Here is a 144,179-nt window from a genome sequence, read left to right on the forward strand (position 1 = left end):
AAATAACCAGAAAAATTAAATAATTAAGAAATCTAAACTAAACCCACCCAAAACAGATTCGTAACAGAGACGCAAAGTGCTAGTGTCGAAAATACATCAACAAACCTGTATCCAACAAAGGCTATGGTGTACCAAGTAAAGGCTTCCATGTAAACAACTTTCGCATATTAATGAAGCATAACTTAAGACTCTTTGTCCGTGCCGAGGGTACTTGTAAACTCCATTACTGTTAGTTAGGCGAGCTCTGTGCCAACACTTCGAAAGTCCATGACAGCCTCGCTACGGAGCTGTTGCATTGGTTCCATTAAGAAAATTGCTTCAAATTAATTAGCATAATTTATGAAAGTTTTCGAAAATAATTTGATGTAACTTTCTGAAGTAAAGTCAACAAGATTGTTCAAAAAGTAAGGAAACTATAAAGATACCTATGTCACTATCAACTTATTTATTCAAGTCTTTTGAACCTAGCCATAGCGGGTTTTCCAAACATCATGAATTCCCACAAGATATTTGCAATTATTTTATTTACTTACATAATTTCGCGGGTTCACCTTCCAGTTCCCAGAAATACAGGGATAAAATATATTATATTTGCTGATAATGTAGCTTGCCATTAGTTGAAAAGTTGTTGAATTGATTTATTTAGTTTAATTCTTTTAGTGGTTTAGGTATGAAAGCGTAATTTGTTCACAAAACAACCTCACTTTTGAATTTACAAAATAAGTATAAATATCCATGTTTACATTATTAGCGAGTAACACAGGCTATTTCTTATCCACGTACTCCTAAGGAAATACATCTACGCGAGTGAAAGCGCGGGGTATCCCCTATATAAAATTGTATAGACATAGAAATCGTCTTGAAAATATTTCCCCGGTGCTGTATTCGGGGTTGCCTTAATATTTTATGCAAAGACAGCCCCGTCTGCTGTCGGGACAGAGTTTTGTTGTTTGCACAGCAGAGATCAAAAAGGAAATTGCCTCCAAATTTCCCGAGCCGTGTTCTGAATAACAAATCAAATTATCTTTCGCTCCCCGTCGAAATTAAGTCGCGAAACTAATTATATTCTTCATGAGGCACCATATTATTAAACTCGGAGTCAAAAGTTTTACTAATCATTTTGTAAATCTCATTTTATTTTGCTCGTTTATAACACATTAAATAAGTTCTTGTAATTAATTTAATGGAACAAGTAATTATATGTAAATTGTTTTATACATTTATAAACTTTCACTCGTTGAAATATTGTGTGTATGCAAGAAATCTCTTGCATTCATTCGTAAAAACAATGAGTGAAAAGGTCTCAGATAATAAAAAATACCTATTTTACCTTACCTACCAGATTTTGGAGTTAGTAATGGGGATGCCGGTAAAAACTTAATCTTGTTAACTGGATGAAAATTACATAGATGTACATGTACATTTAGTAAGCAATCTGTGTGGCTAATTTATTTATGATTGTTTTCGATTTTATTGATTGTGCTGGTTTGGACCGTGCCAAATTTTGAGCTCGCTCTGAACCCTAGGCGTATCCTTATAGAAGCAGTTACAGAAAATACATAGTCAATAAACCAATTACAATATATTATATAGTATGATTCAACTCTTTAGACCGACGTAAAACGATTCAATAAAACAGGGCGTCAATAATTTGACCGCGTCATAATCATTTCTATTGACATAATTCCAAAAAGGCGGTTCATTATTCAGTGATGAGTCTCCTCTCAGAATGTAAGCCATAGTCCACCACGCTGACTTAATGCGGTTTGGCAGACTTCACACACCTAGAGAATTAAGAAAATTCTCAGATATAAAAGTTTCCTCACGATGTTTCTTCTTCACCGTTTGAGACAAGTAATATTTAATTTCCTAAAATCCACATAACTGTAAAGTTAGAGGTGCATGTTCCGGATCGGATTCGTACCTACGCCACAGTATAATTGTACTGTGCCTACGCTCTCCGAATCGAAGTTACACGATGTTTATTGTTAAATGAACTATATGCCTGTCCACTGCCACTTCAGACAGTGCAATACACACTAGGCAATTACTTATATAAAATATATAGTCTAAGAACCAATCACAATATTAGTATGATTAAACCCTTTAGTATAACAACGTTTGAAGCAATCCGAAGTGTCACGTAAACCCCAACGTAAAACGAATAGCGCCAATAAAACAGGGCGTCAGTAATTGGACCGCGTCATAATCATTTCCATGGACATAATTCAAAGGACGCAGTTACCCGATGTTTATTGTTGATTTTATTATTCAGTCCGCCATTAACATGGAATCGAACGATAAAATTGTACTATGAAACAGTATTGTATCGGTTTTGGATGTTGTAGCAACGTTGTTAATCCTGGGAAGATTTTATTGTCATGTTCACATAGCGGATTAGTCTGCGGTAGTTTATATGCCATATGCGAATCATCGTAAAGTCGAAGTGGAGATTTTCGTGACAGAGTTCGTCCGGATTATACCGCCGTGATTTTTATGCCGCCATGTAGCGTTGCTAGGTTCTGGTTTGAGAGGCATGGTTGTCGATGTAATTAAAAAAAATATGTATGGTATTATTTTTTTAAATAACCATATAATTACAAAAGTACTCTATGGTCAAGTTTAGTAACTGATTCTTGGTTCGCACCCTCGTCGAGGCTATCTTCAATCTGTATGAAGTATCTCTTCACTTCAGTTCTATTTCATTTAACATACATGCTTTGGCTTGTAAAGTTTAAATTATAACATAACATACTATCTATGGAAATATTTTGGCGTCATTAATGTAATGAAACAAAACTTTTTTTCTCGTATTTTCTAACTACTAAGAGCTCCTTTTTTCCGCGAAAATCTCTTATCAAGAGTTTTCAAATCTCTTTGTTAGCAGTGTATGTTAGTAATACGAGTCGGTACTATTTCCTTTTAATTTTGTATTACAATCAAATGAGTGCAAAGAGAATATCTAATATACTCTTTGTGTCGCCGATGAAAAACGTAGGAGGTTTGTGTATGTTTTCTATTTGAATATGTTTTTTTAAAAAAGCAACGTTTAGAAAATCACATTACCCTATATTTTGTGAACAATTCTCTAATTTAGGCAGAAAAAAAGAAAGTTTAATAAATCATTATTATGACGGATTGCATTTATATTTTTTTAAGTAATTCTTTCGTTTATTCAGGAAAAAAAAATAGCAAAGTTTAAAAAATGGTATTACCAAACTAGGGCTTAAAGCGTATACGTAATCTACTGGTCATGTAAATGGCTGTGGCCCGGCGGGGCTGTAACGAAACTACTGATATGATAATGACGCTCGTCAGCTCCCCATTGTGCTGTTTGAGCCAGTTTTAGAATCACTTTTATACGAAATACGACAAGCGAGTGCTGTATTCGTATTCATGGTTCCATAATAGAAGGTTTGTAGAATGAAGGAGGTAGGTACTTTTATGTGGCTTAGGTAGACTGAACTGGTAGAAAAATAGAAGGTTTCTAGAATTAAGGAGAAGGCCACATAAAAGTACCTACACTTTTATGAGGCCTTAGGTAGACTGAACTGGTAGAAACCATCACTACAAAGTACTAGGGTAGCAGAGAATAATAGGAGGTTACCGTACACGGAGTATCTATCTTTACCACATAATTAAAAAGTACTAGGGTGGCAGAGATTATTAGGAGGATGACGTACACGGAGTATCAATCTATATCACAGAGTCAAAAGAACTAGGGTAACAGATACTATTAGGAGGTTAACGATCACACAATATCTAACGATAACTATATAGTTAACGCTTTAGGTATAGATAGATCGTTTTCTATGGTATGTGGTTTATACGAAGGTAATTTATTTACTACTATACTAATTGATCAAAGTTTGAAATCGAAGTCAGAATTTCCGGAACATTGAATTCACATCTGCACAAGAGAGACAGTCGTCATCAAAAATACATTTGTAGATATTTTTACCCGTACACTCCAAGTTCTCGCTTCTGCTACTTTCAACGGGAACATAAAATCGGTTTATCGAAGTTCACAATAAAACTTGTTTCATACCCAAGTAGTCTTACAAAAATTATTAAATGACCGTTGTACCGTGCAGACGTTACAGTAGTAAGTATGATATGCGGTATACTATTCATAAATTTTTTAATCTAAAAAAAGTTAGCCGTCATCATCATTGTCACCTTTTCCTGGGAGAAATCTTCACGGATACCACCGCACCATTGGACGGAGCTATGTCGGACTCTTACCGACTAAGCCCCCACGAAGTTCAATCTTATCGTATGACGGCAGACATGACTGTGAATTTCGCCAGTGGATCACCGACGAAATAAATCTCGTCCCACTAACCCGTTAGAGGCGAGGTAAGCTGGGACATCCTTGATACATTTACCTCTGAAGACAGGTCCTCTGAATGTAGGCAGGTAAATAGAATATGCCCTAGATTCACAGGCTACATTTTATACCGGAATATCCATGATATGTATAAACGCGTCTGATAAAATAGAATTTCACGGTGACATAGTCGTGGGCGTCCGCTAGAACTGCTAGTTGTATAGATTTTTCAGCCACCAAAAATTATTATGTTATCACCGCGTTGCAACGACTTGCGGTACTGACGGCTTCAGTATGCTCGTGGCGTTCGAGCCATCCACAACTCTTGTTGTGTAATTCTTTATGGGTTACTTTGGATAGGCGGGGAGAGTGACTTGAATGGAAAAGGGGAGTGTTAGATATCTGTCAAATGCGCCTTTAACCCTAAACAAAATGTTCACAAGTGCGTGACTTCACTCAAGGTCATTTCCTGCTATTGTAATGTCTTATTTTGGTTACAGTTTGATTTAATTAAGTTGTCCTGACAAATGTTGTGAACCTAACCTTTGTTCGACATTACTTTTCTTATTTTTGTAATAAATTCTGAGTCTGCTAAAAATTACGTAAGACATATCTAGCTGACATTTTTCCCCAACCGAATATTCAAATTGCGACCCGCTTAATTACTTCCCGTTACATAATATCGTTTTTGTCGCGGTACCCTAAACGGCGTAAAAATCGTCAGCTTCAATAGTTCATTACGCTTGCTCTGGTGCCCTAGATTATTAATACCTTCGTAAAAAAAACCAGTATTAAAAAGAAGCCTTTCGAGTTTTCCACGTCGCGTCGCTTCCATTGAAATGGTTACGGGGAAATTTTTAACCTCTAAAAGGCGGTTTCAGTAATGTGCTTTAAGTTTTTTATCGTTTGCTGCTTTAATACTTTCATATGTGTTTTCACCAATGATATTGTATATTATAGATAGGACGCTAGCGTATCAAAACTGAGGCAGACTTGACTTGCATTGACAAGTCAACTTAACTCTTAACTGTAGAGATATTGAGTTTAGAATTCATCAACCTTCAAAATATTTCTACGCAAAATACAAACTAGCATATCCCCTGTCGTTTCACCCGCGTAATTACCTTTTATGTACGTATATAGGTAACGAAATAAAATATAGTCTATGTTGTTGCTGTAGCCATTGGTAAAAGAATTATTAAAATGAGTTTAGTGTTTAAGGTATAAAAGCGTAACGAACAAACAAAATCACATTTGCGTTTATAATATTAGAAGATGTATGTTATGTTCAAATATGATTTGTTCATATTTGAACATAACATACATACAGCTTTAGTAAATAAATATCACTAATTAAATGTAAGCAAAAAATATTTTTTTTATTTATTTTTTCATTATTTTTTTTTATTCTTTACAAGTTAGCCCTTGACTACAATCTCACCTGATGGTAAGTGATGATGCAGTCTAAGATGGAAGCGGGCTAACTTGTTAGGAGGAGGATGAAAATCCACACTCCTTTCGGTTTCTACACGGCATCGCACCGGAACGCTAAATCGCTTGGCGGTACGTCTTTACCGGTAGGGCGGTAACTAGCCACGGCCGAAGCCCCCCACCAGCCAGACCTAGACCAATTAAGAAAACCTCAATCGGCCCAGCCGGGCATCGAACCCAGGACCTCCGTCTTGTAAATCCATCGCGCATACCATTGCGCCACGGAGGCCGTCGAAATAAATATTCTATTAAATGTAAAAAATATTCTAATAAATGTACTCTTGTAACACATCTAAGTATTTACAATGCATTGTAGTACGTGCTAGGTTTTGCTACATAAACTACGGTACACAGTTTTAGAAACTTAATAAATTTTGTTAAGTTCGAAGCAATAAAAACTCTCAAAATACATACAATGTTAAAAAACAAAGCAGTTCTCAACTCGGTAACAGCTAAAGTGCATCTTAAACTTTCTACTTTAAAAAGTGTCCAAGCGTAACTAAAGCTCCGCCACATGGTTCCGTATTACGGGTACTAACTTTCTACCGTCCACAAAAATAATTTTATTTTTAAATCTAATAGTCCACCACGCTGCCCCAATGCAGTTTAGTAGACTTCACACATGTAGATAATTAAGAAAATTGACAGGTATGCAGGTTTCCTTACGATGTTTTTCCTTCGCCGTTTGAGAAAATTGATATTGAATTTCTGAATTTCTGAAAATGCACATAACTGAAAAGTTGGAGGTCATGCCACAGACCGGAATCAAACCTACGCCCTCCGAACTGAAGGCAGTGGTGATATTCACTGGGCTATCACGTCTTAAGCCTTTAAGCCTTAAGTTTAAGCTTTAGTACATGGCTTTAGCAACCTTCCCTTTAGATTGAAACACAGCAATACTGTCTGGTAGAAAATAAACTTGATGGTAGTTACTTCCTCTGACGTGTTCCAGTACATTTACAATTACAATTCGAGCCCAATCATGGACTGTACAACTCAAAGACACTCAGGAGCTCGTTGGGCCTCGAAGCCAAGAAACGTTCAAAGTCACAAAACATCACATTCCACTAGAGCGACCATCAATTTTAGACATCAATGGAATCAAATGGCGCGAACATTTGCAATACAAAAATAACTACATCGTAATCAAGAGAAAACTTAATGTTCAATAAAAAAATAAACGGAACCCTAATAAAACACAGATAGACGGTATTAAAAATACGAAGTTCTTAAAAGGGATTCCTTGAGAACACTTAATCCGGGACACTTAGCAACGTCTTAATGAATACAATGAAAATAGAGGCTGGCTGTTATTTATAAAATAAGAAATACTGCTTAGATTTTCTTGACTGACATAATATTATTTATTTTGAAGAGTTCTTTGTGGCCATAAATTACGTAAATATATTATAATATAGTATATAGTATATTATAGTATAGTATATATAAATATATTATAATATAGTATATATAGGCATTCCTAAAAAGTCCCAGTTAAGTATAATATATATAAATATGGCCTACTTTTAATCCCTGAAAAATCCATGGTAGCCGTGGTATGGTGAAAAACTGAATTTCATGTGGACGAAGTCGCGGGCGTCGATAGTGTGAAATATAAACTCCACATTTCCTGAATTAAATGCCCTAACAGAACAACGCTGTTCAGTCGATTAAAAGTTAAAAACCTGCTATTTATACCCTACCCGACACTAAGTTTGTAGCGTATTAGATTTTTTGACGGCCTCCGTGGCGCAGTGGTATGCGCGGTGGATTTACAAAACGGAGGTCCTGGGTTCGATCCCCGGCTGGGACGATTAAGATTTTCTTAATTGGTCCAGGTCTGGCTGGTGGGAGGCTTCGGCCGTCGCTAGTTACCCTACCGACAAAGACGTACCGCCAAGCGATTTAGCGTTCCGGTACGATGTCGTGCAGAAACCGAAAAGGGGTGTAGATTTTCATCCTCCTCCTAAAAAGTTAGCCTGCTTCCATCTTAGTCTGCATCATCACTTACCATCAGGTGAGATTGTAGTCAAGGGCTAACTAGTAAAGAAAAAAAGAAAAAGATAGCTTTTCGTTTCTGTTTTTCCTTGAAAACAATTACAATTACGCATATAAAACAAATGATTTAATAAATTTAGTGTGATGAACTGTTCATAAGTGTACTATTTAAGTACTCTACTTGTACTCAAAAAGATTGCGGTGAGCAGCTTTCAGCGTTGTCGCAACTAGCTCAACCATGAAGACGTAAGAAGCTCAGCTTTATTTCAAGAAGAAACAGCGAACGTGTCGAGACGATGTTTAACCACACTGCTCAGTGTAAATCCTTCAAGATTTTAAATTAAATTCCTCTTTCCCGTAAACAAACATTGGTCTGTATTTAATAGATAAAGTGTCTTTTTATTCTTTACAGCGGTTTTACCCGCGTGGTTCACTTGCCCATAGAATAATGGGGATAAAATTATAGCCTTTATCACTCCAGGATAGTGTAGCTTCACGACAATGAAAGAAATTTCCAAATCGGTTCAGTAGTTTCAGAGCTTATTCAATACAAACAAACAATCAAATCTTATGGATAAATTAGCGATTCATTGTCATCTGATGTTAAGTAATAATGCCAACAAATTATATGTCTAGAAACCAATTAGTGTTTCAATAAAATAAATAATGATAACTTGAACCATAGTGTATATTCTGCTGAAAATCCTCAGAAGCCTCCTCTTGCTAAGAAGCGTCAACAGCTCAACGGTAAAGGATTCACCACCTATTTTTACGCTCATCAACAAACGACACGTTGGTCTGTTGTCGTACCCACTCCTAACACAGACTTTCCGGATAGTTGGAGGCCTGAAGGGGAAAGGGAATATTAGTCATATTTACACTATGTAAATGTTAGAAGAATATTGAGATAACGTCATTACGGAAGGGTGACAAGTGGCGGTAGATCCAACAAGTCTCTAAATGCGCTGCGCACTTCATCCGAGACAATTTTTGTGTGACATGGAAAATATAATGCTCATAGATAGTATCTTGAGTTTCTTGCAGTCATCAGAACATTTTTTTTATGTTGTATAGGCTTGCGCTTGACTACAATAAGACCTGATGGAAAGCAATGATGTGGTCTAAGATGAAGTGCGTTTGCTTAGTTACCTTGAAGGTGCTCAAGTTGTACGTGAAACACGTACCTACTCTGGAAGGGCTTTCCGTATCAATAGTCAAACTTTACATTTGGAAAGTACTTGTAAACTAAGTTTATTTGAAGGAAATGAATTGTTAATTTTAATTATTAGTTTGAATGTTTTTTTTTGGACTATGCCGCTCCGTAAGGCTTAATAGTTTTTCTATAAAGCTGTACCAGGGCCCTGGCCTCCTCTGACTGAGGATGTGCCAGTGCACCATTACAGCCGCCCACCTCTCTCAGTGCAGGAAACCTTTGCAGTACTTCCCGTCGCACTGCCTCGTTTCTGACACACTCCAACAACACGTGGTAGATGTCTTCTGGCTTGTCACAGTCTGGACAATTTGGTGACGGAACTTTTCCCATCAGGAAACCAAACGTCAGAGTTGGAATGTGTATGTTAATAGCTTTGAATATAACATTAAGTACTTCAGAAATTTAGGTTGAGGGTCAGTACAACCACATAAATACGGATTCACTAGATCAATACTAAGAACAGCACTTAAATAACATTGAAAGCTGTCACAATAGCAAGGCCCATTACACTTTGGCAGTTTGCAACTTTTCCTATTACGTGCTAGCGTTCGCCTCTGCCTTTATTGAGAACGGTTCTATCGGCCTGTTAAGGCGATATTTTCTTATAGTATTTTGTTATATTGTGGGACCATCTGTCGGCTAAATATACCAAAAAATGGTAAAAACATCATCATCATATTCGGCTCACTAATGTATGTCGAGTCTCCTCTCAGAATGCGAGGGATTAGGCCAAAAGTCCACCACGCTGGCCCAATGCGGATTGGCAGACTTCACACACGCAGAGAATTAAGAAAATTGTCAGGTGTGGAGGTTTCCTTCAACGTTTGAGACACGTGATATTTAATTGATTAAAATGCACACAACTGAAAAGTTGGAGGTGCATGCCCCGGACCGGATTCGAACCCACACCCTCGATAAATTCGACTGAGGTTTTCTTAATTGGCTGTGGCTAGTTACCACACTATCGGCAAAGAAGATCTTGATTGCATCATTTACCATCAGGTGAGATTGTAGTCTAGATCTAAGTTGTAGAAAATAAAAAAAAGAAGAAAAATTTTCGAACAAGCGTCGAAGTTCTGTTAGATTCAACCACAAAGCTTCCTTTTCTTCCTTTGATTCTCTGACCTGGGTCATATAGGAACTTTTGGGCATATTGAAAACAACTCAATCTCTATCAAGCTTTAATTCGATATTGTTCCAAATTACTGTGGAGGTAAACATATTGCGATGTAGTCTGTTAGTTTTCTTTACATGTCGCAAACAGTGAAAGTAGGATATCTGACGGCAGCTGTCATAGGTATTTATAAGATCTTTCATAGCTTAAATGAATTGAAGACCTAAATATTGAGCATTAAAATTCAGCTTACCGCTATTCCTATTCGCTATTCCTGAAAATATGGTCTTATCAAACAAACAGACGGATTAAAATGATCAAAGGGTTTTCGTTTAAATTACGGAACGATAAAAAGCAAAAAACTCATTGCTCACTAAAATCTTTCTTCCATCAGTCGTCAAGAAATCCTAAAATAACCACGGTGAATGTAAACTCAACTTTAATATTTAACTAAAACGTTATGCACTAAAAGAGAAAATGTTTACTTTTACAGTCAGCACAAGAGCTGTTACATATAAGTATGTGCTCCATAATATGTGCTCGAGGGGTTTCCCAGTGTTTTATATTTTTTTAAACCGACATTATAATATGAGGATGCTCAGAATAATTACTGTACGGCTTGGTTTCCTATGAGCACCATTATCAACTCATATTCGGCTCACTGCTGAGCTTGAGTCTCCTCTAAGAATAAGAGAGGTTAGGCCAATACTCCACCACGCTGGCCCAATGCGGATTGGCAGACTTCATACAAAAATTTTAAAACGATATTATATAGAAATTTAAAAACGATAGCTTTGCATAATATGCTGATTTAAACCTTGCGTCTTCTTTACCTAGAGTTAGGTAGGATTGACGGCCTCCGTGGCGCAGTGGTATGCGCAGTGGACTTACAAGACGGAGGTTCTGGGATCGATCCCCGACTGGGCCGATTGAGATTTTCTTCATTGGTTCAGGTCTGGCTGGTGGGAGGCTTCAGCCGTGGCTAGATATCACCCTACCGACAAAGACGTACCGCCAAGCGATTTAGCTTTCCGGTACGATGTTGTGTAGAAACCGAAAGGGGTGTGGATTTTCAGCCTCCTCCTAACACGTTAGCTTGCTTTCATCTTAGATTGCATCATCACTTACGACGAGGTGAGATTGTAATCAAGGGCTAACTTGTAAAGAATAAAAAAAACTGTGTTCTATATTGGTTGTCGTGGACTATCCCAAAGTAAATTCTTATATACATTTAATTTTAATATTATTATCGTACTGGAGTTTTGTATACGCCGTGATAATTACATAAGAGTTAATGGAGAGAAACTTTGTAAAAGCTGAACAGAGAAATTAAAACTTTAATTTCTTACTAAATAGTTTTCACAAGTTTATTTCACAGTAGGGTAAATGAAATTGAAACTTTTGTGTAACGGCTCCAACATCTAGAACTTTTACTAGTAGAAGAAACAAAGACACGTCAGTTTATTTTTTAACTAAGTTATAATTATAATTTAACTGTAGTTCAATATAACATTGTTTGCGCAATAATTCAAGGTGATTTTTTTATTATTATTTGTATGATCAAATAATCTAGCGTATTGGTAGACGATTACCTTTCATATTGCGCCTCTGGAATTCTCGTAATATTAAGTAAAATAAATTAATTTTGACTTTGACTTTGACATAACAACAAAGAACTGAAAACTTAATGACAAAAATTAAAAAACTTTTCCAAAAAAATTTTGACATAATAATCTTTTTATCAGGTCTATTGGCAGACGATCCGTTACCTTTCATATGGCACCTTTGGAACCCTCGTAATATTAAGTTATCGACTTTAATTATCACCATTGTCTAATAACATTACCTGACGTTGTAAACTATTGTAAACTAAGCCTAAATAAAATAAATTAATTTTGACTTTGACTTTGACATAATATAGAACAAAGAACTGTAAACTTAATGACAAAAATTAAAAAACTTTTTCCAAAAAAATTTCGACATAATAATCAAGACACGTGTTATGCAAACAGTCTACACTTAGGACACAAGTGCACTGTCATAAGTGAAGTGTAGCTTTAGATAAGTTAGGATTTAAGTCAATGATCTCTCGTTATTACAAACTCTTCATCATTTTCAGGAAACTCATTTTCTCAATGGATATTCGGGCCATGATTTCGAGATAACGTGGGTGAATTTCTAGCGATTTTAACCGCATAGCAATCTAATTCAACCACTGCTCTATAATAACAACTCTATCTGAAGAAATATTTCTTTAGTTTGCCTGTAATGGCAGTAACTGAAAACATAACAGTAAAATGAATAATCAAAAAAAACAAAAAAGTTACATAACTATCAGTGGCGAAGGATAGAATATTGACAAAGGTAAGCCATCCCAAAGAAAAGGAAATTTATACCGCTTGATACAAACTCCGGTTTCTCATAAATCCATACATATTCATTACAAAAAATTACTACATTTTAATACAATAATGAATATGTATGCATCGATTTTTAAAAGGTAACCCGGCCGGAATCGGCTTGTATGGACTCTTCGCCCCTGATAACTATTGTGGTGGGTCCCACGGACCCGCATACTCACATTTGTAGTAGCAAGCGACGCACATCAACATCCTCAACATGCTTCTGTGTATTCTAGGAAGGTACCTAGAAGCCGTAAGTGCTGAGGCACATGCTGTGTTTTTTTCATGGACGACGACTAATAGTTAAGGGTTAAAGAGTCGTTCCACCCATCTCTTTAGCTTCTGCCTTCAAACCCCACTAGGCGATGCTTTTGCGCTCGCCCAAAACCCCCGGCAAGCAGCCTACGTCATACAACCAGAAAAAAAACGCGCTTAATAACCACCCAACATAAACAAACTACCCAGAATAGATTTACGAATACTTTAATATAAAAGCGTTACAATACATTTGTTATTTTTCATGTAAAGTTTCGAAACGGTACAAACATAACCTTTGCCATTATTAAAAACTTTTCACCGTGAACAACAGCCACTTTTTAATAGAAACAGTAACAATACTTGTAGTTAACGTTGCAGGTTATATTGTTTCCCTGTTATTAAATGCGACCAGGATTTTATATAAGCCGCAACATGAATACAAAAATGGTTTACAATTCTAAAACACATAAAATACAAGAATGTTTAAATGGAAATTGAAATTTTCTGTTCCATACACTTTTCATATAGGAAAATGAGAAGATTGAAATAAGCTCAGGATAAATGTATGATATTATAAAAATCCTGCATGTAATATTGTTTAAAGAGTACATAATGGTGTGTGACATAATAAATAATGGGTCATATCCAAGTGAAACCTATTTATCTATACCAAAGCTAATTTGATTGAAAAAAATCGTAAGGTAGTCAAGTTTAATCTTTATTTCGGATTTTAAAGTTTTTTTATGTTCATTCAATTTTATCAATGCTGCAGCTGCTATTATTTAAAAAAAAATATCAGATTTTAGATAAGTCATCATTATTATCCTATATTCGGCTCAGAGGTGAGTCTCCTCTCTGAATGAAAGATATTAGGCCAAATAGTCAACCACGTTGGCCCAATACGGATTGGCAGACTTTACACACGCAGATAATTAAGAAAATTAAAGATATGCAGGTTTCCTCACTATGTTTTTCTTTTACCGTTTGAGACAGGTAATATTCAATTTCTTAAAATGCACACAACTGAAAAGTTGAAGGTGCATGCCCCGGACCGGATTCGAACCAACACTCTCTGGAATTTTATCCACTAGGTTATCACGACTCTGGCTTTTGTTAAGTATTACAGAATAATACAATACAGATAAATTAACGATTTAAAATGAACTTTTAGTTGACATTGTTTCAAATACACCAAAAGTTTTACAAACGAAAAGTCAAAGTAAAACCTTTCAAAAGCACAACACAAATAAGCAATAACAAAAACAATGTTCAAATACGTTTCATAGAAATATATGATTCTTTTTTTTCTGTTTTCTAAGAACAACACATCAGACTTAAAGAAACTAGTACCTTTTGTTTTTGGTCAAGATTTTTTATCTTACTCAAATATTGAGTGCCAGTGAAGTCTAAAGACAAAGGCAACCCTTACGCAAGAATGAATCTTTTTTTTTTTATTCTTTACAAGTTAGCCCTTCTCTACAATCACACCTGATGGTAAGTGATGATGCAGTATAAGATGGAAGCGAGCTAACTTGTTATGATGAACATCCACACCCCTTTCGGTTTCTACACGACATCGTACCGAACGCTAAATCGCTTGACGGTACGTCTTTGTCGGTAGGATGGTAACTAGCCATGGCCGAAGCCTCCCACCAGCAAATCTTGTAGCTATTACTTAAAAAAACATTAGTTTATTCTTGAGTTAAAAGTATTGAACGATGAATTCTCTCGACTATTTTCTGTCGAATCTTTCGTAACAGTTTCAAAGAGCTGTTAGTTAACCGTTTATCTCACAAGAACAAGCTTACTTTGCTTTAACTTGGAAACAGATGGAATAACAAAACGGAAAATACAACTATTAAGCCTCAATAGCTCAAGAACGGTTTGACTCATCTTCGAGGGGTGGTGGTTCGATCCCCGCCCTGTTGTTCTATTGTCGTACCACAACAGGGCACACATCAGTTTTCGCAAATCTCGGGAAACCATGGATTTTTCGGGATAAAAAGTCTATGCCTATTTGTTAATGCAGAGTAAAATCTATTTCCATTCCAAATTTCAGTCAAATCGCGTCAGTAGTAGCTGTGTTAAAGAGTAACAAACATCCAAATATCCATACAAACATATTTACAGTTTATCATATTAAAGTAGGACTAGCGGATGGACTTCGTCCGCGTGAAACTCAATGTAAACTTTCTACTACCCCAACTTTTCCCTTACCCCTACCCTATTCCTTTTTTTAATTTTATCTGTCATAAGAACCTTCTCCTGATAATAACAAACACATCAAAAAATTAAATTAATGAAATCACTCCAGCCGTTGACACGTGATGGCATGACCAAGGGATATATGAATTCATTTTTATTTATATATATAGATTGCGAAAAACATTTCATTAGGATTTTGCAAAAAAAACGAGGTTTTTCAGATTCTTTAATTTTAAGTTTTCGAATAATTATTATCACCATTATCTTAAGTTTAACATTATTACCTGACGTTTCGAAAGAGCTTGTAAACTATTTGAATTTAAATGATTTTTTCCATTAAGCAGTCTACGTCACACAACTAGAAAAAAAACACGCTTAATAACCACCCAACATAAACAAACTACCCAGAATAGATTTACGAATACTTTAATATAAAAGCATTACAATACATTTGTTATTTTACATGTAAAGTTTCGAAACGGTACAAACATAACCTTTGCCATTATTAAAAACTTTTCACCGTGAACAACAGCCACTTTTTAATAGAAACAGTAACAATACTCGTAGTTAACGTTGCAGGTTATTTTGTTTCCCTGTTATTAAATGCGACCAGGATTTTATATAAGCCGCAACATGAATACAAAAATGGTTTACAATTCTAAAACACATAAAATACAAGAATGTTTAAATGGAAATTGAAATTTTCTGTTCCATACACTTTTCATATAGGAAAATGAGAAGATTGAAATAAGCTCAGGATAAATGTATGATATTAGAAAAATCCTGCATGCAATATTATTTAAAGAGACATAATATAATGGTGTGTGACATAATAAATAGTGGGTTATACGCAAGTGAAACCTATTTATCTATTCCAAAGCTAATTTGATTGAAAAAATCGTAGGGTAGTCAAGTTTATTCTTTATTTTGGATTTTAAACTTTTTCTATGTTAATTTAATTTTATCAATGCTGCAGCTGCTATTATTTAAAAAAAAAATATATAAGATTTTAGATAAGTCATCATTATTAACCTATATTCGCTCAGAGGTGAGTCTCCTCTCAGAATGAAAGATATTAGGCCAAATAGTCCACCACGTTGGCCAAATACGGATTGGCAGATTTCACACACGCAGATAATTAAGAAAATTCTAAGATATGCAGGTTTCCTCACTATGTTTTTCCTTCACCGTTTGAGACAGGTAATATTCAATTTCTTAAAATGCACACAACTGAAAAGTTGGAGGTGCATGCCCCGGACTGGATTTGAACCAACACTCTCCGGAATTATATCCACTAGGTTATCACGACTCTGGCTTTTTTATTATTCTGTAATACTTAAGTATTACAGAATAATACAATACAGATAAATTAACGATTTAAAATGAAATTTTAGTTGACATTGTTTCAAATACACCAAAAGTTTTACAAACGAAAAGTCAAAGTAAAACCTTTTAAAAGCACAACATAAATAAGCAATAACAAAAACAAGGTTCAAATACGTTTCATAGAAATATATGATTCTTTTTTTTCTGTTTTCTAAGAACAACACATCAGACTTAAAGAAACTAGTACCTTTTGTTTTTGGTCAAAATGTTGGTTTTTATCTTACTCAATATAATTGAGTGCTAGTGAAGTCTAAAGACAAAGGCAACCCTTACGCAAGAATGAATCTTTTTTTTTATTCTTTACAAGTTAGCCCTTCTCTACAATCACACCTGATAGTAAGTGATGATGCAGTCTAAGATGGAAGCGGGCTAACTTGTTAGGAGGTTGATGAACATCCACACCCCTTTCGGTTTCTACACGACATCGTACCGAACGCTAAATCGCTTGACGGTACGTCTTTGTCGGTAGGGTGGTAACTAACCATGGCCGAAGCCTCCCACCAGCAAATCTTGTACCTATTACTTAAAAAAACATTAGTTTATTCTTGAGATAAAAGTATTTAAAGACGAAATCCCTCGACTATTTTCTGTCGAATCTTTCGTAACAGTTTCCAAGAGCTGTTAGTTAACCGTTTATCTCACAAGAACAAGCTTACTTTGCTTTAACTTGGAAACAGATGGAATAACAAAACGGGAAATACAACTATTAAGCCTCAATAGCTCAACGGTAAGAACGGTTTGACTCATCTTCGAGGGGTGGTGGTTCGATCCCCGCCCTGTTGGTCTATTGTCGTACCACAACAATAGACCAACAGGGCACACATCAGTTTTCGCAAATCTCGGGAAAGCATGGATTTTTCGGGATAAAAAGTCTATGTATATTTGTTAAACCAGAGTAAAATCTATTTCCATTTCAAATTTCAGTCAAATCGCTTCAGTAGTAGCTGTGTTAAAGAGTAAAAAACATCCAAATATCCATACAAACATATTTACAGTTTATCATATTAAAGTAGGACTAGCGGACGCCCGCGACTTCGTCCGCGTGAAACTCGATCTTAACTTTCAACTACCTCTACCTTACCCCTACCCTACCCCTTTTTCTAATTTTCCTCGCAATTTTTTAATTTTTTCTGTCATAAGAACCTTCTCCTGATAATAACAAACACATCAAAAAATAAAATTAATGAAATCAGTCCAGCCGTTGACACGTGATGGCATGACCAAGGGATATATGAATTCATTTTTATTTATATATATAGATTGCGAAAAACATTTAATTAGGATTTTGCAAAAAAAACGAGGTTTTTCAGATTCTTTAATTTTAAGTTTTCGAATAATTATTATCACCATTATCTTAAGTTTAACATTAATACCTGACGTTTCGAAAGAGCTTGTAAACTATTTGAATTTAAATGAATTTTGACTTTGACTTTGATTTTGACAGAGGTCAGTGCCCAACAATAAGAAGAAAAGTAATAATGAATGTTTGCGATGTCTCGACCATTGATTTCTAGTTAATTAATTACCTTCAATCATAGACTAAGGGGATATACCCTTCGTCTTTGGTTGAAGGTAATAATGCGTTTTACAGGAGATTTTCTTTAAGATTTGTCTAAGAGCCTTAGATTACACGGATCGAGTGAGACAACGGTAGAACGTGACAGTGTTGCGAGGTGATAGGATCGATTGCCACTACGTGGGGATTACCTGATCTGCAAATTTTGCGGAGGTATTTTGGAACTATACTGTAGAGAACAAATTCTAGCACCATCACAGTGTATTAGTATGTTTATCATGGAGCTTGCAATGGCCATTCCCTGGCTCGAGGCCGTTGTTTTTGGAAGTCCATGCCTATGTCTAGCATTGGACGGCCATCGGCTGATGATGATAATGATGAATGACCTACCTAATGGGCACATAGTTCGAAGAGCTGATGGTCATTGGGGTCCTAAAGTACTGGAATGGCGACCCCGCACTAGAAAGCGTAGTGTTGTAGGTCGAGACCCCACCAGATGGACTGTCGACATCAAGAGAGTCTCAGGGATTCGCTGGTGATTCGAAGAGAACCATATAGGCAATCAGTTAACTATTAAAAGGCTGATATGAGTAAAATGGAAGTGCTCTAAAATACCTAATAATAATAACCTTTGGCAATAACAGTTTCACTCGTACGAGTAATAATTGCTTAGAAACGTCTATTTTCATTAAGAAGTTTCTTTGCCAAAGCTAATTTAAGATTCAGTTTTATTTACAGTCTGAAAAGGAGGAGGTTCTCGACGTATGTTTCTTTTCTTTAATGTTTGTTACCTCATAACTTCTACATTTATTTGCCAAGTTTGGAAATTGTTTGTTTGTTTGAATGAGTTTATTTCCAGATTGGTCCCATTTAATTTTTAATTATTCTGGAACTAGTAGGTTGTATTTTTTCTGTATCTAATTTGTTTTATTCTTGGGTATAATTTTTCTTCAGCTACCTTGAGTTATATCAATTAATTTTTTCTTCTTTTTATGTTTATTTGTTTCTTAATATTAAGTAAATAAAGAAATTTCTAATTTTAAGTTAACCATTTTCATTTGGTTGTAAATGGGTTAATATTGATAAGAAAGTATAATTATTTCACCTTTCCATTTCCTCTATAGATCCTCTAATGATTTAGCAATAAGGTATTTGCTTGACTAAAATAAATCATGATTATATAATGATTTATTTATTTTGCTATCATCCGCGAAAATTCGGCGAACCCATGCGACAACGTCACCCAGGTCCGACAAAATACTCTCTACGTACGTTTCACCCCGAAACCGGAGCATCCTCAGGAGATGTTGACTCTACAACGTGCAATTGCAAAGTAAATAAATCATTATATAATCATGATGAACTTCCGCAAAGTAACGCCTGCTTCTATCCAATATTTAAAATAAATCAGTAACTCAGGCGCCACAGGCGGTCTGATCGCTATAAAGTTATAACCTCAACTCAATACATAGTAACATAATAATAATAGAACACAATAATAAACATGTATAAGTAATCAAAAGTAAGTAAGGACGCAGTCAAGAAAATAATAAAAAGAATAGTAAAAATTCTCAAATAAAATAATGTAATAAATATGCAAATAAATATGTAAAATTGTGAATATAACTTTGCAATTTTATAAAATATCTACAGCTGCGTACGAAATCTAATTTTAAATAAACCCGTAAAATTTTAACACCCATGATTCTAGACTAGATTGGAAAACTATAAATCCCCAGTTTCCCAGTCGATTGCGCAGAACAAACCTAAAGTTTTGATCAGATTTACATAGAAAATGGTTTTACGGTTCTGTCGGCTTCTGTTTGTGATTTTCCAGCTTTCGACAGTCAATTGTGAATTGACCAATCAAATTATTTATGCTGCTTTTTACTGATAGTAAAAAAATATGTTATTATGTAACCGAATTACAGTTTTAAGCTATTTTATTTTATTTATCTATACTTTTCTATATTAATATTATAAAGCTGAAGAGTTTGTTTGTTTGTTTTGTTGATTGTATGCGTTAATTTCAGGAACTGCTGGTCCGATTTGAAAAAATATTTCAGTGTTAGATAGCCCATTTATCGAGGAAGGCTATAGGCTATATATTATCCCCGTATTCCTACGGAAACAAGAATAACGCGGGTGAAACCGCGCGGCGTCAGCTAGTTTTTCATATAAAAGCCTTACATAATATTTCTAAATAGTAACGAAGGAAAGACAAAAATTACGAAATAAGAATTTGAACTTGAATTGTATATGTTAGTTCCTTTATCCGAGATCTCACCAGCTGGGTTAATCAGTGGTTTTTTGAGGGTAAAAATCAACCCGATTTTTCACTGCAACTTCAGTAATGAAAACATAATAATCTATAATATCTATACTAATATTATAAAGAAACTAAGTTTATAAGGTTGTAGGAGCTAATTTATGGATTAACTGAACTGATTTATGAAATTCTTTTATCAATGGAAAGCTAAGTTATTTGTGAGTGTCATAGGCTATATTATATTTCTGTATTATGTGTTTTCTAACAAACCTTGTATGTATGTCCTGTATCTCTTATGGAGTACATTGTAACTTTTGTGGGATCACCGTCACGTTTTGTTTATGTACCCTGCTATTAAACTGATCAAAATAAAAACTTTTTAATTTTAATCTAATTGGATTGAACAACTGGCCTACAAACACATCCCAAGCACTTTGCTTAGCTAAGAGGAAGGGGAGATATTGGATTTGTTTAAAAAAAGACATGGCTCATATTTTTTCTTTTTTAAAAGATTTTACCGTACTCGGTACTTGTAAATTCCCACCGCTTCCCTATGTATAGATTTTGTCAAAGCTGTGCACATTCTATTTGTATTGCTCGCAGCAGTCAGGCCATGAAACGTGCGCGTCACGTAACATTGAAATGTGTCTAACCATTTATTCAATGTATCCTGTCCTGACACCCATACAAATTCACATCGGCTCCAGGACCTTGCAAATAGACAGGTTTTGCGTAAAAATGACACTTTTGTGCAGTTGCAGTGTTTTATGACTTATTTTGATGCATTGTTTGCTAGTAGCTTTAAACAAGATCAGAAACAGAAATAAATAAATTAATAATCACGTGATTATTATCATATCTTGAACAACTACCAGAAACCATCTGGTTTGAGCCGTGATAGCCCAGCCCAGGATATGACATCTGCTTCCGATTCCGGAGGGTGTGGGTTCGAATCCAGTGTGGCTCATGCACCTTTAACTTTTCAGTTGTGTGCATTTTAAGAAATTAAATATCATGTGTCTCAAACAGTGAAGGAAAACATCGTGAGGAAACCTGCATACCAGAGAATTTTATTAATTCTCTGCGTGTGTGAAGTCTGCCAATACGCATTGGGCCAGCATGATGGACTATTGGTCTAACCCCTCTCATTCTGAGAGGAGACTCGAGCTCAGCAGTGAGCCGAATATGGGTTTATAATGATGATGAATGATCTGGTTTAACCCGTGTACTTCCCGTACCGAAAATACCGGGATAAAATGCTTAAGATTGAAAAAGAACTATCAGAATCGGTTCAGTAGAACCAGAAATTACCCCTACAACCTCACAAACTTTACCTGTTCCTTTTTCTTTGCACGCAAAGGCAGCCTTATTGATGAGAGCAATCTTTTACAGATACGAATAGTCATAAAAGGCCGACCCCAATTTCGATCATGCATGGAGTACTGCAGTCATCGTTTGACGGCTTAGCAAAATACCAGCTGGATGCTTTGGATGCTGTGGATCGCCGAGCCAGAAGACTCATTCGCACAGACCTACCACTTCTGGCGAAACGTCAAAGCCTTGAACGGTGGCGGAAATTTGTCAATTTGTCTGTGTAGAGGATATATTTTGGAGACTGTGCTCAGTCAGGAGCTTCGATGTCATACCTTTCCCTTTCTACCGTGGCTCTGCAAAACATAGGTAGGGTTTTCATCCTGTTGATTGTTGAAGACTCATACAAAACGCTTTTACTTTTCTTTCCTCATACGAACTGCTAGGCTTTGGAAAATCCTTTCCAAGTCTGTGCTTCCTGATTCTTATAACTTGGGTATCCATAAATCATCATTCATCAGCCTATTTTAACGGCTCACTACAGGGCTGGGCCTCCTTATGGAGCCCAGAAAACATCAAGTGAGTCGCAGGAACAAGAGGCATCTTCTAGGCAAGCGTGTCTCATCTCAGACCTGTAGGTATCCTCTGTATCTACACTTACCATCAGGTGACCAATGCATAAAACATTAATAGTGTAAACCTTTTCTAGAACACTATTATTATGAGAAAGACTACTTTTTATGCATCAATTTAGTCTACAACCAAATTAGCACTGATTCTGTTTTTCTCTATCTCTAACAAGGTAGTATCGCCTCACGTCGCAGTTTTATCTGGAAACAAAAGTGTACAAAGCGAAATGCTCTAAAGTTTATTCAAATGAGGTATTCCGAATAAATGCATATTGGATTTGTTTACGTTTGCTAAAGCGGGATAGGCCACACTTCTCTATTTAAATTTGGACCTACGATCTCCATATTATTGTCCCCAAGCGCTGTTTTGTTCGAGCGAACTGATCAGGGATTTTGATAACATGGCTTTTTTGGAATGTTGTCTAGTCCTTCTCTACGTATGTCTTATTAGGTTCATCATCATTATTAGAAAACAACAGCCCACTACAGACTGGATTATAGTAGAAAATTTATATTAAAAACGACCTTGACCCATCCGTTTAATGGATGAAAAGTGATTTATCTATATTAAATTTAGTACGCTAAAAGTATATTGTAAGTATTTTGCCTAAAAAATTCCTGGACCAAACTATTATTAACCATTATTACCTATCATTAATGATAGTTTGGCCAGGAGTTTTTGAGGCAACCTACTCGCAATATATTTTTTTGCGAACTAATTTTGATACAAAAAACACTTTTCATCCATTAAACAGATGGGTGAAGGTCGTTTCTAATACGGATCTTAGGCTTTAGGAGAGGGGACATGGAGCTTAGAGCCACCATGCTGCTCTTAGTGTAATGTTGACTTTGTAACGATGTTAATGCAAAGCAGTATAAACTAATCCAATAACAAAAAATGAAGGTTTAAGCAAGGTTTAAGTTGTAGGTAAATTGTAAAGGAAAAAAACATAAAAGAAAATTTATAGCTACACAATCAGAAAAAAATATTGCAGTCTTGAGCATCACATGAAAAATATTCCCATGTGTCTTGAGTTAAACAACTTACTAGTAAATGTCTTTAATCCGATGGGATAGAAAGTGTTTTGCAATTTGGGTTTTAGAATTAGTGCTGTAGCAATTATGTAGATGTTAGCAAGCAATTCACAGTCACAATCAGACTCGAAGTTGGTAGCAGTATTACGTGTCAAACCAAAACAAGTAATTTTCATGATAGCAATTATTTATCTGGCCCTGTTGTGAATGAAGAACCTCTAATTATAACAATTATTTATATAAACAATTTTATATAATTGTACAGTTCTGTTAAAAGTTGAATAAAATTACAGATATAATTTAACCCTAAAGTCATGGTACTTTTCTGATGGGGGGTATCTTCAACAATTAAAATTGCGAATACGAAACTTTGTACAAAGACAGTAATCAATTAATGATCCCTGCTGGTGAATATTTTCTCTTCATATTAATTATATTATTGTGAGGCCGATAGGCCTTTTCTTTTGATATTTATGAAACTTATGTATTTTAATGTTTTCTTTTACACCCAAGTTTTACATTTTTATGAAAAAAGTCAGCAGGATCTGTTCCAAGTATGACAAAATTTTGTAACTTTAATAAATAAATAATAACTTTTATTTACTTAAATTATAGTGCATCGCGATTATAAGTTACTATCAATACACGTAATATAGCCAAATGCATCTAAGACAAGCGAACTTGTGATTAAAGATGGTACAATTATTTCTTGTTTAGCGTAAAGCTATTGCTTTTGCGACTCTTGAGTGTAATTACTTGTAACTACGGTTTAGTTAAATTTGCGCAGTTTAAATTTATGGTAACACTTTTAATACAAGCATTTGCGAATGGCTTTTATTAGTAACTACACTAAAAATAATCAATCATAAGATCAAAGACAGACAGAAATTCAGTATTTTACAAATCCCACCGACTATATACCGACTCGATTTTTTTCATTTATGTATATTTTTTAAATAGCTTGAAACTTCTTCTATCTTCTAGTGAAAGTCCTAGTAAAATCTGTTCAGCTTCTCCAGAGATTAGTCCAGACAAACAAAAAATAATTTTAAAAAGCTCATTTGTGTTTTACTATCGTGTAAAATTAACTATAATCACTTAAGAAAACAGTTTATTTGAAATCACGTACAGACACTAGGATTTTATTTATTTGTAGGTACCTACCTATGTAATTTACATAATTTTATTTATATGTTTGTTTATCACAGGCCCTTTAACATGAAATTTTAATTTGTATTAAAAATATTGAAATACAGTTTTCATCCTTATACGAGTAACTTTAATAATATTATAAAGAGGTATCTACTGAACCGATTTTATAAACATTTTACCAATAGAAAGCTACGTTATTTGTAAGTGTCATAGGCTATATTTTATCCCCGCGATTTTATTCACGAGAACTATGCGGGTGAACGGGCGGCTAGTTTTATATCATCAAGTTTAATATCTTCAGTAGTGAATTTAAAATGAATATATCGGATCTTTGGTTTGAGATTTCCTAGAATACGTCCTCAAGAATGCATCTTGAATTCTTTATATTCAATAGAACTGTCTTCAAAGAGTTCCATGAATAGGATTGTATCTTTATATTGAGAGAATATGTTACATACTAATATAATACTTCGTTGAGCTGTCCTTAAATCTTAAAGAGTTGGCCTCCGTGGCGCAGTGGTAAGCGCGGTGGATTTACAAGACGAAGGTCCTGGCTTCGATACCCGGCTGGGCCGATTGAGGTTTTCTTAATTGGTCCAGGTCTGGCTGGTGGGAGGCTTCGACCGTGGCTAGTTACCACCCTACCGTCAAAGACGTACCGCCAAGCAATTTAGCGTTCCGGTACGATGACGTTTAGAAACCGAAAGGGGTGTAGATTTTCATCCTGCTCCTAACAAGTTAGCCCGCTTCCATCTTATTGCATCATCACTTAACATCAGGTGAGATTGCAGTCAAGGGCTAACTTGTAAAGAATAAAAAAAAAAGATTAGGATGAACCTCTTTATTATAAAATTTATTGACTTCAAAACTTTTATTTTAAAGACAACTGACTTCAAAATTATAAAAAGTTTTTACTAAACTAAAAAGCAAAAAATAGCATCGTATGTACTACCTTCTCAGTTTGCTCAGTGCGATCAGTTTGAAGGCGGTACCAAGTTAGTGATGTATTGATTCAAGCCGTTTAAATCATAAATATTTAGGATTTTCAGACAGTTCTTTCAGAAACGGTTATAATCATAAAGTTATGATCCAAATAATAGCTTAATCAGTGGACCAGAGGAAACAAGATATAGATTGGATGTATACAACTGTTTCGTGAGCATATTACAACATATTAGGTTTCTCAAAGGCACGATGCAATCTCGCATTATATACCGCTATGGAACGTTATTAGAGAAATGTATCATCTTGCTATAACTACATAGACATGCAACGTAGTCGACGGCCTCCGTGGCGTAGTGGTATGCGAGGTGGATTTACAAGACGGATATCCTGGGTTCGATCCCCGACTGAGCTGACTGAGGTTTTCTTTTGGTCCTGGTCTGGTGGTCTTCAGCCGTGGCTAGTTAGCGCTCCGGTACGATGTCATGTAGAAACCGAATAGGGTGTGGATTTTCCTCCTCCTAATAATTAGCGAGCTTTCATCTTAGATTGCATCATCACTTACCATCAGGTCAGATTGTTATCAAGGGCTAACTTGTAAAAGAATAAAAAAAAGTCTGCTTTAGAGTAGTAGAGCAGTTTATATTTGTTTAAAAGTTCTTTCGAGAAGGTAGATAGGTGAAGAAGGAGTTTCGACAGCCTTTATGGCAATGGTAATGCCCTTACAAAGCTTGCTCTTATAAAAATGATTAAATGCTCTTTAAATGAAAAAAGGGGTTTGGAAGTCCGTCTATTTCTATCGTCAAGTATTACAAAAAAAATCTACGAAACAACTACTAGTAGTTATAGCGTGGCTTAATTTCTCCGCAATCTCTCCAAACCAATTCCCCTTTTTTTAATCTGCACATTTCTCCAAATCGACATTAGTACTGTACCAATTTGTGGTGTGCTGTTAGCGAGTAATTTACTGTCACGATCAGATACTCGGCGGGAGTCTTACGTTCTACACTCGCTATTGCGTGTCTTAGCCACTGATGATAACTATCATTGTGATTGCAATTTGTGGTGTGTTGTTAGTAAATAATTTACTGTCACGATCAGATACTCGGCGGGAGTCTTACGTTCTACACTCGCTACTGCGTGTCTTAGCCACTGATGTTAACTATCATTGTGATTGCAACTTGTGGTGTGCTGTTAGCGCGTAATTTACTGTCACAGTCAGATACTTGGCGAGTTTTACGTTCTATACTCGCTATTGCGTGTCAGAGGCACTTATAATAATTATCGTTGTGATTGCAACTGGTGGTGCGCTGTTAGCGAGTAATTTACTGTCATGACCAAATACTCGGCGGGAGTCAAACGTTCTACACTTCCTATTGCTTGTCCGAGGCATTGATGGTAACTGTCATTGTGATTGCAATTTGTGTTGGTGTGCTGTTTGTGAGTAATTTACTTGAAAGAATAAATACTTGGCGGGATTCTTACGTTCTACGCTCGCAATTGCGTCTGTAATCTTTTATATTCAACAGTCTTCCGCTGGAAATTTCAATGCCGATACGTAATTGAACCACTTAATTGTGCGAAAGAAGATAGGTAGGTACTTTGTGATTGAAGATTACTGGTACAGCTCACTTCTGTTTTTTAATCTCGTTACTTGATAAATCGTCACCATAATTGTATTATTGCAAGACAAGCAAGACGTTAAAATATATTTATATTACTTTCAAGAAAGTACTTGTATTGAATAGGGCTTTTAAAATTGAATTAAGCTTTACTTGGGATTCAAAGGCAACAAACGGTAAATATTCAATTCATATCAACTACTTTGAAGCTGAGAATGAATGGATGAAGAATGATAAATATTTTTAATAGACTAAAAATATTTTTATTAAAACAAAATCAGTTTAGGTATTTTATATAGGTAATATCTCAGATAGTAAATTTTGATTATTGTGTAGTGGGAAATATAAAGTATAAAGACGTTTTTAAATTACGTTAAAATAACGTTTTTTACGTGCGTGCGTTCGGATCCCTTGAATAAATATTTGTTTACTTATTTTGTCATACTATCAGCATATACCAAAATTCAAAATTCAAAATTCATTTATTTCAAGTAGGCTCAGTTTACAAGCACTTTTGACACGTCAGTTGACTATTTGTAAAGATTCTACCACCGGTTCGGAAGGCAGGTTCTGCTGAGAAGATACCGGCAAGAAACTCAATACCTACCTCATCATATCAGCCGATGGACGTCCACTGCAGGACATAGGCCTTTTGTAGGGACTTCCAAACATTACGATACTGAACCGCCTGCATCCAGCGAATCCCTGCGACTCGCTTGATGTCGTCAACACCTGATGGGGGGTCTACCAACACTGCACTTGTAGTGCCGGGTCGCCATTCCAGCACCTTGGGACCCCAACGTCCATCGGCTCTTCGAACTATGTGGCCCGCCAATTGCCACTTCAACTTCGCGAGTCGTTGAGCTATGTCGGTGACTTTGGTTCTTTTGCGGATCTCCTCATTTCTGATTCGATCACGCAAAGATACTCCGTGCATAGCTTGTTCCATCGCCCGCTGTGTGACTCTGAGCCTTCTTATGGCCCATACATACATAGTCAGCGACCAAGTCTCGGAACCTTAGGTCATCACTGGCAACAAATACTGTTGTCTTCAAGCACTGAGGAATTTCGGACGAAAAGATATCGCGGAGATTCCCGAATGATATATACCTACCTACAAACCTATAATATAGAAAAAAACGAGTACCTACGTAATAATACAAAAATAAAGTACTGAAATTAGAACCCTACAAAGTAAATAATTACTTATTACGCTTTTACCATTCCGGGGAAATCACGAAATATTCGTACCAGAGTACCAGGCAAACATGCAAATCGAGGATATTAAATTCCTACGTAGCAGATCTGTACACAAGACGCCTCAACCTGTGGCGCGCTCCCCGCCCGCGCACCTCCTTCCCTTTGCTACACAGATGTTTATACAACAACTCGCATGAATAATTTCGACAAAAGTACGGATTATGGTAATATTGAAAATCAGCCTGGAGTTAATACTGTAAGAGTTGGTTGTATAAATAAATAAAGAAAAAAGAACTGTTGTTCTAATCGATTAAAATTAATTGTGTATCTTTTTTTTATAAAAAGTATCCCAGTTCATAATATTTAATACTTTAATCGAACTCAACGTACCTTTGTAAAAAAGGAACACAACTCAAAATAAAATATTTTTGTCTGTCTGTCTGTTTACACTTTAATCCTGAAACAAAGGAATGTTCATGTAATTTATTATTTGATAAAGCATACTTTGTTTTAACATTATAGCTTGGGTTTTCACTAAAATTGGTGTTCAAAAAAAGTTCCTCAAAAAGACTGGATACTTCACTAAGAAAGACCCAAACTACTACTACTAGTTTAAAAATAATAAACATATTTTCCACATTTCACAATAACTAAAATATATAACTTTAACTATTTTAACTATTTTAAAGGTCCACTGCAAAGTCGCCATGAGCCTAATGATGGTAAAAAATAATTTTGACTGGTTAAGCGTTTTGACTACAACATCGGGACTATATATAATAGTTGTATAGCCAAGCTTTTTCACAACTGCAATAATTCAACAGCAATTTAAATAAAATACCACTGGAGAGCGTGTTAAGTTTGTACGCAAAAATTTATTTTTTGTTTTATGAAAAATTTTCAGTGATATAAATAAATTTGAATAAATTACCCACTGGCTCTTTGTCTACTTGTCCCCTGCACAATTTATAACGCAAAACATTGTTATTGTGTTAGCAACTTTAGCGGTGCGCGTATAGTAATATAGCAATCTAAAGGCAAAAGTTTTGTAGGTGTAACAATGAAACACATGAAAATTTGTAACGTTGAATTTTGCTTGTGATTTTATTTTTATTTGTATACATGGGTTTAAATTATGTTTTATTGTTTTTATTTATTTATTACTTCTTTTTTTTTAATTTACAACAATGTCAATATAAATATAAAATACAAAACACTATTAAAAATTTATAAATAAAAATCAACCCTACCGCTGCGTGACATTTGAGTGCCCAAGCAACCGGTGGTCAGGGCTCCAGAGTGAGGAACCTCCACACAATACGCGTCGTCTCAAGAATCTCTGCCCTTTGTATCCGACTCTTGATCCAACCGTTAAGCGAAAGCTTCTTGAGGTGTTGGTCGAAGTATTATTATTACGTTTTTATCTGCAGAAAAATAGTACAGAATGAATCTGAATTGTAAGTAATACTATCTAGGATACTACAAACTTTGATTTTAAAATCATAAATTGGTTTCTTTACATTTTTAAATATATATTTTAAATATTTATAATATATACATATTAAATAAAAATAACACGAGCATGACTAATACAAAGGAATGCCTATAAACCAGGCGCTGTGAGGATGTGAGTATGCAAAAAATTGAGGACCGCATTCTGTTTACAGTTTTGGACTCAGAAAAGTTACAATGTTGCACCCCCTTCTATATTTGTTACTTTCGAAACATGAAGTATCTTATGTCATTATTTGTAGTATGAACTTGAATGGGGATGATGACTAGGTTTGAATATATTGATTTTTATGATACAATCGGGTAAATAAGGTCAATGTTAACTAATTCATACATAAAAAGCGAAGTTTGTCTGGATATTTGCAAAATAAATAAGATTATAAGATTTCAAAATCTTTTATCGTAATTAGATGAAAATTTATACAGTTTTAGCTTCGTTACATTAAATGTGACATTTTATAATATTTGAACTATAAACATAAACGGACAAATAACAAAGATATTAGTAATATATCATTACGTATCTACGACGTCATTAAATCGTACCATTTTGTATGGGGCGTTTTTCAGGGATCCGCGGCAGCGTCGCAGATCTGACCCTTTAAATCCCTGTAGCTCCGAAAGTAATAATCGCTGATACCCTGTTACTTTTACAAAATTGCTTTACTATTAGCATATTATTAATTTATACACAATTTAAAAAAACTGTCATCCTAATTGTATCAAGTTTAAGTTGAATTCATCCAGTAGTTTCAGAGTTATATACTTTTTATAAATGCTTGTTTTACACTTTCTTAATAGAGATTAGCTATTAGATTGATAATTTCATGATAAAAATTTGGTTATTCTTAATAAAACAAGCAATAAAACTGATACAAATAATTTGTTTAGTCCATATTCTCGACACCAAAGGTAGGGTATGACAAAAGAATCAACAAAAAAAAGAATCAAAAAAGGACCAACAAAGCTTCTGGCAACATGCAAAATCGTAATCTGCATGTTATTAACCGAAACATATATATAGGTATAGTCCAAAACTGTTAACAAAATGCGGTTCTCGATTTTTGCATACTCAGATCCTCACAGCACCTGGTCTACTACATATAAAAAAACAAATATCCTGTTGATTGCGCTCGTGACATATGGATTGATTTGAATAAATTGAAGATTATTTTCACGACTTGTTTAAGCGAAAATCTTCAAAGAAAAACAAAGAGTAAAGGCACTGCCAGACACAGAGCTTAGGTACGGAAAAGTACTAACGTTCATGTTTGACAAACTCGACATTTTCATTAAGCAATGTTTGACAAACGCTTTAAACACGCAGATGATCAAATAGTTTGTCAGAAGAAAGAAGATGGTCCATTTCAGGTCCACTTTTGTACCCCGTATCATTAAAATTTAAAAACACAAGGATTTTATTAAAATCTAAATAAGTGAATAAATCTAACTAAATAAAAGAAAGAAAATAAAATTAAAACCCAAGTTTAGAGTAATAACAAGATGGCGTTCTTAAAGCAACTATAACATGACAATTGACAATAAAGTACAATGACTGATCCTTGGCTCCTTTGTATATTTCTTATAATTTTTTTTTTGTTAACATAACGATGATTAAAAAAACCTCGAGTCAAAAAGTTATCGCCGCGTTGGCCGCTTTTAAATTTACGTGTTTTTAATAAATAGTGTAGGAAATAGTAGTCTGAGACGGATATGATGTCGCTCGAACTCGTGTTGGCTTTAGTGTGAGTACGAGCCGTCCACATCTCTTATTGTGTAATTCTTTATGGGTTACTTGGGATAGGCGGGGAGAGTGACTTGAGTGGAAAAGGGTAGTGTTTGATATCAGTCAAAGGATCATTTAAACCTACAGACATCGTTCACAAGTGCGTGACTCCACTGAAGGTCATTCTCTGCCATTCTAGGGTCTTATTTTGGTATGTGTGTGTTGTGAATCATATCGACATTAGTTTTCTTATATTTGTAATCACTTTAGAGTCCTATAATAAAAAGGACTACAACTTTTGCTGTAAGTACTTGTAACCCGCAAAACCACGTAACAAAAACTCTGACATCACAGACGTCAGTATATTATGTCGTAAATAGCACTGACCAAAGTTCGGTCGACCAGCTGATATTATAATATTTCGATATGACAGTCGTGTATAACACTGATGCAGCTGTGGTCTTGCTTGCGGTCGGATGACATTATTGCCTGTCAGCCCACATTGAATTATGTCTACCTTTGGACCAACATTTGCATATCACTACCATAGATGCAATTTAATATAATCATCATTAGCAACCCATATTCGGCTCACTGTTGAGCACGAGCCTTCTCTCAGAATGAGAGGGGTCAGGCCAGACTTCACACACCTACAGAAATAAGTAAATTCTCTGGTGTGCAGGTTTTCTCACTATGTTTTCCTTTACCGTTTGAGACACTTTATATTTCATTTCTTAAAATGCACATAACTGAAAAGTTGGAGGTGCATGCCCCGGACCAGATTCGAACCTAATCCCTCCGAATCTAAGGCAGAGGTATCCGGCAGATGCAGAGACTCTACTGGACTATCACGGCTCTTGCAATATAATATAATCAAATATAAATAAAATCTTAATTATGCACCATTATATAAGTGCAGATGCTATAATTATACAGATTCTTTTTTTATTTTTGTCAGGAGATTACTGCCATGTCGAATCAGAGTCGAAAGTCAACCCTTAGTGTTACAATAAATAGATAGTCGTTTCAATCAAGGAACTTAAACAGCTTAGAAGCCATTAGAATACAGAAGACAGTAATCGTCGAGACGGCAAGTATTGTGAGGAGTTTCATCACTCTGGCAAGCGGTAGATCAGATTTTTTTATGTATTTTATCTTTTTAGATATCATTAAAACAACATATAAATGAGAGGAAGATAGGTAAGTTAATGCAGTTAATACAAATATTCCATTCAATTTCATACAAATCTCATCGGTGGAGGTGTCGTAAAAGTATAATAAAGATAACTAGAAGGCGATTCTAGCGAACCGGTGATGAAATTCGTCCCGTAAAATGAATAGACTGGAGACTTTATAGTCTCATAAATTCTAGGGACGAAGGACCGTCACGCCGCAGGGAACAACTTAATCTCTAAAAACATAGAGATGCCCCGTATTTGCATAAGAAATGCTTAAACCCAGAGGTATTGGCCTGGAGTCCGTAGCTTCATATAAAACCTTTTTACAAAAGCCACCTAGGACAAAGATTTTTCTGAGCTAAAGCCTAGCTTATTGTAATGTGCTCATGTATTGTAAATAATGATTAGGTACTTCGTTACTTTCGATGTTTGTTAAGTCCTTGATAAATTATTTAATATCTTGTTTCTTTCTTTCTCGTATTTGTAACAGCAATCTTTAATAATAATTTGGCTGCTATTTACGTTTTCGACTGTTTTCGATTTATGTTACCCGGACGCGCATTCTAACCATGATTAGAGGAACGTCGGGATTAATCACTTAGCCAACAAATTCCACTCATCTTTGACAACCGTTATATAAGAGTAGGAAATTCTCTTAGAAGAGGTTTCGACCCAATATGGTTAGCAGAGATTTTGTGCAAAAACCCAGCGTAATGATGCAGCGACCACCTTAAAGATCTACATGGTTTTAAGAGGTAATTCATTCATTCGTTCATTTATTTGTTGAGAATACACACCGTATAATTATGTATTCGACCATTTCTGGCGGACAACAGTTAGAAAGACACGAGTAATTAAAATAAAAAAGACAATAGCAATTAAGTTAAATCAAAATAATAAAAAAAAACAAGACAATGTTAGCGTGCTGTATTGGAAGGGTACTATGCCTGTAAAGTCACAACTATGCTCTTGAGATCGGAACTTAGCAGAAAAAAGATGAAAGAAGAAAGAAAAAGAAAAAACAAGAAAAAAGAAAGAAGAAATGAGAAAGACGAAAGAAAAAAGAAGAAATGAGAAAGAAGAAAGATAAAAGAAGAGAGACGAAAAAATAAAGAAGAAAGAAAATACACTTTATTGTACACCACAAAAAAAATAGCAATGATATTGGACAGAAATTAACATACCAGTAACTGTAGTACTTTCTCGTTCAACTGAATCAAACGAACACTACTGCTACTGTGGTCTAATATAGACTTTGGTTCATCAACTAAGGTCATTGGTAATACGTGTTAAGTTTTGTTAAATAAGCATTATGGAGAAATATACCTTTTTCATTACAGAGACAGTGTCCACTGTACATAGCACATTTTGTGTGACCACATTTTCAACTCTCGGAGTATTTTAATTGGGTAGTAAGTACAAAAGATTCAAATAGGTCAAAGTGCATCAGCTGTATATCTATACTCTACACTTTTATTATAAAGATTTACCTTTTAGATTGCCGTGACCGCCCAGTGGATATGACCTCTGCCTCTGATTTCGGAGGATGTGGGTTTGAATCCGGTCAGGGGCATGCACCTCCAACTTTTCAGTTGTGTGCATTAAAAAGCAAGTGTCTCAAACGGTGAAGTAAACATCGTGAGGAAACAGAGAATTTTCTTAATTTTCTGCGTGTGTGAAGTATGCCAATGGGCCAGCGTGGTGGACTATTGGCCTAACCTCTCTTATTCTGAGTGGGTGACTCGAGTTCAGCAGTGATTCGAATATGGGTTGATAATGATGATGACCTCTTAGATTGTGATATTGTAGGGGGTAATGTTTGGATTTACTGAGGCAATTTTGAAAATCCTTACACCAATAGAAAGCCACGTTTTTTGTGAGTGTCATAGCTATATTTTATCCCCGTATTTCTACGGGAACGAGAACTATGCGGAGGAAACCGCGACTGCAACTGCTGGTAAATAATGAATTGTTTCATAAAGGTTACATGCAAATGCATGTGAGATTATTTGCGATTGTAGGGCTTATCAATGTAGAAAAAGATATTCTTTTTACAAAATAAAAGGCAGAGGGCAAATCCTCTAAAGTTATTCAAATAAAACAAGCCTGGATGTTCGGAATAAATACATACTGAATTTGGTTGAGTTTGCTAAAGCCAGGACGGATAGGCCATACACTCTATTTGAATTTGAATCTCCGATCTCCATGTTATTGCTTCCTGCGCTTTCTCGGAAGGAAATGTTGGTTTTGTCCAAACTCAGTGTAATAGCAATATGCTAAATATTTTGTTTCGTATCAAAAATTAAGGAATATGGTGCCAAAGGGATTTCTTTCTTTTCATTTGGCTTCGATGTTCCCCGTCCATTGCCACTTCAGCGTTGCGACTCGTTGGGCCATGTCGATAATTATATCATATTATTAAAAATAGTAACTTATTATAGTGCTAATGCTTATATCTATATTAATATAATAAAGCTGAAGAGTTTGTTTGTTTGATTAAACGCGCTAATCTCAGGAACTACTGATCCGATTTAAAAATTCTTTTTATGTTAGATAGCCCATTTATCGAGGAAGGCTGTAGGCTATATTTTATCCCCGTATTGATACGGAAACGGGAACCACGCGGGTGAAACCGCGCGGCGTCAGCTAATAATAATATACTCGTAAAAACATTACTTGAAGATATTTTGCAAAATCTTTTAAATATGACCAATCGTTCTTGTTTACCTTCGATTGGTCGGAAAGACAGTGACAGTGAGTGTAGGTAAAACAATAGTCCACTAACGGGCTGGGTTTGAAACCTGTGACCTCTCAGAGTTGAGTCCAGACTCTTGACTCTTAGACCGTCGAGTTATTGAGGCTTTACGGAGGGAGAAAAAAGGTATTCAGAGTTTAGTAAACATTAACGACGTACAAACCAACAAGTGTTATTGTTCCTCGTATCGTTTTTGGAACGGGGCCTAAAGCAGTTAACGTTTAAGCTTTTTTAGTGGCTTTTTTATGTTTTCTTTTTTAGTATTAGTAGGTACTGCAGTTCAAGAAATAATATGTAAGATGATAATGATGATGATGATGAAGATGATGATAATGGAGATGGATTATATGTTGTACTAGCGGATGCCTTTGTCGTCATTATCAATCCATATTTGGCTCACTGCTGAGCTCGAGCCTCCTCTCAGAATGAGAGGGGTTAGGCCAATAGTCCACCACGCTGACTACCAGAGAATTAATAACTCTCAGGTTTCCTCACGATGTTTTTCCTTCACCATATTTTGAGACACGTAATATTTAATTTCTAAAAAATCACACAATTGAAAAGTTGAAAGCGCATGCCCCGGTCCGTATTCGTACCCACACCCTCTGGAATCGGTGGCAGAGGTCATATCCACTGGGCTAAAAGAATTGAAAGAATAAATAAATAATTAAATAAATAAATATACTTAAACAATACACATCACTATCTAGCCCCAAAGAAAGAAAGAAAGAAAATATATTTATTACTACATTATGCCACACATCACAATTATTTAAGAATAATACCCTGCGATATGTGGCATAACCTAGAAAAAGGTCCTAGCTCAGCATATTGCTATATGCTCCCCATAAACAAAGAACATACAGCGCTGATTTTCAGCTAGGACCCAGTTCCACGTGCCACTACGAAAACAAGCAACATAAACCTATATTCAAAGCAAAACCAAATTAAAACTTATAACTAGTTTAAAAATTATAAAAAAGAATTTTAAATTTTAAAATTGTATAAATATATAATGGAATGAAACACAAAATTATGTATGTCTGCGCTCAGTGGAGTAGCTAAATTCGGCTCACTTTTTGCGTGGTTTTGTAGGCGCATAACATGTCTATATTACAAAATGTCGTTGCCCTCAGGTCGTCAAATAAAAAAAAATATCGTTAGTAATATCGCCGTATCTATCGATTGCACCTCAAACAAGGTTGTATGTTCGAGACAAATTCCTTGTGCTAACATTTACCTCCCTAATCACGTACAATGGATAGCGTTCGCTATAAATAAAGGAAAGTACGTACCTAGTCGGGTACAGCCTTAGTAAATTACCGACTATTGTTTTTATCTTAGCTCTCGTAGAAAAATAGATAAGTTTTATAGCCTCCTGAAAGAAACTAGTTATAGTTTTTCTATTCCAAGAAGACGCTTTTGAATTTTTGAATATAGTAATAAGTTGAATCGACATCTTTTCGTGAAAAATTCCTCAGTGCCTGAAGACGAAAGTCTTCGAACAGTCTTGTTGCCAGTGATGGCATACGGATCCGAGACTTGGTCACTCAGCGGGCGATGAAACTATGCTTGGAGTTTCTCTGCGTGACTGATGATGATTGATGAATCAGAAATGATCAGATTCGCAGAGGAACCAAAGTTACTGACATAGCTTAGAGAGTCGCGAAGCTGAAGTGGCAATGGGCAGGCCACATAGTTCGAAGAGCCGATGGACGTTGGGGCCCAAGGTGCTGGAATGGCGACCCCGGACCGGAAAGCGCAGCGTTGATTGATCCTCTGGATGCTGGCGGCTCGAGACTGTTGTGCTTGAAAGTCCATGGAAGAGGCCCATGTCCATCAGTGGACGCCTAATGATGATGATGATTAAGTTGAAAGCTTAATAGTCGGTCGGCTGATATTGATGATGATGATTAAGTTGCAAGCTCTAACAATTTTTTGTGAAATTATTTAGTAATATACAAAAGAAGACGTATGATATCGAAAACCGTTTATCAACATACCGTTGCTTAGGAGCGCTGTAAGCCGTTGATCATTATCATTAAAATCTTATTTATTGCAACCTCTCGTCTACTCGCGTAAGAACAGCGTGGTGGGTCTAAACTTCAAATCCTATATGAAGGGATGCGTAATCCTGTGGTGAATTCAATTCAAATAGTTTAATTCATGAACTTAATTTTGTCACAAAAGTGTAGGCACGTATCGTATAGCCTTATTTCCGTACTTTTGGCAAAATTATTCATAATGCGAGTGCGCTTGCATAAACATCTGCGCCAGAACACACGGAATGAGGTATGAGGCACTGCGCCACAGGTTGAGGCGTCTAAGGCTAGCCCTCCAGTACCACGTCTTAGTTCTCCGAGATATAGTTTTATACTAGCTCGTCTTTTTCAGTCCTGAAAAGAAAGAAAATAAATTTATTCAAATCTACAAATTACATACAGTCAGTACCCTTATGAGAGCATGTCTGTCTGTAACCCTTATAAGGAAAGGGTGTACAGCTCAGCATATGCCGTGCACTACATACAAGCAGAATACACGGCGCTGATTTTCAGCTGAGACCCGTGTGACGTAATATAAAATATGAATAAATTCAAACGAACTCAATTAAAATAATAAGCTGCAAATATTTGTTACAATATAAACTTTAATATTAATAACTAATTGAACTATATATATTGAGTGATTATTATATCCTGCCTATAAGCTATTTAAGCAATTGCATATGACAACTCGTCTAGGGGGCAATAAAGATGACCTAGAATAAAAAGCGTGTTTTTAATTAGTTTTTTGTAGTTCACCTAAGGATATATTGTGGGAAAATTGCTTAAGGCATCAAGTTTCCCTAATCCGAAAGTGGTGTTTTTACGTGTAACATACTTCGTTTGAATTATGCTTAAGATATTTTTGTCGTCCATTTTTCATTCCACACAATGAATGAAAGGGCGATATGTAGACAATTTGTTTAGTTAACAAAAACAGTTTCATTTCTCATTCATTCATTTCTCAGAAGTTCAGTGGACAACCGACCTTTTGTAGAAATCTGGCGTGTAGGAATTTAATATCCTCTTCTTGAGGGCAAGACAAATTCGTGGAGTATTTCGTCTGAACAAGTGCAAAGTTTACGAAATAAATGGATGTGTTATATGAAGAAAGTTTGTACGGGTCTTATTTACTCATACAAATGTGGTATTATTTCGGGAACTGTTACGCAATCGATGTATGTATTACAAGTAGAGGTCCCACAATTTCACCCGCATAGTTCCCGTTCCCGTGGGAGTGTGGGGATAAAATGTAATTTTAGTAGTGTGTGAAGATCCTCAGTGCCTGAAGACAAAAGTCTTAGAACAGTGCGTGTTGCCCGTCGCTAGAGACTTGGTCGCTAACTATGGGCCTTATAAGAAGGCTCAAAGTCACTCAGCGGGCGATGGAGCGAGCTATGCTTGAGGTTTCTCTGCGTGATCAAATCAGAAATGAGGAGATCCGCAGACGAACTAAAGTCACTCATATAACTCAGCGAGTCACGAAGCTGAAGTGGCAATGGGCAGGCCACATAGCTGGCACCGGAAAGCGCAGTGTTGGTCGACGCATTTGAACAGACTGGTGAGTTGAAGCTCAAAACCTTCAAAAAGCTCAAAAAGACAGGAGGTTCGAAATTTTGAATCTTCCAGTGGGCCTTGCAACGACAAATTTTTGAAAATTTTTATTACATTTTTATCTCTCCCATAAAATATTTTTTGGTATAAAAAGGATGCCTATCACACAATAAAAAAAATGTGTTATATTATATTACCTAACAAAAATATTCATTCTTGATTCGTTATGATTATAAGAGTAGTTGAAATTTTCCTTTTTCCACTAAAAAACTAAAGAATGTAACGAATACAAAGGTCTTCAGTTATAATAGCACTGAGTACTGATTGTACAAATGAAAATTTTCGGAGCCATAGCTCTCCCAACTGCTTTTAGTTTCTACAATTCATTCCTTTGTAACGAACACAAAGATTTGCATTTTAATAAATACGGGGTACGTACGTAGTTCGAAAACCTGTCAGAGCCAGACTTATTTTATACATTTGTCATATTTTAGGAAAGGTGAAAGATTTTCAGCCAATGATAGTTAAATTGGAGACATGATTTTCATATTTTACAGAGGAAAATTAAAAAAAAAACGCATTGTATCTACTTGAGCAGTTGAAGGTCTGGACCCTTGCTACCGGCTACCTTCCTAAGCCACCAAAATTCTTTTATTTCAATAATTTGGCTTAGTTTACAAGCACTTTTGAAACGTCAAGTAGTCATGATTTAATGGTGGTATGTAAAGTCGAAAACTTAAAATTAAAGTTACGAGGGTTCCAAACGCCTTGGTCCGAGAAGAGCCCAAAACAAACGCAGCCAAGGTATTTTTTTTGTTTACCACCATTTTTATTGAGCACTAAGTGATTAACTTCACCACAGACGAGACTCCATAATTCTTACTTGCCATTATTATGAGCATTGACTTTCTTTTTATTATTCTTTACAAGTTAGCCCTTGACTATAGTCTCACCTAATGGTAAGTGATGATGCAATCTAAGATGGAAACAGGTTAACTTGCTAGGAGGAGAGTGAAAATCCACACCCCTTTCGGTTTCTACACGACCGGATTGCTAAATTGCTTGGCGGCACGTCTAGATTGGTAAATAGCCATCACGGAAGCCTCCCACCAGCCACACCTGGACCAATTAAGTAAACCACATTTGGCCGAGTTAGGGATCGAACCCAGGACCTCCGTCTTGAAATTACACCGGGCATGGAGGCCTTCGACTGTCGTCGTATGTCTGGCTGTCGCAGGCTCTCGGTTCACTACGTCACTTTTGTATTCCTCTTATAGAAAGGTCGATATTAAAATTTCGTGGACCGCTACAGAAAGTAGAATACAATTTTGTATTGGACATTCCATTATTTCATTTATATTTTTGATAAAAGATTGACTGAATCTTTTGGCAAATACATTTTTTTCTTTAAAACAAAAAGGCAAGATGGAAAAAGATAATTACAGAATTATATCAACCTTCACTATTTTTAAGGCAGAAAAAATAATTGTTTTTTCGTAAAGTGGGTACTATTGATGATTTATAGGAGTTACTAGCGTTACTAGCTGACGCCCGCGACTTCGCGTGGAATTCAGTTTTTCACAAATCCCGCAGGAACCATGGATTTTTCCGGAATGAAAAGTTTTAATAGCCTATGTGTTAATTCAGAGTAATTTATATTTCCATTCCTAATTTCAGCAAATCGCTTCTGTAGTAGCGGCGTTAAAGTCTAATAAACATACATTTATACAAATTTTCTTGTTTATAATATTAGTAACATCATCGGATTTCTTATCATCGCACTAGCTGTAATAATATAAGTACATATATTACCTAGTATATAATAGCTGCTTAATGTATAAAATATTTTAGTTGTTTCACCTAAAGCTTAACGTATTCTACAATACTTTTCTCAATGTTGTACCTACTTAGTAAGATATTCCGACTATTTTTTATAAACCCACATAAGATTCAAATCAAACTCATGATCATTCAAATCAACTCAATCACTGGACTAACTAATGCAGTGCACATATAATGAATAATGAACCTACATTAAAAGAGCGGAAAATATAGCGGGCTTTGTTTTGGTCATGGAACCACGGCAAATCAAAACAGAGGGTAAACCCAACAAGCATTGTGTACTTTTTTTACTTAATTATTATTACACAAAAAAATGTGTCACCCCAATCAGTCCACCCCGCCTCACTGGAAAAGTATGAAAATCCAAACGAGGGTTTATTTTTTGCAAGCCTTTAAAAATTGGGGTGAACAAGGGTTTTTTGATAACGTCGGAACATTTTCGATGTGGCGACGCCGTTTTGCCGCGTTTTTATACAACTTATAATTAAAAGGCTCATCCAGTGAGATTCTGCGCTGATGGAATTTTTAAACAAACACTTGGTTTTTCACTGGGTCGGCTATTTCATTATGATATTTTGGAACAATTATAGCAATTTTGATAGTGCTCATCATCTTCTTATTTTAACGGCCTATTACAGGGCAGGCCTCCCTCTTTACAACAGAGAGAATATAGAGGTTAGATTAATGGCCACCACGCTTTTTCAATGCGGGTAGTGGTGATAATATTAAATTCATTGACGACCACTATCAGATATTAATGATACGAGTAGTGACCGGAACCAACTGCTTTAATGAGGCACGGGGGCGCAACACCACTAACTTAAGGGGTAAGAATTTTAACTGAAAATGTCTTATAAGGAAGAAAAACTCAGTATCTCTCACAGCGCGACCCCTTTTGAACTCAACATCTCGTGATCCGCAACCACATTGGTATTAGTATTAGATAGTATATGTAATATATTTTACAAAAATGGAAAAATAACAAAAAAACAACCGACTTCATTACCGAAAAACGTACCCACCAAACTAAAAAGCGAAATATAACATCATAATATTAATATGTTCTACCTTTGAAGGTGGTACTAAGCCGGTGAAACATCTAAACATCCTTTTTGAAATCGGTTAAAAATTATATCACATAACTTGTTTAGGGAAAGAGTTACCTATTACAAACGTATTATTTCAGCATCAATCCTATGTGTGTTCCGTCGTAAAGAATATGGTTTCCAATAAAATTACAAGCCCAATACTAAGCAGTGGTGTACTTACTTTCAAATCATACAAAATTCATTCCTTCTCCAAACAGGTTTCAATGAATCCTAAGGGACTTTTGTATCTATGAAGTGTAACATAACCGTCTTCACTATAAGGGCACACGGGGTCATTGCCCAAGGCCCCCATTCTCAGGGGGCCCCGAAAGACTGAGAATTTATCTCACACATTTATTCTCAAAACAATTTTGTCAGGCGCATTACACTTTTTTCACTAATCAGTAATTATATCAGAAAGTATATAGGGCATATACTACGCCATTATATCGATGACTTCACCTGTAATCGTGAACAAAAACCAGCATCATTCTAATATCAATAATGACATACTGTATTACATACTGTATTTGATTTTGATTACCTATAATAAATGATAATGTTTAGTCAAAAAATGAAAATACTCGTAATTAGCATTTTTCACTTTCCAAAAGGGACCCTAATTTTTATGTGCCCAAGGGCCCCAGCCCAGTTTAAGACATCAGTGGTGTCACGCCACTCATGTTAAGACATTTCTGCCTCATCAAACTCCGAGCAATAACTGAGAATGTCTTGGTATATAGACAATTCCAATAATTTAGTATCCCTACCTATTCAAACCTATGACTCCGTGAGGTTAATCACTGGACTGACGAGATAGTTTGAGGCCAATTTGTGTCTCCAAACAACACAATTTTCGGTGAAAATGTAGCCAAAAAATAGACGTAACCTATACCTTTATAAATTGGTTGGCATCGAAACCAATAAAGTGCGGGGATTTCCTCGAGCTCTCTTTGTCCTTTGCTGATATCATTATCTTTTTGCGGACGTGATTGCGTTTATTGCTCTTTGTCTCGACAAGAACGGATATTATTAAAGCCCCGGGATATTGTACTGGCCTTCTACGTATTACCAACTTGTGACACGAGTATGTACCAGTAAATATAAGTACCAAGTCTTTGGTACCTATATTGTGTTTGATGACATAGACAATACCTTGAGAGGCATTGTAAAATTTTTAAAAAATTTTGCGGAAAATATATAAAACAGTGTCAAAATCGGAATCATTTATTTGCAAGAAACATTACATTTTATCAGTCAAACATTGTTGTTAAGTAATAAGTAACAATGTCTTACTATTCAGGTATGCAAATATTTAATAAAAAATATAATAAAATTAGTAACTTAAAATTAAAAAAATATATATACTACAATTAATTTCAATTAAATGACACGAATAATCTCATAATAATAATAAATAATTTACCTATAGTACTTAGTACCACGAAACCCTATGTATAAGAATTGCTTGTAAATATTTAATTAAATTAGCAATTCTGTCTAGTACTTATTATACACATTTTTGTGCTCAAAACACGCTTATTCTTGTTTTTTTCTTCGAAAAAGAAATATCAAAAGAGACCTACGAAATGATATTAAAGGTAAAATTCGTGGAAGGCTGGCAATAAGATTGTGATGTTTTTGCACTTGTAGTGTTTCATATTCTTCTAACTTATTTCTCCAATGAATAGTTTGTCTTACCTACTTTTAATCCAGGTATGTCCCGCGATAAAGTGATCTTCTTCTTCTTAAGGTGCCTCTCCGACTAGCGAAGTTTGCAGTCAGTTTCTTGTACTCGTCTCTATCCTTCGCGAGGCAAAATAATTGTGCGGCGCTCGCGATCCCGGTCCACTCTCTGATGTTTCTCAGCCAAGACTTCCTGCGACCAACGCCTCTTCTACCAGCAACCTTTCCCATCAAGATGAGCTGTAGAAGCTCGTATCTCTCGTGTCGCAGCACGTGCCCTAGATAGCGTGATAGCCTCCGGAATCGGAGGCAGAGGTCATATCCCTCTGCCTCCGATTCCAGAGGGCGTAGGTTCGAATCCGGTCCGGGGCGTGCACCTCCAACTTTACAGTTGTGTGCATTTTAAGAAATTAAATATCACATATCTCAAATGGCGAAGGAAAACATTGTGAGGAAACCTGCACACTAGAGAATTTTCTTAATTCTCTGCGTGTGTGAAGTCAGCCAATCCGCATTGGACCAGCGTTGTGGACTATTGGCCTAACCGCTCTAATTCTGAGAGGAGACTCGAGCTCAGCAGTGAGCTGAATATGGGTTGATAATGATGATGCCCCGCGGTTTTGCTTGTGTAGGTTCCGTTTCAAATTACTTTCACTGAGCTTGAAAAGTTAAAACGTACGTACGTTTAACCATATCGCTTACTGCATTATGATTGCAGCCAAGCACTATCTATAAAGTAAAAAAAACCGTTTAGAACCGTTCTGGATTTGAAATAGCTTAATAGCTATTTTGCACCGACGGAAAGTAAATGAAAAATGTGTTATCTTGTGATTAACCAATAAATTTACTCATAAAGATATTCTGAATCGAATGATATCTCCATCTTATTTTTTGTTGTCTATTCAAAATAGCCAAAAATCTACATGTTAACCACAGTGTTAATAGTTCCACTAACCAGACTTTATTCTGTGGTTTTCTTTTATACGGACAGCCGAATACGCCAGCAATTTTAGTGTTTTTGGAGAAAGTACAATCTCTGGTATTCCATAGTTGTATTTATGGTACAACATGTTACTAACAGCTACAGGACAGTTTATCATCAGTACTGTATTTACTTACGGTGCAATACAAGGTGTCAAAGGGCGATAAAAGCTTTCCCGTGTGTATTGCACTGTGTAGATGTCTTATATGAGTACCTGATACCGGCACTTGGTCGGTACACGCACAAACAACTTCTAAACCAATGATATTTACAAATTGCATAGAGCGGAGAAAAAAATAATTCATAATTAAAATTTACATGTTCTGATTTAAAACGATCGGACTTCAACAATTATTGTCACTACCAACTTAATATATGCAAATAAATGAGTAAAATATGCAAATAAATTAATTGAATTGAAAACACCGCAATATCATCATTTTCATTTCATTTCAACCCTTATTCGGCTCACTGTTGATCTCGAGTCTCCTCTCAGAATGAGAGGGGTTAAAATGCACATAACTGAAAAGTTGGAGGAGGATTCCGCGGACCAGATTCGAACCTACACCCTCCGGAGACGGAGGCAGAGGTCATATACAATGGGCTATCACTGTTTTTTAAACTACTAAATGGACCCAAAAAAATAAACAGCGCAAACTAAATGAAATCACAACAAACAAACACAAATACTTCTTCAGTATTACTCATTGTCCTATCTGTCACTAATGTAGATTTCAATAGTCTTTGTTAATAACAATACATTGGTTAAATCACATACCTGTCGTGATGCCTCTAATTCCGAAGGGAAATAAGGACTTTTGTTGGCGTTTGTTATTTTACTGTATTTGGTAAAAATACTTCAAATAATATATTTAATTCAATAACAAGTCAACAGCAAAGCAACAAACTTAGCTTCAACCATGTTCTTTTTTTAATTATTTACAAGTTAGCCCTTATCTACAATCTCACCTGATGGTAAGTGATGATGCAGTCTAAGATGGAAGCGGGCTAACTTGTTAGGAGGAGGATGAAAATCCACACACCGGTTTCTACACGACATCGTACCGGAACGCTAAATCGCTTGGCGGTACGTTTTTGCCGTTAGTGTGGTAACTAGCCACAGCCGAAGCCTCCCAGCCAGACCTGGACCAATTAAGAAAATCTCAATTGGCCCAGCCGGGAATCGAACCCAGGACCTCCGTTTTGTAAATCTACCGCGCATACCACTGCGCCACGGAGGCCGTCAAATTTATTAGTTTAGAGAACTGTAAAGAGTAACAAAACTATAGGACAACATGATGCCTCTAATCATTATCACGTCTATAATACCAAGGATTACATCGAAACAAATTAGAGCAGGCGAGGCATAAGGACCTAATTTCGGTAGGGTCCACAAAAACGGCACCTTTGTTTTTATACTTGATTGATTGTCCTCTTGGTGAAATTAAGATGAAACGGGAATTGGGTGATCCATCTTGAGTGTGGCATAGATAAAATTGATTGGATATCCCCTTTTATGTATTTCTACACGTCTCTGTGTATCGATATTATTTTTATTTCCATTTTTAAATACTTTATAGATCGATATTTTGGTAGGTAAAGAATATTTATGTAACATTTAATCATTTCACCGCGGCTATTATTTGCCTCGACTGGTAGAAGGGATGGCTCATTTTCTGCGCAAAGGATCAACCTGGCTGTCTAGCGCGGAAATGCAGCCAGTATTCTTGTCACCATTCCACGTGGGCATGATTTGTATAGTTACGAGTATTAGGATAAGTTAGCTTAAGCTCCTTATTATGTTCTTTAGAGTTAATCTAAAGTATAAGTGATAAATTCCCTGAATTCATTAAAAAAGAAATAAATAAATTCGAAAAAAAAATGTATTGCCATATTCAGACAATTTAAAGATGGAAAATTGACAATTTAGGCTTAAACTAGCCTCAGGACTGATCTTGTTTGGTATCATCATCATTAACAACCCATATACAGCTTACTGCTGAGCTCAAGTCTTCTCTCAGAATGAGAGGGGTTAGGCCACAATAGAATTAAGAAAATTCTCAGGTATGCAGGTTTCCTCACAATGTTTATCCGTTTGAGACACGTGGTATACAATTTCTTATAATGCACATAACTGGAAAGTTGCAGGTGCATGCCCCGGATTCGAACCTACGCCCTCCGAATCGAAGGCAGAAGTCATATCCATAGGGCTATCACAATGTACTTGTATGTACATGGGTGGTATACTAACTTTTATAAAAAAAATTAATAAAAAAAATTCAACGGACTTCAAAAACATAAATAAATAAAACATACTGACTAAACTAAAAAGCGAAAAATAATATCATTCTAAGTTCTGTATATCATATTATGTACTAACTGATGATCAGTTTGAAGGCGGTGCTAGCCCGATGATGTATTTATTCAAGCCATGTAAGAATATCATAAAGATTTAGGTTTTTCAGCCAGTGTTCTTTCCACCTAGATTTTTTATTGACGAAGTTCTGAGGTAACAAACATTAAAAAAAAATACGCGTCAAATTGAGAACCTCCTCCTTTTTTTGAGGTCGGTTAATAAAATACTACTTAAATAAATTTAAAATGTTTTTTTCTATTGAGAAAGAAAATAGTAAGGGTTAACTTATCCTAATAACAATATAAATCATGCCCACGTGGAATGGTGGCAAGAACTGGCTGCATTTCCTTATATTAATTTTATTTTTTTTTTGTTAGAATTCGCGTATTTGTTTCCTACAACAATTTTTAAAATCAGAAACGAATAATATTTCGTATTGTGAATTGGCAGTCAGTTTAAAATGTTCCACTAGCTAACGTTAACATGGACTCGGTCGAACTTTCATGGTATTTTCAAAACTGAATTCATGCTGTACAAACTATTCGCCCTTTGTTCAGGCTTCCGGTCAAGCTCTCAATGCTTACGCGGTCGATATTTTTGAAAAATACGAGTTTTTTGATTTATATTTATTTGGGGTTTTGTGACGGGCAGTTTTGGACAAGTGTTGCAATGGATATAATTTTTATTTTATGTTATCAAATTAGAAATGAAGAGAACCACAGGAGAATCTAAGTTACCGTGTAGCTCAACATATTTTAAAAAAAATACTTCCTTTTGACTTTTGTAGACACTATAAGATAGGCTGTTTCCCGAAACCATTACCTCTTTTAACAGGGTCAATCCTTTTCCCTTTCAGGAGGGTTATGAAACATATACCCACCAAGCTGTTCCAATGCGGGTTGGCGGGTTAAGTGTGATTTCATTATGTATTGATAACCATCAGACGTTAATTATAATAATTACCGGGACCATGCTCGTGTATTATTTTTTTTATTTTGTGTATTTGTATATTATATGTTATTTCATATATTATTTATTTATATTGCATTTTCCCGCTCTTTCTCCGCAATCCTGTCATTAGGGGATGCCTGTAACAGTTGGTTTTAAAATAAGGCCGACTTTGCATGCTAATTTTTAGTATTAATTATTGTTTTTTTTTTATTTTCAATTTGTTTTATATTGTGTGCAATAAAATATTTCTTCTTCTTCCAAGCTGAGAAAAAACTAGCACTCTTTATTTCACAACCAGAACCGAACAAGAGACCCAAATCAACATAACCACTAGACCAACAAGACAAGTTGCTTTCAGAAAAACCTCCGCCAAATTTCACCAAGTCGGTAAACAAACAAAAAGAAACAGTGTAAGTTTAGCCGCATAATAGAACTAGTGTTGTCAAAAGGTGTAATTTACAGCGACGGGGCCGTGTTAAAAGCTCGCCTGTTTTCTATGCATTGTCGCGACTGAATAACATATCGCCGCCCGAGGATAGTGGCGGCATTATTTTACGTTAATGGGATTTTGTGTGACGGCAATGGGCGGCGTAAGAATGGAAAACGGTTGTGGGATATGCTTGAGAGGTTTTTTGTTCTCTTTATTTTTGTATGACGTTTTAATTGGATTTGGATTGTTGACTTTCTAGTCTTTCTTAGCTTAAAGCCTTAACTTAAGGCTTTACTTAAGGCTTTAATCTAAGCATTTTCTTTGTGATTTATTTTCAGGATTTCGTCTTTCAGGAAAGAAGGAAGAAGAAAACGGATTTGTATAGGATGGAACCGTAGAAATTCAAACGTGGAACGATGGAATTTTTCGGGATAAAAAGTAGCCTGTGTGTTAATCCAGAGTAAAATCTATTTCCATTCCAAATTTTAGCGAAATCGCTTCAGTAGTAGCGGCGTGAAAGAGTAACAAACATCCAAACATCCATACAAACTTTCGCGTTTATAATATTAGTAGGATGTAGGATGACGTTTTAATTGAATTATGACTGGACTTTCTGGGCTTTGAGCTAAGCATTTTCTTTGTTTTATTTTCACGATTCCGTCTTTCAGGAAAGAAGGAAGAAAAAAACGGATTCTTATAGTATTATTGATTGATATCTGATTGCCGGAATGTGTGAAGGTAGGATGTCTAAAATACTCACATCTGCAATTCTCGTGACTAAAGTTGCAAGAATGGAAAACGCGAGGCATGTGGAATAGACTTGAGAGGTTTTTTGCTATCTTTATTTTTAAGTGGATATTGTGTATTGCATGAAGTTATAATTGGATTTGGACTGTTGACTTTCTAGTGTTTTACCGTTGTAGGCATTAAGCTAAGCCATTTCTTCATTTGATCCAGTCATGTCCTAAGGTCGAGCTAAAAATGTTCAGTATTCTTTCATTTAAGAAATTCTCAGTAGTCATCCGAATTTGGGAAGTCATTATTGTTACATCCTCGTGTTTCGGAAAATATGTCAAGCCTCCGCACCAGATCACTATCATCTGAATGACAGTTACAAAATCAACGATTATCTCCATAAACCCGCCAACCCTCATCAAAGCAGCGTGATGGGCATAACCTCTTTATACCCTCTCCGATAAGTAGGGAGGCCTCGCTCTGCAGTGTGGCTAATTATTTGATGAAAACATTTGTATGTAAATGTAAAGACGACGAAGAAACAAGCAAAATTTATGCAACTCATTTATTCAAAAGTTTAAAGCTAATAACTCAATTTAAAATGGCTCCTTGTGTAAAGCTCGCTCTAAGATACTATTTTAATTGGCGCATCGTCTCACTTAATTGGAGCCATTTGGCGTGGACTGCAACTAGCTGTTAGAATACTGAGGAAAGTAGTTTGTGGCCGTGTGCATAAGCATCTGAATCAATCTTTCATAAAATATACAGGGTGTCCCGTAAATATTACGACATACTTTACAGGGTGATAGTTGACATCAAGGCCTACTAAAATAACGCAATCTATTCAACATCATCATTAGCAACCCATATTCGGCTCACTGCTGAACTCGAGTCTCCTCTCAGAATGAGAGGGGTTAGGCCAATAGTCCACCACGCTGGCCCAATGCGGATTGGCAGACATCACACACGCAGAGAATTAAGACAATTCTCTGGTATGCAGGTTTCCTCATGTTTTTCCTTCACCATTTGAGACACGTGATATTTATTTTCTTAAAATGCACACAACTGAAAAGTTGGAGGTGCATGCCCCGGACCGGAGAACCCACACCGGAATACGGTGCAGAGGTAATTTCCACTGGGCTATCACGGCTCTATTTACATGATGTTAGCCGAAATTTTACGGTTTTTAAGTTATATTGGTTTTTGTACATAATACAAAAATTCCCTACCTTCAATGCAGTTTAATAATACCATGATAAAATTACTTAAGCGTTTATGCTTGGCAATTATTTTTGCCTTTGAACCCCTCTCATTCTGAGAGGAGACGCGTGCTCACTAGTGAGTCGAATATGGGTTGATGATGATGATGAATTATTTTTGAATAGTTGTTGTATTGTTTTTGATGAAATTTTAGTTTTTTCTTCTACAAAGTGAGCCTTTTTCCAAAAAACGGGCCTAATTATTTTTTTTATGTTTAATGGTTTTTATTGCATATTGATTATGCAAACGTTAGGTAAAACTTTTACTTTGGTAACTTAGTAAGCTACCAGAATAAAGAATTTTCGTAAATAAAAAAGTTGATCGTCTCATCGAGATGAAGCTACTCACGAAAAATTAACTTGATACGATACGTTCCGGCTGCAGAATGTTTTTTTTTTTTTTCAAGAAAGCTTATCCATTGCCTATGGGTAAAATATAATAGCTCAAAAATAAATAACAGATAAGAAATAAAAACAAAATACAATATGTTTCTCGTAGATATTCACACCAAAAGGCGAACAGTTCAAGTAACGTTGTTCGAATGCACAAAACTCCTTTTGAGATGCAAATTCCGATGTTGATAATCTAAACCAGGTGCTTCGTGCATTTGCATTTATATAGTATAGTTGTAGGATAGTATTTATAAAGTATACCGGCTGATACAGCTTATTCTTACTTGTGATAGTGCGATTCGTGCTTCGTGATAGCATGATAGCAAACTTGTGATAACACGGAAAGTAGTGTCAATCTAAAACAGTAATTGAATTATCATATCGGATGATGGATTATCTATACAAAACCTTTTGTAATCAGCCTGAAGACCAAAGTCTTGGAACAGTGCTTGTTGCCAGTGATTATCTACGGATCCGAGACTTGGTCGCTAACTATGAGTCTTATTACACGTAGAAAGCTCAAAGTCACTCAGCAGGCTATGGAGCGAGTGATGCGTTTAGTTTCTCTACGTGATCGAATCAGAAATGAGGAGATCCGCAGATGGACCAAAGTCACTTACATAGCTCAGCGAGTCGCGAAGCTGAAGTGGCAATAGGCAGGCCACATAGTTTTAAGAGCCGATGGACATTGGAGCTCCTAAGTGCTGGAATGGCGACCCCGCAACGAAAACCGCAGTGTTGGTCGACCCCCCATGAGGTGGACCGGGACATCAAGCCGGTTGCAGGGAGCCGCTGGATACTGGCGGCTTGAGACCGGAAGTCCATGCAAGAGGCCTTTGTCCAGCAGTGGATGTCCATCAGCTGCTAATGATGATGATAATGAATCAATCAGCCTATTTTAATAATTCAATTAAGAAAGACCTGACCCTACATCGACAGGGGGTTATCCTGCCGCATTAAAGCAACTTTGAATTACTTTATTACCAATATAAAGTAATTCAAAGTCTCTAATAATAGTGGTAGTAATAGTATTAGTTAATTTAGTAAAATATTATTCTTTTAATTAGTGTAAATAATTGTACACATTTCAATTAAAAAAGATTTTGAGTATACTAGTAATATCATTTCTAATAGGTATATAGGTACAAACAAGGTAGTGAAATGAAGCCTTGCATAGCTAATATAGACAGTCTGCTAATGATAGTACCACTTAATATAGTAACGCGATATCAGAAATTCTGCACATTCAATAGCAGTCTAAGGCAAACAAAAGTTTAGCAAGCGAATGCCAATATAGCCTTCCCTTCAAGCGGAAATGAAGGCAGTCGATTTACCCTTGAACTGAGTCTGCACGAATAAGATTGAAGTTAAATTATTATTTCTTTTTATAACTTTTTTCTACCTTGTAACTATTAGTGAAAGAAGAGTCAGTGAGGGCTTATATCTTGGATCCCTGTCATCATCATTATCATCACTGTCAACCGATATTCGGCTCACTGCTGATCATGAGTCTCCTCTCAGAATAAGAGGTGTTAGGTCAATAGTCGACCACGCTAGCCAAATACGGATTGGCAGACTTCACACACCAATTAAGAAAATTCTCAGATATGCAGGTTTCCTCACAATTATTTTCCTTCACCGTTTGAGACATGTGATATATCATTTTTTAAAATGCACACAGCTGAAAAGTTGAAGGTGCATCCCTCCTAATCGAAGGTCATATCCACTGGGCGTATTATTACGTCTCGTACAGATTAATGTTTGTACAAAATAATCATACACAGAGCAAAGATAATTCCCATACGAACCGTTCCATAATCACAAACGTCCGTATAATCTAAGGACTGATAGCGTAGCTCTCATCACGATGCTACGAGCTACGAGCTACGAGTCTACGTCGTAGCCGTACTTCAGTCCTCTCTCAGACGTCGACGCGAGCGTACGTTCTGTCAGTGAAGCTAACACAGCTATTTACTGAAATGAAAACTTGAATCGGTTGCAAACTGAGGTGTTTAGTAATTGTGCTTTTTGTGTGACTTTTTGTGAACGTTTGAACATCGGATTTCCTATTTTGCTCTGTGAGTATTTTTTATTCGTTTGATTTGTACGATTTTATATTGACGCGCTGTTTTGTGTGATTACAAGCGATTAGAGGGTAGCGGCAAAGTTTGGTAGACGTAATTAGTATTAGCTATCAAAAAAAATAATTAATAAATCAAAGTCTTATTATTATTAATTGATTATTATTTGTATATTGTATAATCATTTTAACATCAGATTTATAATATAAATATTAACACAAATTTTTAAAAGAAAAGATCATGAAAAATAATGTTAATAGATAATTACTTTTACTAAAGATAATAAAATTTAAAACTGGACGGATCCAGATGGGTGAATAAATGACGCAGTTTTTATTTGTCTGAAATAACGAGAGTTTCAATTTCAAAAAAGAGTTCTTGCACATAACAATTTCCTAATTTTTTGTTTACAAAACCTACTACTGGTTTATCATTATCAGCCTATGTTAAAGTTCTGCTGCAGAGCCAGGTCTCCGATGTTCTCGGTAAAAGGATATGGAATTTACACCCACCACGTTGATCCATTGCAGGATGGCAAGCACATACCTTTTATTCCTCTGTTAATAGCTTATTCTATTATCACACACTCACAAAACACAACATGACATTACGAAATTTAATCTTTCATCAGTTAAAAAGAGCAATTTTATTAAAAAGCCATCATCATTATCAATGTTTGCCATGTCTTTTTTTAATGTGATCAAAATTCCCATTTCTTTCCAACTAGTCGGGAAAGACTGTATGCGGAGTGGGTACGACAGTAGACCAACGGGGCGAGAATCGAACCACCACCCCTCGGTGATGAGTCCGACCGCTCTTACCGTTGAGCTATTGGGGCTATCATTGTCTCCCAAATACTAGGGTCTCGGGCCGTATTCATCCAGCGGCTTTCTGATTGAAACTCAATTGATGTCATCAGCTCATTATAGTTGTCAACCAACAATGAGAGTTTCGGACAAGGTATAAATACCAATCTTAGATATTTATTTTGTGCATCCTTTGTTAACAAGTTATCTTTTATTTTTTTATGTGAACTATCAATCCGCACGTATTATGAACCGCTAATACTTCTAAGAATACCATTAGCATCACCATCACCATTAGCATCATATGATTCATTGATTGATAGACTAAGAGCCTGTAAACCCCAGACCGTCTTCATTTTATGAAAGCTAAAAATTTGTCAGCTCATGTTCCTACTATAAATAGATGACTACCGTAACCAACTATGGAGGATGGAGTTTGGGCTTTTATAAAATGACGAAGGTCTCGGGTTCGCAGGCTCTCCATCTATGATTGATTGAAGAAGTCTTGGCTTCAAAATATCCGATTGTGGTCCGGTATCACGAGTGTCTCACAAATATGCCTTGCGAAAATATGTGTAAGTAAACCAACCTTCGCTAGCCAAAGAGGATCTCAAAGAAGACGATCAGCTATACTCTACTACTTTTTTTTCCGTCATAATTTTGTATCAACCTGTTGCAGTTGTAACTCAATCATCCAAAACGGTTAAACAAATGATGATGAAATTTGGAACACATCATAGTAGATATTAAAGGTCTCATCATGAAATTTCAAAATCTACTTGACGCACAAAGATGAAATTTGGCAGGGAGGTAGTTAACAATTAGTAGACGTCCGCTAAGAACGGATTTTCACGAGGGCTGGATTTAGGAAGTCTAAGGGCGGACAAAGTATGTAGGTACATACTAGCAGAATCTCGCGGTACACAGGTATAAAATATATAGCCTATTTTACTCCCTGATAATGTAGCTTTCTATAAGTGGAAGAATTTTTTAAATTGGTCTTGTAGTTTTTAAGTCTATTTGTTACCTAAAAAACATTATTATTAAATTTTAATGTAGATTAACGTTGTGTGTACAATGTACATTTTATGTACGTCTCAATAAACAACTAAGTACATGAATATTCTTACAACTTCACAGGTAAATCAATACCTTGATTGTACTTAGTATTCTCGAAAGAATAAAAAAAGCCCGATATTTGTATGACTCAGAATAATTCTATAGTCCTTTTTTTCTCATTTTTATTCATTCTTAGACTGAACACTCAAGTATCATATATAGAGGCACTCCTGGTAATTTCTTGAAAATAAAATCTTAAATATTCCACACCCTCATAAAGGACTAAAAATCCAGGACTTCATGATCTATAACCACACAGCCTAACCACTGTACGTAAGAGGCAGCTTTAACAACTCATCATCATTATTAACAACCTATATTTGGCTCACTGATGAGCACGAATCTCCTCTCAGAATGGGAGGGGATAGGCTTTAGTCCACCACGCTGGCCCAATGCGAATTGGCCCATAGCAACTATATAAATAATAAATTTTAATATTTTAAGGGACAAATAACACGGTCCATCCTTATCATAAAAAGTGGAATGATAAACCCCTCTTTCATCTTAATTTAGATCCCTCCTTTAATGCCAACAACATTGGCTAAAGAAAATAAATTAAAGACTTGATGCCTCTAATTTTATTTACCCTGTAATTTTCGCAGGGCAATCAAGGGACGTTTACGGGGCCCTTTAAAGGTAATTTTTTTTCTTTTAAATATTACGTTCACTTTTCTTTGTACTTCCTTTGTTGTCAAATTTTATTTTATAACCAAACTAGCTCCGAATTTGCGAGAGCAGAAAAACATAATTAAAATTGTTTTCCAATGTGTTCTTTCCGCTATTATTTATGTAACATAAACGTAAGCATAAATATACATCTACATAATTTATGGATACACACTAATACACTCTTAACACAAATGTAATTAGTGGTGGGAATCGAACCCCCACCCATGATGCAAAAGTCAGGGTCGTCATTTGTTAAGCAATGATTGATTTACTGGGTTCAGATAGACATAGAAATACAGCGGGATTTTTTGTAAATATTGCTATCTTTAAAACCTTCATCATCAAAGCTGGTATTATGCTACGTGAGCTTGTAATATTTATTTATTTATTTGGTCCACCAGTGACTGTTGCAGCATTTAGACAACTACAATCTAAAAAAAAAAACAAACACAAGAAAAAAAAATACATATTACAGTAACAAGAAAAAGAAACATTTTAGAACTACTATTTGAATATACTATATAATACAAAAAGTTAATTTAAATTGGTAAAAACAAAAAGAACAATTACTTTAGCAAATCTAGTAAAACTAACTTGCGATATGTCCTTGGTGAGTCTATGTGGATATCTATAGACCGATTAAGTGCGTTATATAATTTACATAGCCATATCTCCAGCAATAATACAAAACGATGAATTTTAAATGAAAATTAAGGAAAATTAATCTGAAACACAGTTATAGAAAAAAAATATTAACTACAAAAATAAAGTGTTTCTGACCGCACTCCTCCCGAAATGACTACACATATTTTAATGTTTTTTTTTCATATATTTGGGAGGCATCAGAATATTTTATAAAGTATTTCGCCTTCCTACCACCGTTATTTTTAAATATCAATTTTAGTAGTTTTGTGTAAAAAAAAAATATTTGGCAGCACAAACATTCAAAGGCCAGCCAGTAATTAAAATTTTCTTTATTATTTGTCTCCAAGAAATGTGTAAGCATCTAAATTGTCACCATAAACGATATAAATCTTTATCTAGCCTTACACTGTCGACCACAAATTGTACATAATCCGGGAGCGTCCCTAGGGATACGAAACTTGACTTCAAGCTACATCGAACTCAATGGGAAGAAAAATGTCTCCACGAATTCCACATTTCAGACGATGCCCCGGCCGCCGTATATTGTAGTTTATGGCTACAGATTTTTATACTTCACGTAATATAGAATTGGATTTTCAAAATTTATTATGTCCTTTATATTATTTAAAGTTTTTGAAAGTCCAAATGTTTTATCGTGCACTCTGACATAAGTTTTCGTTTATTTCCGATTTTCAGTTCAGTTCAGTTCCAGTTGGTTCAGAGAAGAAATCAAATTAAAGTAGACCTAAATATTTGAAAAATATTGAAATTGATATACTTTAATGAATATGTCGGAACATGCTACCAACTAGTTTACGAAAATTAGTCCAACAATTTCTGTGTTCAAATGGCGCGTCAGTTAGGTGTATGAATTAGTCTAATATAGTTTCGAAGGGTACCTATAGATTCTTCTTTCTTCTGGGCCGTATCCGCACTTGGCCATGTGATTGGCCGTTGTACATGAGGTAAATAGATGTTAGTTTCTTTAGGTACTTTGTCACCTTTATCAACTTTTTATTCCTGGTTGTAGCCTTGAAGCGTGATACAGGCAATGCTTTTACTGGCCAAAATCATCATCATCATCGTTATCAACGGCTTATTCGGCTCACTGCTGAGCTCGAGTCTGCTCTTAGAATGAGAGGGGTTAGCCAATAGTCCACTGCGCTGGCCCAATGCGAATTTACACTCGCAGATAATTAAGAAAATTTTCTTGTATGCAGGTTTCCTCACGATGTTTTTCCTTCACACGTGATATTTAACTTTTTAAAATGCACACAACTGAAAAATTGGAGCTACCAGGATTGCTTCGGATTCGGAGTCAGAGGTCATATCTGGGCTATTACGCTATAATATTACTGTGTGCTGAAAGGATGTCGCGTGGATCCATCGGGATTTCACGGATAACAGCTACAAAATCAATTATTCACTACATATAGACATTAGCAAGTTGACCTAAATTACTAATGTATTTAAGATCAACCCTAAAACCTAAAACCTCCGACATCAACTTTATCGTGACTTGTGCTGTCAACCACAAATTGAACATAAGCCGGGTCGCTCCCGTGAGATTCGACAGTCGACTTGGCGCGACAAGTTTAATCTTAAGAAAAATTACTGCAAGAAATCCATTTCCTCCCATTTCTCTTGGTACTACTTATTTTATATACTTACTAAATTTAGTAGCACTCTGAGAGATGGAAGGAAATGCAACTATGGATTTTCCAATTTGAAAAATCCATCAATGAGTTCGTGTGATGAATTTTTGCTTCGTTATTCTTTTATTTATGACTCCAGGAACTTGTGGTTAGATAAAATTGTTAATAACAAATTATTTGGTAATGTTCGGGTGTACAGGCGGTCTTGAAGAAATACAACAACAGCGTTACAAAGTATAGATGCTTTATTATTGTATAAAAAATTTTAATAAAAAAAATTCAACCGACTTCCAACTCAAAAATTAACCTAAACTAAAAAGCAAAAAATAACATCTTACCTATGTGATACCTTCTGATCAGTTTGAAGGTGGTGCCAAGCCAGTGATGTTTTAATTCAAGCCGTTTAAATTACACAATTTCTGTGGTTCTTTCAGAAACGGCTTTAATTAAAACATGACACTGGATTGGCACCGCCTTCAAATTGATCAGAAGGTAGCACATAGGTAAGATGTTATTTTTTGCTTTTTAGTTTAGGTTAATTTTTGAGTTGGAAGTCGGTTGAATTTTTTTTATTAAAATTTTTATTTTTTAATTTTTAGTGTTAGCGCACCTACTGAGTGTGAACTGACTGTCCTCCGTCTTCATCACCAGACCCCCTATACAGTCACAATCCATATGGGTGGAAAGTTCTCATCAATATAAAATTTATCAAGTCCAAACACAAGGTAGCTACTGTGAACCGTCGAGGAGTTCCCTTAACTCTCCTTCATCTTCATCACCAGACCTCTAATACAGTCATAACCTATCCAGGTGGAAAGTTCTCATCAATACAAAATTATCAAGTCAAAACACAAGGTAGCTACTGTGAATCGTCGAGGTGTTCCCTTAACTATCCTTCGTTTTCTTCACCAGACCCCTAATACAGTCACAACCCATCTAGGTGGAAAGTTCTCATCAATACAAATTTATCAAGTCCAAACACAAGGTAGCTACTGTGAACCGTCGAGGAGTTCTCTTCACTGTCCTTCGTCTTCATCATCAGACCCTTAATACAGTCACAACTCATCTAGGTGGAAAATTCTCATCAATACAAATAAATTAAGCCCAAACAAAAGGTACCTGCTGTAAATCGTTGACGAGTTCCATCGTCTGTGTATCGGCTCCATCATCAGACCAACTCCAGACCTTCATAAAATTGTAGTGGTTTAAAATACCTTATGGAAACACTAACAAATGCACTAGCCGTCTCTACGATTTTCAAAAGTTCCCCTCGATTTCTCCAGGATGCCATCATCAGATCCTGACATGAAAAAAATGGGACCACCCTGGAATCAAACCCTTCACAACAAAAAAAGAATTTTCAAAATCGGTCCACAAATGACGGAATTATCGCTGGACATACATAAAAAAAAAAAAAAAAAAAAAAAAACATACATACAGCCGAACGTAGAACCTCCTCCTTTTTGGAAGTCGGTTAAAAAGTACTAGTACTAGTTACTAGGTACTAGTTATTGTATATAAGTACTAGTACTAGTTACTAGTTACTACACTCAAAAAGTACTAGAAAATAACTAATTACAATATTAGGTGGAGGAGCTTATAAGTTAACAACATCATTTAGTTAATGTAAATAAACATCCCCACTTTCTACTCTAGCTTCTTGATTACTGCGCGACGCTTCGGCGCCGCCGCTTACGTCACGGTAACTTGCACGTGAGCGTCTACATATCGTCTACATAAGTCTTAAACAAAATCAATTGTCTGCAATCAGCTACAAAAGTTTGACAGTACATGTCAACCATCTGTATCAGAAACAGAAAAATATTAATTTACTTTATTAGTAATACCGGCTGTTTTTGGTGCATTTGCCTAAAAAAAAACGCACGCACTTCGCTATCTGTGCAAAAATAACAAGCGTATCAAAATGTCAACATATGGAAAACACGCAAAGATCATTCATTTTCAGAAAGTGTGTTCAAAGCGTGTTTCCTCGCAAATCTATACTAATATTATAAAGCTGAAGACTTTGTTTGATTGAAAGCGCTAATCTCAGGAACTGCTGGTCCGATTTAAAAAATTCTCTCAGTGTTAGAGTGCCTATTTATCGAGGAATTATCGAGCTATAGGCTATATTTTATCCCTATATTCCTACGGGAACGGGAACCACGCGGGTGAAACCGCGCGGCATCTACTAGTGTGTTATAAAACGTTGTATGACATACGTGCGCTTTGATGATTACAGCCTCTGCTTCCTTACTATAATGTATTCGCCTTTGGCTCGAGCTGCAATTCGAGCCTTCACTATAATTTTTAACTTACTGCAGCAGCTGCACTTATATCATAATGTACTAGAACATTATAATATAAGTGCACAACTCGTCATTTAATAAAAAAAAATTGCTATTTGTTCGAAACACAGTATAACTTACGAACCATTATTTGACTATTCAAATGTATATAATATTCAAACGGTAGATTCAAAAAGTTTTCAAATATAACTTTGACATTTCTATCAAAGGGCCCAATGTTGATGTTAAAATTTCCATTTTTTAATCAAAATTGGTTTGTGATGGTATTGTCTGTAATTCGTTCGGTCACCCATTTATTTAATTTTCATTGGCGGGATGAATCACTTTAATTTGCATAGCGCATAATTTTCAGTTCTCAGAACCTACAGCTGAGGCTTATGAAATTTAAACCACCTTGTCTATTTATAGTCCTGATATTGTAAACGCGAAAATTTGTATGGATGTTTGTCACACTTTAACGCCGCAACTACTGAAACTGAATGGAAATAGATTTTACTCTGGGTTAGCACATAGGCTACTTTTTATCCCGGAAAAATCCATGGTTCCCGAGGGATTTGTGAAAAACTAAATTTCTTCGCGGGCGTTTGCTAGTTTTCTATACTTTTTCATACTTTATCAACTGCGATGAAGATTGAGGTCCAAAAATGGTTAACAGGGCTAGGAGGGCAAAAACGAGTAGATATTTAACGGCACAATTAAACATATTATGATTGCAGCATCTTGGGACACCAACGTTCAACGACTCTTCGAACTATCTGCCCCACTCATTGCTTGCTTGTTTAGTGTTTATCTATACTAATATTATAAAGCTGAAGATTTTGTTTGTTTGAACGCGCTAATCTCAGGTACTACTGGTCCGATTTTAAAAGTTCTTTCTGTGTTAGATAGCTTATGTATTGAGGAAGGCTATAGGCTATATTATCCCTGTATTCCTACGGGAACGGGAACCACGCGGGTAAAACCGTGCGGCGTCAGCTAGTTTTACAAATAAATACGAAAATTATTTTATAATTTTTTAAACACCGCCAATTTCCCAACCCCAGGCTGCTACTATTATGATTTTTCTTGTAAGAAAAATCCCATTAACGTATTTTTGTTTTGTTGGCCAGACCCGGGATTCAAATCTTGGAATCCTGGATTGTAGCTTACCCAGCTAACCACGGACCAATGAGGCATGATGACTAATATTACTAGTAAATTATATCACTATATAGTAGGTACATGGATCAATATAGCTTCTGTATTCACATTATACTCTCGTACTTTCACAAGGATAGGCATACACATTACACAGTGAACGCTGCAGTATTTCATTAGTTAATGGGGCCACAGCGCCTAGCGACAGACGACGTTAGCGATACGTTTTCAAGTATCTAAATATAGACAGTGATTTGAAACGAAACGTAATACAGCGTAATGTTTTAGCATAAATTATAATACGATTCGATTCTGAAACTAATGCTTTATGCATGAGAGTGTATGGCTGACATATTGACTGTGTTTTAAATACTTGATGTTTAAATATGAGGTTCTTTTAATTTTTTTTAATTGGTCTTGTTTTTCATAGACATTTTATTTTATATTTCTTTAAGCTAGTAGGTTCTTAAAGATATAGACCAAAAGTGATTATGATTATTAGGAAGGATTTAGGGTGATCTTCTCTCGGACCCAGGCACGTTTGGAACCCTCGTAACTTTAATTTTAAGTTTTGGACTTTACTTACCACCATTAAATAATGACATAACTCAACGTTTCCAAAGTGCTTGTAAAATAAATAATTTAGAACTTTGATAATTTTTCATAATTTCATAATCAACTCAATTTTTTAATAACTGTCACATGTTAATGATTCAGAATTGCTTCAGCTGCTCCTCAAGAAGCACCATCTCCAGGGTGTATTTTAGAAAAAAAAAACAAAAATCACAAAAAAAAAACGGTATCCACAACGCGCATTGGAGAACCGTAGTGTGCCTCAAAAAACCTCCAAATTACTGTTACAAAAGGAGGCCTTAGTTATAAAATGAGTGAGACTTGTTAATACAAGTATCACGCCTTTTGTAACTCGTAATAAAAAAATGTAAATATCAAACTTTTTGATTTCAAACCAGTGTAAACTTAAAAACTAAATACTTTAGGAACGTAAATTACTTGGTTAAAGTAATGGATGAACTGTCACCAACAGCCTACGCAGTTTCGAAACTTATGTCAAGAGATTAATATTAAATTCAAAGTACAAAGCAAAACAATTTGCGTTCATGTAAATTAGTATGGATTGTGATATATTAAATTAAGTCGTATATTCAAACGTGAACTTAACATGTTACATAGGATATTGTGCTGTGTTATATATCACCGTTTGAGACACCGTTTGATGTTTAATTTCTTAAAATGCACACAATTGAAAAGTCGGATGTGTGCATGCCCCGGACCGGATTCGAACCCACACCCTCCGAATCGGAGACAGAGGTCATAACCACTGGGCTATCACGGCACGATAACGAATATACATTTTATCTAATATACAAATTATCTAAAACTAATTTGAATAGCTTTCTAAAAATCCTTAGAGTGACCAAGTTATATTATTTTTTCGGATTTTTCAAATTTTTCTATCTTGAATCAGTTTTTTTTTAAGCTGTAGCTGCTGTAATCATGATTTTAAAGAATTGATTTTTGTTAAATATTACGAAATAAATTATCAACGTACGGTAATACAATTTTAATAAAAGGAAAAAACTCTGGGGTCTTTTGGGAAAACTATTCAAACTAGTTTTAGATGATTAGGTGGTGCATCTACCGTTTGCGTTTTATCCATTGACTAGCTGACGCCGCGCGGTTTCACCCGCGTGGTTCCCGCTCCCGTAGCAATAATACGGAGATAATATATAGCCTAAAGCCTTCCTCGATAAATGGGCTATCTAACACTGAAAGAATTTTTCAAATTGGATCAGTAATTCCTGAGATTACCGCGTTCAATCAATCAAACAAACAAACAAACTCTTCAGCTTTATAATATTAGTATAGATTATGGAACACCCTGTATACTCGTCTATATTTAGAAAAGTAAACAACGAACTCTGGAACTTCATCAGTCAAATATGTCAGCATGAACTATGTGAACTATAATCGATTGTTACACGTTGTAGCCATTAGCAAATGAGTGCATCGCAGATGCATCTTGCATTATCTCTGAGTGACCTGGAAACTGGAGCCGATGTACATCTGTGTACAACGGATGCACGCTTCTAGTAAAACCTTTTATGACTTCCTTTGATAGAGAAGCCTTTTTAATAATCTCCATAATAGGGTATTACCGTTATATTAATAAAATCCTACTAATATTATTAACGGGAATGTTAGTAGTAGATATGACCTCTGGCTCCGATTCCGGAGGGCGGGGATTTGAATCCGATACGGGGCATGCATCTCCAACACTTAATTGGTGTGCATTTTGAAAAAATATATATCACGTATCTCAAACGGTGATGGAAAAACATCGTGAGAAAACCTGCATACCAGAGAATTTTCTCGGCGTGTGTGAAGTCTGCCAATCCGCATTGGGCCAGCGTGGTGGATTATTGACCTAACACCTTTGATTCTGACAGGAGACTCGAGCTCAGCAGTGAGCCGAATATGGGTTGATAATAATGAAACTATTTGTAATAAGAGTTTGAAATTTTAATAAAAAATAGAACCTTAAGTTTAAAATAACGTATTGAGGTACATTTTCCAGTGACCCTGTATTTTAAAACAAGTAGGTACATTAATTAATCCACTTCAGACAGGCCAACATATTGTACTGAATGTATTTTTAAACCTTAATATTTACTTCTGTTAACTATTATAAATTATGTATTTATTTAGTTATTACAATCCTAAAGTTGAATATTTTGAATAATAATGTGTTTTTGACTCAATTTGTAGTAATGCATCAATTATTTTTTGGCTGTTGGGAGGCTTCGGCCGTGGCTAGTTACCACCCTACCGACAAAGACGTACTGCCAAGCGATTCAGCGTTCCGGTAATATGTCGTGTAGAAACCGAAACGGGTGTGGATTTTCATCCTCCTCCTAACATTTAGCCCGCTTCCATCTTAGATTTCATCATCACTTACCATCAAGTGAGATTGTAGTAAAGCGCAAACTTGTAAACAATAAAAAAAATAATAATAATAAAATACGGGATACCTGAAAACTATATTTACATTGAATAGAAGAATGAGTACCATTACATTCAATAAGCCGTTTGAAATTGAGCTCTTTGATATAAAATGTTATCTTTGTTTCCTTTGTTTATATTATGAGTAAAGGCTTTTGTTTAATCTTTGAATATAAAATAGGATGATGGAGATATTTTAAATTTAAAAGTAATAATTCATTGAAAATGAGACTGATTGTTTGCTCCACTTGAGAAATACTGAATTATTATTTCTGAATCTTCATAATTTGTTATAACTTCGCATACTGTTTAGCGTTTGAGGTTTTTTCAATCTGCAAAGTAATTCTCGCCTCTTTTCCTTCTTTTTTGCTGAAAAACTAACACACAAAATCGAACTTTAACTCTTTATAACATAAGTATATGTAATCTTTATATATATTATGTGAAACAAAATTTAAAAGAAAATAATTTGGTTATCAATCTTCTTTCTTCATAAAAATGTTAACATAAGACACAATATTATGTTTTGACTCGTAATAAACTAAAACGCAGTAACTGAATAGTAGTATCGAAAACTACTATCCCTTAACTATGAACAAATCTGAACTGTTATTAAATGATAACTTTTCATAAATAACTACAGACAAATTTTCTCCTATATAAAATATACACTCACTCTCGCATAATTATCTACACGCATATACTCACACATACACAAACACATCCATGCACACACACGATTTCGTAAGTAGTTACGAATATGTTATTTGTTAACCAACAATTTTCTGTCTTGGCGGATGAGCGAGGCACCCAGTAATACAGGGTTCCACCTAGTACAGGGGCCCTTACTACATGTATTTAGTACTTTAGTTAATAAATAAACGTTTCATTTTCAATAGTGTAGAAAAAAGAAGAAGAAATACTTTATTGCGCTCAATATAAAACAATTAAAAGGAATAATTACTACCTACTAAAACTTAGCATGCAAAGAGGGCCTTATTGCTATAAGCAATCTCTGACAGGCAACCCTTGACGACAGGATTTGTGGAAAAAGAACGGGGAAGTATATATAGGTACAGGAAGGATAGAAGTATAGATAAAAGACAAAAGTTATCCATAATAACATAAGGTCGGTCATCTGCTTGCTTTGTTAAAAAGAGGTGATAGTAATCGAACTCCGGACATTTCGCTTACACTGCATCGAATAACACTAAACAAGTGTGCTATTTAGGTCATCAAAATAGCTCCGTTAAAGTTACGATGTTTATTTCCAATGGATATTATGACATTTCAAATTACGTAATGAATACAGGAGTGCGGGCCTTTGTTAGCGTAACAATGAAATAATATTCTGCTGTTTCATTTCTAGAAAATTACATTGTGTTTTTGAAATGTGATTCGATTATGATGTAAATAAGGGTTTTGTCATTGTTTGTATCAGTTTACTCGTGAATATAATATTAATTGCCTTCATTCAGAACAAAACTTAGCCTTAACGATTTTAAACTTATTTCGTGGTTGTTCATTTCGAATCTTATTTAAACGGGTACATACCACGATAAAACGACGAGATTTTTAATGTCGATATTTCGACCCAGTTGCATGGATCATGGTCACGACGGTAGTGAAGTTTGCGAGATGCGAAGTTGACAGCAGCTGTTAGGAGCAGAATCGATCTACCCTCTTTCTTGTTCTTTTTTCTCCATCTCCATCGATCCGTGCAACTGGGTCGAAATATCGACATAAAAAATCTCGTCGTTTGTACCTGTTTAAATAATATTCGTAAAACTTAGCCCAATAACAATACTTCAAAACAATTTCAATATTTAAAGGTTCATCAACAGCCTGTATCCGTCCACTGCTGGAGATAGGCCTTTCCGAGAGCGTGCCACCACACACGATCCTCCGCCTTCCTCATCCAGCCAATTCACACTACCTTTTTTTAAAACTTATCTTCACGTCACTATGCCTTCTACTTCGTAGACTGCCTCTCCATTACTGTAGGTCGGCGGTCAGCTTTGTAAGCTTTTCTTTGTCCATAACTATTCGGAAAAGTTCTTCGACTGTCTTTATGCCCGTCCACTCCCATATGTTTTGTAGCCAGGACGTCACTATGCTACGGACGCACTAAAAACAGAAAAGTAAAATCATACCAATTGGTGATTAATTAACGCCTAAAAATGCTTCGATAGCTAGACCCGTGGAATGTGGAAGGTTTGGAATGCCTGGAACATTGAGGATATGTATAGGACACTCACTTACCTTCATGACATCATGGCCCAGTAGGCGAATACACCATACTTGATGCGCCGTGTTGCGGAGATAGTCCAGGAGCACAGAATTCACCAAAGCACTCACTGAACACTGTAGGATTTGAAAGTCCTTTTCGCGGATGGTTATTAATTTGCGGTGTGGCAGCTTGTCCACGTGCGGCGTATGTAATGCGTGTCGTAGTAAGAATGTATTTTTCGTTGCGGTTCATAGTTTCATACGTGAGGGGGAGATAGGTATACAGGACATTTTTGGAAGCGGAAAAAGGACAAATAGCTTTAATCGCGTTTTATTCCGTCCACCAATTAACAAAAAAATTTAACTGCTATTTGAAGGCAGTGCTTTTCCAAGAGCTTACTCTTCTAGTTTATTTTGTTTTTTTGGCAACATTGTAATGATTTTCATTGTTCGGTACATGTAATAATGTTTACAACGAAATCAATCATAAATGAATTCCGTTTTCATATCAAACGGAAAACTTCCATTGCATTACAAGTTAATTTGCAGGTAGGTAAAACAAGTAAATAATAATTGAATAGTCTTGTTAATATTTAATTTTAATTATCGTATTCGGTTTGTTTGTTTTGTTTAATTCAATATTGTATCAGTACTGTTCTGCTTTACAAAACTGGGTTAATCTAGAATAAAAAATATAGTTTTCCTAGGTATTATTACACAATAATGATCATACAGAATGAGTCTTTACTAGCAGCTTGGTGAAGCTGGTGAAACTCATAAAAAACAAACGTCACGCATCTCCTTGACATCCGCAAATACAAACTTTTTTCATAAATTGTATTTCAAAATGTAATACTAACAACAATTACGTAAATTAATGTATTAATCAATAATTACTAATAAAAAATACTCCATCTTATTTCTTTAGTTTTTGTAAATAGTTTTTAAAATATTTAAAACATAAGACGCCATTTTTCTTGAATAATATTGAAAGTTACTGATGCGACGCTTCGTGTCGTACTGACTCGAGAATGTATTCGTTTTTGAATTTTGTATTTGGTGACTAGAAACATGACTCCGCATGATATTCTATAGAAAATATCAATAAAATACATCTCATACTTGGAAAATTGAGGATCTGGACTCTTGAAACGTGCAAATGTCTTTTTATTGTTTACAAGTTAGCCCTTGATTACAACGTCACCTGATGGTAAGTGATGATAAAATCTTAGATGTAAGCGGACTAACTTGTTAAGAGTAGGATGAAAATCCACACCCCTTTCAGTTTGAAAGCCACCATTTTATTTTATCAACATAGGTACGCACCCCCGCACGTTAAATCTAGTAGTAAGTATGTTTTTATTTGAAGACAACCCTAACGTTGTTTGAGTAGATATAATAAAGATAAGAACTGTAGGTAAATAAAACGGCTTGCTAATTGTTCGAACTGAATTGCGCTATTTTTTTTTTTTTTATTCTTTACAAGTTAGCCCTTGACTACAATCTGAAGTGATGATGCAGTCTAAGATGGAAGCGGGCTAACTTGTTAGGAGGAGGATGAAAATCCACACCCCTTTCGGTTTCTACACGGCACCGTACCGGAACTCTAAATCGCTTGGCGGTACGTCTTTGCCGATAGGGTGGTAACTAGCCACGGCCGAAGCCTCCCACCAGCCAGACCTGGACAAATTAAGAAGATCTCAATCTGTCCAGCCAGGGATCGAACCCAGGACCTCCGTCTTTATATACACCGCGCATACCACTGCGCCACGGAGGCTGTCAATGTTGTGTCGTAGCGTCGCTATTTATTTTAATGACGTTGTGGAGTGAATCTTCTGTACTCGAACCATATGTTTTCTGTGCTCGTACATAAGTTTTCTGTGCCACGGTCCTAACTCTTTAATTGACTACCTAGAGTAGATACTTAGAAGTATGGACTAAGAAACTCAAAAATCCTACCAATATTATAAACGCGAAAGTTTGTATGGATGTTTGGATGTTTGTTACTCTATAACGCCGCTACTACTGAAGCGATTTGGCTAAAATTTGGAATGAAAATGGATTTTACTCTGGATTAACACATAGGCTACTTTTTATCCCGAAAAAATCCATGGTTTCCCGAGATTTGCGAAAACTGATGATTTTGATGATATGACTGTTTGTTACTCTTTCACGCCTCAACTACTGAACCGAATTAGCTGAAATTTTTTATCCCGGAAAACTAAATTCCACGCGGACGAAGTCATATGTCAAGGATCAATATGCATTTTTTTGTCACAAACGCCTAGCTTGCCCTCGTCAAGAAAGAATTTAAGGCAAGCAAGGCAAACGTGAATAGTTACTTGAGCAAAGCCACGGGCAATGATTAGCATATCAATATAGCACTCGCAATTTGCGGTTTGGATAATAGCTTACTGTGATACGATTTGAGCATAGAACACATAAGATCTTACTTATGGTAGGCGTCCACAGATCCACATCGCTTCAAACAACAGATTTTTATTTTTCGATAGATAAAATCCGTTCGTTCGCAGATAAAACATGGCAACGAACAGCCAGAGACAATACAATGGCTACAATTGGAGGAGGCTTTCACTGCTTTATGCAGTCCTTACAAAAAATAATAATAAAATGAAAAATTAACATTACTAACATAATATAAAAAAAAAATAGATAATATCAACTAACCCACTAACAATCTATAAAACTTGTAAACCTTAATAATAATTTAAAAAAAAATGTCTGTAATTGTAAGGAAATAAAGCAATTTTTATTTATTTATTTATTTAGATAAAATCCGTTCGATGCGGATCAGTGGACGCACTTGTATGACTTTTCATGCAAAGAATAGTAAAACCCGCTTCCGTTTTTTGACGGACTTTGACGGCCTCCGTGGCGCAGTGTTATGCGCATTGGATTTACAAGACGGAGGTCCTGGGTTCGATCCCCGGCTGGGCAGATTGAGATTTTCTTAATTTGTCCAGGTCTGGCTGGTGGGAGGCTTCGGCCGTGGCTAGTTACCACCCTACCGGCAAAGACGTACCGCCAAGCGATTTAGCGTTCCGGTACGATTCCGTGTAGAAACCTAAAGGGGTGTGGATTTTCATCCTCCTCCTAACAAGTTAGCCCGCTTCCATCTTAGACTGCATCATCACTTACCATCAGGTGAGATTGTAGTCAAGGGCTAACTTGTAAGAATAAAAAAAAAAAAAAATGCGTCCCTTGCGTATTCAGACCAATTATAGAAGGACCTGTATCGCACTCATAGTCACGAACAAAATTGTCTGTCATTTTCTGAGGAAAACGAGCTTAGATTTGGTATATATCATATACTAAACTAGAAGTTTTTGCCCGTTTTTTACACAATTCAATTACACAAAAATTTATTTTTACGGAGCTCTTTAACCGATGAACACGATTACAACTATTTAACATCGATTCTATAGACAGTTTTTATAATCACATTAGATCGTTGATCATATACTTTGACAGAAAAGTAACGTCTAGCGAGGCAGGTCCAATACATTAATTGGTCTGAGGTTGCGTATGATCAATGGCGTAGCCCAGCTACTCAGGTGCAAGGCGATGCAGTGGGCCGGGGCCTTCAAGCTCAGAGGCCCTCGAATCCTTACCAGAAAATCGCGAATGAACTGAACTTAATAAAACCTAGCCAGTTTAGATGCCCGATGGCCCATTATTTTATTTGCACCAGTGCCCTTGGTTACCTAGTTACGCCACTGCGTACCATGCGGACCTGTGGACGCCTGCCTTTAGTCGGAGTGAGTTTGGAAGCCATATTAGTTACGCCTGGATGCTTGATGGATCGTGTCAAGTTACGGTACACTTGAGCTTATATAAATCTTAATTGGTACTAAATGCCATTGAACCAGTTAGACAATGCATCTCGTTGGATATTTGGGATTTCTTAACTAAAAGTATAAAGTAATTTTCTTGATAATGTCGACCTACTAGCAAATATATTCTAATAATGGTGAAAAATAAAAACGAGATGTTTTAACTAAAAACGTACATGTCTGTTGGATTCATACAAAGCGTTTTGGCTCTTCGTTTCTATTCCTAGGCGGCGATAATTACTAACCATCAGGTGAGACATATTCTTGATTGCTTACAAATAAATAAAATAATGACTACTTCAGAAGGACTGGCAGTCCAACGTGTAAATGCAGCCAAAATTCTTGCCATTATTCCAGGTCTATTCTTTTTCAATTAATAATTTTGCTCGTTGCAGTAGTTCTCCAAGGAGAGAAAATCTATACTAATATTATAAAGCTAAACAGTTTGTTTGTTTGTTTGTTTGTTTGATTGATCGCGCTAATCTCAGGAACTACTGGACCGATTTGAAAAATTCTTTCTGTGTTAGATAGCTCGTTTATCGAGAAAGGCTATATATTATTCCTGCATTCCTACGGGAACGGGAACCATGCGGGTGAAACCGCGCGGCATCAGCTAGTTGAAAATAAATGACGAGTAGGTCCTGAAAGTTTATTTAGTGATCTCATGAATCAAAACAAAATACCCTGTTTGTTAGTATCCTACTATTAACCAACATAGTTTCCATTGACCAAACTATAAACAATCGATCACATTACATGGTGAGTGACAAACAGGTCAATCTTCGAGCAATTACTGGCGCTGCGGTTACTGTGTGTCCGGCACCGCTTTAATGATGAAAGTGTTAATTTGCACGCTGCGGATGTGGGTGACCAACAAATTAATAACTCGCCCTCGATTTATTTTGTTATAAAAATTTATGTTTGCCATACACGTATTGTAGATAGAGCGTCTGTGACTGATTTTTGTGATTTTATTTAAGTAGAATGTTTGTCATCCAATACTCCTAACAAAGGTAGTATAGAGGTGAGAAGGTGGCATGATTCAAGGGTCTAGACCAAAGGTTCCCAAACTTCTTGTTCTCATGGACCACTTTATAAAGGAGATGTCCAAAATCGGACCCACTCTTCAGAACGGCACAGAAATTAAAAATGTACTAAAAATCCTGTATATTTTACGAGATTTATTCCATTAGAATGTTAGCCAAAATTTACCAACATAATTTACCAACAGTGTTGTAGCATGTTGTAGTGATATAAATATCCATTTTGATGAGTATTTCACTGATTGTCAGTTGTCTTTGCAAACTCGGGTTGTAAAAATCAATGAATGAGATGTCAAATGTCATTAATAGCATAATTTGGTTAGATGTGTCAAGTTAGAGTCAAATCCTTAATAAAACTGTGTAAGTTCGACACAGATAATGCAATAAATTATGTCAAATGAATATGAATTTATTGTACCTACCTGTATCAGATGATTTAACAGGTTAGGCAAATAAAGATTTCTTTGAAAATTGGCTTCATGAGTTGTCCTAATTTATGGCCATTGATACCCATTGACCCCATTTTTTTCAGGCCATGGTAGACCCCGTCAAGTCTTCCGTGTCTTCCGTGGACCTCTCCCCCAAAGGTCCACGGGTGGTTCCACTTGGACAACTTTGGGAATCAATGGACTTGGACGAACTTGAACAGTTATAAATAAAAAAAAAACAAATTAACATAAGTGTTTCATGTTATTTTAAACTTTATAAAAATAGTTGCCGACTGTCAGTTTTCGCATAAAGATAGCATACCTCCGAAATGACTTAATTAAAACAGCAATTATACCTTTCAGACGGACTCGTGGCACTAAAATAAACGGTTTATATAAAACTTTGTAACAACTAAGAACTACTTCTGTTTGAGTTTAAACGTTTTATGTTTAACGTATTTATGTTAACGCTGTAAAACGCGCTTCTCTGCTGTTCTTTTTATTAGATACCATTAAAACTTGCAGCAAATTTAAACATTTTTATACATAGATGGTTTGTTACAATTATCAGTTTTAACGGAACATTTAGCGGCCCGCTGCAGGGTCAGGGCTCGCTCCTTACAGGAGAGGGAATATGGAGCTTAGACTCACCACTCTGCTCTAATGTGGGTTGGCGGGCTTAGGGTGATAATGTGAATTCATTAATGACTACTCACGAAAATCAGTTGTAAAAAATGTTCTAGTATGTTCTATAGTATGTTTTCTAGTATGTGGAATGTTCTATGACTAGAATGGACTAGTATGTCTGGCTCTGACAGGCATATACTCGTTTTCCGTATTCGTTTTCCTAATGCGTTATTTCAATTTGGGCTTATTAGTGAGACTACCGCAGACTTTAAGTATTTTCTCATTAGGAATGTATAATATTCCAAGATCTCGCATTCATTACGTATGCGCGGAATTTGTTCCGATCAGTCAAAAAAAGTACGTGTATATTATATTGATTTCATGCATTCGGTTTTCCGAACACGGAAAACGGATTCGGAAAAAACTAATATATGCGGTCGGCCTAAATAGTGTTGTTAACGGGAGGGAAGACACAGCAAAAGCAAGTATTAAATGAACAAGGTTTCGACTGTTCCATTGCTAGGTGGTTTCTGTAACCTAATCCTTGGATTACGTTACGAACTGTGAACAATGCAGTAGGATACAGAGGTACGGCGTATTTGTAAACATGTCCTAAATTCAAACGTGAATACAATGTAAGCATTTTCACGGTCACGTTTTTTTAACTGAATTATTTCATACTAGCGGACGCCCGCGACTTCGTCCACGTGGAATTCAGTTTTTCGGAAACCCCGTGGGAACCATGGATTTTTCCGGGATGTAAAGATCGCTTCCGTAGCCGCAGCGCTTATGAGGGACAAACATACAGACACACAAACTTTCGTCTATAGTGTCCAATCATATTACTTACTAGCTGATACCGCGCGGTTTCACCCACGTGGTTCCCGTTTCTGTAGGAATATGGCGATAATATATAGCCTATAGCCTTCCTCGATAAATGGGTTATCTAACACTGAAAGATTTTTTTAAATCGGACCAGTAATTCTTGAGTTAGCGCGTTTAAACAAACAAACTCTTCAGCTTTATAATATTAGTAAAGATAAACTAAGTTTGTTCTGCTGTTTCATCAGTATACTGGTTGAAATGACTGTAATTTTAAAATTTTGTACTTGTATGTTGCAAGCAATAAATTCAAAAAGAAAGTGATGACCAGACCTTCGTCATTTTATAAAAACAAGACACTTTGTCAGCACTTGGTACTGCCATACATACTGTAAGATAATAATGGCTTTTGAGGTAGCAAGTTTTATTTATCTATTTATTCATAAGTTGAGACGTTGATACTATATATTAATCGTAACTTACTTATTTTGTTAAGGAAATTTTGTCCTCAGTCGCCACTTAATTTCGTAGAAACCATCAGAAAAATCATATATAAAGTTCAATATTTAACAATATTTTCCGTACGAAAACTTAATTTTTATTAGCCACAATTATCCTAATATACTCGCGTCATATTAAAGTGGGCGGATAATTGTGCCTCTAAGTATATTATATTAAGTCGGATTAATAACAGAAATTAATATCAGTGACAGTAGAAATAATCCAAGAGAAATTTAACTTCCACAAGCGCACGTAATCCCTAAAGGAAATAAGTAACAAAGCGAATGCAAATATTAAAAAGAACAGAACAAATAGGAAATAATGCTTTTATCCGCATTGAAGAAATAACCAATTGCTTCTCTTGATACTGGAGAGATATAAGAAAATGGGAAATATTATTGACAAGAGTATAATAGCTGAGGCACCGTTTAATGTTTTATCGTAAGCTGAATGTTGGATTGGTGTGATTATATTAGTAGCGGACGCTTCTTCTTCTTCTACTTCGTCCGCGTAGGAATCGTATCGTAATCGTTTATTTCATAGTATGGGGTATCGTTAGATCTATCTTTGAAAGTCGTAAGGGATGAACGGATCCGTTTGTAAAATATTAAGCTTTTAATAGCTAATTTTTGTTAGAGTAAGAGTCAAGTGTCCCCACCCTTTACCGGCTAAACAATTATTTAAGGATACATTGCATTTTAAAGAGTAATAGTTGGCCAACTTAAAAAACGTAGTTGGAAATCGAAAATTGCAAACTAATTCCGTTGTTAAATTAAAAAGATAAATTTATACGATAATTCAGAGTCTGTTTAAACTAGAAAGATGAGATTTGGTAAGAGTATGTATATTAATTACGTCTATAAAGCGGTAAAAAGAAAATTCGAAATAAATTTTTTTGGGGTTCCTCCCTTCCATGCAAAGTGAGGATGAATTTTTTATTGTCTATCCTATAGTATCGTTATCGGTATTTTTGTGTATTTTTTGTATACATAAGGGATTATTTCTTCAAAGTTTCAAGAGCCATTAGACCTCTATAATGCGGCCCTGTTGCAAAATCCCTTCGTAGCGGTTGTCTACGAACTATAAAGTAACTCTCTATGTTAAATAGTTTTCGGTATTATCGTGATGAGTTTTTGCTTCGATTTTATTTCATTAGTTTAGATGACGTTTTTAACGGTACAAAAATATGCCAGCTCCTAGCGTTTGGATGGGCTTATAACTCAATTCCTCCTTTAGTTTTTTTTTAAATTTTTTACAAGCTAGCCCATGACTACAATCTCACCCGATGAGTTATGATGCATTCTAAGATGGAAGCGAACTAACTTGATGGAGGATGTAAATTCACACCTGTTTAGGTTTTTACACGTCATCGTACCGGCCGATCGCCTTTGTTTGTAGACTAACTAGCTACGGCCGAAGCCTCCTATCTGGACCGAACCCAGGACCTCCGTCTTGTAAATCCATCGCGCATACCACTGCGCCACGGAGGCCGTAGTAGGCTTAATGCCTAACAATGGACAATTGAAAATAAGCCAATAATCACTATAATTGATCCATTTTCATACTCAACAAATTACCTTACTGGTAAAAAGATGTCATCACAATACTTATAACTATTCCTGGGTCTTGAATTGTGACTCATCGATATCTAAAACAAGGCGTGTTTTATTGATTATGTGTCTTTTCTTGTTACAGAAAATGCAGAGCAGGAAACGACAAAAGAAACGACGAGCGAAGCAGAGCGCTGTGAAATGACACACGAATATGTAACTTACAGTGTTTTGTTTTAAAGTTGAAAATGGCATGTCCGGCAGTCAAGTGCTCCAATAGGGATTTGTTTGTGGTTGTTCTGTTACTGTGCCAGACTATAGTTTGTGACAGCCAGTGTCCGAAGTTCGCGGAGAGACCTTTGGAGACGCGCGTCCAAGATGCTTCCATAGTTTTTAGAGCAGTCGTTGTACAAACACATTACCAGGTATGTCATTTGTTTATTTATTTTTGTAAGTACATATAATAATAAATAAGAGCCGTAATAGCCCAGCGGATATGACCTCTGCCTCCGATTCCGGAGGGTGTGGGTTCGAACCCGGTCCGGGGCATGCACCTCCAACTTTTCAGTTGTGTGCGTTTTAAGAATTTAAATATCACGTGTATCAAACGGCAAACATCTTGAGGAAACCTGCATACCAGAGAATTTCCTTAATTCTCTGCGTGTGTGAAGTCTGCCAATCCGCATTGGGCCAGCGTGGTGGACTATTAGCCAAACCCCTCTCATTCTGAGAGGAAACTCGAATTCAGCAGTGAGCCGAATATGGGTTGATAATGATGATGACATATTATAAAAATAAATTCAACCGACTTCCAAATCAAAAATGAACCTTAACTAAAAAGCCAAAAATAACATCTTACCTATGTGCTACCTTCTGATAAGTTTGAAGGCGGTGCCAAGCCAGTGATGTATTAATTCAAGCCGTTTAAATTTCAAAACTTCTGTGGTTCTTTCAGAAACAGCTTTAATTAAAACAGGACACTGGATTGGCACCGCCCTCAAATTGATCAGAAGGTAGCACATAGGTAAGATGTTATTTTATGCTAAAAAAACATACATACAGCCGAACGTAGAACCTCCTCGTTTTTGGAAGTCGGTTAAAAATATAAACACAATAATTAGCAGAAGAAATTAGTATACATTTGTCGTCCGACAATAAATTAAATGAACAATAATAATATTTATGTTCCTGACATGAAAAAACCCAGTTGTGGGAATCCATCCCACCTTGTACGCATTAGGCAGAGTCATCACTTAAACGGCCATCGCTGGAGGTCAAGCTACACAGTCAAAGACATAATCTTCTTCACTATACTTGAAATTTTCTTAGATGTCAATTTTAAACAACAATAATGGCTGACTATGAACCAAAGACAATCAGTAGGGTTGAGAAGTTAACCGCGGGCATCGTAACGATATCAAGTAGGTATCGTTATATCTGAAATAACTAAACTAAAATATCCGTTACTATACGTCATCTTAAAAAACGAATACGTTCCATATTCGTTTCGTTTTCCAACTTTTCAGTTGTGTGCATTTTAGGAAATTAAATATCATTTTAAGAATATATACACCAAGGAGAAGAAGTGAATCATGAAATACATGAAAATGTTGGATATAGTAATAATAATAATAATAATAATAATATAGCCTTTATTTCCAAGTACATAAATTACAAAAATTTTACAGTTTACATTTTTAAAAATTACAAAAGTTAAAAAACATTAACATTTCATTTCATTTTGTTGGATATAGTAGCGACATTATTTCCGCATACGAATATTTTTGAAATAAAGTCAGTGGCAATTTACAATGGAAATTTTTAATTTTTAAATTGTTATTTATAAGCCACAAAGGACACAAATATTAAAATTAAAAAATAAGTACATAATTATCGACAAGTTATAATTTCATGTATCTTTCCCGTCTCTTCAATTCATAGACAATCTAGCATTACGAAATGTCAAAGTCGCAACATTTTCGTTAATCTGTAGAAATAAAACTTGTTGTGATTTCGTTTTTAGTGAAATAAATGTGATTTATTAGTTAATTACAAGCAGTTTTTATGTAATTCGCGGTGTGCGCGTTAAATGAAGTGATGTGTATATAAATGATTTAGTTTAAACGGACGGTTTGTGAGAAATATGTGAATGTCGTGACGACGGATCTTTGTTTACCTTTTTTGCCATGTAAGGAAAAAAATACTATACCTAATTTTGATTCAGTATAATATAAAAATCAAAAATTTATTTATTTCTATTAAGGTACTGCTACACATGCTCTAAAATAGCATACTAAAAAGGTGCTATTAAGTATGCTCCACACGAGCATGTTTATCGTCAGCAGGCAATAAGCATGTTCAAAGCAAACATACCAATTACACATGCTATTTTGTATCTTTCGCTCTCTGTCTATAGTATCGTGTTAGACAGGGAGAGATGAAGGTGAAGAGAATACAGAATAGCAATGCTGATCGACTAGCATACTCAATAAGCAAACCTGTTCAGACTCGCTGAAAGCACGCCCCCTTCCACCCAGATTGCATGATTGTTGATTCTTGAGCAAGCTCGAAATAAGCATGCTCATTAATAGCAATGTTGCGATACACATGCTAATAAGTAGCAACTACTCAATAGTAGCACGCTTTCGTGCTTGAAATGAGCATGTGTAACAGTAGCTTTACAAGCACTCTTAAAACGTCAAGACAGTTATGTCATGATTTAATGGTGATAATTAAAATCAAATATTAAAATTAAAGTTACGGGGTTCCAAAGCGCCTTGGTCTGAAAAGAGTACCTAGTAATTAGCCTCCAAAAAATAGAATTGCTAAGTAGGTATACTTTAGTTTAAAGACAGTAAAGCAAAAGTTTAATCTTTACTTATAATTTACAGGTAAAGTTTGTGGTGTTTTAGGTAGTAATTTTTAGATTTTGAAAATTATTTTAACACGTTATTTGTAAGTGTCATGGACTATACATTATACCCGAATTCTCACGGCAACGGGAACTACACGGGTGTAACCGCGGTGCGTCGGGTAGTCGTCATATAAAATCTATGCAAATACATGATAATATTGCATTAATTGAACATTAAATACAAATAACTATTTACGATTACATAATATTACATAAATTTTCGTATTACATTCAATTCCACACTATTTGATCATCCAAAACACTATATTAACAAGCATCACAAACGAATGACGATTATTACCTGCGATGCGGAAATCAAAACGTAATTTAATCACGAATCCGATTTATTCAAATAATCACGAAAGTTCCATTCCGTATCGAATTAATTCCAATGCAACCACAGCGATACTTTTACATTTTTAATTGAATAATTTGTAATTTAATTGTGAAAATAGCTCAAACATTGCCTCGTTGGTTGGTTAATTCTATTAGTTTTATTCATTAGTGACAAGTAAGCTCACGTGATGTTTATTGATGATAGATTGACGGCCTCCGTGGCGCAGAGGTATGCGCGGTGGATTTACAAGACGGAGGTAACGATCCCGGCTGCGCCGATTGAGGTTTTCTTAATTAGTCCAGGTCTGGGTGGTGGGCTAGTTACCAAAGAGGTGTCGCCAAGCGATTTAGCGTTCCGGTACAATGTCATGTAAAAACCGAAGTTATACACTGCGCTGGCCGATGCGGGGTCGCCATTCCAACACCTTGGGACCCCAACGTTCATCGGCTCCTCAACCAGCTATTATCAATGAATTTACATTCCATCAATATTTTTGTTTCTGTGACTTACATAATATAAACTAAGACTAAATGCAGAATAAAAACCCAAAATCAACCTAATTTAATAGATATCAAGCCAATTTCAAGTGTCATTTTTATTAATTTGTGACGATGTCTACGCTGCTTAACAAACAACTGAGCTCAAGTCATCAAATACCCACTTATTAATACCAACACTGATACCTCCACTCTACAATAACATAAATAATGAATGTTAACACCACCTGTAATCGAGAAACTTGTAACACATAGTTTGCTATTGTAAATTAAAACTCATTAACTCAGCGTCAAACCCCTTTGGAAGGCAGATCGTATAATCGCGATAACACTGCACAACGGAAATCAATACGTAATTTAATCATGAATGATTAATGAAAATGTAACAAGCGTTCTGTTTAGCGCTAAATCACTTTCTAATGATCGCGAGTTTGGGTTGAATACTAAAATTTAGATGCTTGAATACCTTCAATGACATATTTAAAACGTTTGCTAGTCCCTGGCACGACCGAGGAAACCTGCATATCAGAGAATTTTCTTAATTCTCTGCGTGTGTGTAGTCTGCCAATCCACATTGGGCCAGCGTGGTGGACTATTGGCCTAACCCCTCTCATTCTGAGAGGAGACTCGAGCTCAGCAGTGAGCCGAATATGGGTTGATAATGATGATGATGAAGTATTGGGCATCCACTAGCAATCCAATAGTACGTATATCATGATTTTATTTCAATAGTAATTACACCCGTCAGTTAATAACAACGATGTTACAAAATCAATAGCCCATTAATAGCTCAATTAAACTGATAACGGAACTAAATGATTGCTCGCTCATAATTATTGTAAACTAAACTCGCGTAGTCACGTAGCGGCTAACATTTCACACACTATTTGCCCGTTCTACCCTCCGCTAACCTAATCGCCATAAATTCCAATGTTTTTTTCAAATTAAAATACAAACCCCCGGCCGAAGGCCCCTTTATTTTTGCTTGGGTACCTACCTTGGGTACCTAATACCCAGCCGTAGTCGCGGTCGAAGGCCGCGCGTTCCGTTTTTTGTGCTTGGGTAAAATGCCCAGCCGTAGTCACGGTCGAAGGCTCTATCACAAACTCCCGGCCGAAGGCCGCACTTTTCTTTTGCATCGGTAAAATACCCAGCCGTAGTTACGGTAGTAATTGAAATTAAGCATAACAATTATGCAACATAAACTACAGGTGGTACTGTATGATTATAATAATTAATTAGACAATATTAAAAACAAACAAAAAAAATGGAAAAAATGTCATTAGTAGGTAGTAAAATAAATTACATAATTGTGTGAGTGTATTCTTGCTGCGATGTTATACAGGTTGTCCCAAAAAGTGTCCTTTCAGTTTTGTTTTAAACGACTTCCAAAAAGGAGGAGGTTCTACGTTCGGCTGTATGTATGTTTTTTCGTTTTTTTTTTATGTATGTCCAGCGATAATTCCGTCATTTATGGAGCGATTTTGAAAATTCTTTTTTTGTTTAAATATATGCTTGTAAACAAACTCGTAGCATTTAAAAGATTTTTGACCGTGCTCGGAAGATTTTTGAACAATAAATTCTAGCCTTCGCTTATCATATCCATTTTTGAAGTTAGCTACTTGCATTTTACAGATTTTGGAACTTATTAAATAGTATAAAACAAAGTCGCTTTCTCTGTCCCTATATCCCTATGTATGCATAAATATTTAAAACTACGCAACAGATTTTGATGCGATTATTTAATAGATAGAGGAAGGTTTACCCGACTTTGCACGGGTGCAATGCTGATACTGAATACACTACCGAAAAACTGTAAACGTTGTATATAAAAACATGCGGCTTCGCATGGGTATCACACGCGAAAGTTTATGTGTAAGTGTGTGTGTATGTTTGTTCCTCCTTTACGCTGCGGCTAATGAAGCGATTTGGCTGAAATTTGGAATGGAAATATATTTCACTCTGGATCAAAACATAGGTTACTTTTCATCCCGGAAATATCTATGGTTTCCGTTGGATTTGTGAAAAACTGAATTCCACGCGGACGAAGTCGCGGACTTCCGCTAGCTTAAAATAAATAAGCTATGAAATGACATGCGTTTTCTAACTTCATTTCTAATTTGTTTGATGGTAGACATTAGCCATTGAGTGGGACTGTAGTATAAGTATAAAATAGGCTACCTGCCTCTTTTTTATTTTTAAACAGTGTTTAAACTGAATTATGGAAGTGTTATATGCTATATTTTATTTTGTCCCGTCAATATTAACCAGTAAAAAATTTAATATAAATGAAAAAAATATCTACGTAAAATTTTTGCCGCCGAAACACAATACATTAGCAAGTGACGTCATTCATAGAGATAACAGTGTGATTGGCGTTTGCAGTGATGTGATATATCACGTCACCGCTAGCGCCAATCACAAACCGATACCTTGTAGCGAATGACGTCACAGTTTATGATTGGCCGCAAACGCCAATCATAAACTGTGACGACGAAAAATGTGATAAAAATACAATTTTGTTTTATAAAAATATTACAATTACGAGATTATTTTCACAAATAATAATGTGATTAGAGTTTCTAGACATCTAAACTGCCTGATTGCAAAAAAAAATCTTAGTTTTTTTATACAGCAGGCGAGTAGCCTATTGTAGGTATCAGAGATTGTAACAATTAAACTCGGCGTAATATAACATTTATGGTACACGGTCGTGGAAAACTGAAATAATTTATAAAGTAGAAACTGATAACAGATTGGAAATAACCTTTCATTTCCTCGGGCCGGATATTCCGGATAATTTATAGCCGAGTTCCTCGTAGTTGGGAAGCGGTGGATGAAGTTTGTTAACCTTTTTGACCTGGATGAATCGTTAATCAGTTTTATTGAATTGGAATATCTGTGAGAACAAAATTTAAGAACGTAATCCTGGACTTTGTTCTGTCTTTTTTGTCTAGTGGCTAGCTTATTCAGGGTTGAGATAAGGCTTAAAACTTATGATTTTTTATCGAATGGTTAACGAAACGAGTTTAATTTGGCTCACTTGATCCTAAATAAGTGCCTCATTGGTCAAGAGCATTTATTCCCAAAGAGGTTCGAGTTGACCTCCAAGGCCGAGACAGAGACTCGAGCTAAACTGTGAGCCGAATATGGGTTGGTAATGATGAGATATGTCACTAGCGCATCGTAACTGAGGCGAACAATGGTGCCTGATTGTTTTTTTTTTATTTAGACCAATAGTAGACAACGAAAGTTATTTAATCAAATAATTCCTTTCGAGTTGTGTGTCCAGGAAGTGTAAATGGGACATACTACTTTTTTACGTTTAACAATTTTTTTGTATATATACTATATAGGTACTTTTAACGGTCACATTTAAAATAAAATGTATTTAAAAACTTAAAATCATTTATTACGGATTCCAATTTCCAAAGATGTACAACATTAGTAAGTAAAAGAATTGACCTTTCGCTTTTAATATAATTAGTTTAGTATTCCAGACGTTCGTTAGGATTTAATTTTAAAGTTTTGAAATTTAGTTTGTATACGGCATACAATTTTAAGTTTCAACAAAATTAACAGTTTTATTAGATTCGTCGAAAAAAAGTTGAGCGACTCATTTAATTAGGAATGTCACTTAACTTCAAAGACGAATGGAAAAAAACGTAAACTGAAACATTAGCAAAAAGCTGAATTTCAGAATGTTTTATTCTTGAGTTCATTGACCTGACTGCCATGCATTTCGCCTAGATAATATTCAAATTGGTGAAAAACTCTTCAATATTTTTATCGGAACAAGTTTTTGCCATCCTTTGAATGACTGTCTGGAGCACGAAACTTGAATTAAAAGCACAAATAAAGAAACTATTCATTAGTTTCTTTTTCTAGGTTATGCCACATATCACAGGGTATTATTCTTAAATAATTGTGGTGTGTGGCATAATGTAGTAATAAATATATTTTCTTTCTTTCTTTCTTTCTTTAGTTTCTTTATAGATTCACACTGTACCTACAATAACAATTCATTTATTTACAAGCAGGCTTAGTTAACAAACACTCTTATAAACGGAAGGTACTAGGTACTTATATCTTTACTAATATTATAAAGTGGTAATGCTTGGGGTTTCTCTGCGTGATCGAATCAGAAATGAGGAGATCCGCAGACGAATTAAAGTCACTGATATAGTTCAGCGAGTCGCGAAGCTGAAGTGGCAATGGGCAGGCCACATAGTTCGAAGAGCCGATGGGCGTTGGGGTCCCAAGGTACTGGAGTGGCGACCCCGCACCGGAAAGCGCAGTGTTGGTCGACCCCCCACTAGGTGGACCGGAGACATCAAGCGGGTTGCAGGGAGCCGCTGGATGCTGGCGGCTCGAGACCGTTTTGTTTGGACGTTCATGCAAGAGGCCTATGTCCGGCAGTGGACGTCCATCGGCTGACAATGATAATGATGATGAATAGGGTAGGGTAGGGTAGGGTCGACTCTGTATCTACTGAACCGATTTTGCAGATAAAAATAATTTTCAAAATCAACTCAGTAGTTCCAACTATAACACCACAGAAGTTACCTCTTTATAATATTAAGTATACATTTGGAAAACAAACCCCACCGTTAATTAGAAGAGTTAAATTTATTTCTATATATACTCATTTTGCGTGGTTTTTCCTTCGTTGAAGGTTTGCAGTCTAAATATTTATGAAAATTTCGAGCACTATACGCTACACGATGCTTAAATAGTAGCATGTTTTAACTTCACCGTAAATAGCTTTCAAACAGTTAAAAAATTACATATTTGTATTGTTTGTACATATATAAATATTTATTTGTATATTTTGTTGCATGGGACTTTTTGAGACCCATTTCAAAGGAACTTCAACTAAACTTGACTCCTGTTAGATCCGAACTCTTTTTAATGACGCCATTATTTCGAATGTCATTTGTCTCGCACTTTATTTGTTTTTCACATATTTTTAATAAGCTTTTCATCATCATCATCATCATTATTCCATGGACATGAAAGTTTAATAAGCTTTTGCTATTAATTAATTATAAACCTACTCGTAGATCGCGTAATAGCTTAACCATAAAATCACGTTTTATACTTGGACAGTGGAGGGTCTTTACCCTGTAATTAAAAAACTGCTACCTTCCAAAGCCATCACAGTATAAACTTAACCATACTAATGTCCGGGTATGCGAATTCTACCTGTGGACGAGCATTACTAAGGCTAACTTGTAAATAAAATAAAATAAAATAAAAAACATCATTAATTTAAGAACAACTCAATTATAATTTATAATAGGTGTGAAATGACTAGCGAATTAACATATTAGAAATGATAGTATAACATCATCACACTAATCACACTATCACATCACACTTCACACTCTCACATCACATCACACTTACACACTTATATTATACCTTTATAATAGTTTACCAAAGTTTGTGTGTAAGTGTGAAAGTGTGTAAGTATGTCTGTTACTCTTTTACGCTACGGCTACTGAAGCGATTGGGCTGAAATTTGGAATGGAAATAGATTTTACTCTGGATTAAAACACATAGGCTACTTTTCATCCCGGAAAAATCCATGGTTCCCGCGGGATTTGTGAAAAACTGACTTCTACGCGGACGAAGTCGCAGGCGTCCGCTAGTTTCTAATATGTTTGTTGGTAAACAGTACACATAGATTATGGCTTTAGTAAGTTGATGTCTGAAATTTTCTTTGGTTAAGCCTTGATGTCAATGTTAGTTACGATCCACTTTATCATTGAGACATCTAGATAGATTTAGGATGAAAATCCCTTATGGGCCATCAATTTGTGTGTCTACTTTATCTATAAAAGTTTTACGTAGCAATCTATACCTATATTTTTACGTAGTTTTGGTTTGTAAGTAGATATATTTTTCTGTTTCTTGGTATATAATCGACTTGGGGACGCTCTAAGCTTGTTTCGTATGTAGGTATAAGGAGGTCACAAGGTTTTGATAAATGTAGACAACAAGGAGGATTCGAGTAGTCATAAATTGTGTTAAAAATAAATGTTGAGTTAGCCATTGACGGTCAATTATTCTCACGCTTCAGCAGCGCAAACGGCAGCGAAGACGTTTCATAAGTCGAACCGTCATGCACGCAGTGACCAATACACGATCAGCTAGAGTCGTGGGTGCTGCAGAAACGTGAGAATAATTGATCGTCAATGGCGTGCATTATCGAAGGTTTACTGTCAAGTGCTGCGTATAAGCTAGTGAGAACGAACAACGCTACTAATTGGGTGTTTGGCTACCATTGAATATAATATTGATTAATATAAGATTTTTGGGAAAATTAAATCACATTAACCAATTTTCTCATAAAAAGAAATATTGTCGGAATGTTTGCAAAATAAATAAGTATATAATTTTTCTAATAATAAATAAGTTATTAGAAAAAAAATATTTTTAGCATTCTCACACTTTAGCCACTTACAGTAACGTTTAGTTCAAACTCACCATATGGCAAATCCTATGATATGCGGGCGACGGGGGGAAAGACTGCAGACGGGTGTGAAATCGTGCGTGCGGGGAAGACAGGTGCATCAGTCATGGGTTTTTCATTCATCGCTACACGCCCCCGGCCCGCGCGGGCCATCGGGAGTGTTAAGTTGTCAAACTATAGTGGCTATCCCTAGTAAAAAGAGTCCGAAAATACCATCAATCTATTTTAAATGCAAAAGAATAATATTTCGTTTATTTCTGTTACTTTTATAAGCTCTGATGAAACTTTGACTATTTGTTTAAAAACCTCCTCCTTTTTTTGAAGTCAAATCAAATCAAATCAAATCAAAAATCATTAGCAATCAAGTCAATCAATCATTAGCAAGCAAATCGGTTAATAAGCTGTATCGCTTTCGAATCAATACACGGAAAGGACCTTAAATACAAACTGCTTTCATACGGATTACAATAAGAATCTTATTCTGTTGAAATTCGGTAATATAAGTCCAAATAGTTCAGGTTGCAAAAGGTCCTTTATCCTATTAAGAAAAAGAAACTTTCGTGATCAAGTATGTAATTAACTACGATTTTCTCTCAGCGGATTTGTTGAGCAGTAGGCATTTTGTGTCTTTATCGTCCTTTAACGTAACGTAATTTACGTGATTACCGAGGGCATTATTAGAAGCCTATTATTATTAACTAGCGGACACCCGCGACTTCGTCCGCGTGGAAATCAATGTAAACTTTCAAGCCCTATTTCACCACTTTAGAGTTTGAATTGTAGAATTTTTTGAATTCCATTATATTTCGTATTTATTTTATGATTTATGAAAAAAAATTTAAAACCGTAATTCAAAAAATGAAGGACTTTCTATACAAACTTTCAACCTATATTTAACCCTCTTCTTATTTTATTTTTGCAGTAAAGAGTATCCTATAACCTTCTCCGTATTATGGTCTTAAACCGTGCTAAGTTTCATTTGAATTCATTCAGTGGTTTCAGCGTGATGCCCGAATAACAAAAAAATACGGACAGACGAGCCAGACAGACATAAACTCGAAAAAAAATATTTTTAGCTTCAGTATCGATTATATAATGCCCCCAACAAAAAAATTCAAAATATCTTCAATGTACAGAATGTACAAAATGTACAGAATTCGTATTATAAGTATAGATTCTAGATGGCGCTGTAGTTTGTTATGCCACGGTAACGTTTGGTGTTACAAATGGTGTAAGTAAAATTTCAAATTGCGAATAAATGTATAGACTTTGACCAATTTTATTATAAGTATAGATGTAATTATTTTACACCTAGGTAAGGATTTCTGGGTTCAAAGCTTTTATCTATTCCCCGTTGGTTTGATAGACTCAAGATTTAGGAAACCAATAAAACACAAACAAATTTTATAAAGTTTCTTACCGAATTTGACTTTTCCAGCAAGCAACGTTTCAAAGAAAACGGCACTTTGACGAAAAGTCAACGGGTTGTCTTACATTTTTTTAGTTAGCTGTGTGAACTATACTTTTTTACATTGGCTTCAGCTATCCGTTTCAGTAAGCTAGGGGTCCGTTAGAAGGCACAATCATAGAAACACGTCAAAGCTACGTCTTCCAAGTCGGCTCGCCTTTTTTTTATTCTTTACAAGTTAGCCCTCGACTACAATCTCACCTGATGATAAGTGATGATGCAATCTAAGATGGAACGGAAAGATGGAGCTAACCCTTGTTAGGTGTAGGATGAAAATCCACAACCTTTCGGTTTCTACACGACATAGTACTGGAACGCTAAATCGCTTGACGGTACGACTTTGTCAGAGGGTGGTAACTAGCCACGGCCGAAACCTCCCACCAGCCAGACCTGGACCAATTAAGAAAATCGGCCCAGCTGGTAAATCCACCGCGCATACATACCACTGCGCCACGGAGGCCGGTCAATATCGTAACCTTCTTAAATTAGGATCCAAGTCAAATTCCAACGTCGAATAAAAAAATAACTTACAAAACTAGCACCTCTAACATATTTGAATAAAAAACAAGATGGAATTCAGTCATACAAAAACGTCCAAACGAAAAAGAAAATTATATGAAACTGTCACAAAAATTATTCCCGACAAGACAAATAACAGAGAGCGTTCCCAGTGACAAACGCATAAAGTTACCAAAACTCTATTCGTACGAAATAACCTCGTACGGAACCCGGCTCAATCATCCCAACAATTTACATGACAAATCGGGCCTATCTCAGCAGGCAAGCTCTGCCAAGACAATATTCCTACTCTTTTACTAAGATAATACTACATGATACCACGGCACGCCAGACAAATTGGCTCATTATTGTTTTTCATTTACGCGGAATCCCCTCTCGCAAAGTTTATAGCATCCGCTTTGGCAAATGGCTGTTCTTTGCCAAGGCGATGTTGTTCCTAATTTGTGGGATTGGCTCAACCGATAGTTGTCCCGCGGATAAGGGTTAATTGCGTTAATCTCTGAATTACCCCGTAGAAATATGAAGACGTTTTCAAACCCATCTTATTGACAACTTTATATAACGATTAACAATGCCTAAGGATCGATCGAGATCATATATATTATACCCTTAATATTAATTTGTGCTGATAAACAAATTTGTCTGTTTGTCTGTAACTATTGTTACAATGCCACGGTACTAAAAAAATCGGTATACTCGTTTTCGAAATACACAAAAACATAAGAATCGCTTGTATTTAAATAATTATAATTAAAGGACTTTGCTTACAAGAATAACATATAGCGGATCTTAAAGGATGAATCTTCCGGATCCGCAATCCGAATTGTAAACAGACAGACAAAAGCGACGGACGATTTAGTGTTATAATATTATATTATAAGACTTAAAAGTGATTACAAATTTATGAAAACTAATGTCGAACAAAGGTTATGATTCACAACACTTGTCAGAACAACTTAATTACCAAATCAAAGTGTAATCAAAATAATGGTAGAGAATGACCTTGAGTGGAGTCACGTACTTGTGAACGATGTGTGTAGGGTTAAAGGTACCTTTGACTGTATACAAACACTCCCCTTTTCCCCGCCTATCTTAAGTACGCCACGAGCATACTGAAGCCGTCCGTACCGTAAGTCGTTGCTACGCGGCGATAACAATTATGTACAGACATATTATAAATTATTATTATCTCCTATGTTTTTTACACCGAACAGCGTATCAAATAGGACATATTGTAACTTTATTAGTCGGTAGGTCGTAAGTTTTTACTCAGAGGTGGTTTGTTTAAAGGTACGCTTTTGAAAATTGTAGATTACAGTATATTATGATATAACTTCCAAGCCAACTCCCAAACTGATGAGGTCATTTCATACTGCCCCGGGTTATAACCCCAGAGTGAAGGGTTAAACTGCCCCAAATCTCCCAACAATGTTCTGTTTTCAGTAGAGTTCCGTGTTATCTTAATGTCAGTGAATTTGAAGTGTGGAGCGATACACCCATGAATTTATAATAGTACGGAAGGATAGGTTAATGACGGCGGAAATTGGTTTTCGGATTAGTTTAATTAAAATTTCAGTGCGGGTACATGCATATTAGTATGAACAATAATATTGCTTTAAATCTATCTATACAAGCTATTATAAACCGGCGATGCGGTTAAGTAACATATAATTATCAACTATATATTAAATCAAATGACTAAGGATTTGAAATTAAATGCTCAGCTCGGAATCGGGAAGTTTGTGGTGATACACTACGTCTTACAAAATGCCACTATGTCTCCAATAATTACCTTATTAAGCCTCATCATTGTCAGCACTTGGCCAGCGTGGTGGACTAATTGGCCTAACCCCTCCCGTTCTAAGAGGAGACTCGTGACAGTGAGCCGATTGATAATGATGGTGATATGGTACTTCTACCACAATAATGATTCATTTCACTGTAAAATATTGACTGAATTTTCACCATGTGAAAATGTTGTCAAGTAGGTCCAACTTGAAATTGCAGTCACGTTTGATACAGTTCGCTTCGGGTTATCTGAAGATGTGAAACATGGCAGACAACTAAATGAGGCATCGGTAGGAAAATATAACATAAAAGTGAACATAAAAATAATATTTTTAACCGACTAAAAAGGAAATTCGACTATTACTTCGTAGGTATTTTTTTTACAATTAGTTTTTTTTTTTTTCTGACAATTAACTAATGTTCCTCATGTATCGAATCTTTAGTAAATTATTGTCGATTTCTAACCAACTAACTAATGACCTATTTACTAATTTGTCTTTATTATCAATTGAAAAATGTCATCTACCACTCCACCAGTAGGCGCCGGATGACATTTGTTACATAGAATACATCGATCTCCTATTAAACAGTGGATGCACAATCAGCGACCAAAAAACGTCCCCAATCAATGAATGCCTAACGCAACTTCTTGGCACTCAATTCAAGTAATCGCATTTGCAAATTCAACCTTAAACTCAATTCTTAAGGTTGAAATTGCTCTGAATTTGTTTTAAGGAGTTTAGGTATAATTTTCTTTACCAATAATTCTAAAACTGTCAAAGCAAAATTGGCCAGTTTTTAAAAGAAATTTTTTACATGGTTGTGCGCCCTTTTATTATCAGAGGTTAATTATAGAATATCAATTTCGTTTATGTCAACTAGCATACGTCAAAGATAATGAATTACCCTAAAGATAAACCAATCAACAAATGTTATATTCTCACATAAAAAGCTTGTATTGTCCTCAAGTGTATTATAAGCTTAATCTTTTTAATTCAAGACTAAAGAAAAGTAGTAATACCAAACAACTTTTCATATAAATCTAACAAAATAAGAACTGACAAAGCCACAAAAGACGCTAAGCATGTGTGACAGTCCGAAGTATGTCCTTGCTACGTCACCGTAATACTCATAACTTCCTCAATATTATATACGTCATAACTAATAACACTTAGCAGAGAACTATAAACCTTATATGTTGGTGTTTAGGTCCTTTTTACAATGCTAGTGGTATGTAATCGGTGTAGCTTCTGAGGCATTAATATTTCTCTGCGTGTCTCCATTACTGGGGACGCGGGTAGGAAACTATTTTTCGGTTGTTACAATAAAAAAGTAGTGGGCGTAATATAGTGTGAAGGGACGTGACTAGAAATTTGCGAGGATGTTCGTTGTAAGTTTGGAAAGATCTCTAACCTTCATAAGTTAGTTGTATATCAATCTGGTTGTTAAGCCAATCGTTATTTGCTTATTACAAAAATAACTGTAGTTGTCACATACGATGACAAAACACATAGCTCATCATTATCAGCCACTTAGCAAAAATTAATGGCCCAGACCCCTCTTTCTTTTAGGAGAGGGGATAAAACTAATAACATTTTAAACAAAACTATTTTTTAAGTATTTAACGTAATTTTAAGATACAATAACACATTAACTTGTAATTTTATTTGAGTGTTTATAATAATTCTTTTCAACTAGCTACCACATTTTACTGTCATTTGCCTAATATAATTTTATTTTGTTACAGATAAGGACATTAGATTTGGCACTCGTATCAATATATCGGGGAGGAGTAGAGCTGGCGTCAGTAAGCCAATACTCTGGCTCGCCCTACAACACTACCGACAGGTAGGTATCGACTACCGACTTATATTGCTTAAGAGTTTGTTTGTTTGAATGAACGCGCTTTTCTCAAGAACCACTGGTCCGATTTGAAAAATTCTTTCCGTGTTAGATAGTCCATTTATCGAGGAAAGCTATAGGCTATATATTATCCCCGTATTCCTACGGAAACGAGAATCACGCGGGTGAAACCGCGCGGCGTCAGTTAGTGTATTGATATTCCTTACATTTCATACCTTTATCAGGAAAGCGCATAAAAATCAGTTTTAGAAATCCTCTGTTTTTTTCAAAAGTAATTGTTTTTTTTCATTGACTAACTGCATACTCAAATCCTGAAAAATCACAAAATAATTATTCGACTTACAATCTGATAAGATATTAACACAAATAACACAAAGTTCTAAAAAACCAACCCGTTATTTGAATTCCGGATGAACAACTAAAACCAATAACTTTCATTCCAAATTCCAATTTCATTTGAACATCCATTCTTTCTCCCAACTTCATTTAACAACCTAACAGAAATAACTTCTCTCATTTTCTGTTCTTACCTTCTTTGTATTAACTGGATTGCGTTCGTTAATAGAAAAAGAATACAAACTCAATAAAACTCGGCGCTCACTAATGTCTATTCAATCTTTTCGCGAAGTATTTTCGGTAGAAAATAGTTTGGAAACAACAAAGGCAATAACTGCTTCAGTGGTGCTAAAAGTAGGAAAGTTCTTGCGAAGAGTGTAAGGAACACGCACAAGTTTTTTTTATATGCTACAAGATAAAAGCTGATAGCGATTTTGTAGTTTATATGATTACGTCATAAGCTGTTACAGTGTAAAGTGTTTTAGAAAAATATCGTGAGATGAAGTTTAATATTGTAGCTACAAATCTATTAATAATTACACCACTCGTTAGCTAAAATATTATGTATACGTGTTAAAGATAGGTACACATAAATCAGACTAACTTGTATTTAACACAGCCTCATTTCAGTTTTATACAATTTTTAAAACCTACACAATACAAGTACCTTTTTTTATTCTTAACAAGTTGGCCCTTGACTACAATCTTACCTGATGGTAAGTGATGATGCAGTCTAAGATGGAAGCGGGCTAACTTGTTAGGAGTAGGATAAAATCCACACTCCTTTTCGGTTTCTACGCAACATCGTACCGGAACGCTACATCGCTTGGCGGTACGTCTTTGTCGGTAGTGTGGTAACTAGCTACGGCCGAAGCCTCCCACCAGCAAAAAAAAACATGGTATCTCCACACATGCATTTTTCATAAGTACAATCTTGTATGAGTGCAATAAGAACACTATTACTACAAAATCATAAAAATATATAAATTAATAACGATTATTACAAGCACGTTTTGGGTGCCTGGCGCAGAAATTCTTCATACGACCTTCCATTATAACCTGTATCATATAAAATACATCGCTTAGTTAATGATTAATCTACACACACCTCCAACCTTTGAAAGGATGGTAAATACTCAGAATACAGAAAACCACCAGAAGCCACGTTTAGATGTCATTCTATAGTGCGCAGTGTGTCCAAAAATTGTACACAACAGCCTGCACTCGTCGCAATTCTCACCCGCGTAATGTTGCTAGTACATGAGGCTGTTAAATTTTTCCCTATTTTGTGGTAAAAATTTATAATGTTAAAAGGAAAACAATAAGTGTACAGTTCATCACATTAAATGTTAACTTGTATGGTAAATAATAAAAACAGTGGGACCGGTTTTCTAGTGATTGCTAAGAGTCAGCAAGAAAATGAACTCTAAAAAATTTAAGACAAGGACAAATAAATAATAGATATAATAAGACGGTTATTATAAAACTTATCAACTAACAAACTAAAGAAATACATATTTACAATAATAATTTTATATATTCCATATAATTATATTATATTATTATTATAAATATGTATTTCAATCGCGTGCACAGTTATTATTATCTCGTCTTATTTCTCTAATTTTTATGTCTCTTAAAATTCAAGTATAAATAAGGCCATTTAATTGGTTTAATATGTTTTAAGAAACGCCATTGTTATTTGTAAAATTTTAAAGCTTTAAGATTATTTTACACTTTCTTTATCTGCGCTGATTACCACAATTTTATTTCAACTTAATTGCCGGAACCTATGCCTACCTATTTAGTTGATTAATATTTTACATAAATAATAAATCCTTGAATTGAAATTAAAAGTAGGGAAAATCAAAACAATTACATTGGCAACACTTACAAAATGAAGTCATCGGTTTCTATGACAACTAAATTCACGTAAAAATTATTCATTATTTTAACATAAGAATATTTATTTGTGCTACTTAAACGTGAAATGTGATCCTATCCAGTTTCTTTTTTTTACCAACGGCATTTTTACACGAAGGAATAGCACAAGACGGCTTAATTTAATTAAATTTGTCACCTGTATAGCACATCAAACAACACGACAAACACAGAGTGAGTAATCGTAAAATGTGTAGTTTAAATGGCTTCACTTCTTTGCGCTATCACTCCTTCTGGTGGTTTTCTGTATTCTGAGGGTAAATAATGGTACTTAAGTAGCTATTATGACGTATTCGCTAAAAAAGGATTTTCTAGAAATGTACCTATAAAGTAACCTAAGGCTAATAATCCTACACTGATTTTCTCGCAAACGAAACTGCGGGCGTCTACTTAAACAAACCACGAAAACTATATTCCGCTAACTCTTGTACATTAGACCACAGCAACTTGGGAGGCAAGAAGATTAGTCTGGAACCAAATTAAACCCACCAAGAGTTCGCGGAAAGATCGCGATCCGTATAATTAAATTTCCCTAAAGTGCCTGATTCGTACGTAGCGCCACGCACTGGCACCGTCGTGTGAACGCGCCTTAACACTTACATTTGTAAATTCAATTTGCCCCTCCGTGAGGCTAATGTGAAAGCTTCGTTAGTGAAGGAGATTTTATAAGAAAACTTTTACTGAATTCGTGTTGAATTAAATAAGCCCTACAAAGGTCTCTACGTAGATATTGGCACAGTATTTTATTTGTTTTTTAGTTACCTTTTTTACGCGAACAGTAATAAAGTAGCCTTAATTTTATTTCCAAATTTTCAATACTTACTTAAAATTAACTTAAGGTCGCTGCATGTTATTTGTAAATTAGTTATTTGTTTTGCAAAGCTGCAAAATTATTTATTGCCACGAGTCATAATCATCGCAAATATGACCCTATTTCAACGGTTACTACAGGCAGACCTCCCTCTTTATAAGAGAGGAGATATGGAGCAAAGACCCACCACACTGCTACAAATTGGGTTATCGGGCGTAGAGTGATAATGTTTATTTAACGATCACTATCAGATGATAATGATGACTGGGGTGTAACACAACCAACTTCCAAACTCCGGGCTAAGAATTTATCTGAAAATTTTATAGAAGAAAGGAAGACCTAATATCTCATAGTATTGGTCAGGATTTGAACCCAAGTCCATGAGATACCACATAGTCCAAACCAGAGGTTCCCAAACTTATTTTTCTCATAGACCACTTTCTAATTTAACTGGTTCCGGTGGACCCCTTTGCTAAGTTTATATCCAAAAAATGTGATTAAATTGTATTTATTGACTTATGTAAAATTTTCGTTGCAGCTAAATCAATAGCCACCCCGAAACAACAGTTAAAATGAATATACTGAGAATTGATTACTTAGTTAATGAATTAATTGATTGTGTATGTTATTTCAGTTATTTCAGCCAACTTTAATTTTTGATATCTAAAGCTTTATTCACAGCATAAGGAAGCAATCAATTGATATTTTTTTTATTTAGAAAACTCCCCATTCGGTATGAAACCAGATACATTTTGGTGGACCCCCGCTTACGAATCGTGAACCCCCATTTTTATGTCAAGTCAATATAGACCACCACCGAGTCTTCCATAGACCTCTGGGGGTCTAACTGGACCACTTTGGGAATCTATGGTCTAGACACTGCTTGCCCTAAAAACCGATTTTAGCTATCCATGAGCAGGATAAATGGCCTGACCATCTAGCCGGTCAGGATTGAAACGTATGACCTAGATAAAATAGCTACATCTTGTTAGAAAGCAATGCAAAATCGCGTGCCACGGACGCGGTCAGTGCACTCGAGTAGAATCGAATCCCATTAGTCAAAGCGATTGTTTGTGCTGCAATGTATTGCATTTATGTGTAAAGGGAATAAAAATGTTTATTTTCTGAATATTGGTACATTTAACTCATTTTTTCATCATTATCTATGTCTATTTTAAGAGTCTACTATAGGTCTAGCCCCCCTAGCAACACTTGGCACACCGATTCTCTTTGTACGATCGCTAACGCTTCGAAAACTAGTAGAAAACTAGTAGGTAGCAATCGTAGAAAGAGAGTCGACGTTCCACTTGGCTAGGGGGGCAGGTCTGGCTGGTGGGAGGTTTCTACCGTGGCTAGTTTAGTTACCACCCAACCGACAAAGACGTACCGCCGAGCCATTAAGCGTTCCAATGTGATGTGTAGACACCGAAAGAAGTGTAGATTTTTATCCTCCTCGTAACAAGTTAGCCGGCTTCCATCTTAGATGGCATCATCACTTGTGTGATGATTTAAGATGATGGTGAGATTGGAGTCAAGGGCTAACTTAACTTAAAGAATAAAAAAGACAGCACATGTATTAAAAGTAGTATATGTATTATTGTATATTATTTATGTATTTAGGAATATGTATTTAAATTACTTAACTTTGTCTTATTTTTTGTGTGAGTTTAACTGAATCTGTGCTTACGTTTTTCTCTTAAACAGTGGTTGTCTGAAAGAGATCACTCTTTAGCGATAAGACCGCCATTTGTACTTGTTATTATAAGTTATTGTTGTTTTTGTTTTTAATGTACAATAAGTATATTTCTTCTTCTTCTTCTACATATTTATGTAATCTGTGTAAATGTATATTTTTTCCCACAGACAGGTGAACCTCAAAATCAGCCCACAGTTGCGTGGGTGCTTCAACTGGAGCATCTACCCTCAGAGCGAGCTGGTGGTGTTCTCCAGGGTCAGTGACCCAGCGGTGGACCTGGAGACCACGCCGCCGGATGGGCCATGGCTGGAGGCTACTGCGGCGGCGGTGCCTTGGAGCCTCGGCGTCGATATCGCGATATGGAACGCCGTTGGTACGTAAGACCCCGATTGGATTTTTTTTTTTTTCACTCGCAACAATGAAACCCACGAATTTCTTGAAATGCCAACTGTCTGTGAGGAAATCAGTAACAACTGCAAAAAGCATAAACAAAGGCTAACGCGACATCCCAATCGCCTCGCTAGCTCATTGGTAGCTCATTGGTAGCGCCGCGAATCAAACGCCTGAAGCGAGCTGACGTGCTCAATAACTAGGTGATGGCAAAGCTATGGCTCCCCTGTCAGAAACCGCCCTAAAGTCTCACAACTCACCTGCTTAAAGTCTAACGACTGATCGCAGATCCAAAGAGAAAAAAAAAAATATTATTATTGATTTACACGGAGCTACGCGGGTGAAAATGTGTAGGGTCCGCTAGCATTAAATAAATACAAAAATAATTATCGCAAATGTTGGAAGTTTACACCGCATTAACGTATAGACTTTTACATGTAAACAATAAACTCAAAGTAAACAACAATTTTGTTTGTTACGTATTCAAACATTAAACATTTCTGTGTTTATTGTCTCGGTTGAGAGGCGAGACCGTGTTTACTTTCAGCCATTTGACCTAATTTCTGAGAACACTCAAAGACGTATCCAATTATTCCATTTCTGGTAGGTATATAGATTGTTTATTGCTTCAAATATGTTTTGGCGCTGTTTAATTAGATACATCTTTGAGGTTTCTACTGTACTTCGTCACAACACTTATACAATGGAATTTCAATAGGGTACTTGCCTCATAATAAATTTAACATAAACAATATTATTTTCGCATAGTAAGGGTACGAAATTTATTGATATTGACTAATAAAAGTATGTATTTTTAAAATTTTTCAAACGTCAAAAACTCTGTAGTCCATTTTGTGACGTCACAATGTTTCTTGATGTACCTACAAAACGTAAAAATGTAGCGTCAAACTAATTGGTATATAATATTTTTGTCTCAAAAAATATATAAAAAAAAAATTATCAAAAAAAAATCTAGTAGAACGATAATGTATTAAGACATTTAAAAAAGTGGTAACTAGCCTATTATCTATCAATTTTAAATAGTAAATGGTGGTTGGGTGGGATTGTGGTGTTTTAGCAAGATTCGCCGTTAGCAAGATGAGGACACCTGGATACAATATGCCTGTGTAATCGACCTTAATGTTCTCTTGCATACATTTTAATTTCATCTCCACGATAATTCTCGACATTGACAATATCATGAAATCTCGTTAACATTAATTGTCGTACATTTTCCATGACTACACGAAATTAATCCTACTAATATTATAAACGCGAAAGTTTGTATGGATGTTTTTTACTCTTTAACACCGCTACTACTGGAGCGATTTGGCTGAAATTTGGAATGGAAATAGATTTTACTCTGGATTGACACATAGGATACTTTTATCCCGAAATAATCCATGGTTTCTCGAGATTTGCGAAAACTTATGATTTTGATGATATGAATGTTTGTTACTCTTTCACGCCTCGACTACTGTACCGAATTAGCTAAAAAATTGGTATTCAGATATATTATAGGCTGGACTAACACATAGGCTACTTTTTATCCCGGAAAAATCCATGGTTCCCGAGGGATTTGTGAAAAACTAAATTCCACGCGGACGAAGTCGCGGGAGTCCTCTAGTATTATTAAATTAAATTAGTAGTCAGTTAAATAAATTACTTTATATTAAATTATTTTATTTGATATGAGTCAACTACCCTATTATGAAGCTAGTTTGCTTACAATCCTAACACCTGAGGGACTCCCCAGGACGATGACCATAATGTTACAAATATTGTTACAATGTGTATTGTTACAGGTTGGGCTGGATGGGGGGAGTGGGGGGTATGCAGCACCACCTGCGGCGGGGGGAGGCAGACGAGACGGAGGTACTGCTCCAGAGCCTCGTGCGAGGGGTACGGGGAACAGGCCCGCTCTTGTAACTCCTTCGACTGCGAAGGTTAGTCTTCATACCATTCCATCTTCCATAAAGGGTCTTCCCAGAACAGCAACCGTGGACGGTGGTAGCGGTGGATAAAAAAAATGATAGCCTTCGTGGCCTCCGTGGCATGCGCGGTGGATTTACAAGACAGAGGTCCTGGGTTCGATCCCCGGCTGGGCCCATTGAGTTTTCTTTATCGGTCCAGGTTTGGCTGGTGGGAGGCTTCGGCCGTGGCTAGTTGCCACTCTAACGGTAAAGACGAACCACCAAGCGATTTAGCGTTCCGGTACGATGTCGTGTAGAAACCGAAAGGAGTGTGGATTTTCAAGCCCACTTCCATCTTAGACTGCATCATCATTTACCATCAGGTGAGGTTGTAGTCAAGGGCTAACTTGTAAAGAATAAAAAAAAAAAAAAAACAAAACAGATTTTCACGGGCGTCCGCTAGTCTTTCATCAAAAGGTTATTTCTATTCTTTACAAGTTAGCCCTTGACTACAATCTCACCTGATGATAGGTAAGTGATGATGCAATAAAAAAATCTTAAGATGAAAACGGGCTAACATGTTAGGAGGATGAAAATCCATACCCATTTCAGTTTCTACGCGACATTGTACCGGAAAGCTAAATCGCTTGGTGGATCGTCTTTGCCGTTAGGGTGGTAACTAGCCACGGCCGAAGCCTCCCACCAGCCTGACTTGGACCAATTAAGAGAACCCAACTGCCGAGCCCAGCCGGGGATCGAACCCAGGACCTCTGTTCTGTAAATTACCGCGCGTACCACTGCGCCACGGAGCGTCGGAGGACGTCAAAGCGGTTAATTTTTTTTATAATAATTGGCGTGATATTGTCTTTGGATATATAACTAATGCTCATTGCTTAAACTATGCGACTTCAGACTATGGTCCTAGGTTCGTGTCCTGCTTAAACCGGAGTACAAAATATTGAGATTTCTATACTCCAAGTAATTACTAATGGACCATGTAGTTAGAAGAAAAAAAGGGATGTCCTTAGATAAATTATACGCGGACCGCAAGTGACACGCTTAAACTATGCTAATTAGCAAACCTGAGCTCAGTCGCCGCACTGTCATCGCGCCGTTGACATCGCCGCTGAAATAATTTTAGTGTTTCCGCAGCGTCCCAGTTGTAAACATCGAATGTGGTCTATGTAACCTATCTACCTCTTTTTTCTTATATCGTGATTGCCAATAGGAATATTTCGTCGTCGTCGTTATCAACCCATATACGGCTCACTGCTGATCTCGAATCTCCTCTCAGAATGAAAGGGGTTAGGCCAAATAGTCCACCACGCTAGCCCAATGCGGATTGGCAGACGTCACACACGCAGAGAATTAAGAAATTCTCTGGTGTGCAGGTTTCCTCACGATATTATGAGCATATTGTGTTGTGTGGCGTAATGCTGTAATAAAGATTTTTTTCTTTCTTCTTTTTCTTTCTCACGATGTTTTCCTTCACCGTTTGAGACACGTGATATTTAATTTCTTAAAATGCACACAACTGAAAAGTTGGAGGTGCATGCCCCGGACCTGATTCGAACCCACACCCTCCAGAATCGGAGGCAGAGGTCATATCCACTGGGCTATCACGGCTCATAACGGCTTAGGAATATTTACCCATAGGAAATTACCAATACTCCAAGAAATTACCAAGTTGAGACATAAACACAGCAAAGCCGCTTGAGGACAGAAATCAAATAGTTATTAAGTCTTCAAAGCATGTCTTGGTAATTGAAAAAGTTTCTTGTTCTAAAATCGATTTTCAATACCGTCGCAAATACCCGTGGAAAAGAAATTTCCAATTTACTTAGGTAGTTGGTAATTGATTGGATTATTATTTATTATTGATTCAGTTGTATTGTTTGTTTCGTTAATTGATATTAATTATATAAAAGATTATTATGTAAAATGAGTAAAATATCTGCCCGATCAAACAGACAGACAAGACAGACAAAAATTAAAAAGCTTGTTTGTGTTTAATATCCAGTAAATAACTTTAAACACTTGATCGAACAGTTTTTTGTACACGATCAGACGCTTCAATTTCATTTATTTAAACATATTATGTAATCATTACGATTCGGAGGAAGTAGGTTTAAATCCAGTCTGGGGCATGCACCTCAAACTTTTCAGTTGTGCATTTTAAGAAAATAAATATCACGTGTCTCAAACGGTGAAGGAAAAAAAGAGTGAGGAAACCTGCATACTCACCTAAAAATTTTCTTAATGTTGTGTGTGAAGCCTGCCAATCCGCATTGGGCCAGCGTCGTGCCGAATATGGGTTTTTACCTCAGACCAATAGGAACAGCTACACTAGAAGTTACCCCTCTGTCAATAGTAATGATTACGATCTTACGTCTGTAGAATCGATGTTCCATTGTGTTAAAATTACACGTGTGTGTTTTACTATTTAAATTTATAGTTGTATGTAGTACAAGGACACAGGATACAGGTTAAATAATTTCCATTTGTGTAAGTTTACCTTGTCCCTGTTTAAAAAACAGACAATTTTGTTAGTGAATTTGAGTGAGTACAAGTCCAAAGGTAATTGGTCTGAGGCGGTTAATAATAATGTATAACTTTGATGATTTATTTTTGAAACTATTTTCTGTTTAGGAACAATAAATCCGCTCGCCCCAGGCGCGAGGCGCAACTTCCACCCCGCCCAGGCACGCTGGGGCCCGGTGCCTGACAGGCCTCACGCTTTCAGCCTGAGGCCCAACTCATACATATGGATCGCATCCTCAGAACTGTTTGCCGCTGGGAAGACATTTCCTCGGGAGTTCACGCTTTTTATTTCTCTAAGACTAAGACCAGAGGTATGTATAAAATCTATAACCTTCTTTTTATATGTAAGCTAGTAAATACTCTGTTTGTCGCCGAAAGCTTTTTAGCAATTGGTTGGTTGCGTAACTGTCAAAGAGTAGTTTGACTTGGGTCTGCTAATAATATAGTCTGTCTGTCTCTTTAACATTTCACGCCTAAACTGTTGAACCGATTTAGATTTGTAGTTTTCACGGAAAATAACAAATACGTATAGAGTAAGTGGATCATTGTCAACAATCAATAAAAACTGCTGTAACGGACGAAACAAAACACAGAAATATTCGGCGAAAATGAGCTCTTCGGGACGTATATCGTTGCAAGGGATGTTGACCGTTGGGTAATTCGTAACGAACTGGGTTTATTCAAAAATCTGTCAAAACTGACAGTTGTCAGTTGCCCTTGAACGTTATACGTTCCGTTATATGCCCGGTCAGTTTATTTTACTAAAACATTTACAAATAAAATATACAATTGCGTCGCTTACAACTGCTTCTATTGTTTATTCAAATATTAAGTTTCTAGATCATTTAGTAATTATAAGTAAGTTTTCTCCATATACTTTTCAGTTGTGTGCATTTGAAAAAATTAAATATCACGTGTCTCAGACAGTGAAGGAAAAACATCGTGAGGAAACCTGAGAATTTTCTTTATTCTCACCGTGTGGTGAAGTCTGACAATCCGCATTGGGCCAGCCTAACCTTGCATTCTGAGAGGAGACTCGTGCTCAACTTTGAGCTGTATATGGGTTGTTTTGATGATGATATCCTTTTCTTGAAATTTCAATCAGTATTACGGTTTCAGTCATTATGGATCTTATCATGGATGGAGTCATCTATATAGCTATTTTGTAATGATATCATTTTGGATCTCATCATAGATGGAGTCATCTATATCGCTATTTTGTAATCATTTCATTATAGATCTCATCATCGATGGAGTCATCTATATAGCTATTTTGTAATGATTTAATTATGGATCTCATCATTGATGGAGTCATCTATATCGCTATTTTGTAATGATTTAATTATGGATCTCATCATAGATGGAGTCATCTATAGCGCTATTTTGTAATAATTTCATTATAGATCTCATCATCGATGGAGTCATCTATATAGCTATTTTGTAATGATTTAATTATGGATCTCATCATTGATGGAGTCATCTATATCGCTATTTTGTAATGATTTAATTATGGATCTCATCATTGATGGAGTCATCTATATCGCTATTTTGTAATAATTTCATTATAGATCTCATCATCGATGGAGTCATCTATATAGCTATTTTGTAATGATTTAATTATGGATCTCATCATTGATGGAGTCATCTATATCGCTATTTTGTAATAATTTCATTATAGATCTCATCATCGATGGAGTCATCTATATAGCTATTTTGTAATGATTTAATTATGGATCTCATCATTGATGGAGTCATCTATATCGCTATTTTGTAATGATTTAATTATGGATCTCATTATTGATGGAGTCATCTATATCGCTATTTTGTAATGATTTAATTATGGATCTCATCATTGATGGAGTCATCTATATCGCTATTTTGTAATAATTTCATTATAGATCTCATCATCGATGGAGTCATCTATATAGCTATTTTGTAATGATTTAATTATGGATCTCATCATTGATGGAGTCATCTATATCGCTATTTTGTAATAATTTCATTATAGATCTCATCATCGATGGAGTCATCTATATCGCTATTTTGTAATGATTTAATTATGGATCTCATTATTGATGGAGTCATCTATATCGCTATTTTGTAATGATTTAATTATGGATCTCATCATTGATGGAGTCATCTATATCGCTATTTTGTAATGATTTAATTATGGATCTCATCATTGATGGAGTTATCTATAGCGCTAATTTGTAATGATTTAATTATGGATCTCATTATTGATGGAGTCATCTATATCGCTATTTTGTAATGATTTAATTATGGATCTCATCATTGATGGAGTCATCTATATCGCTATTTTGTAATGATTTAATTATGGATCTCATCATTGATGGAGTCATCTATATCGCTACTTTGTAATGATTTCATTATGGTTCTCATCATGGATGGAGTTATCTATAGCGCTAATTTGTAATGATTTAATTATGGATCTCATCATTGATGGAGTTATCTATAGCGCTAATTTGTAATGATTTAATTATGGATCTCATTATTGATGGAGTCATCTATATCGCTATTTTGTAATGATTTAATTATGGATCTCATCATTGATGGAGTCATCTATATCGCTATTTTGTAATGATTTAATTATGGATCTCATCATTGATGGAGTCATCTACACTATGCACAAAAATTAAGGGAGCAGAAAAAAAATCCAAATTTTTGGGGGATTTTCAACAGGCTGTAACTTATACAAAAATGGTCGTACAGCAAAAAAATAAAAAGCAAATTGTAGCTCTAAGTGTTTAGTTTTTGGATCTGAGTTTGAAAATTTTTTTTTGAAAATATTTTTCGAGTAATGATAAGAAAACCACTGAAAAAAAAATTTTCGAAATTTTTTTGGTTTTTTTTTTAATCTACGGACGTGGGAAAAATTTTTTCGACTCAACCTCCATATGGACCGGATAGCTTGTTTATTCAGATTTAATTTCGTTTTTTTTAAATCTCGATACGAGCATTTTTCGCTGAGATATCGATGTTTGAATGGAAAAAGATCATTTTGTCTTTGATTACCAATATCTCAGCAACCAATGATTGCACAGAAATTTTGAGGTTGGTTTCAAAAACTTGAATAAACTCTCTACAAGGATTGGCAATTGAATTTTGAAAAAAAAAATTTTTTTTCAATCATTACATGAATTTGAAAAAGCATCCAAAAAAGGGCTTTTTGTCGTTTTTTGGAAAATCAAGCGCCCAATCAAAAATATTGCGGAAACCACTGACGTTAAGTGTGCTTTTTACTGTTCAATATACCCACAAAAACCCTACAAAGTTTCAATTCAATCCAGCCAACCGTTTTTTTTTCCCACTTGATCGAATTTTTGAAAAAATTAAAGGAGCAAGAATTTCGCTCTGAAAATGTCATAATTTACGCTTTTGTGCTTGCGCACGTGTATGTGTGTGTTCCACAGTATTTTGTGACTCCAAACTCACTCTCCGAAGATGTATGTGTGTGTGTGTGTGTGTGTGTGGAAGTGACGAACCACAGGGTCTCAATCTCTGATAAAACTACACACATACACGTGCGCAAGCACAAAAGCGTAAATTATGACATTTTCAGAACGAAATTCTTGCTCCTTTAATTTTTTCAAAAATTCGATCAAGTGGGAAAAAAAAACGGTTGGCTGGATTGAATTGAAACTTTGTAGGGTTTTTGTGGGTATATTGAACAGTAAAAGGCATACTTAACGTCAGTGGTTTCCGCAATATTTTTGATTGGGCGCTTGATTTTCCAAAAAACGACAAAAAGCCCTTTTTTGGATGCTTTTTCAAATTTATGTAATGATTGAAAAAAAAATTTTTTTCAAAATTCAATTGCTAATCCTTGTAGAAAATTTATTCAAGTTTTTGAAACCAACCTCAAAATTTCTGTGCGATCATTGGTTGCTGAGATATTGGTAATCAAAGACATAATGATCTTTTTCCATTCAAACATCAATATCTCAGCGAGAAATGCTCGTATCGAGATTAAAAAAAAACGAAATTAAATCTGAATAAACAAGCTATCCGGTTCATATAGAGGTTGAGTCGAAAAAATTTTTTCCACGTCCGTAGATTAAAAAAAAAACCAAAAAAATTTCGAAATTTTTTTTTTCAGTGGTTTTCTTATGATTACTCGAAAAATATTTTCAAAAAAAAATTTTCAAACTCAGATCCAAAAACTAAACACTTAGAGCTACAATTTGCTTTTTATTTTTTTGCTGTACGACCATTTTTGTATAAGTTACAGCCTGTTGAAAATCCCCCAAAAATTTGGATTTTTTTTCTGCTCCCTTAATTTTTGTGCATAGTATATATCGCTACTTTGTAATGATTTCATTATGGTTCTCATCATGGATGGAGTTATCTATAGCGCTAATTTGTAATGAAATCATTATGGATCTCATCATGGATGAAGTCATCTATAGCGCTATTTTGCAATGATTTTATAATGATTGTTACAAACTCATAAAAATAATAAAAAAATATTTTTTCTCTCTGTTAACCTGCTGAGGGAAAACACAGCTATTTAGGACATAAAAACAGAAAACCTTGTTGTCATTATACTAAGTAATTTTTTTTTAATAAAATTCCATTTTTCCAGTGAAATTTTGTTTGCGTGCAAAAACTTGTAGAGTCCCTGAATCGCGATACGCTCCAAAAATTTAACGTTCCCCGAAAAATTCTGTGCCGTAATTTATTTTAATTAGAGCAATGTAAGTGTAAAGAATTTCCGACGTTACGCCTAATAAAATTTTGTATTATCCAGTAGGTAAGGTTTCATATTACAAAAAATATTTAACACCACCCCGTGTTATAAAATTATATATTTACCTGTATTTTTACTAAATTACCGAAAAATACAATTTTAGTATGTAACTGTGACCCAAATACATGTATGGTCATCAAATTAACCCGCATACGATGTACTCAGTCTTTGTTTTAAAAACAAAAATATTACCTACTCTTTTTTCTTATTTCCTATATTGCTTTGTCATCGAAAAATTCAAGTCACTCGAATCAAACATTGCAAGGAAATGTGGCACATAAATTTACGGTGATATTATGTTTTATTTCATATGGGTCACCAAAGTTACTCGTATATTGTGTTGCGCGAGTATATATAAGTAATAATAATAATATAGCCTTTTATTTCCTTATCGAATATTACAATCTAAATATAATATAGAATAATTATTACAAGCAGGTACCTATTACATAATGTGCATGCATGAAGTTACAAAAACTTTTTACAATTGATAGAAGTTACGATTACATATTACTCGTAAATAATGACATATTATATAAACTTGTACCTACATAAAAACATAAAAATAAGATTTTTTTTTTTTGATTCAATATGGACCCCACTACGAGTATATAAGTATTGCATAGAAATACGCGTCGTTACTTATACACTATCACGAATCCATGCGACAAAGCTACCCATACCCGACGAGTAACCCTCTTTAAATTACACATTCTGGAACAAAATCATCTCAAGCATGCGTCAAAGAGATTTATCTCGTGAAGAGAAAGACAGTAAGCTAAGAACGGTGAAATCGTAAATATCGCTAATTTCGTTGCGGTGGGACGAAAACCTCTCAAGCGATATTTTGTAGATTTGATTCAAATAGTCAATCGCGCATCCTAGACCTACTTGAATAGTAAGTGTTCATCATTAACAGCCGATGAATGTCCATTGCTGTACATAGGCCTCTTGCAAACAAAACGGTATTGAGCCGCCAGCATCCAGGGGTTCGTTGCAACCCGCTTGATGTCCTCAGTCCACCTTGTGGGAGTCTACTGCCCTTTCCGGTGCGTGGTCACCATGCCAGTACCTTGGGATCTCAGTCATGTCCATGGGCTTTTTGAACTATATTTATCCATTGCCACTTCAGCTTCGCGACTGGCTGAGCTATGTCAGTGACTTTGGTTCTTCTGTGGATCTCCTCATTTCTGATGCGATTTTGCAGAGAAACTCCAAAAATAGCTCCATTGCCCGCTGAGTGACTTTGAACCTGCTTAAACCGTTAGTGACGACGTTATAAAAGGAGAATTACATGTCTTTGTTATTTCCAGAGCGGAGGATACGGCCAAGGGACGCTATTCTCTCTTCGCTCCCGACGTCGGACGGGATCCTTCCTGTCTCTAGAACTGGCTGGAAGAGGTGCAGCCAGGCTGGTGCATGCGGGCGCTGGCTCCTCGAGATCAATCTACCTAGCTGTGCCGTTGTACGACTTTAGGTGGCATCATATTGCTATTAGGTGAGTCTTAATATGTGTAATGTATCCCTCAATTTAAATATTTTCCAGGACCATGGGAAACACATTTAGATTGAAGACACAGATTAACACAGATAGGGTATAGATTATGGGTTTCTCCAGCTTCACCACGCTGCTTGTAAAGACTCATTCTGGATTATTCTTTATTCTGTGATTGAAGATTAGAATTTTCATGGCTGCGATGATATTCCATCAAGTCCATCGAATAACACGGTGACACTCAAGCAAAAGGATATTGCTATAGCAATAGGGTCGCCACGAAGTGTTTGGCGACATGGGAAATGATTTCTTGTGATATCCCGTATAAAATATGAAAAAAGTACGGAAAAATTCCTTGACATCTGCTACCTTCCGAAACAACCATGGTCCAAATTTGGCTATCGCACTTATTTACATAAGTACGTATGGACTACCATAAGTGTTAGTACGGAAAGCTGAAAGTTTATCAAATTATGCTCCTATGTATAAATTGAAAAATATTCAGCTTTTCCAGAATAAAAATGGACAGTAATTACGTGACTAAAAATTCTTGAAAATAAATTGTTTGATTTTGATTTGATTTACTGTTAAACAATAAGTGAATAAGTTTGTGTTGAACAAAAGTCGAATTGATGATTCTCTGCACAGCTCGTAAAACGGCATTATCTCCTCATACAACAATTAAATCTAAAATACAATCCACATTAAACTCGCTCCGTTAGGTATTTCCAATTTCAGCAAAATATGATACACAAACATTTTCTATTAGGTTTCAAACTAATATAAAATACCAAGTTAGATGTCGTGGAATTGGATACCTATTATATTCAAAATCATATTGCGGTTTATTGTAGAAATACTGTAATCTGAATTCAAGCATCTTTAAAGATAAGGTATTACTTTAAATTATTCCATCTCTTTGTAAAATATAAACTCTTATCTTTCTTCTCGTAGTTGTTGCTCCACAAAATCTTAAATAAATAATGATTTTGACAGTAGTTATGATCCATACTTAGTTAGTCTGTAGATTATGAGGTCTAGATTCGAGTCCTAGCTCGGGCTAGATGGTGTTTTATCACCGTGTTTGTTAAGCTGTCGGTCCAGGATAAACATAAACACCCCCGACTTTCAAAGCATATACTATAACACCCTAAATCCACCACTGGTTTGCACAACTAGGCACTGTACGTACCAGGGGCGATAATTCCTTACAACCCGATTCTTATCGGGTTACATTTTAAAAATCCACGAGTTTAGCGTCAATAATTTAACGTACTCCGCCAAAAACACATTCAGAGTAAAAGTAACACAAGAACGGGTTACCTAAGAGAACGACGGCCTCCGTGGCGCAGTGTTATGCGCATTGGATTCTTAAGACGGAGGTCCTGGGTTCGATCCCCGGCTGGGCAGATTGAGATTTTCTTAATTTTTCCAGGTCTGGCTGGTGGGAGGCTTCGGCCGTGGCTAGTTACCACCCTACCGGCAAAGACGTACCGCCAAGCGATTTAGCGTTCCGGTACGATGCCGTGTAGAAACCGAAAGGGGTGTGGATTTTCATCCTCCTCCTAACAAGTTAGCCCGCTTCCATCTTAGACTGCATCATCACTTACCATCAGGTGAGATTGTAGTCAAGGGCTAACTTGTAAAGAATAAAAAAAAAAAAAAATTTTAATCTTTGCTACTGGTACGTACAAATTGCACTAAACGGAAAAATCCTTCTACAATCCAATTTGTAATAAGACTTCAAAGTAGGCACGAAGTGCTAGTATAGTAGTCTACGTAGTGAAATATCATAGCGTTATATCATGGAGTTACATCATCATTACTATAGTAAGCAAGCAAAGTTAATAGATTGGTGAAGATGATGTTCAACTATGAATACCAAATGATATATCATTCAGCAATGTTTTAAGTAATATTTTTTATTCTCTTCCATTTACACTGTATTTTGTAATAATTTTCAGTAGGTATACCTGTTTTATTATGTGTACTTTACTGTGTATACGCGTTTCAAGTGCGTGTCTTAATGGTATTTATTTAGGACTGTTGATTTTATGGGTAAGACTGTTTTGTGTTTATTTTATTTCGTGCTCTTTCCCCCTAGCGTCCATGACGACAATACGGTGCGCGTCTACGTGGACTGCCGCTGGCTGCGGACGGACGTTCTCGAGAAGGACGCATTGGACACACCCCGGGACGCTGACCTTATTATTGGCTATCTCTTTTCAGTGAGTTAATCTTTATATTTATTTCATCAATTGATGTATAGGTAAGATATTATGTCATACTTACACGAGGATCATAGACTATAAATGGTTTCGGACGGACATCCTCGAGAAGGACGCATTGGACACACCCAGTGACACTGGCCTTATTATTAGCTATCTCTTCTCAGTGAGTTAATCTCTATGTTTATTTCGTCATTTGATACATAGTTATGATAAAGGACCATACGTGAGTCCTCTACCATCGACCAAGCTGTCGATGGTAGAGGACGAATGTCCTCGAGAAGGACGCATTGGCTATCTCTTCTCAGTGAGTCAACATTTCTATGTTTATTTCATCATCGGATGCATAGGTAAGAACTGTCAATTGTCATACTTATACAAGGATCATAGACTATCAATGGTTTCGGACGGACATCCTCGAGAAGGACGCATTGGACACACCCAGTGACAATATAATATTTTATTAATTCATTTGTGTAATTTTTCACATTTCCAATATTTTTATAATTCTTTATTTTTTAAATTTTGTATGCAACTTACACTGATTTTCTCGCTGACGAAGTCGCGGGCGTCTCCTAGTGTTAATTAAATCGTTCGTGAACAATAAATATAGAACACTCCAAATATTTACACAGGCTTCGATAGCTTTTTAGGGTTCCGTGCGATATTTCCTATATTAACTGATACGGTAATTTAGTGGTTTAGTGGAGTAGTTATTTATTTTTTTAGTAGACCAGTGAGTAGACTTAGGACTAACGACGTAAAAAATATTATTATCTTTAATTCGTTTATTCTTCCACATAATACAGATACGTACATACAGATTAACAAGACAAGTCCGGGGCTATACTCGGAGTTTTTTCTTCCACACAATCGACCCACTAAGATACTCGTCTCTCCCTGTCACACTATAATATCTAATGATTTCTCAATAGCCCAAATTGCTTGTACTACAACTATAGTAGTACTAACAGTTCGACGCGTCAAAGGAGTATGTACGGAACCTTCCATGCCGAAACTGACTCGCCCTTTTCTAGTTTTTCTAATACATTTGACATTTTCGTTAGTGTTTTTCTGACCTGTCCAGTAAAATTGTATTTTTTGTATCAATTTCTGTATTTACCTTCAAGGGCTTTGATATTTCGTACAAATACAATATAAAAGGTTGTTTACTGGGAGAATTGTTTGTTTTAGAGAAAACCCAACTGGATATACGTAAAGCTGGTTGTCCTTGAGATATCTTAATATTTTCTTGTAGAACGCGAGCGAGACACTATTTTATATCTATAATATCCTTATGAATCTGACAAACTTATTATCTAGATTTCAATTTATTTCTAATGTTTTTGAATAATTTTGTGAAAGTTTGTATATATTCTCGTCGCCGGTCGCCTATGAGGTCCTACTCTAACCCAGGACCTCATAGGCAACCTCATATGAGACCTCACAGTCGGATCGCTGGTTAGAAATTCAAATGCCTTTATTTCAACTAGTTTATTTGAACTCTTAGTTAGTAACTCAGTTAGATTCTCTGTTAGTTAGTAACGGAGGACGGAGGTAACTTGTAACGTCACTTTCTGTCGACGCTTCGTAATATTTGAAAGAAAGAAAGAAAAGACATTTATTTCAAAAATTATGCCATATGTAACACCTAAATACTATTGTAGTGCCTGATACCCAGACCACATAGGCAAGTCAAAATAAAAGTAGACTAAGCATCAGAACACCACTATGTCATATTTGGCACAACCTTGGAAAATGATTCAGCTCAACAGTGTGCTGCATATACCAGCACATACAGGGCTTATTTTCAGCTGATTACCTTGAACCTGCTTTGTATGTATTTCATATTTGTGTTTGTTCTGACAGGGAGATCTGGAACAGATGGTCTTGGTACCAAAGGCTGGCCAGGCTCACAAGCAGTGCTCAAGTCTAGCGACGGGGATCACACCCTTTGTCACTCCTCGGGACACGTAAGAAAGGTATGGAAATGAAAATTAAACTTTGATCAGAATAATGCGTAATTTCGATTTGAAATTCCGTGAGACCACAGCAGACTTTACGTTTTTCTTTATTCGGAATGCATGTTGTGGCAAGCGCTCGTATTCGTTACCGGAATTTGTTCTGTTCGGAAAAAAACGTAGGTAGGTAAAAACATGTGCGTTAATTAATGTATCATAATTGTTGTAAAAAAATACTTTCTCCTACTCGAATAATAGTCCGTAGGTAAATATTTTATAGGTGCGTATCTTTATTCTTTACAAGTTAGCCCTTGACTACAATCTCACCTGATGGTAAAGTGTTGATGCAATCGAAGATGGAAGCAGGCTAACTTGTTAGGAGGTGGATGAAAATCCACAGCCCTTTCAGTTTCTACACGACATCGTACCGGAACGCTAAATCGCTTGGTGGTACGTCTTTGCCGGTAGGGTGGTAACTAGCCACGGCCGAAGCCTCCTACCAGCCAGGCAGGCTTTGTCCTGAAAAGCAGGATTGATAGCTTGGATTGAAGAAACTTGGACGGTTGTAGGTAGCTATGATAGAAGCATAAGCTGACAAACTTCTTCTTGTTCTTCTTCTGACAAGTCATCATAAAATATGTCTATATATTGGTCTATAAATTCCTATACGCAAGGAGGCCTTGCTCCGTAAGGGTCTTTATAAATAGGCTGACGATGATAAACCCCCAATAATCATTGCAATAAATAATAAAACCCCTTACACAATCAGTCAGAAATAAACATGAGATTGTACCACCTGTTACCCATTTTGCGTGGTCGGCCACGAACAAACGCGCATCGATGCGGAAACTCCCATCGGTATAGCATTAATGTTAGAACTGGGGTAACCAAATACTTGGTAAACTTTTTCAGGACAATTGTAGTGTAACAGTTTTATTTGTCAGTATTAATATTTTGATTTGAAAACTGTTACGTCATGTAATGTGGCAACTTTATGTATATTCATTACTTTGTGAAAAAAAAACTAGAAAGTGTTCTGATTTCGTGCAATGAGATCTGATAAGATTTACACCTTTTTTGGAAAGTTTCTCTAATTGAAAATGATAATTTTCTCTTTCTCTGATGATTGTTTTCTCTGTGAGAATCAATCAATAGAATACACGGACAAAGTAAATTAACTTTGTTGCAAAGTTTTTCGTACAAAACTTGCAAGCTATTTTATTTATCTACTTTAACTTTAACTACGAACGTGAAAGTAAAATGATAATGTAAAATTAGGTTACATGTTTCGGGACATTTCCGAGATTTGCAGAAAGTCTGGCAAGTTTAGTTAGGACGGTTATTATCACCCATTCGGAAAACATTCGTATTATTACGGAAAGGCTTTATAATATGGAAATTTCCGGTTCTATGATAATTTCATTTCATATTCAGATGTACCACATTATTCCGCATACTTTAAACTAACGTACGCATGTGACTTTATTCAAATGACTACTGAATTTTCATGACAATTTCATCATATTGCCTATTTTCAATGCCCCACTACAAAATCCACCACGCATAAATACGCGGGTGTGCGAGCTTAAGGTCATGATTTTAGAATCTGTAAATATGTATCTGCCTTCGATTTAGAGGGCGTAGGTTCGAATCCAGTCAGACGCCTCTAAATTTCAGTTATGTACATTTTATGAAATTGAATATCAAAACATCGTGAAGAAACCTGCATACCAGAGAATTTTCTTAATTATTTGCGTGTGTTAAGTCTGCCAACCCGCATTGAGCGAGCGTGGTGGACTATTGAACTAACCCCTCTCATTCTGAGAGGAGACTCAAGTTCAGCAGTGAGCCGAATATGGGTTGAAAATTATGAAGTATCAGAGACACTTTCTTCATCGCAAGTAACAGTCAAAGTAATGTCATAAATCAAAAGTGACGGTCTTATTCACTGAACAATAAAGTCTTCTTTACTACTTACTACTTTTACTGTTACTTTAGCTTTACATGAAGAAACTGGCTGTTATAGTATCAGAGAGACTTATAAGTGTCTGATACATATTTTATAATTTTGATGTGACTTACGTAACAATCTAATGTACGTATTTTTTCTCTACAGGAAGGCTTGGGGCGATATTAACGGTGTGTAAGTCTAAGAAACAATAAAATCCTTGGATATTAATACATGTTCGTGATTAATTGATTCGTGATTCCTATGAACTAACTATTACTTCCAACAGCCTAGCTCGAGACTATAGTCTGGCAAGTTCCTTGACACTCCTATGATATGCGGGCGACGGGGGGAAAGACTGCGCGGGTGTGTATATTTGCGTGCGGGGAAGTGAGGTGCATCAGTCGTGGGTTTTTTCATTCATCGCTATACGCCCCCCAGCCCGCGCGGACTATCAGGAATGTTACGAACGAAGTTGCCAAGCTATAATCACATTAATTTTAATTTTCAAACGCAAAATGATATAGTAAAATAAATAGAAGTAATAAATGAAATTCAGTTTTAGCTTTTATTTATATTAAAACTTCACTTTTCGAAATACATCATTATTAAAATAGTTTCAAAATGAACGCGATAATATTTTAAGAACAAGTTATCTGTCTAATAGAACAAAGTCTATTAGAACATTTTTATTATACAGTAACTTGGTTACTTAATTAACCATAAAGGTTAATTTAATATATCAATGGTTAAAACAATAATCTATATTTATAATGTGAAACTATTCTTAGTCACTATTGTACGTATTTTCTTTCAATAAGTATTTTTTTTTTAATAAAACAAATCAAAAATAAAGAAATAAATAAATCCATTTGATAAAATCATAATACATTCTTGCCTTGATGTTTTAATGCATTATTATTTTGGTAAAACTAAGGTATCAAAATTGTTCCCTTTTTCAAGTGGTTTTGTGACTTTGTAAATACATTTATAAAAGTACTCGTAGATTTAAAAATATTGTAATTTAAAGATAATATCCTAAACCATCTGTACAAGGCAATTAATTAAGTAAATAAAAATAATTATTATAATCGCTTTATTTTGAATGCTTGTATTCTTTTTGAAATTTCTTTTTGAATTTTCAAATTATAATTTTTTTTTAATAAGACTTCAATAAAAAATTTATTGGAAATTGTAAATTATTATAATTTTTTAGTGAAATATTATTGTTTTTTAAACCATAATTGGTTTTAGTGCAAATATAGGTACCTACTCAACATTTCAAAACACTTTGCATACAAACTTAATAATATAATATATGCATGAAAAACTTCTGTCTGTTACTTGCGTTTTCAATCCGATGTCGCTAAACTAATTTTTATTTTTTTGTTACGGAACGTATTGTTACGGAAATAGATTACTTAACTGTAATGTTATGGATGTACTTAGGAAATGACATAGGATATCCTTTCAAGTAAAAATAATTTCTGAATGGCCTGAAATTGATTAAAGTTTGTATATGAATAATGACATAATTTTTGTAATCCAAAACCATGCCCAAAAATCTGAACTAATCTGATGAATTTTTGTACAAGATATGTGGTCTTCAGAAAACGATTAGCTTGTATAACCCATTTTGTACGGAAACCCCAACAATTCCAATTAAATGAATTAACTTATCTTTTGATGTCAAAAATAACAACAACTATATAAAAATATTGTTAAAAAGCTACACATACTAAGTGTTCAATGTTTATTTTAATATTAATTGTTAATTTTCATTATTACAATAAATGAAGACATAGTTATAAGATGTTTATACATTTAGGTGGCCTAAATTGTAAATAAAATGAATTGAATAGGGAGTAAAAATATTTATTTATTCTTCAATAGAGTTTGTAATTTCAAATAATTGAAAATTTCATTCCCTTGCGATTATTTTACTTTGTGTACATTATAGATAGCCGTTGTAGACTGTTATTAATAATATAATTTTAATTTACAAAATGTAAAAGAAGCATTAATGTTATTTATAATTATTATTATTATCGTGGATAAGTGATTAAAGAGAATTATGCCACAATTGTATTTCATTTATTCGTTTAGCACCTAATTAGGCAAAGTTTATTTGTTCGTAACTACGTATATTTTGATTGAACCACTGAAACTATCGTGAATTTAATAAAAAACTATTATTAATAATAATCTATAGGGTATAAACGCTCTAGAACCTACATTTTTTGTAGCCTTGCAGCAGCTAGTAGCAACAGTTGCATCACAAGCTATGAAACCCTCTCTATAAATCTGTTTCCTGATTCTAAAAACCAGAAGGTCTAGCATGCGATAGACACAATCACATAGTCAAAACATCGACCATTAGCTACGGAGTTGAGTGGAGACCCATCTTTTTCATCGCAACGCAGTGAAAGGAGATATTTCCGGTTACGCCGCCATTTGTTGATTTTTGTCTATTTCTCTTCACGAGGTAAATTTTATCACGTGACATTTATCTCGTGAAGCGAAATAGACATGCTGTAAGCATCTTTATAAGAAGAGTGAATATGGTATTAATCTTCTAGGTAAGTATTAACCTTAGGCCACATCGAAACTTACAATTACTAGCTCATTTCATGGATTTCATGATGGTCAACCAGCTGACTCATTCACTAATTTGGATTTTATTAACAACCTATTAAAATCAAAATCAAATCAACTGAGTAATGCCATCTACCTATTGCATGATATCCACGAAGGGTTGTCAGTAGACACCGGATCATATTCGTTACATAGAATCTTATTCGTAATATCAACTAGCATACGTCAAAGTTAGTCAATTAGCCTGCTGATGTTAGAGCGATAGTCATCTATTAACAGAACAACACTTCGCTAGAAATGCGAGAATCATGACTACAACGAATTGCCCTGCGTCCATCAACCTGACTCATAGATGTTATGCCTTATGATGATTGCCTGTAATTTCATTTAACTAAAGACTAAACTAGTGCACTAGTACTAGTAAGCGCAGTGTTGGTCGACTCCCCACCAGGTGGACTGACGACATCAAGCGAGTCGCAGGGATTCGCTGGATGCAGGTGGCTCAGGATCGTGATGTTTGGAAGTCCCTACAAAAGGCCTATGTCCTGCAGTGGACGTCCATCGGCTGATATGATGATGATGATGATGATGAAAGACTAAAAACTAAGACTAAGACTATTAAAACTAAGACTAAAATTATCCACAGTAGAATGAAGGACAGCTCTTTTGCGGCAAACATAATTATGTATGGCGATACTTCCCTAGACAAAATCTGGTACAATGATCTCTACTACTGCACAGTATGTTAGTAAATCTGCGTAAAACTTGTAGCCCTAAAAACATGCTTTTTTCATAACTATTTGTAAGAATGTTTGAAGAAAAGTTACACTTTTATTATCCAGTTGCGAACGCGAAGTTTAAGCGCTTAAGTATATACCCATGAGTGAAAAAACCTTACAGGATTTGGTTGAAGCTTCTTACCATTGACTGATACAACTATTGGTGTTCGTAAATATCCAGGTAATTCTAAATTAAAAATTATCTCAATATTCGTGGGTACTTTCATCACCGATTTTGAGGGTATTCGGAAAAACAGCCTCACTATACATATACATATTCGTAAAAAACATAGCAATCGGGTAAGAAGTGAAATTTAATCAAAGGATTCTTATTATGTTATTATGCCGCGTGTCGGCTTCAGTGTGCTCGTGGCGTTTGAGCCGTCCACATCTCTTGTTGTGTAATTCTTAATGGGTTACTGATTTAGGAGGGGAGAGTGACTTGAATGGAAAAGGGGAGTGTTTGTTAACAATCAAACGTACTTTACTTAACCTTACACACAACGTTCACAAGTGCGTGACTTCACTCAAGGTTATTCTCTGCCATTCTAGGGTCTTATTTTGGTTACAGTTTGATTTCTTAATTAAGTTGTCCTGACAAATGTTGTGAATCTTGACATTAGTTTTCTTATTTTTGTAATCACCTCTGAGTCTGCTAAAAATTATGTTCTTAATTATTATTTAACTACCGCAAAACCTAACAATCTAGCAAATACAATCTCAATATGCATACAAAGTGCCATCATTCCCAGTCGGCATCCGAGGCCAGCAAAGTGACGTCACGATAACTCACTGCAGTCGCAAGATATAGATGCAACACGACCGTTAGTCAGACTACAACATGAATGGCAAGTTGCCAGCCGGTAATATCGTCTCAAAGTAACTGCGTGAAATGATAGCTGCAAGTCGGCATTAAAAATCACATAAAATTGTATGCGGGCTGGCAGTATTTCAACCATTATTTATGTCTTTCAGTTCCAATTATGCTTTCATTAAAACTTTGATTAATTTAACCGAATTTCACTTCTGTCATAATATGAAATAGGAACTTTATTCAGCGGCTGACGGTTTTTCATCGCTCTAGAGGATTATATAATTGACTAGCCGACGCCTCGCGGTTTTGCCCGCATAGTTCTCGTTCCCGTGAGAAATCGGGGATAAAATATAGCCTATGACACTCACAAATAACGTGGCTATCTAGGGATAAAAAAAATTAAAATCGATATAGTAGATCAGAGATTACTCCCTACAACACTGCAAACTTTACGTCTTTATAATATTAGGATACCTTATATACCTTGTTATCGTATATAATAAATATCACATCGTATTATCTCGTGTTATTGTCGTATACTAACGTAAAATGTTGGCATTCAATGAAAAATTTTTTTAACTAAATGTATTAAAAATAATTTAATTTACAAAAGTTTTTTATTTATTCAATTTTATAAAGTTTTACAATAATATTAAAACTACGTAAATAAATATCTATAACTTCATATTATAAATATTTAAAAGAAAATATACTAAATTTAAATTATATCTAAAGGCTCAGGCGTCGTAGAATTCGTCCGAATCGACGATCATAGGTAAAGTGCCCAGAAGGCTGGCAGTATTGCAGTATTTACAAAATAAAATAACTAAAAATTACAGCAAGTCATAATACAAAGGTAACATCATACATAAGTATATAGCGATGAGCTTTACATAATAATTAATTAAATATATTAATACTTATGAAACAAAATAAGAGCACAGACGTTCAGATAAATAAAGGATTAACCTAAAACAGAATAATAAAGTTATAACATCTAACAAAGTAAATTTAATTATTCATCAGTCTCTCTAGAAGAAAGTCTTGTGAAATAATTAATTCATCTTTAGCTTTGAATTAAGTGTAGGTAATAACATCGAGTCATGTGAACTTTAAGACATGGTAATTTATAGTACATTATGATATAAGTACGGTAATATTTAATGTAATTATACTAGCTGACACTGCGCGGTTTCACCCACATGGTTCCCGTTGCCGTCCCGTTGTTGGTTAATATACTTATAGCCTATAACCTTCCTCGATGATTGAGCTATCTAACACTAAAAGAATTTTACAATCGGACCAGTAGTTCCGGAGATTAGCGCGTTCAACCAAACAAACAAACTCTTCAGCTTTATGTTATTAGTAAAGATTTATTGAGCGATATTGCAGCGAGCGAGCTTTAGTAACGAAGCAGAGTTCTAAATAAGAACAAAGGAATTCTAAATAAGAACAAGTTAGTTATATTTATTATAATGTGTGAAATTATTACCAATGCGATTTATTTACCTACCCTCATTTTTAATTTATTTGTTGGTAAACAGTACTCACTAAGAGAGGCTGTAGTATAAATTGGATTAGTAGTTTGTGAGAAAATTTTGGACATACGTATTACACGAAGATACGGGTCGAATTCGGTCGGTTAAAAAACAATCTTGTATTGAGCTTAATTTCCAATTCCAGTAGCCATATTGGTCCGAGATCGCCCACACGAGTTCAACTGGAGATTTTTAATTACAAAGCTTTACTGAATTAATATACCTCCCGCCCCAGTTTTTCTATTACAGTTCGGGAAGGCTTTAAATTAGAAGCATTTGTTCGAACAAAGTTAAGCAATGTTCTTAACAAGCTCTTGCCAATTCAGAAATGAAACGGCAGTGTTTGGAACTTGGCCAGAGTTTTGTATGGCGGCTGTACGTAGGAAAGTATCTTGAATCTAAGATTCGATAAGGCTCTCAATATTTATAAGCGTTTATCTGGAAAACGGCTTTCGACGCCGCTGCTATGCCATACACCGTTCATGTAAATTTATTTACAGCATCTTATTCACATTATCATTATCTTATGACGTGAAAATATCATATTGCTTCCATAGTAAGAAAATATACCAAAAACTGAATCTGCTACTACTGCTTTCATAACTTTTGACTATTTAGAGTACCATTAACAACATCAATAAAGACGATGGTCTAAAAATGAAGCCTTAGGAGAAAAAAAAACTTTCAAGAAATTAATATTTATTCAATGTCTAGAAGGGTGCTTGAAAGAAGGGTCTTGTAGTAACTCAAAAACTAGAGATTTCATTTTAATCTTTAGTTTAATACCAATACAGTTATATACCTTCTCCTCATATTAACCATGCTACCACGGACAAATTCTCTCGTAGAGAGAAAGAGACAGAGAGAGTACTCCCAGTCCTATCTTTTTCGTCCCAACGCAATGAAAGATAAAGCAATATTTTCGGTTGCGCTGTTATTTGTTGTCATTTGTCTATTTCTGTACACGATATACAATAAAATTAAAATTAAATGAAAATTCATTGTTTTACCAAGTTTACTGAACTGATTAGGCTGGGACCTTCAATTAAGTACTTGACCTGTATTAGAAGGGCCCACAATATACGTCATTTGGTCGCATGTTAAAACTAATGTTACAAATAAAATATATTTTGTCTACAATATAAGATTTATTCATTATATTTTATTCATTGGGCAACAAACTTTAATGCCTTACACGTACATTAAATATTAGATTTCATTGAATTTCGCCGCGAAAGCCTTCTGAATCTGGGCCTCGTATTTATGTGGAGCACGTGCTAACAACCGGGGGTAGCGCGAGGGTATCTATATTACCCACTTATGATACTCATGATTTCTTAAATAGGTTTTGATGAGAAATATGTTCTGGATATGTACATAATATAATATTAATGTTCCCTCTATCGGTCGTGGAGGTCAAACCTCCATTGCCTCCTTAAAGAAGCCTTAGTAGCTCAACGGTCAAGTAGCCGGAAAATCAATCCAGACTCATTGGATTATGATTCGATTCCCGCCTTCTGGAATGTTGTCGTACTCACTCCTAACACATTATACAGCCAATGGACGTCCACTGCTGTACATGGGCCTCTTGTCTCAAGCCGTGAGCATCCAGCGGATCCCAGCAACCCGTTTGATGATCTCAATCCACCATGGGGGGTCGACCAACACTGCGCTTTCCGAGTCGCCATTCCAGCACTTTGGGACCCCAACGAACTATGTGGAATGTCCACTGCCACTTCAGCTTCGCGACTCGCTGAGCCACATCAATGGTTTTGGTTCTTCTGCATATCTCCTTATTCCTGCTCCATCGCCCGCTGAGTGATTTTGAGCTGAGAGCTTTTGAGGGCCCCAGTCAGCGACCAAAGTCTCAATCGGACCAAGCGACTATTCAATCAAGCTTTTTAAAAAATGAGATAAATTTAATTGTGTTTTTAAGAATTGTTTCTACCTGTTGTTTCAAGAAACATCGTTTTCTACAAAGTTGAAGAAGTGTGATGAAATTCATTTATTCCTCATAAATTACGTAGGCACAAACTTCAACAACAGGTTTTTAAGTTACGACTCAAGCGAAATTGCTCTCCGTAAAATAAATTTAGTTTTTGTTGCGTACTTAATAAACTTTAGTATCTTTTTAAGAAACTTTCTTTTTATACCTCGTTATGAAGATTGTGTCGAAGATTTCTTACACTCTTAATGCCAGCTCCACATTAGTGCCGTGAATTCACGTGCGAATTCTAGCCATGAATTCACGGCACGTGTCCACGTCCCCCACATTCACGGGATGCTCGCAATCGTTTGAACCTCGCCGCGAAATGGACGTAGGATCTGATGCAGCAATAACTTTGTTGCTTTGTAGTTCAGAGTAAACTGGCGGGGGGCCGTGAATGGGGATTGCGTATGCGTGAACGCCAAGCGAAGGAGGCGCGAAACCTTTGTCGCGGGAAAAAATACCGATTCTGATCGGGGGCTAACGCCTGTCCCCCGATCAGAATCGGTACGTGCGTGAACCCCGCGCAAAATCGTCCAGATTCACGTTAGCGCCTGTTCACGGAGCGTCGCAGCACTAATGTGGAGCCGGCATAACATTGAATGCTTCACTTGAAACGTCACAAAATTGGGCCTATCGAAGACAGATCTTTGTCAATCTATAACACCTGAAAATTTGCTCCAACTCCAAGGTAAGTGAAAATACGGTGCGGTGCAATTATGATATGTGAACCATAATGGATTTGGGTGACTTTACCTTAATCGTAAGTATGATGTATGTTATTATATTTTTTTTACATGGAATATTACAACAAATTACGAGCAGGTACTCAGTCTCCAGAAATCTTCGCGGCAACTCTTCAAAAAACTCTTAAAATGCCTACCATTATATTATAACTATCTACCTTAATTTTAAATTAACGTTGCTAGATAAGAATAGCAAAAGTTCCCTGCAAGAGCACCGTCAAAAAGATTTGAGAAAGAGAAATTGTCACAATAGCTCAACTCGATGTGTACTGTTTACCAACAAACTAATTAAAAATTAAAAATGAGGATATAAATCGCTAGTCATTTATTTATGAAAATTCAAACTTATATATTGAAAATAAATTTGCTTAATAAGCTTAGACCAACTAGATAATATAGTTAAAATATTTTGAATAACATTTTATAAGCAAACAATATACAGGTTGCTTATAATTACCTACAAAAGAAATTTTATTTACTCCGAAAATATTAATTTTCAATTGTATGCCTTTTGTTTTTTCATTGTAATGTATGCCTTGGACATATTTAATTAATTTTCCTTTAATAATATAACCCTAGAGTTATGGGAAATATTCACGAGCACCCTGTATAATTTAAATAAATAAGCTAGGAATTGCCATGCATTTTCTACATGCATTTCTAATTTGTTTGTTTCACTTCGAATAGGGCTGTAGTTTAGGTACTGTAAAAATCCTATTTATAATTATAATTTTCACATTTTCCATTAAGATGATAATGAGTAGGGCCGAAGAATTCCACACGTTATTAGAGAGGGACCTCTCGCTGTCATTAAAATTTTCCAGCGAGCCTTAGCACGTGATTTATTTGACGTCGATCGTCCTTATAAGATCTAAATCTCGTCGAGAATTCCAATTACGATAGACGCCTGCGTGAGGGGAATAAAGCTGCTCATCACCTACTTATAACGGCTTTGCTTTTTGCAGACGATGCGACAACAAAAATAATATTTAATATTGGAAACCCACGACTGCAATGACTAGGTTCACGAGGTTATTTTTCAAAATCAAATATCAAAAATTCATTTATTTCAAGTAGGTTTAGCTTACAAGCATTTTTGAGTTCAAGCCTTACTAATTGTAAATACCAGTTCGGAAGGCAGGTCCTGCTGAGAAGAGCCAGCATTAAGCGTTTAAATAATTACAATTTTTAAACTTTTTATGTGAAACCTGACCCTATGGCTTCCAAACATCTTTATCAAAGGGAAATTCATCAATTGACACATACACGTAACAACATGATTGTTTTTAAAAGCTTATTAGCTTTTTAACTTACAATGTATGTAGGATGTTACGTGTCAATTTTGAAGTAGATATCTTCAACCGATTGAGCTGAAATTTTGTATACACATTAAAATTGGATGACAATGCACGATATATTATATGAACGTTATTCTAAATATAATATGGCAGACCACCCAATAAGGCGGAATAGTTATTTTTAATGTACTTCTACAATATGGGTATAAAATGAAAGGGCTTATATATATATATATATTTTTGAACTACGATTGATAATCGATATAATATTAATTAAATATTGAACCCTCATTGTCATCCCGGGTCAGGCCAACAAAAACAAATTGGGATTTTTCTTACAAGGAAAATCTTAATAGCAGCCTGGAATTGGGAAGTTGGCGGTGTTAGTACAACCCCGTGCCTCGGAGAGCACGTAAAGTCGGTCGGTCCTGCGCCTGATCTCTCACCGGTCGTGTCGGTCTGTCGTCCCATCGGATTTCGAGGGTGAGGGAAGAGAGAGTGCACCTGTGCTTGCGCACACACTTGTGCACTCTAATATCTCCTGCGTACATGGTTAATCTCACCATGAGATTAGCCGCCGTGACCGAAAAGTCGGTCGGGAGCATATTAATTAAATATTGAATTACAAACTTACGAGTATTTTAATAATTAAAATAGTTAGCAATTTTCTTTGGTTCTTTTCAGGTATGATTGATAAGTTGCAAATCTGTAATCGTATCGTTAAGTTTGAAAGAATGTAAAAAGGCAACTAATATTAGCAAGTATATTTGACGTTCCATTGCTCAGAGAGTTTCCTCTCGGCTTGTATTGTGCAATATCATCTTCAGGCTTTATTATCTTGTCTTGGTTTTTTCTTTCCTGATGAGAATGGAATAATAGTTGTAATAGTAGTAGTAATGAAATAAAAGGTTTTATAAATGAAAGTATTATTATTTTTGAATTTTAAATCGATCCATTTATAAGACTAGATCTCTACTAGAATATTTTTCTATTTATTTTATTTTATTTTTATTTTTATTTCTTAGGGATAGCATTAGATAGGGTTAACATTTACATATTATCTCTTAAATCTAAAATAAACGTAAAAATAGTTTAAACATGTAAACAACGATACTATCCACGAATACAGATACGAAAATAATGGCGTCACAAAATACACAATATGTTTGTGTATTTTCAATAATCAATTTAAAAAAATAGAGAGAATAATAACAATAATAATTAAAAATACAACGAAACCCAAATATGTAAGAAAAAAATGTAATAATAATTATAATAATACTCCGTTAAAATAAAATAAGTAAACGGAAAAAATAAATTTAAGATTTAATAATAAGAATTAACTATTACTACTCAGGTACACGTATATTTAATTTTTTGAAGAGTGGTTGAGATTGCCTTTTTATATTGGGGTATTCTAGGGGTTGATCAACTGCCCTTTCAGGCGAGATGTTCATTCCAGCATATTGGGACACCAAAGTATATTGGCTCTTTTTTTTTAAAGAATATTATCCATATCTTTTAAATATGACCAATATTCCCATTTCCCTCCAACTAGTCGGGAAAGACCGTATCAGGAGTAAGTACGACAATAGACAACGGAGCGGGGATCGAACGACTACCCCTTGATGATAAGTCCGACCGCTCTTACCGTTGAGCTATTAAGACTTTGGACTATGTACCCTGCCCATTGCCACTTCATCTTCACCACTCATTGAGTTATGACGATGGCTCTTCTGCGGATCCCCTCATATTTATGTAGGTAATAGATATATTTTTTTAATAAATATGCTTTTGAGATAGAGCCTGGTATAACCTCTAAGCCGTAACAAAATTGTTAATTAGCGAGGTAGATTTATATTGCTCTTTATAAAATTTATTTTAAACAATATTCATTAGGGTAACTTTTTATGCCATTTTGAATGTTTATAATATTATATTTTAATATCACTTTCAACTATAAGCTGATGTCAATGTTTATGTAAGTAGGTACTTTTTTAAGTAGATAGTGTATTTTTATTATGAAACACGGCTAAAAATCACGTGATTCAAAGTTGAAGTATAGTTGACTAGTTTCGAACCTATACGAGGCCCTTAGTCATCAGCTGGTTCTTCCATTTGCGGCGCAGCGGCGCGCGCGGCAGCTCGCACCGCGTGTTGTGAGAGGGTTTCAGGGGAGGGGAGGAGGAGGAAAAGGTTCTTTTAAACTCTCCGACGGTTCCTGAATTTCATGTTATTTGTGATTGTTATTAGCTATTTTATCCCCGTATTCTAACGGGAACGGGAACTACGTGGGTGAAACCGTACAGCGTCGACTTGTAATCAATAAGTAGGTAAGTATCCTATTATAAATGAATCAATTACTTAATCATCGTGATAGACGTGATAAGGAAACCAGCATACCTGAGAATTTACTTAATTCTCTACGTGTGTGGACTCTGTCAAACCGCATTAGGTCAGCGCAGCGTGGTGGACTAAGTCCTCCCTCATTTTGAGATGAGATTCGTGCTCAGAGATAGTGAGCCAAATATGGGTTGATAATGATGATGACTTTCATTTAGTTCCGTCGATAGCAGTTGCTACTCGTATAAATGAACACTTAATCATCATAATTCATAGTTCATAATGAACTTCCACAGAGCACCTGGTTCTGCACAAGAAATATGTCCGATTTCCGTCTCAGACAATGCCATTATTTCCTGAGGTGCAGACATGTTCTATTTCACGTTAACATTTATAGCATTCTCCAGAATTCCGCAATGAAAGCATTAAAATGTGAGAACTTACGGCAAACACGTCCGTACATGTGTTGCCGGCGACGGCGCCACTCGGTTACGACGATTTAATGCAGTACAATTGTGAAATTAAAAAATATTACTCTAAGTTTGTGGTGCTTGGTTTTGAAAAATTGTGCAATATTTTTTTTAAAGAGGATTTTGGGGTTAAAAGTTTTGTAATCAATACTGATATCTATATCTATATTCTATACATTTATTCGCAATTTGAGATTTTACATAAACCCTTTGTAACACCAAACGTTACCGTGGCATAAGGGACGCCAGCGCCATCTAGAATCTATACTTATAATACGAATTCTGTACATTTTGTACATTATGTACATTGAAGATATTTTGATTTTTTTTTGTTGGGGGGCATTATTTAATCGATACTAAAGCTAAAAATATTTTTTTTTTTTTAATTTTTGTCAGAATGTCTGTCCGTGTTTTTTGTTTCTAGGCCTACACGCTGAAACTACTGAATGAATTCAAATGAAACATGGCACGGTTTAAGACCATAATACGGAGAAGGTTATAGGATACTGTTTATTGCGAAAATAAAATAAAAAGAGGGTGAAATAGGGATTGAAAGTTTACATTGATTTCCACGTAGACGTAGGCTAGTGACTAACTATACTTACATCTCATTAAAAATTGGTTTTTCATAATGTAATGGCCAAAACTCGGTTCGTCTCCGTTATCTATTCGGAAGCTATGATGTCTCAGACAGACAGACATATACGTCAAACTTATAACACCCCTGTTTTTGCGTCAGGGGTTAAAAATAATAACCAGGAGGTTGATAAACATTCACTCCAACCAAAAGCTACCTGTACAGAGGGAAAGCAAAATATGCTAAACTCACCGACTTTTACTGTAGTCGTCTAACCAAAGTTTACCTAAACGTTAACTCGTTTGCACTGCCAAAGCAATGTTAAACTAAACCGGTTTATACTGTCAGAACTACGCTACACTAAACTCGTCCCAGTTTTAGTTTTGCCTCGGTTTATAAATTATACATAATTTTATAATCCTATGCGTTAAATTAATATATCCAGAATTAACCTAGGTAATTGATTCAAGTTTATTTTGCTGCAAATTATGAATAATAATTATATTTATGCCGTGGCCCAGTGAATATGACCTGTGCCTCCGATTCTGGACGGTGTAGGTTCGAATCCGGTCCGGGGCATGCACCTCCAACTTTTCAGTTGTGTGCATTTTAAGAAATTAAATATCACGCGTCTCAAACGGTGAAGGAAAAACATCGTGAGGAAACCTGCATACCAGAGAATTTTCTTAATTTTTTGCATGTCTGAAGTCTGCCAATCCGCATTGGGCCAGCGTGGTGGAGTATTGGCCTAACCCCTCTCATTCTGAGAGCAGACTCGAGCTCAGCAGTGAGCCAAATATGGGTTAATAATGATGAATTATATTTATAAAAACTCTTGGCATACCGGTGTGTAACTTTATTATTTACGGCCTAGATTCTAGTTTTAGCTCAAAAAAGGAAATATTTTTAACTTCTGACGTAAAAAAAGTTTTATTATTTGTTTAAAACTTAACTACTGGTTATGATGATTTAGCTAAATACGAAGGAAATAGCCAATTCGAAGAGACCGGCGTTTTCTCATTATTTTGAAAATAATTAACATAAAAGTTGGATATCTAAATAGTACCTTAAATAATTTATGATATTGTTATTTATAATTTAGAATTGATAGATAATGCTAAAATACCTAAAGTTTAACCATTTTAGTAGGTACCTTTATAAAGACTTTAGCAGAGTTTTTTTCGTAAGTATACAAAGGTACTGATTTGGTTAAATATTATTAAGCCCTCATTCGCACGAGAGTTTTTTTTAACGAACGTTAAAAAAGCGTTCCAATACAACAAAAGCATTCCCAAGTTCCCGAAGCACGACGCTATTTTATCGAGCAGTGTAACATTTACAATTTTGGGCGTTAGATAGACCATGAATTAAATTAAGAACGTTAATAAAAGCGCCAACTCTGGGTTTTAACGTATCGCTTTTTTAACTCTCGTGCGAATGAGGACAAGGAAGGTGTTAGTTAAGGGGGACCGGTTGTCCATTTGACTCCTAAATGGACGACCGGTCGCCCATCGTATCCGTTACGTGACATGTTAAAAATATAAAGTAAACTAAAGGCAATAGGCGAGCACAACATCATGCTCCGCGCGATAGAGGAATATAAAGATTTTTTAAATGGCTCACAACGGTAGATTAAAACCGCATTCCCTGACTGTCGGCTTCTTCTACGCAGACGGGCTCACCGATAAAATACTCGCGGGCAGCGAATGGTTAAAAGAATTATCAATAGATGTCCGTAGAGAATATCTTATTGTCAAGATGTCAAAAAATAAACTAAGAGTGATAAAAACTACATACAATTTAAACATACTGCAGCAAAGTTTATTATGGAATAAAACATAACAAAGTAAGAAAGTAGCTTAAAACGTGTATGAAAGAAATATAAAACTTTTAATGCAACCGCACAGGCGCTTGAAGGAAATGTATTACTTGGCTCAAAGTTTTAAGACCTATTTCGAAACTTTCTGCCTACATAATAATGAAAGATGAAAAGGTCTTTCAAACTAAACTCGTAACAAATTGTGTGTTGGGATATTTCAGACGTTCATTTAAAAAGCAAAAATTTATTTGCGAGTGGAAGAAAATGTATGAATGCATTTTTAATTTTAGTTAGAGAGTTTCACTTCGTTGCATACACATAGTTGAAAATAGCAAATCTATTCCAATATATTGAATTATTAACGCCTGCTTGTATTCATTTGTATTTGCATTAGGAGGCTAAAATATTTAAGACTAGCTGACGCCGCGCGGTTTTACCCACATGGTTTCGGTTCCCGTAGAAATACGGGGATAATATAAAACTCATAGTCTTCCTCGATAAATAGGCTATCTAACATTGAAAGAATTTTGCAAATCGGACCAGTAGATCCTGAGATTAGCGCGTTTAAGCAAACAAACTAACTCAATATTAGTATAGACAAAATCAATCTTTAGAATTATCAATACACCATTGTTATAAATCAAAATGTAGTTAATTTGTATTGTAAGCTTTTGGTACACAAATTGTACCTAAAGACATTATAAATTTCAACAAATTTGTAACCGTGAACTGAAACTGTCTACCTTAAAATAAATTTAAGAAGACGCTAATATTTCCACGTAAAACCTTTTTGCGTCTTTTACAGCAAAAACTGTTTGAACTAATAGCTTTAACCGCTACGGAACTTTTCATCAAAGATTTTTTCGTTAAAAGCTCTTCTAGGAATAAAGACTCTTTTGAATATTCTAAATTTTCTCGTCGCATCTTCATAGCTCAACATAAAATATTTACAAAAAGACATTTTAATTAGTTTTATCCAACACAGTTTATATTAAAATATTTCGTAGCAGTTTCGTTTTTATTAAAATAATAATGTACTTGAATTATATTATGAATAAGTTTAGGTTTTATGGAAAATTTATCTCATATGCTTAATAAATTTTCCATTAGCATACATTTAAACTATATTTATGAAAAATATTTGTACAATATGTCATATTTTTTGAACAAAATAACAAAATATAAATATGTATATGTATAGTATTAGTATTCCTTAATAACCTCGTATGTTTCTTTACATCACCGTTACCATAAATGCCTTCTTCAAATTAAAGTTTAGTGGTAACGTGGTGAAAACTCTAGTGAAATATTTTTAAGCTTAATGCAGCTTGGTCCACGTTTCTTCTGGATTTAAATTTATACAAAAGTTCAACAAAAAGGATACATTACTTCCCTTAGGTAGTAAATTCACTGCTTTTATGTTGTACATACCGCACCTCGGCTATTCACCAAGTAACAATACGGTCTAACAATACATGAAGTAAAACACTTTATTCGCTAAAACTAATTAGGCTTGCAGCGCGTTTTGTCACATAAAGATCATTTACAACAAAACATACTACCAATAAAAACTTTTTAAACTAACACACAGTGAAATAGAGTTAACAACTAGAATAGAGTTGCCCAGTAGAAAGAATGTAAGAAACGAGATGTAGACGTAAAATATTGTGGTCTAAGATCCGACATTAGAAGTATATAATCTCATCTGTTATTCATTAGTGCTATGAAATAAATGATACTGTACACAGTAACACATTGCAAATAGATTGCCTAGTTAGATTGCGGCCAAACACTTTTTTTTGATACAAAATCTAGGAAACCATGAATTAGATCAAAGGCAACCTTATTTCATGCTTAACAGTTAAGTTAAGCTTAACAGTTAAGTTAAGCATAAAATAAGCTTTTATTTGACATATTAGACGACTAAATAACTGATGAGGTTATTTAATAACATTATTAAATATCTCTTTTCATCTGGGAACCTTACAGTTGCAGTGTGAAAGCATTCAACTTTTACTTTTACAATTCTTTTGGGTATATTCTATTAACTAGAGTACAACTATTTATAACTACCGGACGCCCGCGACTTCGTCCGTGTGAAATTCAGTTTTTCACAAATCCCGCTGGAACCATGGATTTTTCCGGGATGACAAGTAACCTATGTGTTAATCCAGAGTAAAAACTATTTCCATTCCAAATTTCAGCCAAATCGCGTCAGTTGTAGCGGCATTAAAGAGTAACAAACAATCTTTTGCGTTTATAATATTATTAGGATTAGGATTCAACAATGAGGGAAGGAAGGAAGATTAAGTATTAAAAAAATAATCATTTGACACTTTTTGGCTGCAATTTAACTAGACAACCTAACTGCAATGTGTCAATGTCAATGTTTTTTATCTTAATTTAAATAACAGATGAGGGTATATATTTCTTATGTCGGATCTTGTACTATTATGCCATTTTAAACGTCCACTTTCCGTTATCGTTCCACACGGTTACATTAAAGTTTTATTACTAGTTGGCAACTCGCCAGTCATATTGTAGTCTGAGTAACGACTGTGTTGCCGACATATCGCAACTGTGAGTTACTATAATGTCAGTCATTTTGGCTGTAATGGTAATGCTTTTGGTAGTACCGTGGTTATGTGAATTGAGAGGCACATTAAAGTATCGTACCTTATGTTATTGGCATTGATCAACGTATTATCTGGACAAATTGTGTTTTGTTCATAAATTTATTACAATGAGGATCTGGCAGTTGAAATGAAAAACTGAGTTGTTTTAAAAAGTTAATCAAAGCGACATTCATTACAATCTGTACAATTGTAAAAAAGAGACATTTAAAGTGAACACTAAAGTTTAAGTAAATAAGAAACGCAAAATGGTAGTAAAATATTATGCCAATTTAAACGCCCACTTTCCGTTATCGTCTCGCTTTCAGGTTTTATTACTAGTTGGCAACTCGCCAGTCATGTTTTAGTCTGACTAACGATTTTGTTGCAACCATATCTCATAGATACTTTATAATGTTACTAAATTATTATAAAATGCTGTCAGCCCAAAGGCATGAAATATTTTTATTAAATTAAAAGACTTCTTCTAACGCTTCTGTAGCCTAAATATTGCTCAACAATCATCTATATTTTAGTGAAATCCCAATAAAATCAGATAAGCCGTTGCAGAGATTGTCCCTGAAGCACAATGACGCCGAGAATCTATGTGTGAGTATGAAATGTATTACCAGTTCCCAACGAAGAAATTAATGGCATCGGTCTGTCTTCATATGTGCACCTGTCTACTTGTCAGCATGTACGTATTTATATAATAGTAGAGGAGCCGAAGAGGAGATTTTTGCAGTTACTCGACCGCGGCAGATAAACATAAGGGACTATACCTTACACTTTGTCGAGTACCTCCACCGAGTATGAACCCTTAATATTGGTGGGTACGTTTAGGGCAACCAAAAAAAAAACTAACTTCATAAATACTCAACCAGCACGTCAGATTAAGATAAGGTAAGTGAGTTGATAGCTAAAAACTGCACATTTCGAAAATCTGACGATTTGAGCGTAACGTAATGGAATGGGAGGGTTTCAAACTTACAAAATTAAACCCTTATATTTTAGTGCTCGAGGTACGAGTGCGATTATTTTTTTACTTATTTTTAAGGAAATAATCTCCTAATTAATCGCTAAAATTTTCTTACAATTTCAGTAAGCCAAAGTAATAAAAATTGTTTTTAAAGTCTGTAGTTTTTTTTTTCCACCGCTAAAAGCGGAAAAAGTAAATAACCATTTATTCTTCCTATAATTTAATCTACCAAATGTAATCGGTCTCAATGACGCTCGAGTAACAAATTTAGCATCCCGGGCTCCCCTACTATAACTGGCATCATCGTGTGCGTAACTTCAGGAGACGGTACCTAGACTTTTCATTACATCTATGGCTTACCCCCTCGCTTATGAACAGAATTTTCAAGTCCACAGTCCAAACAACAAACAAGATATACAAACAGTGCTACTTTTGCATTTATATTATTTATACGGATTTAGTACGTTAAATAACGTAAAGTTTATTTTACACGAAAACATGACGTATCTCTCTACACAAATTCAAACAAATTTATTATTCAAAAACACGTTTTTGCCGAAAATATTTGTATAAATATAATATTTACACAGTATTAAGTTGTTTTCTACTAAAACGGACACAGGTATTATATAGTATATTACAAAACATTACAAATAATTATGTTATCGTCATTTACATTTACTTTAATAAATCGGCAAAATTTTAAGATAAAGCCCAAATCACTTAACATTTCCTGTTCTCGGGGTATTACGGAGATAAAAAAAATATTTAATGTTATACACTTAAAATTAATGTAACTTTTCTATTGTCAAAAGATTTTCAAAATCAGTTCAGCAGGTCCAGCTTTTTTGTGAGGTTGTAGAGGGTAATCTCTACAACCTCACAAAAAAAACTAGACCACTTTTACCTCTTAATATTAAGGACCTATAGATAAAAAATAAAAATCAATTGGACCCAATAAGCTATGAAGAGGGATATTTTACATCTATACTAATATTATAAAGCTGAAGAGTTTGTTTGTTTGTTTGTTTGATTGAACGCGCTAATCTCAGGAACTACTGGACCGATTTGAAAAATTCTTTCAGTGTTAGGTAGCCCATTTATTGAGGAAGGCTATATATTATCCCCGTATTCCTACGGGAACGGGAACCACGAAGGTGAAACCGCGCGGCATCATCTAGTCAGATATAAAATGAGCAGAGTGATATCCGGGAAATGTATTACTCTACACACGAAGATTCGGACAAGAATAGTATACTATAAATATAATATGTTGTATAAATATAATATTAATACAAATTTTAATCTAATAATTTTAGTGTAAGCATTACGAAAATGAAAGTTTCCATCAGTGTAACGACGTCGGAGGCGTATTACGAAGATTTACGGATACAATGGTGTTTACAGCGAACCGACAAATACATTACGTTCCTACATAGAATGAGTTCATCACGGGCAGTTTTACATAGACCGTACCCATACTATAAAGAAAATTAGAAAGAAAGAAAGAAAATTTTTTATTTGGACACACACACACATAATACACAAAAGACAACAAATACTTAAAACAAAAGAAAGTAATTTTAAAAAAATATAGTGAACTAATAATTTAAAGATATTAAACTAATAAAATAAAATTAAATCCAAAAAAAAAAATGATGTGTGTGGTACCAAAATGATCACCACTCGGCATGTGCTACGCTAGTGATGGATACACCAGCGCAGCGCTGGTCTTCCGTGGAGCCATGTGGTGACGCGGGCGGAAACAACAAGAAGAAGTGTTACTAATTAATAATTAATAACTAATTAAATTAATAACTAATGTAATGAATACTAAAAATAGTTTTTTTTTAAGAAATACGAGCAATCTACATCTCTAATTACTTGTAAATACTGTGACGGAAAAACGTAGTGAAGGACGACCGACCGAAGGAGGACGACGATGAAGGTGATTAGATGAACCGAAGACATGAAGCGGGTTGTTTGGGAGACTGTGGTGTTTGAAGGTCCATGCAAGAGGCCTATGTTCCGCTGTGGGCGTTTATCGGCTGTAAATCATGATGATGATGATTGTGGTGTGGGTATGATTACGATATAATTATACCTACGGGCGAAAATCGAACTGCTCGTGGAGCTATTGAGATTTATTTTCTTGGTTTGCTACGTCACGTCTAGGATACTCATCATCATCATCATCATCATCATCATCATCATTATGAGAAATGTTTCAGTGTCTCCATGAAAGATTTAAAACTTAAAATTTTATTGAAATCGATACTAATCTATATATCTATACTAATATATAAAGCTGAAGAGTTTGTTTGTTTGTTTGATTGAACGCGCTGATCTTAGGAACTACTAATCCGATTTGAAAAATTCTTTCAGTTTTAGAAAACCCATTTATCGAGAAAAGCTATAGGCTATATATTATTCCCGTATTCCTACGGGAACCAAAACCACGCGGGTAAAACCGCGCAGCGTCAGCTAGTAATATTATACAGCTAATGAGTTTGTTTGTTTGGTTGAACGGGCTAATCTCAAGAACTATTGCGGAAGGCTATAGGCTATATATATTATTATATTATCCCCGTATTCCTACGGGAACGGGATCTACGAGGGGTGAAACCGCGCGGCTAAATAGTAGTATATAAAAATATCTTGTTTCTAAATATGACCTATATAATAATATAGTGGACATACAAAACACCACTCATGACATGACACTCTCGTGATATTTTTATTACTGTCCTCTTATAAATGAATCACCCTTGTTGTTTTTACGTAAAATATTTACAAGAACATGTCTTGTGCCATAACGTATACAAAGACACTAATTTGTATTACGCGGAGCAAAATAATTTACTCCCTACATTATGTGTATGAAATGTTCCATCAGGCTAATGGTGTCTAGAAACGTAATAAGGAGAAATTACCGACACAATGTTACGGAAAAATAATTTTACGGAATAGACATGATAATGGTGTTATTACATTAATACGTAATGTTGCAATTACTGATATCATTGGTCTTGTGACACTTTACATGGAAGCAGTTTTATCGATTGTTAAATAGACAGGACAAGAATGATTAACAAATTAACAATAGACTACAACGTCACGTTTAAAAAATTAAATATCACGTGTCTCAATCGGTGAAGGAAAACATCGTGAGGAAACCTACATACCAGAGAATTTTCTTAAATCTCTGCGTGTGTGAAGTCTGCTAATCCGCATTGGACCAGCGTGGTGGACTATTGGTGGACTATTACTATACTAATCCCTCTCATTCTGAGAGGAGACTCGAGCTCAGCAGTGAGCCGATTACGGGTTGATGACGACGACAACGTCAGATGTGGTGCTAATATGCAGCCAAGGAGATAATCTCTTGAAGAGTTAAAATTCAACGAATGGTGGTACAACCGCCTGTGCGGTGCCACAGAAAACATATGTACAAGTACAGAAGATTCACTCCGCAACATCATTTAAATAAATAGCGACTCTCGCTACAACACAATACGACCCAATTCAGTTCGAACAAAATTATTAGCGAGCCGTTTTATTTACCTACAGCTCTTATCTTTATTCCATTTATTCAAACAACTTTAGGGTTGTCAAAATAATATTCAAAAAAATTAATACTAGATTTAACGCGCGGTGCTGTTTTCTATAGCCATAGTTTTCACTCCGATAAATTTAAAATTTTATAAAGGACAAACCTGAAAGTTGACATATATGGGGTGCATATATGTTTTACCCAACTGCAACTGCTACCGGCGGTGCGGTGCCACAGAAAACGTATGTACAAGTACAGAAGATTCACTCCGCAACATCATTTAAATAAATAGCGACTCTCGCTACGACACAATAAGATCCAATTCAGTTCTAACAAAATTATTTACCTACAGCTCTTATCTTTATTTCATCTATTCGAACAACGTTAGGGTTGTCAAAATACTTAATACTAGATTTAACGCGCGGGGCTGTCTTCTATAGCCATAGTTTTCACTCAGATAAATTTAAAATTTTATAAAGGACAAACCCTTTTTACCTTTTTACAAAACTGCAAGAAGGGTTATATTTTTCGCGCATATCTTGTATGTACCTACCTTCTCTCTTCCAAACCACCGAAGGAATTTACGTAATTAAGATATCGTTAAATTTCTCTTAATAAAGTATTATTAGATAGATGAAGTTAAAAAAATCTCTACAACGACTGTAAGACGCTTAGTCTCGAGGTGAAAAAAAACGTTTTATTTTCGGTATCAATTTCAAGGGCTCATCAAGAGGATTTTGTAAATGGTATATCATGGCCATATTATAAAATCTACAAAATACGCAAGGCGATTGATTAAAGGCGAGCAAGTTAGGCAGTCGGGTATTTTAAACAAATATGTTTCTCAATTAATATTATTTACATAAAAAACGCATACAGCCAGATATAGAACCTGTTTTCAAATTGGAGAAAAATAATTCAATAATTTTAAAAAAATATGTTTAAATTTTTTTTATATTAATACTCGCTTCTAATACAGGGGTGCCTTAAAAAAATATAGTGGACTTGATCTGAACCTTAGACGTCAAAAGTCCGTCGATCGGCTTTTATTTAATCTAAATATTACCAAATATATGAAAAGTCCATATTACAGAATGATATAATACTAGACTACCTAGCGATATCCGAAGATGTTTTATGAAACAGCCGTGATAAAACCAATCCGCCATTACGGAATTGGTACAATGTATATTGAGATCTATTGAAAACCAATTTCATAAGGGATTTGATATTGTACTAAAAATTTACTACATCATATTTTAGCTGATTGTCTCAACATAACAATACTGTTTGGGTAACCCATTTTCTATCGAAACCTAGTTTAAAGTACGTGTCTTTGTTCCATACATTGTCTATTTATCTATACTAATATTATAAAGGTGAAGAGTTTGTTTGTTTGATTTAACTGCACTAATCTCAAGAACTACTGGTCCGATTTGAAAAATTCTTTCAGTATTAGATAGCCCATTTATCGAGGAAGGCTATAGGTTATATATTATCCCCGTATTTCTACGAGAACGGCAACTTCACGGGTGAAACCGCGCGGCGTCAGCTAGTGATTAATAAATATAAATTGTATTTAAACTTAATCTTTTCGAATTTATACCGACAAAAAGAAGTGGTACTAAAATTTTTATTTTCGACTCATATTGTGATTAATAGTGGGCTAAAGTTACTCTTTATAGATAAGGCTGTTTTTTGTTATGATGGTTTTGTAGCGTCCTATGTATGTATGTATGTATGTATATGTATACATTTAACTATTTATAATGATTACGAGAAATTAAAAAATTCGTGATACTAAAATTTTTATTTCTAACTCATATTCGTAAGTAATAATTAATTATTATATTATTATAAAATTACTCTTAATAGGTTTTTTGTTAGAAAGAGTTAAAATGAGTCTTTAGCGTCGGATGTTTTACACTTTACTATTCAAAACGATTACGAGAAAATGGAATAATTATTAAAATTTTTTGTATTATTATGCGCCCAAGTTAAAAATACAAAAGTTTACAAAAATAAAAAAAAAACATTTGTTTAAAACCTTTTTACTCCTTACTCAATAATCGAAGCATCCTCAGAAGATGTGGATCTACAATGTCCAACAGTACTTACAATTACTGTTAAATTTTAAACTAAGTAAACTAAGAGCTAACTGAGTCATATTAATGCAAATCTAGCTTGTTAAGAGTAAATTAAGCAACCATTATGGAACGGCACTGGCTAGTACTAATTTAATGTATTGGATTCCGTGGAATTCCGTACCTAGCGTAATTGGCATTCTACGTTTAAACTATTTAGCGCTTACCAAATTATATACTGTTATTGTATTGTGTAGAGTATTTCTGGAATAATATCTAGTGTATGCGTGATAGTCCAGTGGATATGACCACCGCCTCCGATTCCGGAGGGTGTGGGTTCGAATCCGGTCCGGGGTATGCACCTTCAACTTTTCAGTTGTGTGCATTTTAAGAAATTAAATATCTAGTGTCTCAAACGGTGAAGGAAAACATCGTGAGGAAACCTGCATACCAGAGAATTTTCTTAATTCTCTGCGTGTGTGAAGTCTGCCAATCCGCATTGGGTCCAGCGTGGTGGACTATTGGCCTAGCCCCTCTCATTCTGAGAGGAGACTCGAGCTGAGCAGTGAGCCGAATATGGGTTGATAACGACGAATATTTAGTATTAGAAAACTACTCGCGAATACGTTCTTTGTGCAATTATATTTTTAAGTAAAATTTTAGAGTTAAACATAAAAGTATGCTTCTAGTGTAATATCATCTATAATCATCTATGCCCGATAAGCCTATGATTGTAACGAATAACAGAGATGCTTAGAAACACACAACAACAAAAAAATCTGGTAAAAAAATCTGTTTTAATATGAACTATAAGTAGGTATGTGGCGTAACTCTTTCGTTCGACCACTCTGGGACTAACCATCAACAGTTTCATATTTCAAATCGACGTCCACTGCAGGACATCTCTTTGTAGTGACTTCCAAATATCACAATTCTGAGCCGCCTGCATCCAGCGATTCCCTGCGACTCGCTTTATGTCGTCAGTCGTCCATCGGCTCTATATGTTGCCCCGCCCATTGCCACTTCCGCTTCGCGACTAATTGAGCTATGTCGGTGACTTAGCTCAATTAGTTCTTCTGCGGATCTTCTCATTTGTGATTTGATCACGCAGATACTTCGATCATAGCTCGTTCCAATGTCCGCTGACTGAGCCTTCTTATGAGGCCCATAGTTAGCAACTAAGTCTTAGAACTATAGGTCATCACTGGCAACACGCACTGTTTCGACCATTGTCTTTAGTGCCTGAAGACCAAAGTCGGCTAGTTTGTATTTCTCAAACTATTTGTAGGTAAACAACTTGAACATGCTCGTAGATACATAAACTGTCAAACTTACGACACCAAACCTTTTGCTACAGAATAAGAAACTCCGTCACGAATAACAAAGTTATCTTGGTCACGTCACAGCAAGCCCCATAGGGGTACTAAGTTATATTTCGGATAATCTCATTCTTGAAGGCGCAAAATCCTAGAATAGCGTTGATTTATTGCGTGTCTACGAAGTTAGGGTGGGTTCACACGATGCGTTGCGGCATCGCATCGCAAAGGTTTCACCGTATCAACGAGCAGGCAGTGCGGCACCGCAACGTAGTTATGTCTCCGCGGCGCCGTAGCAGCGTTGGACAGTCTGTCTGTCTGTTAGTAATGTTGTGACGCATAGACAACTGAGCGGTGCCGCTCAGACGTCGCAACGCATTCACCCCTCCCCGCCTTGTCTCGGTGGTTGCAAGCCGGAGCGCATCGTGTGATATTTTTTATTATTATTATTATTCTTTACAAGTTAGCCCTTGACTACAATCTCACCTGATGATAAGTGATGATGCAGTCTAAGGTGGAAGCGGGCTAACTTGTTAGGAGGAGGATGAAAAATCACAACCCTTTCGGTTTCTACACGGCATCGTACCGGAACGCTAAATCGCGCTAAATAAACGTCTTTGCTGGTAGGGTGGTAACTAGTCACAGCCGAAGCCTCCCACCAAGAAAATCTCAATCTGCCCAGCCGGGGATCGAACCCAGGACCTCCATTTTGTAAATCCACAGCGCATACCACTGCGCCACGGAGGCCGTGAAGGCCGACGCAGCGACACCGCTCCGGCGCCGCACCGTCGCCGCAACGTATCGTGTGCCCTCGCTCTGAATGGGAACTTGTAAACTTTATTAACATCACTAAAACAAAATAATTTAAGTATAATATCAATTTCAAGCGAATTTTCTTGTTTCTAATGTGATCACGTAGTGTCTATACGTGTCTATACGTGTCTATACATGTCTATACGTGTCTATACGTGACTACATTAGAAACACTCAGAGAACTACTTATTCTAAGCTATAGAGGCTGAATTTGGTTTAAATGAAAATATTGTGAAGTCGATGAAAATAAGTTATGCAAATAAATGAAAGAATGAATGTGTAGAAGTTACATTATTGTAATCTGAACTTAAAAGTCGAAAACATGAAATTAATCAGAAATTTTTACTAATAAGTAAAGAAGAGGTCAAGTATTGTAGGGGGTAATCTCTGGATACTGAACCGATTTTAAAAATTCTTTTATCAATAGAAAGCTACGTTATTTGTGAGGGTCATAGGCTATATTCTATTCCCGTATTTTCACGGGAACGATAACTACGCGGGTGAAACCGCGGGTCGTCGGCTAGTGTACGGCTCGGTTACGACAATAATACAATTTCGAATAAGGAATTATTGATTTATTTTACTCATACAGTCATTTACATACGTTTGACTTCGAAACCACAGCTTTATTGAGATATTGAGTAGACCTACTTACTACCTATCTTTACTCTATGTAGTTGGACCGAGGACATCAAGCGGGTTGCAGGGAGCCGCTGGATGCTGGCGGCTCGAGAGCATTGTGTCTGGAAGTCCATGCACGGGGCCTATTTGTCCAGCGTGGACGTCCATCGGCTGATAATGATGATGATTATGACTCTTCAATATTCAGTATTACCCGCCACTGGAAAGCGCAGCGTTGGTCGATCCCCCACTAGGTGGACCGAGGTCATCAAGCGGGGTGCAGGGAGCCGCTGGATGCTGGCGGCTCGAGAGCGTTGTGTCTGGAAGTCCATGCACGGGGCCTATTTGTCCAGCGTAGACGTCCATCGGCTGATAATGATGATGATTATGACTCTTCAATATTCAGTATAACCCGCCACTGGAAAGCGCAGCGTTGGTCGATCCCCCACTAGGTGGACCGAGGTCATCAAGCGGGTTGCAGGGAGCCGCTGGATGCTGGCGGCTCGAGAGCGTTGTGTCTGGAAGTCCATGCACGGGGCCTATTTGTCCAGCGTGGACGTCCATCGGCTGATAATGATGATGATTATGACTCTTCAATATTCAGTATAACCCGCCACTGGAAAGCGCAGCGTTGGTCGATCCCCCACTAGGTGGACCGAGGTCATCAAGCGGGTTGCAGGGAGTCGCTGGATGCTGGCGGCTCGAGAGCGTTGTGTCTGGAAGTCCATGCACGGGGCCTATTTGTCCAGCGTGGACGTCCATCGGCTGATAATGATGATGATTATGACTCTTCAATATTCAGTATAACCCGCCACTGGAAAGCGCAGCGTTGGTCGATCCCCCACTAGGTGGACCGAGGTCATCAAGCGGGTTGCAGGGAGCCGCTGGATGCTGGCGGCTCGAGAGCGTTGTGTCTGGAAGTCCATGCACGGGGCCTATTTGTCCAGCGTGGACGTCCATCGGCTGATAATGATGATGATTATGACTCTTCAATATTCAGTATAACCCGCCACTGGAAAGCGCAGCGTTGGTCGATCCCCCACTAGGTGGACCGAGGTCATCAAGCGGGTTGCAGGGAGCCGCTGGATGCTGGCGGCTCGAGAGCGTTGTGTCTGGAAGTCCATGCACGGGGCCTATTTGTCCAGCGTGGACGTCCATCGGCTGATAATGATGATGATTATGACTCTTCAATATTCAGTATAACCCGCCACTGGAAAGCGCAGCGTTGGTCGATCCCCCACTAGGTGGACCGAGGTCATCAAGCGGGTTGCAGGGAGCCGCTGGATGCTGGCGGCTCGAGAGCGTTGTGTCTGGAAGTCCATGCACGGGGCCTATTTGTCCAGCGTGGACGTCCATCGGCTGATAATGATGATGATTATGACTCTTCAATATTCAGTATAACCCGCCACTGGAAAGCGCAGCGTTGGTCGATCCCCCACTAGGTGGACCGAGGTCATCAAGCGGGTTGCAGGGAGCCGCTGGATGCTGGCGGCTCGAGAGCGTTGTGTCTGGAAGTCCATGCACGGGGCCTATTTGTCCAGCGTGGACGTCCATCGGCTGATAATGATGATGATTATGACTCTTCAATATTCAGTATAACCCGCCACTGGAAAGCGCAGCGTTGGTCGATCCCCCACTAGGTGGACCGAGGTCATCAAGCGGGTTGCAGGGAGCCGCTGGATGCTGGCGGCTCGAGAGCGTTGTGTCTGGAAGTCCATGCAAGAGGCCTTTTTGTCTAGTAGTAGACGTCCATCGACTTTAATGATGTTTATGATCAGAGGCGTCTTTACCTATAGTGCAGGGTGTGCGTTGCACCCGGGCGCCTAAGTAACTAGCGCACGCCCGCGACATCGTCCACTCTTAAACCTCTTTAATCCGGCTAGTCGTAAAATCCGTACTTAGTGGATACCTACTAACTATAAATTACCTCCCTGCCAAATATCAGCTTTGTACTTCAAGCGGTTTTCGAGATTTCGTGATGAATGAGCCTTTCGCTTTTTAACCGACTTCAAAAAGGAGGAGGTTCTCAATTCGGTCGGTATTTTTTATAAAGCACTGACGTAATATTAACAATGACGAAGAATTTTTCTGACATAAAATATTTATTAACATTTTAAATTAAAATTGACATGTTTAAAATTAATACTAAACTTATAATGTAAAAATTGAAATTGACATATTTAAAATTAATACTAAATTGATAATGTATTGCAATTACTTTTATATTATTGGAAATAAAGGCTTTATTATTATTATACATGCATTCTACTCTCACGCCCGGTACAAAATAAATATATATATATAAAAGCCAAAGTTATTATTATTATTATTATGTACACCGATTACTCAAAGACGTCTGGACCGATTTCATTTCTGACAGGACCACATGAAACAACACTGTCTGCAAAATCTAAATCTATAAAATATTCTCACATGGCTTGAATTAATACACCACCGGCTTAGCACCGCCTCCATACTGATCAGCGATAGAACATTATGATGTTATTTTTCACTTTTAAGTTTAGAGGGTACGTTTTTAGGATTTGAAGTCGGTTGTATTTTTTTTATTAAAATTTTTACTATATATATTAAGATATAGGGCGCTAGGGTGATTGTTGCACTCAAGCGCTCCGTGAGCTAGAGTCGTCTCTGTTGATGATGATGATGATGAATATTCAATACTTCAAATAAGAATAAAATAAAGCTAACACAAGTAACAAAGTTAATAAATTCTCAATCTCCAGAAAATAATGAATTAATAAAACATCAACAGATTTATTTCTCACAATTTCTCAGCCAGCCATAAATCATCACAGCTCGTGTTCTCGTCTTCGAGAACAGAACGCGTTTATATGAGTTATGGTCATTGTTATTGGACGCGGCTCTTTCTTAGTTGTTTATAGGTAATCAGATACATTTTAACTTTTACGAATAATGTTAATACAATATCTATTCATTCTCATCATATTTATCAGCCTTACTGTTGGTTTATTGAATATTATTTTGTTATTTTTTTCATTTTACAGCGAATAAGATCACAAATACCATAAAACGTAACATAAATAAAACAGACTTACGTAGCTTGTAGTTGCCTCCGGGTAATAAATTTTGAAAAATGGTGTATAAGTCATAATGCACTGCAATAATATTATAAAGTGCTTAAAGTATACAGTCAGCTACAATTCGTACTAATATTATAAAGAGTTAAAGTTTGTGTTGTTGTTGGGGAGTAATCTCTGAATCTACTGAACCGATTTTGAAAATCGTTTTATCACAAGAAAGCCACGTTATTTGTAAGTGTCTTAGGTTATATTTTATCCCCGTATTCTCAGGGGAACGGGAACTACTCGGATGAAATCATGGGGCTAGTTATTTATATTTTCCAAAAAACAATGTTAAGATACAAATCTATTGATGAACAAACTATGAGATTACTACACCATTTATGAGTTCCTTAATGATAAAGGTGCTTGAAGGTTATTGGATCTGCTTCCATCTTCATACAGGAAGTAAAATTGTAAGAAATAGTAATGTTGTTATCAACTGTAAAAAAATGTTGATTTTCTATCCGGTTCTTCTCAGCAGACCATGCATTCCGAACCGGTGGTAGAATCTTTACAAATAGTCAACTGAATTTTCAAAAGTGCTAAACTGAGCCTACTTGAAAATATGAATTTTGAATTACTAAATCCTATACCACACTAAGTGCGTGATTATTACAGGTGATCCTAGTTGCCAATAGGTAATATATTAACTACTAAGCTACTTACGTGAACAATAATGGTAATTGGTCCCATAATGTGCTATCATGTACTATATCACGTCCAGTTAATGATATTCAAATTATTGAGAGCAGTCTGGCCTAGTCGCGATATCACATTTCATTGCATTACCGTCACTGAATGGCTAACTTGTTAAGTTTGGAAGTTCCAATTTTATATATAACTAGCCCCACGATTTTACCTGCGTAGTTCCCATTCCTGTGGGTAAACGGGTTTATAATATAAATCTCACAAATTACGTGGTTTTCTATTGGTAAAAGAAATTTCAAAATCGGTTCTGTAGATCTAGAGGTTCTGTAGATCTAGACATGTGTGTATAGGTAGTGGAGGATGAGTTGACGAGTAATAGTGACGAATGGAAAAGATTGACATATTTTTCCCCCACTTAAGTGGGATAAGGGAAAGGAGATGATGGTTCTGTAGATCTAGAGATTACCCCCTACCTCACCTTACAAACTTCTTATTTCTGTATAATATGTATAAGAATAGGCTAGTGTAAGCCT

The 144,179-nt window shown here is 35.8% G+C and overlaps 1 protein-coding gene across 1 annotated transcript; it reads left to right on the plus strand.

The window, feature by feature from the left end:
- Positions 1-52,490: 52,490 nt before the first annotated feature.
- LOC112046295 (uncharacterized) lies at positions 52,491-113,767 on the plus strand. Its single transcript, XM_024082895.2, has 10 exons — positions 52,491-52,640; positions 75,204-75,483; positions 90,807-90,907; positions 95,874-96,079; positions 97,902-98,042; positions 100,659-100,861; positions 106,632-106,816; positions 108,918-109,041; positions 110,911-111,023; positions 113,119-113,767. The coding sequence occupies exons 2-9, from the start codon at positions 75,307-75,309 to the stop codon at positions 111,016-111,018; spliced, it is 1,245 nt and encodes a 414-aa protein (XP_023938663.2). The 5' UTR covers positions 52,491-52,640; positions 75,204-75,306; the 3' UTR covers positions 111,019-111,023; positions 113,119-113,767.
- The last annotated feature ends 30,412 nt before the right edge of the window (positions 113,768-144,179 follow it).

This window comes from Bicyclus anynana, chromosome 13, assembly GCF_947172395.1.
Source record: "Bicyclus anynana chromosome 13, ilBicAnyn1.1, whole genome shotgun sequence".
NCBI lineage: Eukaryota > Metazoa > Arthropoda > Insecta > Lepidoptera > Nymphalidae > Bicyclus > Bicyclus anynana.

Bases quoted from the DNA above. Each gene is read 5' to 3' on its own strand.
- LOC112046295 (XM_024082895.2), top strand. From the start codon at position 75,307: ATGGCATGTCCGGCAGTCAAGTGCTCCAATAGGGATTTGTTTGTGGTT. The intron at 96,080-97,901 runs GTACGTAAGACC...GTATTGTTACAG, and splicing joins CGCGATATGGAACGCCGTTG to GTTGGGCTGGATGGGGGGAG. The intron at 106,817-108,917 runs GTGAGTCTTAAT...CTTTCCCCCTAG, and splicing joins TGGCATCATATTGCTATTAG to CGTCCATGACGACAATACGG.